At 45.7% G+C, this 144179-nt stretch overlaps 5 protein-coding genes, 1 long non-coding RNA gene and 1 pseudogene across 7 annotated transcripts; 3 read left to right on the top strand and 4 right to left on the bottom strand.

Annotated features, from left to right (window-relative positions):
* The first annotated feature begins 7230 nt into the window (after positions 1-7230).
* LOC136543294 (uncharacterized) lies at positions 7231-12562 on the top strand. Its single transcript, XM_066535778.1, has 2 exons — positions 7231-7737; positions 12509-12562. The coding sequence occupies exons 1-2, from the start codon at positions 7231-7233 to the stop codon at positions 12560-12562; spliced, it is 561 nt and encodes a 186-aa protein (XP_066391875.1).
* A 19966-nt stretch (positions 12563-32528) lies between these two features.
* Positions 32529-33110, top strand: LOC136543293 (BTB/POZ and MATH domain-containing protein 3-like). Its single transcript, XM_066535777.1, has one exon. It carries the CDS (start codon positions 32529-32531, stop codon positions 33108-33110), a length of 582 nt encoding a protein of 193 aa, XP_066391874.1.
* A 19891-nt stretch (positions 33111-53001) lies between these two features.
* On the top strand, positions 53002-56649 carry LOC136545139 (transcription termination factor MTERF2, chloroplastic-like). Its single transcript, XM_066537170.1, has 6 exons — positions 53002-53570; positions 53769-54174; positions 54598-54813; positions 55025-55132; positions 55855-56129; positions 56227-56649. The coding sequence occupies exons 1-6, from the start codon at positions 53002-53004 to the stop codon at positions 56489-56491; spliced, it is 1839 nt and encodes a 612-aa protein (XP_066393267.1). The 3' UTR covers positions 56492-56649.
* A 226-nt stretch (positions 56650-56875) lies between these two features.
* On the bottom strand, positions 56876-57412 carry LOC136545138 (protein PELPK1-like). Its single transcript, XM_066537169.1, has one exon. The coding sequence runs from the start codon at positions 57410-57412 to the stop codon at positions 56876-56878; it is 537 nt and encodes a 178-aa protein (XP_066393266.1).
* A 12348-nt stretch (positions 57413-69760) lies between these two features.
* On the bottom strand, positions 69761-73818 carry LOC136545137 (uncharacterized). Of its 2 annotated transcripts, XR_010780927.1 has the most exons (4): positions 73318-73818; positions 72651-73229; positions 72430-72563; positions 69761-69876 (listed from the first exon to the last, which is right to left on the bottom strand). It is a non-coding gene; the product is annotated as an uncharacterized lncRNA (long non-coding RNA). The 2 variants fall into 2 exon arrangements; XR_010780926.1 differs by lacking the exon at positions 69761-69876 and having other exon boundaries at positions 69893-72563.
* Positions 73819-76633: 2815 nt separating this feature from the next.
* LOC136541434 (succinate dehydrogenase [ubiquinone] flavoprotein subunit, mitochondrial-like) lies at positions 76634-84103 on the bottom strand (annotated as a pseudogene).
* Positions 84104-124861: 40758 nt separating this feature from the next.
* LOC136545136 (proline-rich receptor-like protein kinase PERK4) lies at positions 124862-127372 on the bottom strand. The gene is made up of 4 exons (XM_066537168.1): positions 127081-127372; positions 126603-126995; positions 125636-126489; positions 124862-125542 (listed from the first exon to the last, which is right to left on the bottom strand). The coding sequence occupies exons 1-4, from the start codon at positions 127148-127150 to the stop codon at positions 125075-125077; spliced, it is 1785 nt and encodes a 594-aa protein (XP_066393265.1). The 5' UTR covers positions 127151-127372; the 3' UTR covers positions 124862-125074.
* Between the last annotated feature and the right edge of the window lie 16807 nt (positions 127373-144179).

Below are 144179 nucleotides of genomic sequence, written 5' to 3'. Positions count from 1 at the left end.
TTGAAAATTGCCTTTGCGGGGTCCGAGTCATCTACCAGTTGGGCGGTGTCCTGCTGTAGCAAGTTCAGGGGAGCTTCCAACTTAGACTTAATTTCTGCCGATATTGTTCCCAGAGCAAGGGAAGAACTTGTTTCCTCTCCATCATCGTCAGAAACGTCAATGGCAAAGGAAAATAGGTTGTTTGGGAAGTCTTGTTCCTGAGGAAAAGAAAAAGAGGTCAGTTAAGGATAAGTATGAATATTATAAATCGACTAGGTCAATCGGCTTACCTGTTTCAAGGCAATTTCCTATGCTTGGCTAGAGGAGGCAGCCTAGAGTATGCCGTGTGGAGGATCGGCTGAACTTGCCGATGGGATATCCTCTATGGCCTCATTGGTGGTTGGCTCTTGGGACATTGGGGCAGATGTGGGGATCGGCATGGACTTCTGTCGTTTTAGCTGTGCCTCGGCATCTGTTAAGGCTTTGCACTTTGCTTGGGCCTCAACAATGTTTGGCTGGGGGGCATCGACACTTGTTGGTTGTGGAGCTTGGACATCTGGTACGCTTGCCGATGTACCTATTTGTTGCTACAAAACAAGTGTAAGGTATGATATTTAACAGGTAAAATGTAAAATCGAAGGAATACCTCTGAAGGTTTGTCAGAAGTAGTGGTGCTTGATGTCGGAGGAATTACCGATGACGATCCAGCAGCGGCTCTTACACCCTGATGATTAATGTTAATACAGTTTGTGATCGGCATGAGTAGAAATAAGCGGGGTTGTTACCTTGAATGCCTTGATCAGGGTTGTAGCAGCAGCCGATGGAGTGGCCCTAGTTGTAGCCAATTTGGACTTTGAGGTGATGGTCTTGGCATGGGTCTTCTGGTGAGTCAAAGCAGCTAAGGTGGGGGCGTTGTAGCCGATCGGTGATATCGGGGAAACAGGCTGAAGATTGAAAGGTTTCCCACTTTTACTCATAGATGGTGCTGGGTTGTTAACTTGTCCTGAGAAAGTTAGTTACCGATATATGAAAGGAAAAAGCAGAAGGGAGTTAAAAGAAACTTACTGCATCATCAGGGATGGCGTATTCAAGGTCGATCATGTGCCGATATGTGTGAGCAGATGTTGTAAACAGTTGTTCCTTCCACTCTCGCCACCATTGCTTATATGATTCGGTGATGAAAGATACTGGTGTCCAGTTGGATAGATCGACATCTGCAGTATCAGCATCGAGGGAGAGTTGCACTACCCTGCTCCAATCTGTTCCGTAGGTGATTGTTTCTCTAGGTTTGACGACATCGGCAAAACAAAGTTTGATTGGCAGTTGCCCAAAAGCCAATTGATGAGATACTGCCGATGGGTTGTAAAATTCATACGTGATAGTGGTGTTTTTCCCGCTACCGAATGTGTTTACTGGAATTGCCCTGGGAGTAATGATGGCCATCATGAGTTCATTATCCTGATTCAGAGTGTCATCGGCAAAGTTGAAAAGAAGGGGGAATCTGTTTTCTTTGTCAATATAAGGTACCTAGGCCCTATGATCACGAGAAAGACCATTGTAGAAGCTTTGGAAGAATCTGCCGATCTGGTCTTCATTGGCCTCGGTTCTAGGAAGGACAATTATGGCTTCACCAAAATTGAGGGGTGAGCGTGTTGCTGATTCATCGTCCCCAAGCACATGATCTTCAGCAATTTCTCGTGGGAATTGTTGGGCAAAGAAGTCCCATTGCAAACGTTTATGCATATGGGCATTCAACCACATGTTGATAAACCACCACGGGCCTCCTAAGTTGCCGATGGGTTCGCCAAGCAAAAGTTTCTGAGACACTTGATGAAGAAGATGATAAGTGGAGCTCAGAAGGTATCGGCCAAGTGGGAACCTTACACCATTAGCCAAGAGTTCAGCTGCGGGGAGGAAGGCGTTGGTTGGTCCTACTGATCGACCACAGAAGATAAATTTTTCTAACCACATATTCAAGAATGTGGCATGTTCCCTCTGGTTAACTGTCCTGGTCTTCTGGCATTCTTGAATGTATCCCGTCCAACCGCCGATGTTGCGGGTATTCACCCTATATTCAGATTTTCTGCCATAGATGGAGCCTTCATCGGTAGTTGAAATATCCAAGCCAGTGAGCATGTGGACATCGGCAAGTGTGGGAGTAGCTGGGCCATGTCCAAACATAAAAGTGTTTGTTGTGTCTGACCAGAAGTAAGCAGCTGCAATCATCATTGACTCATTCTTTTGCATATCGGCAATAGATAGCCTAATGCATTGGTCTAGCTTCCATTCTGCCCAGTATACTTGCATCGACTTATTGACCCTTAAGTACCAATCTTTCCACCCTTTGGTGGTTTTGGGCCAAGATCGGAATGTATCTTTCCATAAATTCAGAGAGAAATTTTGGGCTCTAAAGGGGACTCTATTGACTTCTGCATTAATCAGATCGGTTGGATCTGGGTTACCCATTGGTCCTAGGCATTGGACATGTGGCTGATCGGTTGGAATAACTAATTTGTTGCGCAGTTCCTAAGTTTAGAGAATCCGAAGAACAAAAGAAAAGAAAAATTACCGACTGTATGAACTCGCAAAGACCAGAGGAATCGAGGTAAAAGGTAACGGAAGAGGAACGAACCGTAGGGACGTCGAAGTTGATTGCCATTATCTTGAGGTAGGTGGGGGCATGAGCCGGAGACTTGAGGTTGACGCTGGAGAAAAGTTCTTGTTGGTTGAGGTCACGTAGTTGTTCATCGGAGTCGCCGCTGGAAAGAGAGAATGTCAAAGATTAGGGTCTGAGGGTAGAAGACGAGCGTTCCGGAGAAATCTATTTATAAGCCGCTTGGAGTAGGGGTATTTTGGACTTATCTCTATACCGCGCGCATGTAGGTTGAGGTGGTTCAGATGGATATGGTAATTGTTCGCACGATAATCAAGGGATTGTACAGATGATTTGATGGCAAGTAATCATGACTTGGAAGAGATATCGGTATAGGATATTTTAATTCTGAAAGTGACGGCATTATTATGTTAGGATCTTGCCGATGAATTATTGTTTCGGTATCTTAACCATAATCAAGGCAAGGGTGGTTGGCAATTGTGCGATATTTACTGAGGTGCATGAATCAGGATTAGATTTGATTAGATTTGATAACAGATCAAGTTTTGGCTTGAAGGATGAGTTACGGTAATTAGGCGAAGGCAAACGTTGTCTGGAGTAAATTTCGGAGCATTAATGGTTTTATACTCTGAAATTGGGGGGCATGTGTTGACATCGTTTTTTGCACGTGTCAAAATGATCAGAGTGGGCTAATCGGCAGAGGAAAGTTACTGTGTATGCTAACAGCCAATGAAAATCAGCTTGTAAAGATGGTTGCCGATGAATGGTGGTGATCGATGGAAAGGTTGATTTAGACTCGGGCGTTGCCGATAAGGTTGGAGATGTTATTGTCGATGCCGATGAAGGACGGCTTGAAGACTACTGCCGATGAAACAGGGAGTATGCCGATGGACAGGAGGACGGTGAGATTTCCATCGTAATTGAGGCGGACAGGGAAATAGATAGGAGTTGATTTCCTTTTCTATATTTGTTAGAGTATGATTCATGTAAGAGTCACGTGTTTCCTTAGATATGGGCTTGGTGTCCTAGTTGTGTTTGGTTGTGTCTCTTTAGATCAGGGTATAAATATGGAGTGAGGGGCAATGTAATAAATATATCAATCAATATCAAAACCAATTTTTACTCCTATTTGCATCTACTTACTTTTTGGCGACTTCGTCAATTTGCATATTTTTTCTTTTTTACGAGTTCTCATTGATTCGGCGAGCTGCATCGCTTCAGTGCGACCTTCGGCGATTCTCAAGTTCCGCGTGAGTACCTCTTGACCGTGACTTCCGGGTGTATCGCTGTTGTTAGGACCAAAGTACTCGTATCTTCATCCTTGTCGATTAACAGGTCAAATCGACTGGCATGCTTTGGATATCGATTCGGGTATTAGTCCTTTGTGTTTGCAGATCCACTTTTGCATCAACAGTGGTAGTCATGACTCTTCATCCCATTGACTCGTAGAGTGCCTAGGTTCACTCCCCTGCTAAGATTCACTGCATATCCATCTGGGAACATTAACGTCTGGATCCATTTTAGTACTTCCCTCCTTTGATCGATTTGCAAGACGAAATTGACCTTAGGCCTTTTCTAGTTCTTGTTTTGGCCACTAGGAGGCTGCATCGCTTGATTCGGTCTATCGCACAACGTCGCTAGGTCCACTCTAGCCTTAACGTTGTCCTTAGACTTGTCAGTGTCCATGAGAGTTCCCCAAAGTGCCTCGGCGATATTCTTTTTAGTGTGCATTATATAAATATTATGTGGTAGAAGAAGGTCATCGAAATAGGGGAGCCTCGTCAAGCCGGACTTATGAGTCCACATATGTTCCTCACCATATCCCACAAAACCACCTTCTTCATTGGGCACGAGAGCATCTATCTAAGCACGAACCTCAGCACCACTCCTCAAGTGCGGTTTAGGGTCTGTCACTTTGACACCTTTCGTAAAGCTCTTGATGTCTTCTCTGAATTCATGGTCTAGAGGGAGGAACTGACGATGCTGGTCGAACGATGAATACTTGCCACCCTTCTTTAACCAAATGAACCTCACAGCTTCCTTGCATATTGGGCATGGGAACTTCCCGTGCACACACCAGGTGGCAAATAACCCATATGCCAGGAAGTCATGCAGGGAGTAGTGGTACCAAACGTGCATTTTGAAGCTTGTCTTTGTAGCTCGGTCGTATGTCCATACCCCCTTCTCCCAAGTGTGGATCAATTCATCAATCACAAGCTCCATGAACACACCCATATTACTCTTCGGGTGTCCAGGAATTATCAACGACAAGAATACGTTATGCCATTGAAAGGAGATGCCGGGAGGGAGATTGAGGGGGATAACAAAAACGGGCCAGCATGTGTATGGGGCAGCCATCATTCCATAAGGATTGAACCCATCTATTGCTAGCGCGACACATACATTACGGGCCTCAGCTGCTTTGTCACGATGTTTGTCATTGAAGTACGTCCATGCTTCAGCATCAGACGGATGTACCATCTTCCCAGGATTAAACCATTTGCCATATTTGTGCCATGTCATCTGTTTCGCGGATTCCTCGATCATGAATAGCCGTTGGATCCTCGGCAGGAAAGGAAGGTGCCGTAGCACTCTCGCAGGGATCGAAAGCTGCTTTTCCTGACCATCACCAGAGTCTACCTCTAGGTACCTGGAGGATTTACACTTCGGACAGTAATTTGCGTCCTTGTGTTCTTTCCTAAATAGGACGCACCCCTTCGGACAAACATGTATCTTGTCATACGGCATCTTAAGCATACGAAGGAGTTTCTCTACCTCGTACAAGTTTGTCGGCAAAGTGTGCTTCTCCGGTAGCATGGTGCCAAACATGGCCAACATCTTATCGAAGCCTTCTCGACTCAGGTTTAACTCGGCCTTCAACCCCATTACGCGTCCAACCGCATCCAACTGAGAAATCATTGTACGCTCATGAAGGGGTTTCTGTGCCGAGTGCAACATTTTGTAGAAGTCCTTTGCGGATTCCTCCATCTCCTCCTTCTCACGTTGTTCAGCGAAGTGAGCTTGGTGGGCGTCATCTAGCATGTCTGCTACCCCGGCATCATCATCAAAATCCTTGAGGCGTGCTCTCACCACCTCCGCTCTTATACAATCTGCTTCACCATGGTAGATCCACTGCTGGTAGCTAGGCGTATAACCATTAAACATAAGATGTCTACCCATAGTCTTCTCGTCTACCTTTCTCCTGTTGTCACATTTGCTACAGGGACACCAAACTAGATAATGTCCTCCTGCTCCTGGGCCAAATGCATGTTTCAAGAAATGATATGTCCCCTTCACCCATTCATAGTTATAGTCACTGCCACTTCTCCAGCCCGTGTACATCCACTGACGGTCCTCCATCCTTTAACATTTACATCATAGAGTATTGTGACCATCAATTACATCTACGCGGTGTTCCTAATGTCTAATAGGTGAGGATCGGTCCTAATCCCACCCATGGCTGTGTAGATGAGGTTAGTTTCTAGGCTCCGCTCCTCTCCGAGATAGAATTTCGGCAGTACCTCCCCGTTGTTCTCCCGATACACGTCCTGCCAAGGAGAGTGTGTATCCAGAGAACAACAGGGATGAGCTGCCGAAACTCAGTCTCGGACCAGAGTAGACCATGGAAACTAACCCATCTATGCATCCGCGGGCTGTCCAAAAAACGTGGACAATCCAAAACAGATACGGTCGTAGATATGCAAAGATCCGCATACCTACGACCGTATCTCTTTCGGACGGGAGATGCCTAACTAGGTTACGTGATCTAAGACAATGATATGGGAGGAGGGCTTATTTATACCTAGGGTGGCGGTGGAGTCAGGCTAGCGGGGCAGTGGCGAGTCGGGGCAGTGATGAGGCGATGCTGTGTAGGCAGACCCGCAACGCCGATGAAGAGGATCGGGGTCACCGAGTCCCCTCTGATGTGCTCTTCTCTGCAAAAGAAGAAACACAATACTATAAGTTGAAAATTTCAGCAGAACCTCCCCTGTACGGGGAGGTTTCCAAAACTTGCAAGAAAAAACCGGCATGATGGCCGACAACCACATATCAAGGGAACAAATATGGCACGATGGCCGATAGCCAGATATATATTAATCCACCACCAACACACCACAACCTCCACCACCACGACCACACCACTACCACCACAACCACCACACTACCACCACCACCACCACCATGACAACACCACCACCACCACAACCTCCACCACAATGACCACACCACCACCACACCACCACCACCACCACAACCACCACACTACCACGACCACACCACGACATCCACCACAATGACCATGACCACACCACCACATCCACCACAACAACCACACCACCACCACCTCAACAAACACACTACCCACCTTCTCCACCTCCACCATTGCACGCCACCACCACCTCGACCTCCACCAAGACCTCCTTCACCAGCATTGTACACCATGAAGCGAGAGAAGGGCATACCTAGACGTCGGAGGGACGTCGGAGGCCGCAGATGGGGCGACATCAAGGGGCCAGGGCGGGGCACCTCCTCCTCCTCTCTTCTCGGCCTCCTCTCTTCTCCTGATCCCCTTCTCCTCTTCCTCCCTTTCTCCCACCTTCTACTCAGAATGGGGGCGGGCACGGCGAACAGCGTGGATGGGGTTGGCGGGTGGCGCGGGGTCCTCCTCCTTCTCTGGTGGCCGGCGGATGGCACGGACGTTCTCCTCCTCCTCGGGGCGGGCCGGCCGGCGGGAGTGGGCGGGCGGCGCGGCCGGGGTGGGGCACCTCCGGCGGGTTGAGGCGAGCGGCGGGGTGGGGCTATTCCGGTGGCCTGCTCCTCCTCCCTCCTCCTCTGGCCACCGGGGGCCAGGGGCGCGTGGGGTGGCGGGCCGCGCGAGGCGGGGGGGTGGTGGGGCGATGGGGCGCACGGGGTGGCCGGGCGCGGGGCTAAGCGGCGCGCAGCGGCGGTGGGGCACGCGGGGCGGTGCGGTGGTGGGCGGCGAGGCACGCGGGGTGGCCTGCCACGCTACGGCGGGGGGCGCGGGGTGGCCGGGCGTGCTGCGGCGGGCCGCGCAGGGCGGCGGGGCGCGCGGCAGCGGTGGGGTGCGCAGCAACGGCGTCAAGTTCTTTGGGCGTGGAATTTGGGCCGCTGGCCGATTTACGGTTGGGCCCTTTGCCGAGGGCCCAGATCTAGAGCCCTCGACAAAGATTTTTTATTTTTTTAAATATTCTTTGCCGTGGGCCATTGGCCAGGCCCTCGGCAAAGAGCCCCTTTGCCGAGGGCCAGGCTAGGCCCTCGGCAAAGATTTTTTTTTGTCTGTGGGCGGGGAATTTGGGCGGCTGGCCGATTTAGGGTTGGCCATTTGCCGAGGGCCCGGATCCAAGGCCCTCGGCAAAGATTTTTTATTTTTTTTAATGTTCTTTGCTGAGGGCCATTGGCCAGGCCCTCGGCAAAGACCCCCTTCGCCGAGGGCCAGGCTAGACCCTCGGCAAAGAGTTTTTTTTTGTTTTTTTTAACTCAGTTTTTTTGTGGTGCTATAATACATTATTTAAATCTCAATTTTAAAATTTGGACCAAATTTGACTTTTTTGATATATTTCCCTAATTTATTTCTTTTCGTTGATTTTTTCGAATATTTCAAATTTGAACTGCAGGTGGATGGAATAATGCAATTTAGTGATTCGAAAAATGTTATTCATGGTATTTGGTGTATGTTGAGTCCCTATCCATGAACTCGCATCAAATTTCGGGCATCTTCTTCACGTAACATGACGAGGAACTTGTCGGAAAAGTATTTTTAAATTATATAAAATCCATACGAAGTCCGAAAATCATGAAACTTGTCGAGGTGTCATGTTATCGCATGTGTAGGTTGTGATAAAAAATTGAGAAGGTTTCAAGCAAGTTGTGACGTCAAATGCCTAAAACCCAGACATCTCCACGATCACATATAGGGGCGGCTGGTGATTGAGCCACCCCTACAAATGGCCCCGTATTTATAGCACCGATTTGTAGGGGCGGCTCAATCACCAGCCGCCCCTACAAATGCCCCCATATAAAATAGATACAGCACCTTCTTCCTCCTCGGGTCACTCACTCTAACCCGTGAAAAAAAGGTGGGGAGGCCTTGGGCACCTCCCAAAAATTGCTCTACTAAGGGGGGAGGTTTTGGTCTCAAATCCTTTGGTGGAGAGGTTGTAGAAGGTAAGAAAATGATATTCCACACTTTTTTTGAAGTTTTAATGGTTGGTTAGTGAGTAATTAGAGTTTTGTTTTTCTCTCTCTTCTACGGTGCTTGAGCTATTTATGAGCAAATTAGACCCAACTTTTAAATGTAATAGGGTAAATTAGGGAGGGGAACAAGATCATACCCTTATTTGGTCCATGTTTCTTGATTTTAGTGAACCATTAGTTAGTTTTATGGATGTTTCATGTGCATGTGATCTAGATCTAGGGTTTGGTTTTTTTATTAATTTCATTTTTATAAATTTATGTTTGATAAAATTGGACTAGGGTTTGTATAAAAGATATTGGGTAAAGTATAATTATTGCTAATTGTTGTCTTTGAAATTATTTATTGTAATCAATAAATATGTATTTTAATTATTCATGGATAAATGGGCCATTAATTAATTTTCCTCTACCATGGTGTGTTTGTATGCTTCATGTAATTATATTAGATTTATATTCATATATATATGAGGTATATACAATTATTCTCAAATAATTATTACTTTGATTCATTTTTATATATATCTGAATAAGTAGTCCTTTAATGTTTGTTTTGTTGTTGTAAAAGATGGAGTACAGGAACTCTTGGATGTATGGTTCGTTAAGGTTCAAGGTAGGTTTTGCGTGAAGAGGTAGATAAATTTATTGAAGCCGCAACGAAGCATGCAACGACATTGAAAGAGAATAAGGATACAATTATTTGCCCCTGTAAAGATTGCAAGAATCGTATAGCATGGACAGATGTGACTATCATCATATCACATTTGATTATGCGATGATTTATTGAAGACTACACAGTGTGGATTCATCATGGTGAAACGGTTATTGTTAACGACGAGGATGATGAGGAATACGACGATGAAACCATAGAATCCATGTCCCAATATTCAGCAGAGCTTGATGCACGAATGGATTTTGAGTTTGGCAATGAACAAGGTGGTGATGCTGGTGGTTGGGATGGTAACGACGAATGTGGTGCCAATAATGATGGTAGAGCACGTGTCGGAGTTGAAGATGATTTAGATGACATGATTCGAACCCTTCGACCAAAGATTTTACTAAATAGCCCGAAAGGTCTAGAAAATTTGGAAAGAGTGACAAAAGCATCGAAGGAGACTGTGTATGGTGTTGAAAAGAGCTGTCCGATACATTGGACATTAGTACGTTTCGTGCTTGGGCTGCTCATCCTGAAGGCTAAGTACGGCTGGTCAGACTGTAGTTTCAATGATCTATTGCATCTCCTGTCATGGGTGTGAGACTATATATTTATATACGTGTGTAAGACTACATATTTTTGTATGTGTATGAGACTATATTTTATGCATGTGTGTGAGACTACCCTTTGCAACATCCAGATGACTCTATTTGAACATCCACTTTATTACTACAAAATTTCATTTGTCAAAGTTTGAGCACTTTAAATTTTCAAATTTAAAAAAATGACAAGTTCAAACGAGATTTTCAACCACTAAATGTTTTTGAGCTGAAAAAGTGATGAATTCTAAAGTTGTATAACTCATCAAGATCTATAACTTTTATTTTGATCATTTTTTATCTGACAAAGTGATAGTAAACATTGTTCACAAATCAAAGTGATAGTAAATAATATTTACTAATACTTTGTCACATGAAGAAGTGACCAAAATAAAAGTTGTAAATAGTGAGGAGTTCAACAACTTTTATGTTCACGACTTTTATTGTTGAAATCATTTAAGGTTTCAAAATCTTGTTTGAAGTTGCCATTTAGTGAAATTCAAAATTTAAACTGTTCAAATTTTGTCAAATGAAAATATGATCAAAATAAAAGTTGTACATATTGATGAGTTCTACAACTTTGGTATGCATGAGTTTTTCATGTGAAATCATTTACTCTTTCAAAATATTGTTTCAAGTTGAAATTATTTGAATTTCAAAATTTGAATCATGCAAACAAAGTCACATGACAAGATGACCAAAATAAAAATTGTACATGTTGATGAGTTATACAACTTTTATGTTTACAATATTTTCATTTTATTTCATTTAACGTCATAAAATTGTATTCGAAGTTTTAAAATTCAAATTTTTAATTTTTGTTTTTTTTTGTTTTCTATATTGTTTTGACTATAATTGTTTATCTATATATTTCTTCATATATAGAATAATAAAAAATATTATATTTGTGTATATACACAATTTTTTTATATTACTTTGTTTTTTTTATGATATAAAAATATAGAATTTATAATTTAAAAAAAATATTTGTAGGGGCGGTTGGATCAGGAACCGCCCCTAAAAATTCATTTGTAGGCGAGGCTGGATCAGGAACCGCCCCTACAAATGCAAATGCATTTGTAGGGGCGGCTGGATCAGGAACCGCCCCTACAAATGGTACCTAGTATAAATACGAGGGAAGCGCACGGGAGTCATCGTCTGGGCGCTGTCTTCTTCCTCCGACGCTGTCGGGCTGCCTAAGGTTTCCGCCGCCGGTCCCGTGCCCGCCCACACCCGCACCCGGTCCCCGGTGCCCGCCCCCGCGCGCCGACCCCCGGCGTCCCGCGCCCGGCCCCCGGCGCCCTCCCCCACGCGCCGACCCCCGGCATCCCGCGCCCGGCCCCCGACGCCCTCCCCCGCGCGCCGACCCCCGGCGTCCCGCGCCCGGCCCCCGGCGCCTTGCCCCCGCACACCGACACCCGCACCCGGTCCCCGGCGCCCGCCCCCGCGCGCCGACCCCCGGCGTCCCGCGCCCGGCCCCCGGCGCCCTCCCCCGCGCGCCGACCCCCGGCGTCCCGCCCCCGGCCCCCGGCGCCCGCCCTCGCACGCCGACGACCCGCGCCCGGCCCTCGGCTCAGGTTTGTTCCGTCCCTTGAACCTTCTTCTTGTCTTCAGTCCCTTGCTATATTTTTTCACTGTCATGTGAAAAAATGTGGGTATCACTGATTCCCGCAACTTTTGAACGTGCTTCTGCAAATTATGTGGGTATCTATCTATTTTAGAATAGATGTGCTGTCTCGAGACACCTTGTTTTATTTTTCAAAGTTCAAAATTTGGCTAGCCTGTTCTCACTGATTCCTTCATCGCGCAATGTAACGTATGGAACTCGGGTATGTAGTTGACACCTGTTAACTGATCTTATGAGGCTGAATTCACATTAACGTTGTTCACAGTTACGTTTGTTTTAGCATGAGCTCCATTATTGTGTAAATAATAATTACAGATTACGATCATGTAATGCTGTACACACCAAATGCTGGGATTGGAAAATCCAAGCACATGATATAATTTACATATAAGCGATTGACGTTGGGTCATTCCAGGCTGCATTTAGAGGGACAGAGTATCGTCCACTAATTTATTTACACTAGTAAACTTTCTAAAAATGTAGTCATGCAAGGCCTCATGTCAAACAAAATCCAGGATGGCCATAGTGCTGTACACTATGGATGGGGCAAATAACATAAATTTATTTGGTGTCAAAGAGGGTAGCAATACTACTGAAAGGAACTATCTGTCTACGTAGTCATGTTGAGGTGAAGCATGAGATTGGGTAACATCCTGGTGCGTCTTTTTTGCCGTGGACATAGGATCACTGAGCAAATTGGCCATGCCTAGGAGTACATTAGTAGACAATTTAAATAAGATAAGATGATACTCTAGAGTGGAGAAAGCTAACATAGGCAGCGCCTGAGAATTTGCCATTTGCAGACTTATTCTGTCTTATAGGATAATAAGAAGGTTAAGACGAAGAGGAAGGGTCAGAAAGAATATATCATGTGAAAGGGAAGTAGTAGTTGCCAATAATACCAATTGGTACCTTGCTTTATTTGTGTTTTATATTATAAAACAGACTCACGGAGCCACGTATCGGTAATTACTGTACTGTGCATTGCTACACTATCCCATTTAACTAAATTATATATCATTCGGTTCTATTGTTACACTACAATTAAATTATTTATTTGAATATAAATTTTTGGAGAGCATGTCAATGTCCAAAATAACATTATTCTTTCGTGGTGGAGTGGTACTGAGGGCACTGGTCATCTTTTAATCGTAGCACTGGTCGTTCACTGTCTTTGTATATCAAATTTTCTAGTTCCTTGATTAAGAGGAAGATCTCTATATTCGGATGTTCAGTACCCAGCTGCCCAGCCCAGCCGCAGCTCCAGCCTGCAGGCTGCAGTTAACATCTATCTAAACCATAGGAGCAGGTAACCAAAAGCTATTTTGCTTGAACACTGTCGATCAGCTGCTGGCCCTGCCCTTGCTAAATTAGTGTTGCCAGCTGCAGTCCTAACACCTGCACTTGCTGAAAATGTCAGTTATTTGTGTTTCTAGTGTTCTGCCTTTGTTTGGGCAGTTGTATGAAGTGTTCTGCCTTTGTTGCCAGCTTCTAGTGTTCTGCCTTTGTTGCCAGGCTGCAGTCCTAACACCTGCACTTGCTAAATTGGCGAGATAGCTTCACTGGACATGCCTTTTTACGTAGTTATGGCAACTTGCAGTCCAAACAAATCATGTGCTCCACTTTCTAAGTCATTTATAGCTGCTGTATAGATCTTGCTAGGAATGAATTGCAGTGCTACTACTATTGTTTTGTCTGACAGTATGCCCAGCTGCTAGCAGTTATGCCAGTGTGCAATCTGCATCTATTCAAACTTGTAGCAAACCTCACTTTTGTCGTTTTTTCATTGTTCCAGCTAATCACTCTTATATATTTCTTGATAATTTCAATTAGTTGAGTATGATCTTTATTTCAAGTCTGCCAATGCTCTTGGTAATTTCAGTTTGCCTGATAGCTAACTTGTTTTTGTAACATTTGAGAATTCATTTTATTTAGTTTTGCCTGATAGCTCTAGTCAACTGTTCTCATAAAAAGAGGTTGTACCTTATCTTGAGTTACCCATTTTTTTTGTTGGATATATAGAATCAATAATTATTGTTTAATATACATATACCATGTATTTAATATCAAGGCTAGTGATTAACTACTTGCAGCGCCTGACCAGTCCTTGCTACTTGATTGATTTAATAGTTATTATTGTTTTGTTACTTCACTGCCCTATTGCTTCTAAAAATTCAGATTAAACCCATTTTCAGTGAACTACTCATTTCAGTCAACAGTTTATATAGTTTGCTTTGTTCTTTCCCAACAGATACATGTAGTTTGCTATTCCTGGCTACATTCTATGGTTGCTGGCTTGCTGCTGTCCTAAACTACAATTCAGTACTATTAACTATATATTTTTATATGGTTTAGATTTTCATATGTCAAATGTGCAGCTTGAGGGCATAGGATGAGTGGGCCACTGCTGTTTTTTAGGCTATTTTTGCTAACAGTTGCTGCTCTATGTTTGCTAAGCAGCTGTTGTTGTTTTTTTTGCCAAATCTCCCGTCTCCTCTCCTCTCCTTTGTTTTGTCGATGATGAAATTGCACAAGTCCAAACATTATATGGAATGAGCTGATGATCAAGAACTTGTGAAGAACTTGGCATCATTACTAGCCCTTTTCCTCTCTTCTCTTCTTTGTTATGATGCCAATATGCTCCAAGTTCATGATCAAATGATGATTGACATGTTTCTGAGGTGTCTTTTTCTGCTGTCTTCCTCTCCTTCTATGAATTTGGAAGATCCAGCTCTTTAGCTGTCTTACTCCTATCTAACATGTTGTCATACCATCACAGCAACTTTTCCATTCTTATCAGCATGATCTGGTAACTTTAATTCTTGACACATCTGAGCCTCCATAACAGTTACCTCATCACCCTCTTCTTGCTGACCTTCATGCTAGTGCCAGAAAGTTCCTTAGTTCATGCTGCATTTTCTTGGTCGATCATCTTCTTGGTTGGTCGGTCTCTCTAGCTAGCTAAAGCTGCTAGTATTGCTATGTACTGCTACTGGAGTTCTGCTAATGCCTCCAGTTGTAGTTGTGAACTTCCTGTGTGATGATATGCGTGCCTAGAAGCTTGCTCGTCCTTGCTTAATGAATTTGGGATTTTAATCAGCCAGCCGGCTACATCTACATCAATTTGGTGAAATTAATCTTCTTGTTTAATTTCTAGCTTGCTGCTGATCTACTAGTTGCGTGCTTGGGGGCATAGGACCAGTGGGCCACTGTTGTTTTTTGGCTATTTTTGCCATCAGCTACTGCTCCATGTTTGCTAAGCAGCCGTTGCTTTTTTTTGCCAAATCTCCCCTCTCCTCTCCTCTCCTTTGTTTTGCCAATGATGAAATTGTCCAAGTCCATACATTATATGGAATATGAGCTGATGATGAAGAACTTGTGAGGAACTTGGCATCATTAGCAGCTGCCCCTACATTACCTTCTCCTTCTTCTCTGTTATGATGCCTTGATGCTCTAAGTTCAAGATCAGATGATGATTGACATGTTTCTGAGGCCTCTACCATTGCTACTTCTCATTTTTTTATATTGTTGTTTTATAAGACTACTTTGGTTTATAGACCTTTTTGATTTCTTATACCTTCTCACGTACCTAAAGCACATTTTCTTGCATCTTTTAGAACAAAGCGCGAAATAATGTCGCAGACAACAGACAGTGCAGCTCGATGCCCCGAGCATGATGAGCAGCCAACCCTTGAGGAGCAAGCACTAGAGGACCAGCTTACTCAGGAACAATTCGATAACGAGGTAGAAAAGGATCTAGAAGTGATGCTTACTCAGGAGGAGTGTGACGAGGAGGAAGGTCCCGAAGGAGAGGCTGCTGAAGGCGAAGAAGAAGAGGATGATGAGTCAGGAGAGGGATATGAAAGTCCCGAGGATCCTTTCCCACCTGAAGCAAGAAGGAGGCCAACGGAGGAAGATTTCGACAAGGATTTTGACGCGAACGAGGAGGTAGGGAAGAAGCCTTAGCTTGTAAATTTTGCTAAAGCTTTGGCTGTGTTACCTCTACTAACACTTTGACCTGTCCTATATATAGGTCCCTCCTGAAACTCAGAAAAGACGACGTCGACGTCCGCGACATCTCGCTAGACAAGATGGAGTAGAGGAAAGGAGAGCAGAGGCAACAACCACAGAGACAGATCACAATGCCTCTGCTCCACAAACTCAAGACACAACCACGACTACCAAGCCTAAAAGGAAATGAGGGGATAGAAAAGGAAATCTATATCCAGATAAGGCTTGCTATGTGACAACGGAGGTTGGGCCAGCAGGGGAGATCCTTGAGCCAAAGGAATTAAGAGGATAATTCCATAATGCGATTGGGGCCCTAGTAAGAGATAAATTGAACCCAGCAATCCCTAACTAGAAAGAGGTACCAGAGAACATAAAGAATGCACTATGGGATAGGCATCTGAAGGTCAATTTTAGATTTCCAGAGGGTAAGCACGAATTGGTAAAAAATGCTATCAGGATGATGGGAGAGTCATTTCGACGTTGGAGGTCGGAGCTCAACACGAAGTATATCCAAAAGGGGTTAACTCCCTTCAACGAGTTCGACAAAATAACTCCTAGTCAATGGGAGGAGCTCGTGGCTCAGAAGACTTCGGTGGAGACATTGGAGCTCAGTGCCCGTAACACCGAGCTGGCGAAGAGGAACAAACACCACCATCATCTAGGCCCCGGTGGCTACTATGCCAAGGAAGAGCAGTTTAGGAAGATGGATGAAGAGGCCGCAGCTGCTGGGAATATCGATATGACAAACTTGAAGGTACGCTCAAGGAACTGGATATATGCGAGGAGTACAGAACCATCCGGCAGTAATCTTAAGTTTAATAAGCTGGAGACCCAAGAGGCGGTATCAAGGATACTGAAATATGCTGAAGACAAAGAGACGGGCTCATTCAATCCTTCTAGAGAGAGGAACGAGCTTAGCCTTGGCTTGGGAAACAAGGAGCACACAGGCCGCATCAGGGACCTAGGGAAAAGGATGACCTGGAAGCAAGGATTCAAAGAGGACAGGCACATGTACAAGAAACATGGTCGAGACCGGGAGACTAGTCTTGAGCTCCAAGTGAAGGCTTTAGTTGCGAAGGCGCTGGAGGAGCAAGGAATGTCTACGGAGCCACGTATATTAGTGACGCCGCCGGGAGAACTGGCACTAGTTGGCAGCCCTCCGAAAGTTCCTAGCAGCCAAGGTTCCACTGCAGCCACAACCCCAGTCGATCTCATACGGGAACCTACTAGTTGCACCTTGGTGTTTCTCAGCGGCCGGCAGAACACTGTGATGGAGGTGGCAACGGGTGTGGCACATCCTCCCGGTGGCTTACACCACAATAATATGATACCGCCGGACTACACTAGGGTCGAGGTGCATACAGTGAAGCCCAAGTTCATGCAGTGGAGGATAAACTATGCAACTCCCGAGGAGCTAGTGTTACTCGAAGACGTTATGGGGCAGTTCATCCTCTGGCACAAACAGGACATTATATTGACTGCTTCTTCGCCGCCTCCCCCTCTCCCAAATTTGGAGCGAGTTGTTGAGGCCGGGGAGATATTTTCACCGTCTCGTGACCCCCACATTCCTGAGATGCCACATTCTTCCCCGCCTCCTATCGAGCATGTGCCTGATGAGATGCCACAACCTTCTCCAGCTCGTACCGGGAAAGTGCATCATAAGATGCCACGGTCTTCTCAACAAGCACAACCGATACATGAACAACGAGTGCCTCCTGAAGAAGGTGATGCACAAGATGAGGACGTGCCTAAATGGGAACTCTGAAAGAAGATTCCAATTGACATAAGGCCAGTTTATGTTCCGATCAAAGACGTCTCGTCGGTGTTCAAGTGGTATTCCCATGATTAGTTCAAGCCTGAAAACCAAGTTAAAAAAGTCCCATCACGGGGTTCTGAGGAGGCCATCAGTAGCAAACTCCACCAAATTGCAAAGCAGTATCCAAATGTTGATGCCATCGAATGGTCAAAGGATTGCCCGAAAAAATATGAAAGAGGCAAGCCCTTCCTACCAAACCGGGATATCCAGCGCCTACCACTTGGAATGAGAAGGTTCCATGATTGGTACTTGCGTGTTCTCCCAACGAGCATAGATATCATACAAGCATGCTTTCCCACCGGCACATTTGGAAGCCCAGCCGGAAAAATTGTCTTTGACTTCAATGACATGCACACATGCTTTCACCTGGGAGAAATGGAGATGGATCTAATTCGCACGTGGTGCCTGTAAGTCCTTGTCCTCCCAATATGATATGAATGTAATCTTTAAATTTTGTTGTAACTAACCCACGTCGTGATTTGTAGAATGCAAGTGCACATTGTCAAACAAATGCCAAGTGTGAAAGCCGGGTATGTAGACCCTCAAGCTATAGCCCAAACAAATTTTAATTACCCTAAACGGTGGACACTGGATGCCAAAGAGCTAGCAGCTGCAAAGACTCTTCGGGAGAAAGAGCACATCCGTAGTGCGAAGCTAAGGGAAGAGTCCCTTAAGGTTGCGGCATACATTGCCTTGGCTTTCAAAAATCTCCAATACCACTCTACTATATGGCTATCATACAACTTCGAGTAAGCTCAACTCTATACTTAAAGCTTTATTCGATATATTTCATTCGATGCAAAAGGGCTTATCTAGTTCTATGATTAAATCCATGCAGCAACCACTGGATTTGTATAGCCGTCGATGTCGGGAGGAGCATGCGATGTCGGGAGGAGCATGGCATGGGTCTTTGATTCATTAGATAAGGACACGGTGACATACAAAGACTTCATATCTATTCTCAAGACGTATACATATCGACAATCCTCATTAGCTTATATGTTTGTATACATACTTGTAACGTTCACTTTTGAATACTAACAAGTTGTATTTGCTAAAATAATTCGAACAGGGCATTTAGGTTCTATGTCACTAATCATTATGGAAGGCATGATCCAGCAAGGAAGGAAAAGCTGGCTATAAAAACACTATATGCGGTAAGTGTAACTTACTTCTTCAGTACTTCGTTACATGGCTATCAAAAGCATTACTTAACATTTTCATATGCAAAACACACAGTGCCCCAAGCAGAAGCCTGGGAGTGTACATTGTGGATAGAATATATATGTTCTATGATGGGTAACACCGGTGCCTACAGGAGACACCCCTTAAGGGTAAGTTTGAACCTCTTCACCCGTAGTATAAAAACTTCGTAAATGGTATGAAATACTAAACCGAAACTTGTTTTCTTGTAGTGAAGAGAAGAGAAAGGAATGAAAAGAGACCCATACAAGGATGACCAACTCTTAGAGCTCGTCGGCGACCTTTGCAACTTCATATTGGACCAGATTGTACATGTCAGAGGCGCCTACCATGACCAAGAGTCTGAGTTAGGTACAAATCCTCAGTACCAACACCTTCGTGAGACTGAAAGGCTAGCTCTAGGACGTTGATAATAATATGTATGGAATTTGTATATTTAATGATGGATTGTATATATTCATGTGAATTGGACTTGTAATTGTAGTTTATATAATACTCTTATGCTTGTAGTCGTGGTCGCGGGGTGTTCGGCAACGCGAATGCTGGTCACGGGGCGTTCGGCAATGCGAACGCGGTTCGGAACGATGGTTGCGGGGCGTTCGGCAATGCGAATGTGGTTCGAAACGTTGGTTGTGGGACGTTCGGCAAAGCGATTTTGAATTAAAAATTTAATTTTTTTTACGGGAAAACGTACTGTAGGGGCGGTTCTAGATTAAACTGCGCCTACAAATACCTGTTTGTAGGGGCGGCTGGTACTACAGCCGCCCCTACAAATCGATTTGTAGGGGTGGCCTGGGAACCGCCCCTACAAATGCATGATTTGTAGAGACCCTTGCGTAGGGGCGGCTGGGCAAACCGCCCCTACAAATGGTGTACAACCACCCCTAAAAATGCTTTTTGACGTAGTGAGAAACAAAACATCCCTATTGATTTACCGAGAGAAACAAAGGTTGTTGGGAGCAGTTTTTTTTTCCTCTTTATTAAAACACATGATCATGAGATCATCTATCTATGTTTTAGAACCAACATCACCATGGGTGTAAATAAACTCAACTGCTGACTAGTTGATCACCACTAGAACATGTTTTGTTAGAAAAGAAAAAGAACATGTTTTGCTGGGTGGATCTGATGGATTGTCCAACTTGGCCCATATCATCACCGACAAAAGTACCTATGTACGCTATCGTTTTCGATTTCATCACCGACAAATTCAAGAATACACGTACGTCGTTTCCGATTCCACCTGGAGTTAAGATCGAGCTGGTATATTTGCCTATATATATAAATCTTTCCAAACCAAAGTCTCGTGCCATCGATCGATCTCGATCGTCTTCGTTGCCGCCGTTTGTTAAGAACTCTTTTTAGGTTTTCACGAATTCGATTCGATCGGGGCTCTGGCTGGGGCGATGTCGAGCGGCTACGCGCCCTTACATACCAATCGCGATGCCGATGGCCTACGCACGCCGTCACCGGTGGCGGAGGAGATCTCCGTGTCGACCGCCGCTGTCACGGCGGTCGGCACCGGACACCACATATCATGCTCAAGGTCGAGGACTACTCGCGGCTCAAGGCGACGCACGGCGGCAAGAACGGCAAGCTGCATAGAGTCCGCTGCGTTCAAGGCAGGAGGCCACGCCTGGCGACTCCATCTCTATCTCAACGGCGCAAAAGAGGAGGACGCCGGCTTCGTCTTGCTGCACCTCTGCCTGAGTGACGCCGACGCCGCCACCGCTGGGACCATCGTCCACGCCGACTTCTAGCTCGCTCTGGTGCACCACCAGGGCACGCTGGTGCGCTGGCCGTCGTCGTACGGCGTCTCGGCTATTCGCCCCTTTTCCCCAGAGACACCATGGGGCTGTCAGCGATTCATCAGCGTGGAGCACCTGGAGCGCTACATGTTCCTCAAGGACGACTGCTTCGCCGTCCGGTGCAAGGTCACCGTCGTCGAGGACCGGCCGTGAGTGAAGGAGGAGGTCGTGGATGCGCAGGACGTGCAGAGGCTTGGGTTGCTCTGCATGTCGAACGATGCCACGTGCAAACGCCACCACGCGACGCCTGCGCAGACCCTTTGGGAGCAGTTTGCTAGGATGTGTCGTTTCTTCTTTGAATTACTTGTGTTTATCGCAACTCACTTTTTTTCGTTCGTGTACGTTCGGAAGGAAATAAAAGTTCTGCGTCGTTTCATGTTTCATGTGCATCGATTTCTAACCATAATCTCTACCATCGACCACCTCGCACATGAGCCACCGGTCTTGGTACTCATGTCGTTCTAATTTATAGGTTGTTTTGTCATTTCTAGATATATAATTTTTATTATGTCTATAGGTGCCTAGTAAAAGATATATACGTAGAAAAAACAAAATGGCCTATAATTTAAGATAGAGGATGATACTCCATAACTGCTCGATGCAAATAATCTATCCTCCCTAATTAATACTAAAGGGACAAAATTTCAGCCTAATTTTTCGTCTGGCTTCTCTCCCTCTTATATAGGTGGAGACTTGAGTCCGTACGGGACAGGTAATAGTAGCCTCGGATAAAAAGAAGGAAAGAAGAAATCAGCAAGATTCAAATCGAATCGAAAAGGAGCTCTAAATTGAATTAAATAAACAGCAAGATTTTTCTCAGCGCGTCACGTCACAGGAAACTCAAACATATACACAAGCGCTACCATAAAACTGCATCACAAAAACAGCATTCCTCAAATCTTGCACGAGGATCCGAAAATCATGCCACACGAACACAAGATCGACCATAAATTAAATACCGCTACACAGTATATCAAATCGAACTGTATAACCACTCGAAATCGAACACAGATAAATTAAATACCGCGCTAGGCAATAGATCGAATCGAAAGCAAAATTTTTGCCTCTCTTTTGATCACATTTTTTTCGTCTGACCCTCTCTTCTTCCCACGAACTAGTCTGGGCGGTTTCAACTCGCTCACGTCTCCCTTTCCGAATAGAATACAAATCAAAATCATACTACCTCTAACTCGAAGGAGAGGATTTGGACGAAATTATATACCCTAATAAAAATGTCCAAATTCCAAATCTGTCGAACTCTAAACCTAAAACTACGATAAAGAATCTCACCGGCGGCCATAGGCCTGGCCGTCGCCGCCGTGCGCATCAGGACAGCCGGCCGCCGCCGTGCGACCTCGGGCCAGTCTCCCGGCCACGCGCACACGAGGCCGCGTGCATAAGCGCCATCGTTACGCATAGCCGCGCACAGGGCCGCACCACCAGTGCCGGTCCTGTGTTTTATAGGGCCTGGAGCGGCGCACGCAATTATCAGGGTCCTATAATACAGCCATCTTAATAATAAATAATACTATATAATTATATATTAAATGTTACAAATAAACACTTGAAATATATAAGTAATATTTTATGAAATAATTTATTTGTACTCAGGGTCATTCGAAATCTTGTTTGATGTTGCATATAAATAGACATGTTTAATTTAGGACAAAAGAAAAACGATTTACTGATTCTATTTTAAATTATAAGAAATTTTTGTTTTAGATTCATAGCCTTTGCTACGCACCTAGATATATGGTATATTTAGAAAACATCTTATAATTTGAAACGGAGGCAAGCGAACGCTAGACGAGTTGGTCTGGCTGTGCTTTTTGCACCCTGCCGGCCAAAGTTCGAACCCCCTCGGGAGCGAATTTGTTGGCCAAAGGAGACGCAATTTATTTGCGCGTTGAAAAAAAAATCTCCTCGTCTGCCCCACGTCAAAGCACAGGTCTAAGGCCAGTTCAGTCTCACGGGAGCTGCGGTGCCGTTGTATATGGGTAGGGCAAAGGTTCGGGGGTTTTTCTCGACCTGCGTGAGAAGGTCTTTTTCTAAAGTACGATGCCTGGGTGCTGTCTTACCCCCGCGGGTCGAGGTTTTTTTAATTTGGGACGGAGGAAGTACATTTTACATTGCAACTGAGGAAGTACATATTAAATCACCTTAAAATTCCTTTTAATATTTATTTATGCAAAATTATCATCGATCTAATAATAAGCACTTGAACTTTAACATTCATTATTTATGCAAAGTTGATCATCCATTTAGCACAACAGGAGGAATTAGCGATTCAGAATGGATCCAGAAATCTGGAGAGGAGGATGTGCGGGCGCGCAAGATTCCAAGACTGCACCAGCTCGCGTTCTATTTTTTTTAGCAAAGCGTCAGCATTCTACTTGCTGGTTATAGCTGCTGCTCAAAACTCTACTACGTCCAACACACGGGGATTACATATTATTTAATCAAACCTATATATCGAATTAAAGCGTCAGCATTCTACTTGCTGCCAAAAAAAATAGATTTTTATGTAGTTTTGATTAGAAACAAAAACTATTCTTTTAGAACTCGGATCGGCCAATGGTCTAGCTAATCAAACCATCAACTAAAAAATTGAGCACTTTGTTATCTAATCCAGTCTAAATAACTCTATTTTTGCAATTCTATTTTTGCAATCCCCGATGATTAGTGGTAATAATATGTAATAATACTATTAACTTATCTACTATGCCTAAATAGGAGGAACCCACTAGTCTATTTCTCTGCGATTTCGTGAAGCAGCCGAAGCATCCTTCAGGACCGATGGGTTCACTACGCAGTTGCATTCGTTGCATTCGAAGCGTTCACTACGAAGTTGCATTCGTTGCATTCGAAACGTTCAACTCTCATCCGTGTTTAACTCAGCCGTCTCTCCACCTACGCAGTTGTCTGATGGTCTACCTTCCATGAGGAGCCATTAAAAACCTGACGCCCCTTGCAGTGCTCATAAGAGACGGAAGAGCCACAGCAGCAAGGCGCGGAAGAGTACTACGGGGTCACGGGGATGCAGTAGCGCAGTGCACGGCGAGCAGGCGAGCCCAGCGCCCGCGTCCGCGTCGCCTCTTGCTGCCGACAGCGGGTCGCACGTTATCAGCTCGGCGCCGCCGCCTCGCTTTCGCCGACAACGACGACACTACGCTGGCTACGGAGTGCCAGGCCCACCGGCCGGCCACAGCTCCTTCGGCTTCCCGTCTCTCCCGGTCCTCTTGCTGCCGGCGGCGGCTAGCTGCCCATTGGCCGGTTGGCCCCAGCCGCCTCCAAGCGCGAGCCATGCCTAGGGGTCTGGCCAGATGCAGGAGCCCGCTGCAACCGATTGTGGCCGCCCGACTGGATCCACCTGGTACCTGGAGCCCTCCTCCCCACCGCCCCACCGGCTGGATGCAGAAACCCGCTGCCGCCAGGAGCATCGCAGGACTCTTCGCCTGGCCAGGTAGAGATCAGAAAATCGACTACTTTTTTTTTTGGGTATAAGACATCAGTAAGGATGAAAACGGACGGAATCGAACGGAGAACTCCTCAACCATTTTCTACTTTTACATTTGAATACGAAAACGAAAACGAAAGCGAACAAACCGAACACGAAAACGAACACGAACTTACGGAATATCGAGAATTTCGAAAACGAAACAATTCGAGCGGAATTATATCGAACACGGTCGGTATACGAAAAATCAATACGGAATACCGACCCGTAGACCAAGTGTATGACTAAGTGCATACATGATCAAGTTCAAGTGCATATAATAATTAACAAGTGCATATTATAGAAACATGAACTCAGACTAAGTCAGAATAATTTTATTAATCTTTTTAGAATAGATGTAATATTTTATTTTAAAGATTTATTCAGATTTTTCTTTTGAGTAACAAAGATTTATTCGGCTGATGCAAAAACTATCAAATGATTGACTTTGCAGGTGGGGGTTAAATCGATGAGCTTGATGGGCTATGGCCCAGGTGGGCTTTCGTGTAGATGCTGCCGGTTTTCTGACATTTAGCACCATCTCATGAGGTGAAGAGAGATGAGGCTGAGCGCCGTCTATAAGAGAGGGCAGCTGGCCACCAGTAGAAAGAACACAGCTGCGTGGTGAACAACCTGTAATTGGGCTGTATGACCTGTGCAGTTGGCCAAATTCGGTTTAAACCAAATTTTCAATTCGGAATATTTCAAATTAAAAGTAGAAAAGTAGAAAACGGTCGGAAAAATGTCTAAACCGTTTTCTACTTTTACATTTGAAATACGAAACATCTGAAATGCGAAAGCGAAAACGATAAAGTCGGACAAGAAAATACGGATTCGATCGGATTAAATATAAAAAAACGATGCGGTTCGATTCGGGATATTTCCGTTCCGTTTTCATCCTTAGATATCAGGCGTCAGGAGGCGTCATGAGAAGGCCGAAGCCAAGCAGTGCGCGTGTTCAGCGAGTTAGTAGGGGCACCTATCCTCTTTTCTTTTTTATTTATTTTTAAAAAAAAATCTCCTAATGAAGGGAAGAGAAGGTTGGCCAAACAACTGAGATACCACCATGCCAGCCTATCCTGGATACAAGCAGTCTCTACCATTCCCTCTCATTTTGTTCTTTTTCAATTCATTCTCTTTTCCAATTTTAATATTTAAATGTTATTTAATAATTGTACAATGTTCTAAAATTTCTGCAGCATCGCGCGGGTTATTATCTAGTTATTATGTGTGTCTTGTCATCATAAATTAAAATTTTATTAAAATTTATAGAAATGGTAAAACATAAATAACTATGTACTATTCATGTCTTTGTTCCCCATAAATATCTGACAATATTTTTTTCTCCTATTGCAACGCACGGACCTATTTGCTAGCTTTTAATAAAAAATGTTACATACCTCATCAGGGTAGAGGATGATAATAGTGCCACCCACACGGGAAGTGGATCTTTTTTTATATATAAGTGGAATAATTTTATTAAAAATTTGTAATGTTCCAATTTAACAAAAAAAGGTTATGACTAAAGAAACAATTATTCATCTTAAAAAGAAGAGCAATGACACCTAGCATCTTTCTATTCGTTTAAGACAAAAGTCTTCTGCTATTATATTTGGGTTCATTTGGTTGGAGACTAAATTAATAAATAAAGTAGGATGGCTTGATTCGATTCTATTTTCAAGGTGTAAGGAAAATGACACATATGCTAGGGACATTAGTGATTTTGGTAGTTATATCGACAAACATGATCATTTGGACTAATGATATTGGCTACTATACAAGGCTTAGTTCAAATGGATGTAAGGATGGACATGGATAAGGCAATGTGAAGATCAGCTGATCAACACCTAAAGGAAGACCAATGGCCATCTATGTTGAAAACCTTATAAGACATGAAGTCCGAGGCATCGAGTACGAGAAGCCTGGATCAGAGAACGCAAAGAACGAGAAGCTCACTAGTGGCTATTTGTAGCCACCGAAACTCTCCAGTCCAAGGTAGCTGCCGAATAGTGCACCGGAGCTTTCTTGTGGCACCGGAGCTTAGCTCCATAGAGGGTTGCATAGGCGGTGAGAAAGCTACAAGGCACTGGAACTCTCCGGTGTGGGGCACTGTGAGAGCACTAGAACTTAGGGTGTATTCTAGAGAAGAAACAGAGGCTGCACTACAGGAAACTGGCTCTTTGCCGACTGCAATTTTATTTGCCAACTGTTTTTTTTCGACACTCGGCAAAGAGGTCCCTTTGCCAACTGGAATTTCCTGCAGTCGGCAAAGCAGGATTTGCCGACTGCCTGGATTTGCCGACTGCCAGGCAGTTGGCAAAGAATTGCAGTCGGCAAAGGCAGGCCATGATTGACGCCATCCACGCCGTCACCTTTGCCGACTGCCACTCCGTCAGCAGTCGGCAAAGGCGCAGGCTTTGCCAACTGCCATCCTCCCTGGCAGTCGGCAAAGGCCCTTTGCCAACTGCCACTGATGGCAGTCGGCAAAGAATTAATTTTTTTTTCGATTTTCGATCCCAGTTTTTTTGTGTTGCCTTGCTACAGTAAGTACATGATGGCAGACATGATGGCAGACTTCCACGAAGCACGGTTTGGCGAAGGAATGGATGTGGAGGAAGATCCGGAGGAAACCGCGAAGGCCTTCTACGACATGATGGAGTCGGCACAGAAGCCCCTTCACGAGAAGACAAAGCTTACGCAACTGGATGCCGTCTCACGCCGGTGCGCGGAGGGTGGCAGTACGCGCAGGCGCCTCAATTTGGTCCAAGGGGGTTTCCGTGGGCAAACCCTGGGGGCTCTGGGGGTGGAGCGGACGACGAGACCGGGGACGGCGCGACGAGCTAGGTACTTGTCGATTCTGTTATCATGTATCCACCGTATCGTCGAAGTTGTTGTCATGTATTTCTTTTCTTCGTTATGGACCTAGACTTGTTATGTTGAACTTCGTGTGATGGACGTCGACTTGTGGTGTTCGACGTGTTGGACTTCATGTGATGGTTGTAATGCACTTGTGTGGTTGTTATTGTGACATATATGTGAGATATATGTGATGTTGTGCGTTATTGTGATATATGTGGTGATGTTGGCGACAAATGTGATGAAATTGTGATATAAATGGTGCTACCAGTGCTTCTGGTGAAATTGGATTATAATTTGTGATTTTGTAGGGTTTTGATGCGAGAAAACAGAAAACAAAAGCAAAAAAAAAATTCCAGCTTTGCCGACTGTTTACAGTCGGCAAAGCTGGGCAAAAAAACCCCAGGACAGAGTCTTTGCCGACTGCAATGGGAGGCAGTCGGCAAAGAGGTCAAACCTTTGCCGACTGCAACTCCGAAAGCAGTCGGCAAAGAACATTTCAAAAAAAAAATTTCTTTCTTTGCCGACTGCCGAGCTGGCGGCCAGTCGGCAAACAATTTTTGAAAAAAAAAATCTTTGCCGACTGCCGAGGAAACAGCAGTCGGCAAAGCCTGCCGTCAGGGCTGACGGCGCCACGTGGCTATGCCGACTGCTGGCGTGGCAGTTGGCAAAGGATTTGCCGACTGTGTGCCACGTGGCAGTCGGCAAATCCGCCTTTGCCGACCCAGGCTTTGCCGACTGCTCTTTGCCGACTGCCACGTGGCTTTGCGGTCGGCAAAGCCTTTGCCGACTGGGTTTATGCCTTTGCCGACCGGGGCAAGCAGTTGGCAAAGACGCGTTTTCCTGTGGTGCTGGAACAACACATCAGATCTCTCCAATGGCATCATCGGAGCTTTCAAGTAGCAAATGGTTGGTAACTGCTACAGCAATCACTACCCGGGGCCCCGCCGGCGCTACACGTCGAGGCCATCAGGGACGGCAAAGAGCCCATCAGCTTTGGCAGCTTTGGCCCCAGCGCGGCCCTCGCCGACTACGGCCGCGGCTGGAGGCTGCAGACTGTCACCGCACAGGACGCGCCTGGGATCCATCACGCACCGCACGCGAAAAGGCAGTGGCGGCGGTTTTTTTTTTATATATTTTTTCGAAAATTCGTTGCCGAGTGTTGATTTAGCACTCGGCAAAGGCTTTGCCGTCACGGTGGCGCTCGCCGTCACGGCGACTTTTCTTTGCCGAGTGTCAAATTAGCACTCGGCAAAGGCTTTGCCGAGTGCCCGATAAAGTGCACTCGGCAAAGAGGTCTTTGCCGATAAACTGTTTACCGAGCGCTCTTACTCGGCAAAGGTTTTGCCGAGTGTATATCGACCTTTGCCGAGTGCCTGAGGCACTGGGCAAAGAAGCTGAGTCCGGTAGTGAATGACTACATGAGGCAACACCAAATCTCTCTGGTGGGGGTCACCAGACCTTTCTCGTGATGTTGTTTTCAGCCACCTGAGTTGCAAACGACTAGTTCCTTTTGCTGGGGCTATGAATACCCCTTGGTTGGCCATTTGAAGGGAGTTGGGAGCTCAAGCAAGTATAATGTGTGTTGTGGCTCATCTCTAGTTGCTCTAGCTAGCAAAGTTCTTAAGATTTTACTCGGTGTTAGTGTAGATGTTTTAGAAGTGTTTAGGCTACTTAGACAACCGCTTAGTACTTGCATTAGGCTTAGGTATAGTGTTTAGTAAGGTTTGCATACCTCTAGGCAATTTGTGCTTGCGTGTAGCGATGAAAGCGGATCGGATCGGAGCGGATATTGGCTTTTCCATATCCTAATCCATATTTTTTTATCGGATTCGGAGCGGATTGGATATTATACTGATTCGGATGCGAATACGGATTTTTTTAGATGTCGGAAATGGTACGGGTTCGGAGCGGATCGGATAATATATGCTTACTTGTTGTTTTTTATGATGAGAAACAATTCATTAACCAAAGTCATAAAGCGGCAATACAACTCAAAATAATAACCATCAATCTACCGCTTCGATTTAGGAGCTCACAAAATTAAAATAAGTTCTCAGTTTGGATTTAAGAGTATAAAACAAGCATGTAAAAAAAATAAATATTCTTAATTAAGCAAAACTTGACCGTCACTCTTTGCCGTGTACTAGTCTCCACTTTGGTAGATGATAATTCTTCCGATGCCTGTAATTTCAATGTACAGCCTATCAGTATCAAGTAACTAAAAAGATGCAATAAAGTGGCGCCAGGAGCCACAGGCTTGCATATACATATCAATTTAGAATAAAAATTAAAGCTTTACCTCAAACCATCCTATTACTGCTAGCGCTAGGGGTTTAGCAATTCTTATTCCTCAATCCTCATCTTCATCATCGCTAGACATTTGTTTCTCCTGTGAATTTTGGTAGATAGCATATAATCACGAGAGTAACCATTAAAAGTATTTTCAAATTCCTCCCAACATATAGTTGACGAGCTTTGCTTGTGGGCTACAATATAATAATGGGTTGGGCTCCTACCAAACTAGCCTTTAGACCGTCTTCGATTGTGTCAAATTTGGTGGGACCGGTGAAATTAGAAGGGAATTTGAGGTGGAGAGACTAGCATCCGGGCGTTCGAACGCCACGTTCGTCAGGACGCCCGTGCCTGCTGCCCGTCCGCACGCTACTTCAGTCATTCAGAAAAGGCTAGTGGGGCTTGAGTTTAATCGTGTGATCACAAGGAAATCAAAGAACAAAGCATACAACTGCCCACCCGCAGGATGCGGCAACACCTGCCCGTGGACTACTGCGGCTACCGCACATGCCGGCCCGGCCCTGCCTGCTGCTGCGGTATGCTTGCGCCTGCTGCTACACATGCATGTGGGGGCCACCGCGGCCGCTTTGCTTCCCATGCGCGCTGTGACCGCTGCGCTCGAGGGGACCACCTGCGCTGGCCTGCTCATGGAACACTTGTAACATAAAGCATTTGCTGCAACATACGTCCAAAACAGATGAAACATTTACAACATACTTTTACAACATATGTGTATGGCCACTGTAACATAAGCAACATCCAGATAAAACATTTTCAACATACGTTTGAAACAGCTGAAACATTTGAAACATACAATTGCAACATGCGTGTGTAGCCAGTGCAACATATTCAACATCAAGATAAAACACTTGCAACTTACGTTTGGAATAGCTGGAACATTTGAAACATACACTTGCAACATACGTTTATGCCATTATAACATATGCAACACAAGACCTACTTTTGCAACATCCAGATGAAACATATGTAACATAAATATGAAATGCATAAAACATAGAGTTGCAACATGTGCCTATCTACTTGTTAACGCCCAATGAAGGCTCGTTGATGCGGCGCGGGCGAGCACAACGTGAGGCACAAGCAGGGGTGCGAGGCGCGGACGGCGCGCGGTGCGAGGCACGAGTAGGGTGCGTGGCACGAGGTGGGTCCGGCGCAAGGTGCACGGTGGGTCCGTCCTGGTGGAATCGGCCGCAGCGGGCGAATAGGAAAGAGATGCGTCTAGATTTTTTTTAATAAAATGAAGAAGTTGTGAGGGAAGTTGGGCCGGTCAGACCTGGTCCGCAGGTCCAGCGAAGGTGCGCACATGTGGCCGGCTGAGATCTCGGTAGAGAGAATTACCGTTATTAAAAGGAATTGGAGAAGATTAAATCTCCTAATCCTCTCTAATCCCGTCGGAGAGGGCGGATTTACCGAACAAAGCCTCTACAGAGATACGTGGTGTTAAGATTAGGGTACTAGAGGCCACAGAGATCACGATGCTTTCGATTGTTTGTTATCGCAACCAGAAGTTTTTGACATGTTTACTATTCGTATTTGCTTGCGGTTATATAAGAGAAAAAAACCAAAATCACTACTGGAATCTCAAGATTTGCCGAGTGCCTGCGGCACTCGGCAAAGCCCGAAATACACTCGGCAAAGGCTTTGCCGAGTGCCGCACTCGGCAAAGGCTTTGCCGAGTGCCGCACTCGGCAAAGGGCACTCGGCAAAGAATTAATCGGCAAAGAAGCTTTGCCGAGTGCTTTTTGTCGGGCACTCGGTAAAGCTTTTGCCGAGTGTCGGAAAAGCACTCGACAAAGATTTACACTCGGCAAAATAAAAATGCAAAAAAAAACCAAAAATAATAGCAAAATTTTTTTTCGGGGGAGGCCGCCACTAACCAACGCCCGCCCGTCTTCATCGAAGTCGGTGTATTTTTTGCGCTAAATTCACGGCTAACGCGGCCGGCGGGATTCAAACTCACGACCTCTCACTCGCGTGTCTGCTGCTCTACCACTGCACTACACTACCACTTGTGTCTAGATTCCATTATCTATCCTCATATATTATACTAAATCGAGAGTAAATTGCTTGTTTGAGGCCCTAAACGAATTCAAATCAAAAAGTGGTTAACTACAAAGTTTCATAACTTTTCGAGATCTACAATTTTCATTTAGAAAGTTTTTCCACCCGAGGTCGTTTAAAAAATTCAAATTTTAAATTTGAGAGATTCAAACGTAGTTTTGCATTATAAGATGATTTCAAATCAAAAAGTTGTCAACTACATAGTTTCATAACTTTTGGAGATCTACAATTTTCATTTAGGAAGTTTTTCCATCCGAGGTCGTTTGAAAAATTCGAATTTTAAATTTGAGAGATTCAAACATAGTTTTGCATGATAAGATGATTTAAAATCAAAAAGTTGTCAACTACATAGTTTCATAACTTTTGGAGATCTACAATTTTCATTTAGGAAGTTTTTCCATCCGAGGTCTTTTGAAAAATTCAAATTTTCAAATTTTCAAATTCAAACGTCGTTTTTGCATGACAAGATGATTTCAAATCAAAATGTTGTCAACTACAAAATTTCATAACTTCTCAAGATCTACAAAGTTTATTTTGGTCATTTGTTCATCCGACATAGTGGTAGTAACATTGTTCACAAATCTTATATATCTCTCTTCTACTTTCACGAAACTAATATGAGAGATATGAGAGAGATGTAGATTTTATGAACAACGTTATTGTCGCTTTGTCAAATGAAGAAATGATCAAAATAAACTTTATAGATCTTGAGAAGTTATACAACTTTGTAGTTGAAAAGTTTTTCATTAGAACTCATTTAGGACCTCAAAAATTGCTTCGAAAAAATGATTTGCCGAGGGCCAAAAAAATGCACACGGCAAAATGCATCTTTGCCGAGTGCCAGAAAAAAGGCACTCAGGCAAAGACGCATTTTGCCGAGTGCCAAAAAATGGCACTCGGCAAAATACATCTTTGCCGAGTGTTAGAAAAAAGGCACTCGGCAAAGACACATTTTGCCGAGTGCCAGAAAAAAGGCACTCGGCAAAGACGTATTTTGCCGAGTGCCAAAAAATAGCACTCGGCAAAATACATCTTTGCCGAGTACCGAAAAAAACACTCGGCAAAGTCATCTTTGTCGAGTGTTTTTTTTTTTTGCCGAGTGTATTTTATTTGGCACTCGGCAAAGACCCGAGTGCCCGATAAAATACACTCGGCAAAGCCTCCGACACTCGGCAAAGTGCTGGTTTCCGGTAGTGAATACATCCACATCCGTCCTGTTTCCTCTCCTGATTACCGCAGATCGATCCATCAGCCGGCCCGACCGGCGCACAGCCATGCCGTCGACGGCGCCAGAGGTGTCCGTTTCCACGGTCGTCGCCACGGCCTCCACGGGGCACCACATGCTCAAGATCGAGGGTTACAAGCACCTCAAGGACATCCACCGCAACGGCAGCTGCTTCGAGTCCTGCCGGTTCGAGGCGGCAGGCCACACTTGGAAGATCTGTTGCTATCCCAATGGGGACTGCAGGGATGCCGCCGGCTATATCTCCCTCTTCCTCACGCGTGACGACGACGAGGACAAGGAGGGGGAGAGCGCCGGCGTCGTCCACGCCGAGTTCCGGTTCGCCTTGGTATACCCCCGCTCCAGGTTGCTGCCGTGGCCACCGTACGCCAAGAGCACCACGTGCACCTATCCGAGCCTCAACAGCAGCTGGGGTTTCCCGGGGTTCATCACCATGAAGGGCCTACAGAATACGGGGTTCCTTAAGGACGACTGCTTCACCGTCCGGTGCGACATCACCGTCGTCGAGAAGTCGGCCATCAAGGATGGTCTCGTGAAGGCGGCAGACATGGAGAGGCTGGGGATGCTCTGCAAGTGCAAGGACGACCTCTGCAAGCGGCACCACCGTGCCTGAGGGCTGGGGCATTCCAACACCGCAAAGAAGCTCAGGAAGGCGGTCGTGCATCGTGCAAGAAGCACACTGGAAGGCGTTCGATAGGTTCTTCAGGTCCATCGGAGGATAACTATGTTTGATATTTTATGGGCTTGGCCTATATAATATTTAATAATTTAAATAAACTCTATGTCCCGTATTAATGCGTGATATATGGTTTAATATCATATGAGATTTTGACTAAACATTGACTCGACTTATATGGTTGAATATTGTCTATCTATATTGAGAAGCTGAGAAAAGGACGCTGGTGTGCCACACGCGCGCCGCCGCCGCAGCCGGCCGGGCTGAGGGCGTGGGCGTGGGCATGGTAGGCGGCGAGCGGACGAACAGACGAGGCCGTGTTTTGCCAATCAAGTCTCATAATTACGGTAGTTTCTTCGGTTTTTAATGAGTGGCGGTTTGATGATGGGAATTTCCTCCGTTACGGCCGTTGAAGCTTGATGGCGAGAGCTCTATCGCTCCTGTCTCTTGATCTCCTCCTGAGCCCCTTCGCTTCCCCGTCGCGAGCATATAATCCGAGTTCCTCCATCATTCATTCTTCTTCGCTTCCGAGACAACCAACCACATATTCAACTGCTCTCCGGTTCTCCCCATCCCGGTTCCTATGCGCACTAGACTGGGAGAGTAGGGCCTCCGGAACGCCTGCCATCTTCGAGTTCACCTACTGAGGTGAAGGGCGACAATCATATTTTTGGGGAGTGTCGCTGGCGGCACGACTACTCGCTAAGTCTACGTCCTCTTCTTCCCGGCGCACGTTGAAGGCTCTACGGTGATCTGCACTACAACGAGCAGGACGACTGCACCGATAGGCACTATGTCGACTAGTGCATCCGGCTCTGCCGCTGGGTATGTTTCTGTTCTTCGCTATCCAGTAAGGTCATTGTGTCAAAATCTTGCTGGTTAGTATTATATACATGGTATTCATGCTTAGATCACTACAAGCACATACATGATGTCACAAACCTCTTGGTTATTGCTATTTTCTGGATTAAATTGCTACTAAAATTGCTTAAATTTCTAACAATCCAAAAACATGATAGGCAATTCTCGGTAGTTGGCTTTGCGAGTATACTGAAACCGAATGTCTTTGAGGGCACTCATTACAAGAGGTGGCGGCAGAGGTGCATTCTATGGTTGACTTCTATGTACTGTTATTTTGTTGCTGAGCCTAGGGCTGTTGGGCCGCATACTCCTGATGAGGAGCGTGCATTCAAACATGCTGACACTACGTTCAAGGCAGCAATTTTGAGGTGCTTGGAGACACCATAGTTGATGCATATGTGCGGCTACAGACTGGTAAAGAGATGTGGGACGCACTTGAGGCAAATATGGGGTTTCTGATGCTGGTTCTGAGTTGTATATCATGGAGCAGTTTCATGACTACAGAATGGTTGATGACCGTTCTGTGGTGGAAACAAGCTCATAAGATACAAACACTGACAAAAGAGCTCGAAATTTTTGGTTGTGTGTTGCCTGGTAAGTTTGTGGCAGGCTGTATCATTGCTAAGCTGCCACATGCTTGATAGATTTTGCTACTTCTCTGAAACATAAGAGACAGGAGTTTGGCATTGCTGAGCTCATTGGCTCTTTGGATGTTGAAGAGAAGGCAAGAGCAACAGACATTCGTGGCAAGAAAGTTGGTGAGTGAGAGTTCTAGTGCCCATGTGGTACAGAAAAATCCTCCCAAATCCCACAAAAAGAAATTCTAGTAAGAACTCAAACAAATGTCTACCACTCCTTTTAAGAAGAAGAAGAACAAGGAAAAAAGAAATTATTTCACTTGTGGCAAGCCTAGGGCACTATGCTAGAGAGTGCGAGGAGGCTAAGTGGAAGCCAAACAAGAAAACAGCAAACACAGTTGAGACTGATGCAGGAACAACGGGGTATGATAATTTATTGCCTACTGTTCTTTCAGTTTGTCATTCACCTGATTGGTGGGTTGATACAGGAGCAAATATTACATGTGTGTGCTGATGTTTCTTTATTTTCTTCTTATCAGGTCGGGCGGACTTCCTCCTTGTTGATGGGGAACGGGGCGCAGTGCGGCTATACGTGGTGTTGGTACGGTCGATCTGAAGCTTACTTCAGGAAAGACACGTGCAGCTAAAGAACTGTGCATCATGTCCCCTCAATAAAGAAGAACTTTGATTAGTGGTTCTTTGCTGTGTCATGATGGTTTTAAACTTATGTTCAGTCTAATAAGTGCGTACTTTCTAAGTATGAAACTTTTGTTGGAAAAGGCTATGAGAGCGGAGGCTTGTTCCGCTTGTCTTTGACGAATACTTGTTTTAATTCTGTGAACCATGTGGGCCACGATAATGAGACAAATATTTGGCACTTCGCGCTTATGTCATATTAATTTTGGTTGCATGACTCGCTTAGCTGGTTTAAATTTAATTTTGAAATTTGATTTGGTCAAAGGTTCCAAGTGCCATGTTTGTGTTGAATAAAAGCAACCTCGCAAGCCTCACACGACTGCTGTGGCGAAGGACTTGGCACCGATAGAACTAATTCATTTCGATGTGTGTGAGATGAATGGAGAGTTAACCAAAGGTGGCAAGAGATATTTCATAACGTTCATAAATGATTGCACTCGATTTTGCTATGTGTATTTATTAAAAACAAAAGATAAAGCATTATATTATTTTAAGATCTATAAAGCTGAGATAGAAAATCAACTTGAGAAGAAAATTAAACGTTTGCGGTCTGATCGCGGGGGAGAATATTTCTCAAATAAATCTTCTGAGTTTTGCGTGGTGCGTGTATTACTCATGAGAGGACGCCACCATACTCACCACAGTCAAGTGGGATTGTAGAGAGAAAGAACCGTACTCTAACTGAGTTGGTTAACGCCATGTTAGAGACTACGGGACTATCTTAGGAATGGTGGGGTGAGGCAATTTTGACAGCGTGTCATGTCCTGAATAGGGTGCTCACAAGGAACAAAGAAATTACACCATTCGAGCAATGAGAGAAGAAGAGATTAAATCTTTCTTACTTGCGAACATTTGGTTGTTTGGTAAAGGTGAATGTGCCGATAAACAAAAAGCAAAAGTTTGGACCAAAAATAGTTGATTGTGTCTTTCTCGGTTATGCTATTCATAGCATGGGATATAGATTTTTAATAATAAACTTTGGTGTTCCTGATATGGATGTTGGTACAATTATGGAATCTAGATATGCGACATTTTTTAGAGTGAATTTCCCATGAAAAATACACCTAGCACTTCTAGTCATGAATCTATTTTTTCTGCATGAGGCACATGAACCGGTAATACACACTGATGTTGAAACCCATGAAGAAATTCTTGAGGAGGATAATAATATAGTCACTCGAAACAGTTAAGAGACGAGGGTTGCAAAATCCTTTAGGTGAAGACTATATTATATACCCTATGGATGACACTCCCACAACCATAGGTGAGGCATATTCATCTCTCGACTGCTGACTTGTGGAAGGAAGCTGTTCAAAGTGAGATGGATTTTATTATGTCTAATGGAACTTGGGAAGTGGCTGATCGTCCTTATAGATGTAAACTAGTGAGGTGTAAATGGGTCATCAAAAAGAAGCTTAGGCCTCATAGTACTAATGAGAACTACAAGGCGAGGCTAGTGGCTAAAGGCTATACTCAAAAGGAAGGAGAGGATTATTTTGATACTTACTCACCAGTTGCCCGTTTGACGACCATACGCGTGTTGCTGTCCTTGGCTGCCTCACATAGTCTTCTCGTTCATCAGGTAGACGTTAAGACAACTTTCTTGAATGGAGAGCTTGAGGAAGAGATCTACATGGATCAGCCTAATGGATTTATAGCAAAAGGTCAAGAGGGTAAGGTTTGTAAATATTAAAATCCTTGTATGGCCTAAAGCAAGCTCCTAAGCAGTGGCATGAGAAGTTTGACAAAACTTTGACATCAGCCGGCTTTGCTAGTGAATGAAGCTGATAAATGTATCTATTATCTGTATGGTGGGGGAGAAGGTGTAATTTTGTGCTTGTATGTGGATGATATTTTAATCTTTGGAAATAATATTAATGTGATCAAGGAAGTGAAAGGCTTTTTGTCTAGTAATTTTGAGATGAAAGACTTGGGTGAGGCTGATGTTATTCTTAACATAAAGCTACTAAGAGAGGAAAATGTTGGGGTAACACTTGTGCAATCCCACTATGTGGAAAAGGTGCTAAATCGCTTTGGATATAGTGATTGCACGCCTTCTCCAACTCCATATGACCCAAGTGTGCTATTAAAGAAAAATCACAGAATAGCACGAGATCAATTGAAATATTCTCAAATTGTTGGCTCACTTATGTATTTGGCTAGTGCAACAAGGCTTGATATTTCGTTTGTTGTGAGCAAACTTAGCTGGTTTGTTTCAAATCCGGGAGATACACATTGGCATGCTTTTGGGAGGGTGTTGCGCTACCTAAAGGGAACTATGAGCTATGCCATTCACTATGCCGGGTACCCGAGGCTACTAGAGGGTTATTGTGATGCTAACCGGATATCTAATGCTAACGAGCTTTATGCCACAAACGGATACGCGTTCTTGCTTGGCGGTGGCGTTGTTTCTTGGAAGTCTTGCAAGCAGACCATTTTAACGAAGTCTACAATGGAAGCAGAACTCACAGCATTAGACACCGCTGGCGCTGAGGCCGAGTGGCTTCGTGAACTCCTAATGGATTTACCGGTAGTTGAAAACCCGATACCAGCCATCTCCATGAACTGTGATAACCAAATGGTGATAATCAAAGTGAACAGTTCTAGGGACAACATGAAGTCTACAAAGCATGTGAAAAGGCAGTTAAAATTTATCAGAAAACTAAGAAACTCTGGAGTAACTACATTTGACTATGTCCATATATCTAAACATATGGTAGATCAGTTCACAAAGGGTCTTTCACGCAATGTGATAGAAGGTGCATCGAGGGAATTAGGCTTGAGACCCACTTGAAGTCATTCCATAGTGGTAACCTGTCCTATGTGATCGGAGATCCCGTGAAGTAGGATGGTAAACAAGCTAGTGGTTGACTGAGCGAGAGACCCCTTATATTAAAGTCTGAATCGTTTGAGATGCATTGTTTCTCCAATGCTGTTTGGCAGGATGGTTAATTCCTTAATGTGATCCAAGTGGCTTATTTAAGCAGGGATGTTGTCCTATAGAACATCCTAGAAGGAACACATCTATATGAGTTCGATTGCTAGTCACAATCTATGAGATGTGGGTAATCTCTAGATACTCATGAAAGGCCTAGAAGTGTGACTTATATGCTTCAAATAGAGGAGATGCTTGTTGCAGCCTAGTACCAGATAAGAACTTTAGTGAAACTCAGCTCACATAGAACTGTCAATTCAAGACATAGTCCATTGTTTAGTTGTGACTGAGTGATAACTACTGCTCTAGATTGATGTTCAACTTAACAGTCTCCTATCGAAACTCTAGTATATCAAAGAAATGTGGTTCTGAGACTATTTTACTACGAACCCTAGAGTTTAGGTGGGGATTGTTGGATATTTTATGGGCTTGATCCCATATAATATTTAATAATTCAAATAAACTCTATGGCTCGTATTAATGCGCGATATATGGTTTAATACCATACGGGATTTTGACTAGACATTGACTCGGACTTATATGGTTGAATATTGTCTATCTATATTGAGAAGATGAGAAAAGGACGCTTGGTGTGCCACACGCGCGCGCCGCCGCCGCCGCCGGCTGGGCCTAGGCCAAGGCCAGTGGGCGTGTGGGCGTGGCATGGCATGGTAGGCAGGCAGGCGAGCGGACGAACGAGGTCCGTGTTTTGCCAATCAAGTCTCATAATTATGGAGTTTCTTCCATTTTTAATGAGTGGCGGTTTGATGATGGGAGTTTCCTCCGTTACTACCGCTGAAGCTTGATGGCGAGAGCTCTATCGCTCCTGTCTCTTGATCTCCTCCTGAGCCCCTTCGCTTCCCCGTTGCGAGCATATAATCCGAGTTCCTCCGTCAGTCATTCTTCTTCGCTTCCGAGACAACCAACCACATATTCAGCTGCTCTCCGGTTCTCCCCGTCCTGGTTCCTGCGCGCACAAGAACTAGGAGAGTAGGGCCTCCGGAACGCCTGCCGTCTTCGAGTTCACCTGCTTGGGTGAAGGGCGGCAATCACGTTTTTGGGGTGTGTCACTAGCGGCATGACTACTCGCTACGTCTACGCCCTCTTCTTCCCGACGCACGTTGAAGGCTCTCCTGTGATCTGCACTACAACGAGCGGGACGACTACATGGACAGGCACTATGTCGACTAGTGCATCCAGCTCTGCCGCTGGGTATGTTTTTGTTCTTCGCTATCCCATATGGTCTTGTGTCAAAATCTTGCTGGTTAGTATCATATACATGATATTCATGCTTAGATCACACAAGCATATACATGATGTCATAAACCTCTTGGTTATTGCTATGTTTCTAGATTAAATTGCTACTAAAATTGTCTAAATTTCTAACAAACTTTGAACTCATTTGTTCTTCATATTTGATTATTTTCTATATAATTCGTATTCCAAACCCAAATGAATAAAAGTAGTTGTGTTTGTGTAACTGGTATAGCTCAACGTACAGTTCAATGCGTGTATTAATATGTTATTCATTTCCTAGTATTTAATACTCACTCCATTCCAAATTATAAGTCATTCCAAGAATCTTAGAGAGTCAAAACATCTAAGTTTGACCAAAATTATTGAGAAAATTAGAAAGATTTGTGACATCAAATAGGGATACTATGAAATACAATTAATGAAGAATCTAATGATACTTAGTTGACATCATAAATATTATTATTTAATCATATAAATTTGGTCAACCTTAAAATCTTTGACTATTAAGATTCTTGGAATGACTTATAATTTTAGATGAAGGGAGTAGTTCTGTGCGGTTCGATCGTATTCCAAAGTGAGAACTATACATTGTGTTTCATGTCACTGCTAGAGAGTTCTGCACCTTGACAACACTAATTGTAACTAAATATGGTTTTCCGCCATAAAATGCCAATACGCTTCAGCTCTTTTCATCTTTGGTGAGAAAAAGGAAAGTCATGAGATAAAACATTATGTTTTTTACATAGAAGCGACGTTCGGCCCTAGGCTCATGTCCGGGTGCAGCGCCCCGTGCCCCGCGCCTGCTCTGTGCCACACGCCCCGCCTGCTCGAATTCCATGCCGCTCGAACGACTCGCCCCAGCCATGAGGGCCCACGCCGCCCGGACATCACCAGCATCGAGAAGAGAAGGAGACACCGAGACAAGGCAGCAAAAGACGAGGAGGGAGATACAACACTCGATCTGCTTTTGAAGCATCCAAATAAAACATTTGTAACATACGTTCAAAAAAGTTGAAACATTTATGTCTGAAACACTTGTAAAAACACCTAAAACGCTTGAAAAGCCATTGCAAAATATATGCAACATTCAAATAAACACACTTACAATGTATGTCTGAAAAAAATAAATGAAACATTTAGAACAAACGCATGCAACATAAGTGTACAACCTTTGCAACATATGCAACATCTCGATCTAGTTTTGCAACATCCATATGAAACACTTACAAACTTATAAAACATCTGATACACTTGAAACATGCGCTCTCAAGCACAACATCTACTTGTTGCTTGGACGAATGTAGGCTCGTCGCATGGAGCTCGACGCTGGATCAGAGAGCAAGATGCCGCAGAACGGCGTGGTGGGGATGCCAGTGGGCGGGCGGCTGGGCACATCCCCGACAAGCGGCTGCGCCGCTCCCGGCTACAAGGTGAGTGCAGTCCCCGCGACGAGGCACCCCCGCGGTGTGCTAGAGAATGGGAGGCGCGGGCATGCGACCTCGGGAGCCTGCTGCTAATGTTGCTTCTCCTCCATCGGTGGAGGGATGGCGAGAGCGGGAGGCGGCAGCGGTGTTGTGGAGCCGAGGCAAAGGAGAGAGAGGAATAGGAGCAGGGAGGAGAGCATGGCCAGGGAGAGCACGAGTAGCAGCACCGGAATGGGGAATTGACATCCTGTTTTTTTAGATGGAGAAGCCATGAAGGGAGTAGGCATATTGGGCGAGAAGGGTGCGCGAACAACACGGGCGGGAGTGGGGAATCCGCATCCGTCCGTTCAGACGCCCTGGGGAGAGAATTATCATAGAAGAAACACACAAGCACCAAAATTGTCAAATATTATGACGATTTTGTGAATTGATATAAATGGCCAAGCTTATTGTGTTGTGTAAGTAACAATCTTTTTTCTTATAATAAAAATAAGAATATCATGAGATCATACATGTTTTACAACAAGCATTAAAGTTAAGTTTTGACTATGGGTGTACTCACAATTGTTGTCTGGTTGATCACTATTACAGATTGATTTGCATGAACTAACAAAATCTAGGCTATCCATGTTGAATGGGCAAAAGTGGCCACGTAAGCCAAACCTTTGTGAATGTCTTGGTGAGACGTATTCCCTCGTCCACACACACAAAAAAAAACAATTCTAGATTTGAGACTAGTCAAAGTTTCTCAAGTTTGACCTATTTTTATAGAAAAAATATCAATATTTACATCTCCAATTAGATTTGCTATCAAAAATATATTTCATAATCAATCTAACTATACTTATATGATATAAAAAATATTAATATTTTTTGTATAGTGATGATCAAAGTTGAAATTGTTTCACTCTCCGGGAAGCGATAGTTGCGCTCTTTTTGGGGCAGACGGAGTATTTGCATTGTTTGCAGCGGCAGTTTACATTAAATTTTTTATTGACTAAAGTGCACCAGTAGCCCTCAAACTTGTTCGTCTGTGTCATCATGTTCACTAAACTTGCAAGCCAGTTTAGGTCCTTAAACTTATTTAGTTGTTTCATCTCTCAATCCATAAACTTGCAAATCACTTTGTTTAGGTTCTCAAATTTATTGTGACATCTCAGTCTCTAGACTCATATAGTATCGCCTATTTAGATCCCAATATATGTTCTGGTCTCACAACCAGTCCAATCGGATCTACGCCCATGCTCGTATGCTAATATGGAATGCTCACAACTGTGTCCCCATGTAAGCAACCCCGTCTGCCTCCTCCCTCCACTCTTCCCTGAGCTTCCTCTCTCATATCCCCTCTCTCTCTCTCTCTCTTCTTTTGTGAACTCGCGGCTGGAGGGTGGCGTGGCTTGGGAGGCACAACCGGGGGCCAGGGATGGCACAGTCGAGGTTCGGTGGTGCCTTGGGTTCGCTCGTCCATATATAGAGTCTTGCCCAACCAGGGTGAGATATATGGCTGCCCAGGAAGATTTAGCGTGACTAGGGTCACGGCCAGTTGTGAGGGCCTGAGGTGGATACTTTCTTGGTCAAGTTTTCTTTTACTTTGATCATTATTGACACATTTATAATAATGGATGTTTTGGTAGTGATCCAGATTCTCTCAGAAATGTTTCAGCTCAATAGATCCTCTTAAGACATTTTAGGTGATGAATCGGAATCACTTTTTAAAACTGTTTGGTAGAATCATCGCTAGTCATGGACACAACTTTTCAATAGATTTATTATACCTTGTCCTTTATGGATATAGATAAAAGTTGGATATTTCATATTTTTGTGAATACAAATTTGGAATTGGATAGAGAAAAATACTCGAAAATAAATTTGGATACATCCATTTAGTATCAAAACATACACTAATATATGAATATTTAAATTACAAGTCTTAGCAGATACGAATGATAAATATTTTGGATATCAATTTCTATTTTCTATCCCTACACGCGGCCACGTCCGGGTCCTACTCCCTGTCGTTGCTCCAAGCTCCCACAGCGCTGCCGGCGCTAAGGTCACGCGATCGTGTCCTTCCCCCGCCGCCCGCGCATCGTCGAGGGAGGGCTCGACGCCCCGTAGCCGCTCGAAGCTCTCACCGCGCGAGGATGAGAAGGGAAAGGACGGTGGCAGAGGAACGGGGAGCAGGACGACCCAAACGGCGACAGAGGAGCACCGAGCCCCGGCTGCATCCGCCAATCACCGGCCTGTCCGCCAAATCGTCTCGATGACGACGCAGTGGCCAGGGAAAGTGGAACTCGGTCTCGATGATGGTGGTGACAGCGGGGCTCATGATCTGGTGGTCCTTGCAGACATAGTCCGCTCGCGTTGAACTTAATTCGAGGACGATCGAATGTAATCCTTCTCCTTCTATCTGCAGACCCTCTATACCTAGCTACATGTATAACAACGACGATGCTGATAATGGAACTTAATTAGATGTGGCAAAGAACACGGCGACATTTGCTGGACGGCGACGGCTCAGAGTTCTTTAGTCGCAATGGCGCTGGTGCGTCGGCTCGTGATCTTTAAAAGCTACCGCTTCTTCTGGCGCTTGCATTGGACGATAGGTGATATAGGGGTCGCCTCTCTCACTTGAACCAAGTCACTAACGTGACCGACACGATAGCCGGCGCCTCCCGACTGATGGAAGGGGCGTGCGAGATGCATACACTACCGGAAACGGTATAATTGCCGAGTGTCTGAGGGTTTGCCGAGTATATTTCATCGGGCACTCGACAAACATCCTATTTACCGAGTTTTTTAATTCCACGCTCGGCAAACAGATAGCACTCGGCAAAACCTAACGTTTGCCGAGTGCCTAATAAAAAAAACACTCGGCAAACTACAACGAAGCCCTCGGCAAACACGGACACTCGGCAAAGTAGAGGCACGTGCGCTGGGCGTGCGGCGGCCATGTGACGGCCGTTGGGTGCGCTGCCCTGCCGTTATTACTTTACCGAGTGTCCGTTAGAGACACTCAGCAAAGACAAGGTTTGCCGAGTGTTTTTTATTGACACCCGGCAAAATAATTTTTTTTCCTCTCGTGCCCTCCAAACTTTTTCTACTCTCCACATACAACATGTTGTACTACATGTTAAAATTTGGTATATTTCTCGATCTGTTTGATATATTTAATTAATTTATTGCATTTAGAGGATTTTTTTGGTTTAAGTCAAATTTGAATTGCAAGTGATTCAAATAATGTAATAAATTGAGTGGAAAATCATATTCATGTTATTGAGTCCATTTTGGGGCCTTACCCGGGAAATGAAAAGAAATTTCGAACATTTTGTTCAGGAAACACGACCACGAACGTGTGGCCGAATGGTTTTTAAATTCGAAAAAAACAAACGAAGTCTGAAAATCACGAGATTTATCAAGATCTCATGATATCATACGTGGAGACTGTGGAAAAAAATTGAGAAGGTTTCACACAATTTGTCACGTACGACCTATACAAACCGAAGCATCTTCGAAGAAGAATCAAGGAGTTGAGAAGAATCCGATAAGATTTGGAGTCAAAGTGATGGTCGAATTGGGGTTTGACTTTAAAACTTTTTTTATAGGCAATAGACAACATGGATTGGTTCACGTCAAATTTTGGTAATTTTTCGGATCTGTTTAATAATTTTAATTTATTAACTGCAATTATAGAATTTTAATTGATATAAATTAAATTTGAGCTATAACTGCATGAAATAATGGATTAATATTCGTAGAAAAATCAAATATTCATTGTTGAGTGAATTTGACAAGGTATTTTTAAATTACATTGTAACAAATTTAGTAAAACACGTTATGAAGAAGGAGAATGGGTGGGCATGAAATATCAATTTATTTTGCCGAGTGTTAACTGTACGAGACTCGGCAAACAATATATTTGCCGAGTGTCATATAGTGGACACTCAGCAGAATACCCAAGCCAGCCCCACTTACCAGTACCTTACAGTAGATAGCGTCACCACCTTCTGTTTCAGCGATAGCCATGAAATTGGGGCCGACCCGAGGAAGACGAGCACGCCAGAGGTGCTCCGTCGTCCGTTGATGTCCCCCGCCATGTCTGCATCACTCAATACAGTGAGCTGCAGCCTACTCCCACCGGTCTTGGGAAAGATGATCCCTTGATCCACAGTTCCCTTGACGTAGCGCAGTAGCCGCTTCACCGTAGCCCAGTGATCCTCTCTAGGATCCTCCATGAAGCGACTGACGTAGCCCACAGTGAACGCAATGTATGGCCTCGTGTGGACTAGGTAGGATAGACCGCCGACGATGCTCTGATAGAGTGTTGCATCCACCTTCGCCGCGGTGCTGACCTTCATCAGCTTCAACCGCTCCTTCATCAGAGTCACGTATGGCTTGCACTCAGCCATGCCGCTCTGCTGCAACAGCTTGGAGGCATACGCGCTCTGATCGAGCATGAGTTCCTCCTTCCCCTGTCTCACCTTGATGCCGAGGTAGTAGGAGAGTGCGCCAAGATTGCTCATTCGAAAATGAGCCGCCATCTCGCGCTTGAAGTTGTTGATGTCCTTCGTGCGTGCGCCGGTGATGATTAAGTCATCCACATACACACCGATGACGAGCTCCTCCTTCTCCCATCGCTGCGTGTAGAGCGCGTGCTCAGTTGTGCACCATTGAAACCCAAGCTCGCCCAGCGTGGCATCAAGCTTGGCGTTCCATGCTCGTGGGGCCTGCCGTAGCCCGTAGAGCGCTTTTCGCAGTTAGAGCACCCTGTGCTCCTCTCCCTTGATGACGAAACCTGGAGGTTGCCTGACGAAGACCGTCTCCGCCAGCTCGCCATTGAGGAAGGCCAATTTAACATCCAAGTGATGGACGCGCCAGTCCTTTGCTGCTGCCAAGGCTAGTAGCAAACGGACTGACCCCATGCACGCTACTGGCGCAAAGACCTCCTTGAAGTCTATGCCCTCACACTAAACAAAGCCTCGGGCGACGAGGCGCGCCTTGTGCTTGACAATGGTGCCGAGCTCGTCCCGCTTTACCTTGTACACCCACTTCAGGCTGATCGGACGGCATCCTGGAGGTGGATCGTCGAGCTACCATGTCTCGTTTTCCTCGATCGCCTTCATCTCCTCCAGCATCGCTCGTTGCCAGTTTCTGTCCCGCTCAGCCAGCGCGAACATGGGTGGTTCCTCTGCACTAACGAGCAGTAGCTCTGCGTCATTGAGCAACCGACCAGCTAGTCCTGAGGGTCCTGTGCCGCTGACGATGTCGTCCAGCCTGCAGAACCGTACCTCCTCACCTTCGTGGAAGGCATCCATGAACTCAGTGATGTCACTTGGAAATGAGGCGAACTCAATTAGTTTTGATGGAGTTCCCTATTTCGCCAGAGTGCTCGGCACCCTGGTTGCAGTGCTCGGCACTTCTTCTAGACAGCTCATCATTACTCCTGCAGTGCTCGGCACCACTATAGGAGTGCTCAGCTTGGAGTGGTCGGCACCACTGCAGAACCTCTTGGCTCCGCCACAGGAGTGCTCGGCACCTGTCCTAGAGTGGTCGCCACCACTGCAGAACCTCCTAGCGCCACTCTTGGCGTGCTCGGCACTCCTCCCGGAGTGCTCGGCATCCCTCCCGAAGTGCTCGGCACTACCCTAGGAGTGCTCGGCTCTGCCCCTGGAGTGCTCGGCACCCCTTCTAGAGTGCTCGACACCTCTTCCCCAACATCTCCATCACCGTGGATGACCAGGTGCTCGACGATGAAAGTGCTGGTGAAGCCGCCAGCTTCCCCCATGCTCGGACTGCTGTAGTCCCAAGCCGCCTTCTCATCGAACATTATGTCGTGCGAGACAAGCATCTTGTCTCCGCATGGGTCATAGAGACGATATGCCTTGGTACCCTCCGCGTAGCCCAGAAACACCATCGGTGTGCTCCCATCCTCCAGCTTGGTGAGGTTTGACTTTGTCTTCTTGACATGGCCAATGCAGCTGAATGTCTAGAGGAAGGACACGCTCGGCTTGCGCCCATACCAAGCTTTGAACAGCGTCTTGCCCGTCAGGGCTTTGGTCGGAGCGTGATTGAGGATGAATACCGCCGTGGTCACCGCCTCCCCCCAGAACCTTGCCGACATGCCTTTGGCCTTCATCATCAATCGAGCCATATCGACCATCGTCTGGTTCTGCCTCTCCACCATGCCATTCTGTTGTGGCGAGTACGGTGTGGTGTGGTGTCGCACCACACCCTGATCCGCACAGTACGCAGCGAACTCCACCGAAGTGAATTCACCGCCACGATCAGTCCTCAACATGCGGAGCTTCTTGCCGCTCTCGGCCTCCGCGCGTATCTTGAACTTCTTGATCGCCGCCGCTGCTTCGTCCTTGCTCGTCAAGAGTTGCAGCCACATGTAGCGACTACAATCATCCATGAGCAGGAGGAAGTACCGCCAACCATCGTTTGTAGCTGGCATGATCAGCCCACAGAGGTCGCCGTGGACGAGCTCGAGAGCATCCTTTGCGCGATACTTGTCCGTCTTTGGGAACGGTAGCCTCCTCTGCTTTTCGGCCAGGCAGCTATCACACAGCTCACCTTCGTGCTTGAAGTGGGGTAGCCCTCGGACCATCTTCTCTAGCCAACCAAGCATGTCGAAGCTGAGATGTCTGAACCGGGCATGCCACATCCACGGTTCCTCGGTGTGCCTTGCCGCTAGGCACACCCACTGCTCTACCTTTAGGTCAAGCAGGTACAATAGGTTCAAGGACCTCTTCACCTTGGCAAGAAGTCACTGCTCCCGGTCTCTGATCCTAAGGACTTCATCCTTGATCAGTACCTCGCTACCGTGCTCATCCAGCTAACCAATGCTAATGATGCTGGAACGTAGCTGCGGGATGTAATATACATCCGTTAGCGTGCGGTGCTCCCTATTCTAGCACCTGAAGATGATGGTGCTGCACCCTTGGATTCCCACCCTTGAGCCATCACCAAACTTCATCGTACCGGTAACATCGTCGTCGAGCTCAGAGAAGGATGCCTTGGACCCCGTCATGTGGTTGCTGGCACCAGAGTCCAGATACCACTGCTGCTCCTGGTCGGCGCCCACACGTCCTAGGTCAACTTGGGTGTGTGGTTCATCGAGGTTGACAGTCTTTAGGACCTTCCCACGTCCTTCTACTATCGTCGCCTCTTCCGTCTCCTAGGCCTCGACGTCATGCAGTGCATAGAACATCGCCATCAGGATAGTGGCCTCATCCTCATCATCAGCTTGCGCCAGATGAGCCTCAGCCTTCTTCTCCTGCTTGCGATTTGGGCACTCCCGTATCCAATGGCCCATCTTCCCGCAGCGCCGACAGGCGTGGGGTCGACCTGCTTCTTCTTCTCCGAAGAAGCCTTGCCGCGGTGCTTGCCATCGCCACCGCGGCTGGAGGAGGCTGCTGTCTTGGAGTTCCTCTGAGTAGCCCACTCCTCTTCCGTCAGCAGCAGTTTGTCGCTGTCCTTCGTTGTTATCGCCTGCTCCAGGCGCTCGTCCATCGCCCGTAGACGGCCTGTCACATCCTCAATGGTAAGGGTAGACAAGTCCAGCATCATCTCTATGGAGAGAGTGATCTAGATGTACTTTATCGGCATGGAGTGGAGGTACTTAGAGACTGCCTCCTCTTCGTCGATGGTGACGCCATGGCTCTTCAGCTTGCTGATGAGCATCTGCAGGCAGAGGGAGAAGTCCTCCACCGTTTCACTATCCTTAAACTTGAGGTTGGCGTACTCCTGCTTCAGAAGCTGGGTCGTCGCCTTCTTTGCGCGGTCGGAACCGACACGCATCGCCGCAATAGCCTCCCACGCCTCCTTAGCCAAACTCTTCGCCCCAACGGCTCCCCGTACTCCGCCGGTACAGCAGCGAGGATAGCCTCCAACGCTGACATGTCATCCTCCTCATTGTCGGTGCCCTTGTCAACAGCATTCCAGAGCCGTTGGGCTCTGAGCTTGACCTTCATGGTCACCGACCACTCTCTATAGTTGGTGCGAGTCAGCGTCGGTCAACTGGTGCCGCTAACCTCCCGCACCGTACGAACAACGACCTTCGGTCGTGGCTGGGCAGCCACAGCAATGCCACTGTTGTCGCCCATCTCCGAACCGCCCGTCATCACTAGCGGTTAGTCTAGCGACAGTGCCTGTGCGGCTCTAATACCACTTGTTAGCCCACGGGGTCACCGGCTCAGGTGAGTCGACCACTCACCAGTCTTGCCGAGCACCCGCTAGTGTTGCCGAGCACCCACTAGCTAAGCTGACTACGAACAAGCGTTGTCCGTCCCCATACACTATGGATCGAGGTTGAAGAAGAGGGAGAACAGAGCATACACACAGTATAAGACACCAGCGTTGGGCGAAGCCCTGTATGGGAGATGACAAACCTAAACTCTCTTTATTGACTTGCTATGGTTGTCTATTTATACAACTCTATACATCTAGTCCTAGTACAGCGCACATGTTGTAACAGTAACTAGATAACATACAGGGCTAACTCTGCGCTGGCCTCTGCATATGGCTACAGTACTGCAGGTGAGCCGTTCGACGTCTGTACCTGCAGCGGCTATAGTATCACAGCAGAAAGTCTTTTCGACGACGTCTTTCTCTTGTTGTGTGCTCACATAAGTAAACGGTAGATTATTCTAACCGAAGCTCCGTTGCTATCCCAATGGATACGACAAGGAGGCCGCCGGCTACATCTCCCTCTTCCTCATGCGTGAGGAGGAGGAGAGCGTCAGCGCCTCAGCGGCGGTGTCCACGGCAAGTACCAGTTGGCCTCGGTATACCCCCGCTCCAGGTTGCTGCCGTGGCCACCGTACGACAGCGACAGCCGCGTCCAAACCTTTCGCCACAGCTGGGGCTTCTCGCAGTTCATCAGCGTGAAGTGGCTCTGCATCGCCGTCAGGTGCGACATCACCGTTGTCGAGAAGTCGGCCGTGAAGGATGAGTTCGTGAAGGCGGCGGACATGGCGAGGCTTGGGATGCTCTGCAAGTGCAAGGACGACCTCTGCAAGCGCCACCGCCGTAGGCCGGCCGAGACCGGCAAGAAGCTCAGGAAGGCGTTCGTTAGCTTTCTCAGGTCCATCCGATGATAAACAATTTGTATTCCAAACCCAAATAAATAAAAGTTGTTATTATGCCTGTGAATACCATTCAATTCTTCTCGTCGTTTCATCTATATATTGTGTTTGCATTCTGTAACTGGTATAGCTCAAGAGTTCAGCGCAGGGATGCTGCGTTCATAGGGGTGAACGAGCGCTCATGTACGTGAGCGTCTGCATTTGTAACTGTGTCTCGTAGAAAAATAGTTCTATTGTTTGATCGTATTCCATAGTGTTCTTGTCGTTTCATCTATATATTGTGTTTGCATTGTGTAACTGGTATAGCTCAAGAGTTCAGTGCATCGATGCGTGTGTTTATATGGGTGAGTATGCGCTCATGTATGTGAGCGTCTGCGTTTGTAACTGCCTCGCAAAAAAATAGTTCTATTATTTGATCATATTCCAAAGTGAGAACTTTACATTGTGTTTCATGTCACTGCTAGAGAGTTATGCACCTTGACAATAGTACTAATTGTGAGTATAAATATGGTTTTTCAATTATAGGCCAACTATTATGTTGTATAAGCTTCAGCACTTTTTCTTTGAAGAAATGGAAAATTGTGATTGAGATACGTGTACCTTTTACAAGAAACACAGAAATTTGTGTTGTTGTGTAAGCAACAATTTTTTTCTTAAAAAAAAGAAGATCATGAGAGCATACATGTTTTACAACAAGCATCAAAGTGGGTGTAATCACAATTGTTGTCTGGTTGATCACTATTAGGGAATTGATGTGTATATGGGCCAAAATCTAGGCTATCCATGGTGGATGGGCCAAAGTGGCCCACGTAAGCAAAACATTTGCGAATGCCCTGGTGGGACGTATTTAATTTGGTGTTTGTTGCAGCAACAGTATACATGAAGTTTTTTTTTACTTTTGTGGTCAATTTTTCACTTTGACCATTATTAGATAATTATTCATAATATAATATTGATGTTATTAGTAGGTAGATAGATTCATCATGATTAAGTGTTTCTATATTATGCGGTTACTTTATTATAAATATAATTTTCATACAAATTATTAGCCAAAACCATGCATAAGACCATTTCATGCCCAGTGACCAAAAGGATTACAAAGTCCCACACCTTCCACCTCGAGTACTAATCATAGAAGTCTGAAGTTTGATTTTGATATTTCATGATTGGTAGTTATGGCATGAAGAGAAACTTTAATGTATCTGAGGGACATCATTTATTAATTTATGACATGTGTGTTTGATGGCCTCACTTCATTGCATTATTGTCTATGGTTTTCTACATGATTGCTTCAACACATGTACAAACTTGTAGTAGAAAGTTTGCCATAGCTGAGTTTTGATCCTACATCCGCCGCATCAAATAATTATGGTTAACTTCAAGTTAAAGAACATAACAAGGGGTTTATGTCCTTTTCACGTGCACGTGCTATATGTTAGTGCATGAATTGACAAAGATGTGGCATCCTTAGTTGTGTACATAGTTACTGATAGCATACAAATGTTTTAAATTGCAAGTGAGAAGGGACTACACGTGTGGCAAAAAAATCCTCACCCCGCATGCATGGTCGCTCTCCAAGGCAACTCAAGTGGCCCCATGTTAGGTCAACCCCTCTCCCCCTCCAAACCTTTCCTTGCATCTCATTGTCGCTAGCTTGAGCTAGCTACCAGAAGCTCGTGCACCAGCAAAGGAGGGATAGGGCATCGATAGGGATTGAGCTAGCTATGGGGATCATGCATGATGAAGGGCCTTATTAGTTGTTGTCAATCCGAGCTCCGATAATGCTCATGGTGAGGGCTACCTAGGGTGGTAAGGGGCTAGGTCTGGCCCTTCCATAGCCATGGCCCATGGGCATCATCCTTGGCGGTGATGCATGACATGGCATCGATTGAGGTGAGGTATTATATTGCATGGGTGTGAATCCATGGTGTTGGCACGGGCAGGGGCGCATGAGGGTACGATGTTGGTGGAGTTGTGCTAGGAGGATGTGTTTTATGGAGATGAACATTAGAGAGTTGGACTTTGCTATTGCTACCGTTGATTTCTGGGAAGTGTTTTGCCAGACCCCTAATGCCTAGTATCCTCCCTTGTGTATCTCTCTCCATATGGCCCAAGTGGGAGACCTTGGATACTGGAGGAGGGTTAGCTCTCCATTATGTGTTGTGGTCATTGCACCATTGGCGTGGCAAGGGTTCGGACGTTTGGCTACTCTTTTAGGGGTAGATCGATAAAGGTTAGGACGAGAGCCTAAATGCCATGCATTGTGGGTGTTGTTCCTCCAGGATGAGAGCCTAAATGTCAAGCCTTTGTGGTTGTTGTTTTCTCCTTGGAGGCATCTTTGATGTGGGTTCTTGTCCAATTGTCTTTGTCTTAGAACATAAGAGACTGGCTATATGCACTTGGACAGGTACTTATGAGATGCATATCCATGTGTATAACTAAAATCCCTCATATTTCAGGATAGAGGTAGTACCTTGTTTTCTCCGGGTGAAAACCCAACCCTATTTTTGGGCTGGTGACTGAGAACCATTGGCGTGACAGCTTTGAAGGTGTCATCATGGAGTATGTTTTTTTTTTTTTTTTGCAAAGATATCGTGTATTCCTAGCAATACCCATAAATCATGCTTTTTTTTTCTAAAACACTAGAAGGACACTTGTTTTGGTTCTCTCTTAATGATGCCATCTTATTATTCGGAAAAAAAAACTATTGGGTGTAATTGTGTCCTTGCTTGAGACGGGTGATTGGATTTACCCATGAACATGAAGTGGATTAGACACTTGCCACTAAACCTCTTACATAACACAGAATTATCAAGATCAAAATCCAGAGACTGTTCGAAATGCTCACGTTTTTCATACGCCCAAAGCCCAAAAAAGCCAAAGAGGTGTTTTCAGTCAATTAAAAAAAAGAAAAAAAATTAAAGAGAGGATGGATAGGACTTTGGACTTTGGAGGTACGCTCCACCTCAGTCACACACTCCCACTCCAATGGCTGCCGCCGCTCTCCCGCACTCCCACCCCCGCCTCCGCCTCCCGCTCCACACTCCCAGTCCCGCCTCCCGCCGCCGCCACCGCTCCCTTCTTCGCCTCCCCTCTTTCGTCGCCGTCTCCCGCCTCCAGAACCCCACCACCGCGACCCACCCGGTCCTGCCGCCCCCGGCTCCGCCCCCCTCCGCCGCGCTCCTCGCCGCCGAGAGCGCCTCCCTCGCGCCGCGCCGCGAGCCCCGCTTCCCGGGCTCGCTCTCCTCCCCAACAAGCCCCGCTGGCTCCGCCTCCGCATCCGCCGGCCTATCCGAGGCGGAGGACGCCGTCCTGCGCCGCGCCCTCCAGGTGCGCCGCGCCGTCGCCGCCGAGGCCCTCGTGGCCGCGCTCGGCGGCGGGAAGATCGGCGGCCTGACTTACATCAAGAACCTCACGTCGCGGATGGGCCCGTTCGTGGACCGCGTCGTCGTCGAGGCCGCCGCAATGCGGCGGGACCACCCCGACCTCGCGCACTTGTCCTTCAACGCCCGGGCAAAGGCGTACATCCAGGAGTCTGGCCTTGTCGAGCTTGTCAAGTAAAGAACGCCACTTTGCTTGTTTCATCTATTTCTTCGAATTATTTATATTCAGTATGCACAAGAATTGCGATTATTTAAACTACCGGAAGCATTGCAATTTGCAAATCATAAACATGCAGTTTTTCTAGTTTAGGCATGTACTGTGGTTCCCTAAGACCCCAATTAGCACTGAGATTGTTACATTGCATACTTCAGGTGGTTCAAGCACAATTCAATGACATATCCCCAAATCGCGAAAGTCGTTTGCGCATGTTCTGGTGATTTGGGGAAAGTTAGGAGGATGATAAAGTGGCTTAGGTCCATTTATGTAAAAGGAGATTTTTTGGGGCGTGTCCTTGCAAACGGTGGAAGCTTCTTGAACCAGAGCTTTGAAGAACTGGAAGAGATTATTGGCTATTTGGAAAGCCTTGGTGTCAGGAGAGACTGGATTGGGTATGTGGTCAGCAGATGTCCACAGCTGCTGAGCTTGTCAATGGATGAGTTGGAGACACGAGTCAGGTTTTATAGGGATTTGGGAATGGACGAGAAGGACTTTGGCACAATGGTATATGATTATCCAAGAGTTCTTGGATTTTTAAGCCTGGAAGAGATGAACAGTAAGGTGTTTGCTTGCATTTAGTTCAGTTCTGTCATATTTTTGCTGCACGTTGCATATTTGTAGATGCACCTTTTATTTTCTGCATTTTATTTACTGCCGCTTGCTATGGGCAAGCAAGAATCTATTTCATATTCAGAATGGTTTAAGATTCAGTCGTATCTGTTCAATAAAAAATAGAGGGTTCAACAAAAATGATGTCACCATCTACTTCCTCCCTTTTAATATAGTGTTGATATGCTGATTGGCGTGGTGCCATATCATTTTACCCATCTAATGGAACTGATGAGGAACTTGTCAGAATTACGTTCCTTGTTCTTCTTGAAGAATTCTAATAAAGTTACTGATATACTTCTTGTATTGTTTTCAGTTCTTAAGTCTGGACATCTATTTTTCTAGTTGCTAATGAAATAGCATTCTTGGTGACAGGTTCAATATCTGAAAGAGTTTGGTTTAAGTGCTCAAGAACTTGGGAAGTTACTGGCTTTCAAGCCACAGCTCATGGCCTGTAGCATTGAAGAAAGGTGGAAGCCTCTTGTGAAATACCTGTATCACCTTAACATTTCAAGGGATGGCATGAAAAGAATGTTGATGGTCCAACCAACAATATTCTGTCTTGATTTGGAGACAGTGATTGTACCAAAGGTAATCTCTTAATTGCTTTGACACTCTTCACACACTTCAATTTGTGTTATTCACAGAACGATGTTATGATTTTGTTAAGCTGCTCTTTAAAATATCATGATTTGTTAAACTTGTTAAATTCTCCAATAGGACCAAGTATTTCCTTATTTCTGTTCTACTGGGATTTTGCTCTGATGTACTGAAGTCTGCTGTACAAACATATACATTTTAGGTACAATTTCTAATGGATATTGGTGTGAGGAGTGATGCAATCGGCAATGTGCTTGTGAAGTTCCCTCCTGTATTAACGTATAGCCTGTACAAGAAAATACGCCCAGTGGTTTGTTCTCATATCTCATTATTATTCTTTCAGTTTCAGTAAATATTGTCACATTTTGTTTGGAGTTTATTGCATCAGTTTTTTATACTACCAGTTTTGATAGGAAGTTAGTGTACATAATGTAGGGACTTCTGTAATTTGGCTGCTGGGACAGTATAGGTAGCACCATAGTAAGTAGTCTCAGAAAGCCACATTCTATCAAAGGCACTAAACTTCATATAACTGGAGCTTTGTATAACCAAACCTTTGACCACACAGCGTGTTGGTACTTACATACTTCTTAATATTGGTTTACCATGATGAGCTAACACACAGCAGTTACTTTGTGCATCATTTTGTCAGTGAAGCTGTTAGGTATAAAATGTTTGAACCTAATATGCATCTTGCATCAATGATGCATTAACTTGAATTAAACATCAACAACCGTCCTGGTGCCTTGTTTAGAAGTGCTGGTGTTGTGGTGTATAACAAGGGACATAATTCTATCCAAGTGGACCTGATACGAACCTTGGAGCAATGATGTGCACTACTTGAAATTGAACAACCAAAGTAGCAACAGTGAAGTAGAATTAGATAACTGTCCTAGTGTTTTGTTTGGATATGTTAGTGTTGTGGCCGATGACAAGGGATGAAATTCACCGTAGCTCAGTGTTTATTTTCAATTTTTAAAAACTTCTACTTATTCCTTATGCTACTCCATGTCTCACACGTGTAAATCATAGGTTATATTCCTGCTGACAAAAGGTGGAGTAAAACAGGATGACATTGGAAAGGTTATTGCGTTGGATCCACAGCTCTTGGGCTGTAGTATCGCACATAAGCTAGAAGTTAGTGTCAAGTACTTCCGGTCACTGGGCATCTACCACTTTGTGCTCGGCCAGATGATTGCTGACTTCCCAACGCTTCTCAGATACAATGTGGATATCCTGAGACCAAAATACCAGTACTTGAGGCGTGTAATGGTGCGGCCACTGAAAGATCTCATCGAGTTTCCACGGTGAGTTTGGAGCTCATGAACAGACTTGTAGCCTAGTTGTTTTTTGTCATTGTTGTGACCCTCAGCCCCCTAATGCCCACCACTGGATGGTTTCCAGGTTCTTCAGTTACTCCCTGGAGGATAGGATAGAGCCTCGGCACCAAACTTTGGTGGCAAACAGGGTCAACATGAAGCTGCGGTACATGCTGAGTGGCTCTGACGAAGAGTTTGCGCAGAGGGTGCGAGAGGCTGTCGAGAGGAGAGCGAGATTTGAAGCTAGAAAGGCTTGTCCGGAGACATTTTCAGGTTCTTCAGAGACATCCAGGGAAACAGAAGCTACAGTAGCATCAGCATGCCAAGATAACATAGAGGTGGTGGATTAGATAGATGATTGAATGCTGATAGCTCTGCAAAAACAAGCATAGCATTTCTTCCCTACCGTGTACATGTTCTAAAAGGAAAGAAAAAGATTACATATATTTTACTGTCGGTAAGAATGTAAAAAATGCTAATGTTGTGACACATGACGAATTAATAACGAAGATGAAATTGTAGACGTACTATCATCAATCGAAATTAAGACCATACATGTATATGAGTGAAAACATACATAAATACAAAATTGACCAAATAAAGTATGGAAAACTTTACACAAAAATATGGAGAATCGTCATAAGGGGAAACGGTGTGCACAACAGAACACAACACCTGTGTGCAGAGCGACAACTGCAGAAGCAGAGAGGCTTGGGTGCAGGACAGTAGCTCTCTTAGGCCTTTGGAGGTGGCGCGAGGGATGACATTGCTGGCACGCCAGGGATGGAGGAGGGAATCGGCGGCAGCGTCACCTTGGGGATGGAAGCAACCGGCGGCAGCGTCAACTTAGGCACGACGACGGCTGGAACGGGAGGCAGCGTGGCGGCGTTCGGCATAGCTGGCACAGCAGGCACCGTTGGCACAGTCACCGCGGGGACAGAAGGAACCGACGGAATCGGCGGCAGCGTCAACTTAGGCATGACGATGGCTGGAACGGGTGGCAGCGCGGCGGCCTTGGGCATGGCTAGCACAGCAGGCACCATTGGCACGGTCACCGCGGGGACAGAAGGCACCGCAGGCATTGGCGGCACGGTGACCGCGGAAACGGCAGGCATCGGCGGCAAGGTGACGGCAGGCATGGCGGGGACCGCTGGCACGGTCGGCTTCGGCTGGGCAGGGATGCCAGGTACGGCAGCCGGTGCCGCAGCGGGCGCCGTGGCGTCGGTGAGCAGGCGGGCCGCATGGCAAGTGCTGCTGCCTAGGACTAGCATGAGTGCCACGACGAGGGCCAGTGCATGGAGGCTCGAGGTGGAGGCCGTTGGTGGGCCGACGAGCTGGCAGGAGGCTAAGCTCAAGAGCAGTCGATAACAGTTTGCAGACGCAGTCTCGACTGTCTTGTGAATTGTCATGCAGAGACGAGAGACAGTTGTTGGACGCTCTGAAAAACCTGGGGGTACGGTTAGCTCGTCCTTCGACGATGGTCATCGATGTGCCATCACCTGACATTATATTGGTTGTTGATTGTTGATCTTCCGAACCGTCTCAAGATGCTTGTTTGGTGAGACGACCGATGTGGCGAACCATCGATGTGGATGACGTTGGGTCCGGTCCATGCCTCCATGCATGATTCTTCCACGGTTTGCTCACCATCTTGCCTAAACCTGGATGCCTGGATTATGTTGCATGGTTCAGCTCACCTTCTTTCCTAAAGCTTTTTTTTTAGATTAAAGAACAAATGTATTCCGGTCTCCCACATTCATAACCGAATGGGTGCAACCAAACTGAACCAATACAAAACCATGGTCTAACGACCAAAGACTGCTAAGCAGATTAACCCCAACTCCAGACTACTGCTAATCAAACGACACTCGTAGTGTCTGAACACATCACACTGGATACCCAAAGACTGCAAAGCAGATGAACCCCAACTCCAAACTGCAGCTAACCAAACGACACTTGTAGTGTCCAAACACGGCATTATTCCTGCATGAGCATGACACAACCTGACGATTCTATGGCAGAGCCCTTTCATTTCTCGCAGAACTTTTCATTTATTATCGTCCATTAGAGGGAATGCATGGTAATCCATTCATCTACATGATATAATTAATCTGTGTGATGTTGCAGGCTTGCAGCTCCTATTGACACCATTTGAGGCTTATTTGGGCAATCACCACACCATTTGATTGCTTCGACGTCTGGTCTATGGACTCATTTGTAATAAGCTGTATGAGGTCCATTTTGTAATATATTAAAATCAGCTAAAAGAGCTACCCGAGCCCCTCTCTCATTTGGAGGGCTTTTCTTCCCTTTTGAGGGATGAGAGAGGGAGAGAGGAAATTTGAGGGATGATGCTTTTTTTATCTATTAAATCCACCAATATAAGACTGAATCCTGGGGATTTGCAGGCTCCTCAATCTTGTTGACTCATACCTCCTGTACTCTTGTTTTTTAAGATAAAGGAAGCTTTATTGATCTCGAACAATGGTAAATCGATCCAAGGATATTCCTGGGCTTTGCATAGCTAGGTTGCACACAACCTTAGCTATGATTGTTGAAAGATGACAATATGACATCATGTCGCAGGAAGCTAACACACAACTTGTCTTCACTTTTGTGCACAACCAAAGTAACACATAGACCATGACGAAGGCCCTATAAAAGCAAATACCATCAAGAAGAATACAACACACGCATGTGTTCGTCGTTGCCATCATCCAACCAGTAAATGCCAGACCAAAGGCTTCACCCTAGGGAGCAATTCATTGAACTCTAAATCATTCCTTCAACAAGGAAGTGGCAATAATGCCATCATTACTATGTACAACCAACAAAGGCTAGACTTTAGTATTTCTCGCTAGTCATGGAACCGATCTCCAGACGACCACCCGCCAACATTGTTTCCTCTTCTTTCTGAGCTAAACTAATTAATCTTAGTCTTGAACAACTACAATTTGCCAGTAATTCCATGACACTACCTTCTTTAGGCATGCCACCCCCACAATCACGGTGTTGCGAGCTAGCCACTAGGTGTACGCTTGAAGTCAGTAGGATCCATTTGAAGAGATGATGAGACGACCAAACAAACAATTCCGTGAGTACATGCCAAAGGCGACTTTGGCGTCCAGGCTTGTATGGAAGCCACCTAGATTTTAGGTATTGGGGATAGGAGGAATCTACCATGAATTGAACGTACTTAGTTGGTTTTGTTTCTTGTGGTGCAATCTAGCCACCTAGTTTCAAATTCTCAACCTTGCATGGATGCTCATAGTTTTCTACTTCATTTCAGGATTTAACGTCGTTGTCTTCCAGTCGTAGACGACATGTCTATCAATAGAGAGACGCTTGTGGTGACTTCATCATTCTCGAGATCTAACGACTGTCCGCCTAGTATTTTGGAGCTGTATATAAAGGTAGTGCCTATGTGCATCTGTTCACAGGTGTGAGTGTGCATACGTGTTTGCGGATGTCTGCATCTATACTATATGATTAGAAAAAAAAAAAAAAAGAGGGATGAGTAGTATGCTCTGAATTATTTATTCTGCTATTTTTTTTTGGGACAAAGTGAATTTGTAATAACCAGCTGATGGCAACTGGGCATAAGAAAACAACTTTTCCTTCTCAGTCTTAAAGATTCCTTCATCCAGTGGCTGGCTGGATCCAACATATAGAAGTATAGAACCTCTAATGGTCATGACGATGGACGGAGAGGTAGCCAAAGTTAGTGGGAGCCGCGGATATACTATGCAGAAGATGAGCTAACAAAAGACAAGGATTATTTGCTATAAAACACAACAAAACAAAACAAAAGGCATGGACCTCGGCCGTCCCAAGTATTTATTTTAGAATCCCTAAATTAAAGAGCTGTATGTGGAGTACTGGTATGTATGAACCGTATGATACTCTCGCCATACCATTCATTGATGGATGGAAGCCAGCACCATATTAGTTGGAGGAAGCCTGCACCATATGTAAGCTGTACCCTCTGAAACAAATTTAAACACCCAATTCCTCAAGAGCAACACATACTACTTACACACACATCTCCATTCATCTACGGTCCCTCCATGGAGATGGAGCTGGGTTCCATGAAAGATGGAGTGGTTAACATGACGAGGGCAATGGAGGCTGTGTCCCCTTGGTTGAACCACCCGAGGAAGACGATCAACCTGTTGGAAGCTCTGGTGGTAGCAGCCTCTGCGTTGCTGCTTCTCCAGCTCATCTTGGGCTCTTGCAAGCGGCGGTGGCATGACTCCACCTTCGTCAAAGTTGGCCTGCAGGTGTCTACCACATTTATGAATCCTCTCATCATCTACACCTTGAGTACGATGCAGTCCTCCCCGATCAAGAATTCGTCGTATCCCGTCTGGGCTGCCTTTCTCATCATGGCTTCAGCAGGCACCGCCGCCGTCCGGCAATTTGATTTCTATGGCAGCTTTTTCAACAAGTGCATGCAAGCTTTTGTCGAGAATCTTCAGGATGCCTTTTACGTACTTATGTTCACTCTGCTAATGGATCCAAATACTTATACCTTGAAGACAGCCTGGGACCTAAAGCGGCATCTGAAGAGTTCCAGAGCAAGTTCACAATGTGTTGCCGCTCTTGTTGCTGTCGTTTTTTTGACAAAGACGTTTGAATCCCTTTTTTTAGTAACTTCTAGTTACAGGAGGAAGAGGAGTCTTTTCATCACATTGAAGAGACGTCTCACAAAACTTGCAGAGAGGACGGAAGAAGAAAGTGCAAGTGATGATCATCGAGCCTGTGACTCTGATTCTCAACAGAGCATGAGGGGCTACAAGTATGTAGTCTGTTATCGTCTGCCTCGATTCATTACTATTGACCAGATATGGGATTGTTGTGGCAACTCAGCTGATGGCAAAGCATTGAAAGACCTGTGCCTGTCCTGTGCCTTGTTCTGGCGGCTCCTGGAACAGCGCTATTTCGGGGAAATCTTTCCCGAAACCAGCCTTCTTAAAGACCATGATTTTGTATTCAAAAAATTGTTGCCATCTGGCACTTCGCTTGACGTCCAGTTCCTTGCGAAAAAAGTCGTCGTAAGCTCTCTTGGACGCGGATGAGATCGGACCTGCCGGCGGTGCAAAGCCCATCCTCTGCATAAGGAGCACCTCGCCCCGCTTGGAGATCGGAATGTGCGCCAGCGGCTGAGCGGCAATCCGTCTGCTCCGCTTTGGCATGGGTTGCCCTATGGTTGGCACCTTCTGCCTAGGTGGGCTGGCGATTAGAGGCGGCATTCGCACGAGCTGCACCTCCTCAGTGAACCGTGCGAGACGTCGGGCATCCTCGCGTGGTGTGGGCGTCGCGTCGCTGGGGGTGGTGCAACCCTCTGCGACGTCGGGTGCTCCCGCTCGTGGTGGCGTGATCTGTGGCGGCCACCGCACTGACGACCTGAGAGACAAGTCTGTCGTCCACTGTGCAGCCGTCGTCGGGGAACAGGTGTCCGCCACTGGTGCCTCAACCTCCAGAGGGGTTGCTGCCCTCCTTGGCCGGCTCACGACGAGCGAGGCGGTAAGCTCCTCCAGCATCGGGTCGAAGGAGGTGACCAATGCGGGGGGGCCCGCACTCACGCACAGCGCCAGCGCGACCGGATCTGGCTCTGGAAAGCCTAGTGCAGTAGTAGAAGTGGATGCCCTGTCAGCGTTGTCGGCAGGCGCACCCGTGCCAATCACCTTGGGCTTAGACTTGCGTCGCCGATGTTGTCGTCGTCCCCGGCCGGCACCCCCCACGGCCCTCGGTGAGGCACCCTTCGCCCCGCCGCGCGGCGCGTGCTGGGAGGACGTAGGGCCGACGCGAGCGGAGAACCGTGGTAGGTCGGCACCCATCGCCGCCGAGGTCGAAGCATTCCTACGCCTGCAGTCCTTGACGAGGTGCCCGAATCCACGACAGCGCAGGCAACGCCGTGGCAACCGACAGGTCGCTACTCGGTGCGAGTAGGAGAGACAGTTGAAGCATCTGCCGTGAAGATCTGCCGGGGTCTTCTTGACCTGCGAAAGTTGCCCCTGGCTGGGGCGAGGCTCCGTCGAGGCAGCAGCAGCAGATCCAGTGACCTGCCGGGGGAGGATCTCACGCCACCCATCGTTGTTGGGGGCGGAGACCCGTCCACGACGGCCGAGGCGCTGGCGGGCAGGGACACGGCCATCCACCGACCGCACCGGCAAGCCGTTCACTAGCTGCGGGCGTGGCCGGCTGCGCTTCCTCCGCCTACGGCTATGTTCCTGTCGGCCCCGTTGAGCACCAGCACAGCCGTGCAAAGGCCCCGCTCCGCGGTGCCCCAGAACTACGGCTGAACGAATCTGGTGGCGCACAGGAGACGCCGAGGCTAGCTTCGCCGGGCGACGAGCGGCCTCCAGGTATGTCGCGGGGTGGTCGTCATCGGTCTCCTCGTCATCGTCGTCCGCCCACCACCGGCTCTTCGAACGTCCACCGGAGGAGCATCCGGGGAAGAACGGTGCCGCGACCGGCGAGAGGGAGGAGGTTGAGGCATCCAGCGACGCCGTGACGGAACTCCAGGGCCCGGCCGCGGCGTTGGCCGCATCCATCCCCAGCGGCGGAGGGGACGAAGCGCCAGAGGTTGCTTCCTTGGCCGTCAGCGGCGCTATGGCGTCCCCGGGCGGCGCACGCGCAGGCTCCCGCGGCCGTGGTAGCGCGGCGGTGGAAGCGCCCGCGGCGGCGCCCTCATCCCCGGGCGGTGTTCGCGCGGACCTCGCGGTAGGAGGCGGCGGCGGAGCGGCCGAGGCAGCGGCGTTCGCGGCGGCTACTTCCGGCGTCGGTGTCCGCGGCGGCGCAGGCGGCCGCGGAGGGGGCGCTGAGCCCGTGGATCCGGCATGGGCGCGCTCGACGCCGGCGGTGGTTGCTGCAGTGGCGCCCGACATCAGCGTCGGCGTGCACGGAGCAGTGGCGGAGCCCGACCTCGACGGCACCGGTCGCGTGGAGGGCCGCGGAGATGCGGAAACGCCGGATCCATCGGGGACGGCCACGGGTCCGCCGCAGGCCGTGACGGCGGCAGCCTCCGACGCCAGCGTCCGCGCGGGCGGCCATGGATCCCGCGTAGTCGCCAGAATGCCAGATCCGGCGACCTCAGTGGTGGGGAGGATAGGGGAGGTGGGGGGGAGGAGGAGGGGGAGGGGGAGGGGAGGGTGGGGGGGCGCCGGCGCTTGGGAGGCGTCCGGCGCCGCCGGCGGCAGCGTGCGGGAGGCCGTCAGGTCGGGGCTCTCCAGTTGGCAAGAGTCGTCCGTCCTCAGGCTACGGTGAATGCTGCAGATTCTGAAGGGGATTTCAAAAGAGCATTCAGAATTATTGAGGTAGAGTTGGGTTTTTGCTACGATTTCTTCTTCACAAAGTATCACTATACCTTCGTATGGATGAATATTTCATCGGTGCCATTCATTCAATATTTGATTCTACTCAAGATTATTGTCATTTTAATTGTATTGGTTTTTGCCATAAAAAAATCACTGGTTCTTGAGACACCAAATCCTATCATAGAGGTACACATTTCAAAGGCTGATTACATCATTACTTTACTAGTTCTCTTTATTGCCTTCATAGTGGAACTAGTGCAAAAAGCGGTTTATCTGGCTTCAAATTGGGCCCAGGTATCACTAGCCTGCATGCATGTCAAGAAATATTGGTGTGCACCCAATGCATTTATTGTTGAAAAGGTTATTGGTTTTCTTAGAAAGTTTATGATTTCTGGACAGTTGAGACATAAGGTTAAACAACACTCAGTTATTTTCCAACGACAGAAACAGCTAGAGGTTTCTGATGCAATGAAGAGAGCTGTTGCTAGATCACTCATATCAACTTATGGCAACCTAGGAGAAACACCGGTCAGCTGGCAGAGCCAAATGTTTGACAAGTATTCTTGGGCACTCAAGGATCTCTCTCGGGTGGAAGTCATGTTAATTTGGCACATCGCAACTGAATATTGTGATATTTCTCTTCCTAATCCTAGTAATGGGACTACTCGATGTAATAAGCACCGAGGCTTTGCAGATAATTTGTCGAGATACTGTCCACACATGTTTGAATATGTGCTAGAACTGCTTCCAAACCACAGAAGAAATAGGATTAATCGAGGTAGTCACCAAGGCGTTGCAGTTCATTTGTCTAGATACTGCACATACTTGATTGGATCTGTCCCAGAACTGCTTCCATACCACAAGGCGGATATAGCAGAGTTGGCACAAAGGGTGATGGAAGAACGTAGGGAGCTTTTTGGATCCTATAGACTTCCCAAGATTTACAATATAATGAAGAAATTAGAAGGGACAGAAGAGGAAGATGACGCTAAGAAGATCTTCCAAAGAGGCGTGAAGCTCGGTAAGCAGTTAAAGAGCATGCCGGATGGAGATCGCTGGGAGTTGTTGGAAGATTTCTGGGCCGAGACAATCATCCATGCTGCGGCCTCGCACACCACTACCAAGCAACACATGCAACATCTTGAAAATGGCGGGGAGTTTCTCACCCATATCTGGGCTCTGCTTTCTCATGCTGGCATTCTAAACCTTAATAGGGACAAGGATCAGGAGGGCTAATCCAGGGACTGGCCCTTCAGCTGTATGATAGTTTCAAGTCAATTGCGGAACATCATTCATTGCCTCTCTTTGCCAAAAGTTGTTACTTTGTGATTGCCCATCATTATTTTCCCGAAATGGCAGTGTTTGTGTGTAGGCCTTTTTATGCGCTTGTATGAAATAATGGGTGCTTGAACAACTATCAGGTGTAAAGATTGATTTTCACAGAAGCATTTTTTTGTTTTGGAGGAGCAAAAAATTTCGAGCATGAATATACTGAACTTTTTGGTTGCGAAGTAGGGTCATACCCTTTCAGGTATTTAGGCATACTTATGCATTTCCACAAAACTCCATAATGCATTTCAACATCTTGCCGATCTTTATGATGTCCTTTGAAACCCTGAAGAGGTTCTAAAAAACTGGATTTCTATTGATCTAGATTTTTTTGGCAAGGTAACAATGAGAAGAGAAAATATATATCGCCTAGCTAAATCGGACATCTTAGAGCATCTCTAGCGGTACTACTTAAAACAGAGCCCCTATTTTTCTATTTAGGTAGACACCTACTTTCAGGGGGTCTAATTTTTGTTGTTGTCTCTAGCAGTACTACCTAAAACAGGACACCAATTTTATTTTCTCTTAAAACATGTTACCCCTATTTGATCTTCATTTTGCATCTAGAATTTAAGACGGCGAAGTATGACATCACAAACAATATGTAAATTTGAAACTTGATTTAAATGCAATAGTGTAGGGTCAAGATGGCGACTAGAGGGAGGGTGAATAGTCATTTCTAAATTTAATCGCGTCGGCTAACCGAAACAAGTGCGGAATTAAAACTATCGGTCTAGCCAAGACTACACACATCTATCTATGTTCTCTAGCACCTTGCAAAGATCCTAATTAAGCAACAAAGATGTCGGCTAGCTAGAGCCCACCTAATCAATTCTAGAAGCAAGGTCACACAAACCTATGCCACTAGTACTTTAAACAACGGAGAGCTCCTACACATGCTAGTAAGCAAAAGCATAAAGCCAACTAAGCTCACTAGCAATGCTCAATAACAAGGCAACCAATGCCAAATTAGAGAGCGCAAATACTTAACTACACAAACTAAGCAATGTGATTAACAAGGTTACACAAACCAAATTAGTCACGCAAGAGAGCTACTTCTATGCTACACAAGTAAGAAGGTAACTAGTGAGCTATACGAGCAAACTAATTACAAGAGCAACTACACAAGCACAATGTATATGAAAGTAATTACAAGCTTGTGTAACGAGGATGCAAACCAACAGGGAAGAATAAAGTTGGACACGGTGATTTTTCTCCCGAGGTTCACTGTGCTTGTCAACACGCTAGTCCCCGCTATGTCGAACCGCTCACTTGGTGGTTCGGTGGCTAATTGGCATCACCCGCCAAGCCCGCACGTCGGGCACCGCAAGAACCTATCTTGAAAGTGAGGATAGCTCAATGACACGCTTTACTAAAGTTGCTCTTTGTGGCTCCCGCAGGGCGAGCACAATGCCCCTCACAAAGCTCTTCTCCGGAGCACCGCACAAGCTTCTTGCGGGCTTCAACGAAGACCACCACCAAGTCATCTAGGAGGTGGCAACCTCCAAGAGTAACAAGCACCACCGACTTGCAACTCGATCACCTAGTGCCACTCGATGCAACCTCACGATGCAATCGCACTAGAATCGCCCTCTCACACAATCGGATGATCACTATCAAGCATATGTGAGATAGAGGGCTCCTAAGCACTCTCAAGCATGGACACAAAGTCCCCCGAGGTGCTCTACTCCAGCCATGGCCGAGACCCCCTTTTATTTATAGCTCCATGGGCTAAAACTAGCCATTACCCCTTCACTGGGCAAATTTCGGGACAACTGGACGCTCCGGTCAGATCGACCGGATGCACTCTGCCAGCGTCCGGTCAATCTACGCCGTCCACGTGTCGCTCTGCGTTCAACTGGAGCCGCCCAATCTCAACAGTTAAGTTGCGACCGGACACTGCACAGTGAATGACCGGACGCTGCTACGCTGAGTCCGGTCGTTTCCAGAGAGCTCCCCGAGCCTCTATTTTGCGACCGGACGCGGACCAGTGTCCGATCAATTCTGTGCCCGCGCGCCTAACTCTAGCGCCGCCTACGCCACCATACGTCAGCATTGACCAGACACAAACCCTGAGCGTCCGGTCACTCTTCGCGCCAGCGTCCGGTCACGAGACCGAGACCGTGCGCTCACTGCTGCCACTGACCGGACGCGTCAGTCCTACCGAGGCCAGTGTCCGATCAGTTCTGCGAAACCCTGTCCTTTCTGTACAGGGCGTCGATGGCACCGTCGGACTGTTCGCACTCTATGGGCGGACACTCCGTCGGTGAAGTTTCAAACCCTTCTCGCCTCCATTTCATTGCCGAGTTGATCCACATCAACTCCAACTTCATCTCCTTTGTAAATGTGCCAACACCACAAAGTGTACACCACCATGTGTATGTGTGTTAGCATTTTCATAATCATTTCTCAAAGGATTTAACCACTCAACTTGCCACGCCACTCGATCCTAGCGACAATGCAAAGTTAGATCACACAAGTGGCACTAGATGACCGATATGCAAACAAGTTTGCTCCTCTTGATAGTACGACCATCTATCATAAACCCGGTCATCAACTTCTCTACACACCTATGACTGGTGAAATGAAATGCCCTAGGTTATATCCTTTGCCTTGCGCATTCCATTCCATCTCCAATGTCTGATGCAACACATGCACCAACATGATCAACAATGGATATGATCCACTTCATATCATCACTTGATCATATTGGTTCATCGATCTTGACTTCACTTGCTTTTCACCGTTGCCTTCGTCCGATCGGCGCCAAGTCTTACTTAAGCTTCACCGCCACGAGGTCCATCGCTCCAAAAGCATCCAACTTGCCTATTCACGCTTGCAACCGGTCCATCAAGCCAAGTCTTGTCGTGATCTTCTCCACCTTGATCACATGACTCAATGTCATGTCTCATGTGTAATGAGCTCCTTCATCATCACATATGTGAGCTTTGCAACATCTCCAAGTCATTTTCACCTTCATGGCATATGTTGCTCACACACATATACCTATGGACTAATCAATTGTGTATCTCACATAAACACAATTAGTCCACCTAGGTTGTCACTCAATTACCAAAACCATACAAGGACATTTCAAATAGTTCAAACATAATTAATCAAAGTACGACACTGCAAAGTACTATAACATAGTTACCACATCAGCACTAGAATGTAAATGAAACACCATAAAACAAAGCTTAAATAGATGCATCATCGCCAAGTCCATCGTCTCCTACAACACAACTACCACCACTATAACCACCAAGGATCTCAGAGAACTCGGCCATCTTCGGTGCCGTGATTTGTGCTCTCACTAGCAAGACATAATTATTCTAGTCAATAACCACTAATGTGTTCACATCATAGAGCATAATCTTCTGCTCTTGTTCGCAAATCAATCGTTTCTCCTCAGCAGATATTTTGCGCTCATGAATTGTCTTGGTCTCTTGCCACCTCAAATCCTTCATCTTCCTTTCCTCTTTCTTCTCATTGAGCAACTCTTGAATGGCATTCTTGTATGAACCTTCATCTCCTCCCTTATTCTTGAGTTGTCATGTGGCAGAACCATCCAAATTATATGGCCCACATGTGCTTGTCATTGTCCTAAAAACCTCTGACTGCTGCACATGAGAGCCAGATAACTCCAGGTAGTCTGTCAGGTGTCTTCAGGGAACCCCTGAATCATCCACATTTTACAACTCATATAGGATCAACATGGAGTTACCACAACATTACAACATTTGATACAAAAATAACTTATATCGGAGTACGGAAGACTTACTGTATTAGATTACAAAACATGTTCAAGTAAAAACTTAACTTAAGTTCTAAAAGATGAATAGGACTATGGAATCAACTTAGGTGAAGCATCTAAGGTAGGAGGGACAGCCAGATCATGTCGAGCCCACCGACATGAGCCCGATTAGCAGCTCAAGTCAGATCCTACAACAGGGGTTAACAAACCCTGAGTACTTGAGGGTACTCAACAAGTCTTACCCGACCAAAGAAAAGACTCCAAGGGCATGCTAGGCTTTAAGGAAAGATTGAAGCAAGAAGTAACTTTTTGCAGAAAAGCTTACTATGAGTGGATCCTTACTTTTAATGTTTTAGCTGGGTATTAAGTCATTAGTAGTATCCTAGTCTGCACCTAATCTAAATCAATCACTTCATTAACCATCTCATCTCATTTCATCTCTTATCAACAAGTAACCATGATTCCATTGATTTAACTACGATGATGGTGCGAGGATCAAGTCTCCTGTTACCATAGAGCAAACGACGATTCAAATCGATTAGGGCTAGCAGGGGTTTCCCAACCACACAACATGTGTAGGTCCTAGACCTACATATATCAACCTTCACCTGGATCCTCTAAAACATGAACCGGTCCGTACTACCCAAGAATACAGTACTCCACCGCCCTACGTCATCCGTGATGTTTCCGTAGGGTGGGTACACACTACTCTTGCCATCTCCCACTCCCAGTGAGTGGTTAGCTTTTCTCATAATGGAATAGCAAAGATATTAGGCTTATCGGAGTATGTGGCTAGTACTACAAAAATCTTGATCTAAGGGCCAAACGACCAACGGTCCTTAATCGACACAGGCGGAGCACTACATCGATTCATTTCACGATGCAAGCCACCGACCCAGTCTCAATTTAACATTAACATATTCATGGTATTCTCATGACCCATAAATAGAGCTGAGAAGAACCAAGGTAAAACCTACTTCCCACGAATGATGAAACCATCATTCGACATCTATCGAAGTCTAAGCATTACTAAGCAGAAGTGGAAACGACCTACACATACTAGCAGGGTATAACTAGGAATACCTGATTATCAAGGTAATCATGCAGCATAGTATTCAACCAACTCCTAATTACTTAATGCACAACTCACAAGACTTAAGGTGTAATAAAGATTTGTAAATACTAAAAGAGGGTTTATGCACCAGGGCTTGCCTGCATTGCAGAGAAGGTTAGATTCCACGGAAAGGCCACTTAAGTTAAGACTGGGCACCAACACCACGGGTGGATGAATCTTCTCCGGAACTTGATCGACACGAATCTTCACTCTCGTACACTTGTACACGTAATAAATGATGCTTTGCTTAACATGATGGAATACATGACATGATGCATGATGAGAGACATTCAAGTGCATAACAGAACTTAAATTAACCTAAGAAAGTTGAGTGCAACTTTCCTTCACCAAAGAACTAGGGTTATTATTATAAAAGCATTTCAGTTATTTAACTAACAAGTTAATTAGTTGTTATCATGAAAGCAACATTTATTATATTATACTAATCAAGAAATACAAGGTATTTAACTAACATTGCATCAAGTTCAATCACTGAGGGCAGCAAGGATCATTACATGACCTAACCACATGCATTTACTAATTAGTTATTTGAGTAAACTATTTTATTTATTAACTAGCAAGTTAATCATGAGTACAACAAGGAAGTAAAAGAGTTGCCAAGGAACAGAAGGGGTTTGGTATTCCAAGGTCTTCAATCAAAGTATAAAATACACCCAATGCCATTTAAGTATTTATATAAATCATTTTTGTATTTATTAATCAAGATAAAGCATTTAAACACACTTAAATTAATTAACCAAGTTATAATTGTCAAAACAGTGCCGAACTTTTGTGAAGGCAATAATAAACATATTAAGCATACACAAAAAGTTTCATGATTTTAGGATTATTATTTTAGCCTATAAAAATCATGTAAGGTCCATTTTATAATTAAAAGAGGTAATTTTTAAGCATAGCAAAACTACTGATTATGATCCAATTCATATTTTTCCATGGTAGAGAATATCATAGCAAGCTTACAGAACAAATTTCATAATTTTAGCATGCTTCTAGAATTAGTCATGAAATTCACAATTTTCAGCTGAAAACACAAAAAGAAAAAGAAAAAAAACTGTAGCGCACTATTCATCTGAGTCACAGTTTCTGCAGAAAACCGCCTGGAACAGCTTCTATCGTTGCGCGAGGTCCCTGGTCGCGATTTGAACAGAGGAGGCGCACGGCGAGGCTTGGTTCCGGCCGGTTGAGGCTCATCGGCTGCGAGGTAGAGGTGAAGGGGAATCTCCATGCCTGACCGCACCTGTGGAAGGAAGAATCGTGGCCGGAGATGGTCGGTGAAGGTCTGGCCACGTGCGCCGGCGGTCCTGCAACGGCGGACACCGCGGCAGGCTGTGCTCCGGCGAAACTTGAGCACGATTGACCAACACAGCGAGCTGATGAGAATCAAAGCATCATAAGGAAGCGAGATCATCAAACGGAAGAGCAGGAGGTGCACTGGAGGAGCCTGGTCACGGTGGAGGCGCTCATGGCGGCCATGGCAGACCGCCGCGACGGCAACGGCGCGCGCGGCAGATTTCGGCAGCGAGGAGCGGCGCGAGCGGGTCAAGGAGATGCTAGAGGGCGAGGCAAAACTGTAGGTATGAGATACTGGGCGGAGGCGGAGCAGCCATGGCGAATTTCGCCGGCGGACCGAGGAGCTCGGCGACGAGCAGAGAAGAGAAAGGGAGAGCTGGCCGGCGGCTCAGGTGTTTAACGGTGAGGGCGAAGCTTCTGGGTGCGCCATCTCCTGCTCGAGCGAGCCACGCAGGCAGCTGCGTGTCCCAGGCGCGAGAAGCGGCGCGAAGGGGCAGCGGGCGGCCACCGACGGCAAAGCAGAGGAGCAGACTGCTGCTGGCGTGCACTGTTCATCGACTGACAGTCCATCTTCTTCCCTCCTTTTCTCTTGATTCCAAGCAGAAACTCAATCAACTCCTTTACTAGAACTTGATCAACTCAACGATATCTTCAATTTTCCTTTAAGGATTGACACCAAAACCTTGACGGTTTTGAAGATTTTGAATTTTGAAGATAGGAATTTGAAACTGAAAATTGAGATTCAGTTAAGGCTTTTAAAAACAGTTTTGATTAGCAAACTTTGGTTGATTAATTAGTGGTTAAACATCTATTAAACATATCAACTAATTACACATTAACATAGCTAAAGCATAGTACCAACCAATGAAACAAAATTTGCCCAATTTTTGTCTATGAAAATTCATTTGAAATTTCTCCCAAAATTGACTTAACACTGATTTCCAGGACTTAAAAATGCTGCTGAGGGAAAAACAACATTAAATTCAGTTTTTGAAACTCAACTTCAACATGTTTGACTTAGAAACATCATCAAACTTTCATTCCACATGAAAGCACACACTTTATACTACAAAGTTTGTTTTAGCAAAATTTTAATTGTTTAAGCAAATTCACATATATAAATTCACAAAGAACCTTAATTGAGATTATTATTAACATTGATAACATTTCATGTAACGTATAAAACACTACATAGGCAACATATATATGCTATAAATGAAACATGGAATGCATTTATGCCACAATGCTTATGCATGATGATGATCATGATCAAGGTTTTGATTGCTTTTTAACATCTAGGATGTTACATGTCCTCTTCACACTTCCTTCCAATGGGTCTTTCTCCTTCTGATAGTTGAGATGAATCAGGAGTTTGTGGCCTCCCCATAACTTTTTCTGGTTCGACTTCATCAACAAGGATTGGATTGGATGGTGTGGCATTGCTAGACTTTTGCTTCTTACCATTGCTAGTCTTCTTCTCCTCCTTTGGATTAATTGACTGGAATTTGGGTGAGTTCCTCACTTTGAGCCAGCAATGAAGAAAAGGAAAATCTGTTCTTCTTTCCACTTGAATAAACGAGTTATGTTTCCAATAACTGCATTCATTATGAATCAATGGGTAAACAAGTATGCACATACACAAACATATTACAATTGAATTGAGCAAAGTACAATACACTTACATGCTCTTGGAATGGGACTCCACTCGGGTGCCTTCGCTCCATAGCCTCAGACATTGCTTGAAACTTTTGACACTCTATTTGATTTGTGCCCCATCTAAGCTCAATTGTACCAATAATATGCCTTGCTCGGCTGCTTATTGCCAACAATTGGATCATAGCTAACATTCTCCTAGGTAGCTAGGGGTGGAAACGGTCGAAAACGATATTACAATATAGAAAACAGAAACAGCCTGTACGGGATTTTTCTACATTTCAGTAATTAATTAGTACAAAAAATGGCTGAAAATGGCTGTGAAAACAATTCAAAATGACAAATTTTTATTTTTGGCTAAATTAAAAAATGGTAGGAAATGATACCATAATATAGAAAATGAAAACGGTTGGTACGGGATATATCCCGTCCGTTCATTTCCATCCCTACTCCCAAGACTCGCAAAAGTTGAAGAACTTCTGGCGTATAATTGGTACTTCTTTTTGTGGGCTTCAATTGAGTGGAACCAATAAGTGTAGACATAATCATATCGATATTAGTGTCTTCCAACATCAAATCATGTATGTGCCTTCGTAATCCATTGGAAACTAATTCAAAAGGTCACAACAAACTAATTCACACACCAGTTTGCATTCAAACAAGATATGAAGGGGGGAGGAGGAGGCGTGGCGTTACCAATCAATCGAGGATGGTGCTCGGGGCGGTGCCAGCGGGGATGGTGCTCGAGGCGACACCGGTCGAAGGAGGGCCTGTGCTCGGGCCGATACCGGTCAGAGGCCGTGGGGGGCACCGGTTATCGCAAGGGGGCGGCACCAGTCTAGACGAGGGGGTAGCGTCGGTTGGAGGAGGGGCCGTGCTTAGGCAGACTCCGGTGGTCGAGGGTTGTCAGGCTTCGGCTGAGGAAGGCGAGAGGCAGTTGGAGAAGACGGATGAGACGAGGCGAGCATCGGTGGTCGCACAGGTGGGGGACGCGCATCGGCAACCTTGCTTGGGGTGGCGGTAGCAGTGGAAGGAGGGGGGCGGCTAGGGGTGGCCGGATCCGTCCATGGCCGACGTCGCGCCAACGACGATGGTGTAAGGGCCCAGCAGCAACCTTGCTTGGGGTGGTGGCGGGGAAGAGCCATGAGCGGGCTTGGTTGGGCGACCTTGGGAGTATAAAACAGACGAACAGATTTTTAGGTGCCCAACAAAAGCAGCGACTCCAGAAGGTTGCCTATTGGAGCTGTATTTTTCCTCTGCTTCTCAGAAGTAGAGTAGCGGCCTTGTTTATAGAAGAACGCCCTGTGAGTTGCTGCGGGACTACTGATTTAGAATGAAATTTAATTATTTATATAATTCTTAGAAAGAGATTAATTATTATAAACTAATATGTTAGTAGATAGTGTGGTACGCTGATGTGAACAACTAAATGTACGTTAGTGGATGATGTGTCTCGCTCATAATTGTTTTTGCTTGTTTTTTTTTTGTGAAAGATGTAAATTGTTACAACAGAGATGACATGGTTTCTAACGGAACGTCTAGAGGATCCATGTGTTTGCATGGGGTTCCTGAAACAAGTGAAAGACGACAGGTATTAAGTTTAGAAATGCATCTGTTTTTAGATACTCCACTTAACATTAAAAAAAACACATTCCCCTCCTAATTTCAACTTGTTTGTGTTTGCAGCTAACCTATTTCAAGGTTCAGGCCTTCAATGGAGTGATGTACAATTTATGTACCCAAAAGGAGAAAACACATTTGTACAAGCTTTGGGCATGGTAAATTCCTTGCTAGCCTTACTTTGTACAACATCTTATTTTTTTATCTAATTTCTTGAATAATGAAGCATATATTTGAGATACCTTCTAAATTATGCATTTTATTCGTTGCTTCTATAAAATATTGGTATGTTGGCCTAATACACAGCCTGTTTGGCTAAGGCTGAAACGATTGTATACGATTATGGATTATTACTGCTGGCTGATTTGGTGTGAGAGAAAAATATTGTTCTGACTTAAAATTTATGATCGTTTACGACCAAACGAACAGGCTGACACATTGTTTAGGCGCTTAAATAATGGCGTGGAGATCCACCACACAGTTCGGCCACTGACCATTCCTATTTTAGGGTGAAAAGCTGCAATTGGATGAATGTCGTCCTCTTCTCTTGCTGAACAGTCTTTCCTTCTTGATCACCCTCCAAGCCATCTTGACTCCCCCCATTGCTAGATTCCTGTTCCTTATCGTTCTTCCCATGTCCGTCAAATTTATCAGTTCTCTTCTTACCATACTTGTCTTCCTTGTCCCAGACATCTTTCTCTCTAATTCATGTGCCAAGTGGTATAATAGTATAATACCTACCACATTTCAGAGGGCCAGCAAGTAAGCTTGCCATCAACAGTAAATGAGCCAAATAATTAGCTAATACACACGATTTTCTCTCTAACTTGGCTGCACTAAAAAGAAGCTGTTGTGCTGCTGCAGCGACTGCATGCTTTATTTCTCACAAAAACACTGTAGGAATAGCTACAAGTGGCTTCAGCTGCTGCTTTTTTCATAGCAGAAAACCGTGGGCACTGATCGGTAGCAGCTGCTGGCTGTTGCTGCACACACGCAGTATTGAGCCGTGTTTATATTTGGTTATGCTCTATGCATATAATTTCCATGTACAGTGTGATGAATTAGAAATCATAAGGAAATTTTCAGCTGAATTAGTAATTACTTTCAGCTAACAAGTTTATTATGTGCTATAGTTTACACTTCATGTTATTTTTCCAGGGGCCCGAATGGGTGGCATCTGGGGGAACAGATGGCACGTTACCATTTGGAAAGTTGTGTATGACATCAAGCGACCGGGGATCGAGAGAAATCCAAATCTTGAAATCTATTGCTATGAACCTAAGTATCAAAGTGGATGATTCTGTAAACATGGACGACGATGCCGATGAACTTGAATTACTGTTAACAGCGAAGGCGGAGTTGGGGGCATTAAAGTTGAAGCAAAACCATTTGCAGAAGATGTTTGAAGAAGGTAATGATGGCGGGACAACTGGACTGAAATCTTTGAGAAGATGGCTAAAGATTTGCACAGTGCTAAAGTGAATGATGAAATAAACACTACAATGGCGAGGATTGCCCAACTTCCCTCCATGCATGGGATTATTACTGTCAATTAATGTAATTGCTTGTTGATATTACTTCTTAGTGATTACCAGTACCGATATGTGTCCTTTGATGAAAACTGTGTAAATATGCAGATAAATATAAGTTAGTCACTGAATTTTAAAGTGGCGTGCAATGCTAGTGATGCTGAATGCAACTGGGCTGGACCGTTTCTGTTTCAAAAAAAAAAAGGCAGTGTTCGTGTGTTGGCCTTTCTTACTTATGTTTATTGTATGAATAATGGATACTGTGAGAATTAGTTACCCACACTGTAGCTTTTTTTTTTTGAAACAGTACCTTTGTTTTGGAACTACTAATAAGAAATGGTTTGGCCATTACCTACAAAAGAAAAACTTTAACAGCAGTAAATACTTTAACAGCGACTCAATACTTTAACAGCAGTGAGTCGTTGGCCTTACGTACAAACCAGGTACCAATTCCAATGTTCAGACGATTCATATTCTCGCAATACTTGTTTACAGGCCTAAGGCTAAGGCTTCCTGTTGTGCAGAAACCATCTCCTAGAAAAATTTGTATAGGCTTGATAAGCTGGAATGATTCCTAGGTCCATTCCAAGATAACTGAACGAGACCTAAAAGTGAACTTTCCCCACCTTACACATTTAATTTAACAAAAACGATCTAAGATTCTGCTAAAAAAACATCTTAGATTGACTACTCTCAACCAAGCACTGCTCCAATAAAATACACTCTAGTCTCTAGCTGTAGCTGTTGTACAAGTACGTAGCAGCAGCTCTCCACAAGGAATACATATACTGTCTAAACTAGAGAGCTGGTTTTCTGCTCTAACAAATTTATACATTAATCACCAAACGTTCATAAATCATGAGTTCAAGAAACCAGGCAGAGCATCAAGTATCAACCCATGCAAAGATTCATGTACACAAATGTCAGTCAGGCATTAGCATGTATTCTATCTTACCCTTTATTTCTAGCGAACTAGACAGAATACAGAAACACAGAAAATGAGGGACACAAATTCAGGTCATGTTCTCAGCCAGGAATGCACATCTGCTTTATTAACACCTTACAAGGAATTCCTGAGGTGTGAGGCTAGAATCGATCAATAGACACGTGCTTTTGGCGGGAATGACTCTACTTCATCGTCCAATGTGTTCATGTGCACCGGCCTGTATGCCAATCGAACCTTCTCGTTTTCCCAGTATCTGTGTACAGGTAACATCAGTGAATCAGGATAACTGCTACTGAAAGGGCAGTATATTTCAGATCATGCATTTCTGCCACCAAAGATACAAATTATTGAATTTACGTGCCAAGTTTTTCATGCATGCCATTAGTTACTAGTCGCTCACTAGGACTCCTACATTTTCAATTTGCTCAAACCATTGTTTTTGAGGCATCGCCTAGACGTCGCCTAGGCGACATGGCGTGCCCAGGGTGCTGGGCGTCGGGGTCGCCACAACATGCGTGCGTATGGCGTCCGCCATATGAGATTAGGCGTCGAAAGGCGTTGGGCGAACGCCTAGAGGCCTGTGGTGGACGCCGGAGCAGCAAGTCGAGAGGAAGGCGGAATCGGGTGGGGAATCGAGCGGACGCGATGAAAACTGGCGGGAATCGACCGAGCGCGATGAAAGCTGGGCGGGAAATTAACCGCGTCGCGTCCGCGCTAGAAGGAAAAGGGCGGGAATCAACCGCATATATGCTTTTGCGCGGAAAATCTCCTGCTGAGGGGCTTTTACCGCGGGTGCGGGCCGCTGCAGCTTCACGGAGAGAGGAGAGGAAAAGAGGCGGCGGCGGTGGCGGCCCTGCTGCTTGGCGGCGGAGGCAGAGGCGGAGGCTTGCCGCTCCTTGCTCGAGTCCACCGACCGCGCGCACCTCCCGCGAGTCCACCCCTGCATCTCCGCCTGGCTGCTCGAGTCCACCAGGGGTCCGTCCGCAGCGCACCTGCAGCTCCTGCTCGTCCGCACCTGCTCACCCAGCTCCGTCGACCATCCGCCCGTCCGCCTCGTATGCTCCCTGCCTACTCTCTGGTCTCCTCTACAGCCCTGCTTCCCTCCTCTTCCTCTGCTTCCCTCCTCTTCCTCTGTTTCTTTCCCTCTTCCTCTGTTTCTTTCCCTGTCTCTCGTGCTTTGTTATATAAGAGGTGACCGGAAGTGATCGAGTTCTTTGTTTTTACAGCTGATAGCACAATGGCAAGTCCATCTTCCATCATCAGCAATTATGATCCCAGGACTGATTTAGCTCGGAAGGGAAACTCTACAGATCCAGGATGTAAGTATGGGTACTAGCCAAACCTTCAAGACAAAGATGTGGTGCCTCACTTACCGGAGGGATAAAAAGGATGAAGAAACATCTGGCGGGTGGCTTTGGAGATACAAGGAAGTGCATGAAAACTACCACTGCAATTAGAGTGGAGATGGAAAACTGCTTGAATAATCATCCCTAGATACTGACTAGAGATTTCAGATCTACAGTTATGCTACTTATATTTGTTTTGCCCTAGCAGCACATTAGAGACTAATTTGTTGCTATTGAGTGATGAGAGATTTCAGATTTGCTATTTTGCTACTTTACGTTGTGCACTAGCACTCTGGTAGCATTATTTGTTATGGTATTACATGCCAAGACTTGGCAATATTAAGGTATGATTTGCTTCTGAATTTTAGTAGCATTATATATTAAGATAATCATATGGCGTCGCCGGCGTCCGCCATAAACGCCTAGGCGTTGTGAAGGGGGTAGGGCGCCACGCGTCGCCACAGCACCTCAAAAACCATGGCTCAAACACAAATTACACAATCTATGGTTTGTCTAGTGTCTACAGATTGGCTTCTATGATACTGACAAGGCATGTCAAACAGTGCAACAAACTAACAGCAGAAAATTATTAATATTATTATTTCTGGTAGCTTAGTGAACAGAAGATAATTACCCCAGTGAGTGCTTCATCCACTTCTCGTCATCTCTTGTCTGCAAGCAAGTAGGAAAATTACTGTCAATATAACATAGAAGCATGACATCAAAATATAGTTAAAAGAGTAGCTTCAAACCGTGAAATCTTCACGAGCATGAGCTCCTCTGCTTTCCTTCCGAGCCTCTGCCGAATACATAGTTATGCATGCGTTTATCAAAAGATTTTCCAGCTCCAGGGTCTCTATCAGGTCAGAGTTCCTGTTAAAACAAATAACAAAATTACAAAGGAAGAAAAATGGATCATAAACGCAACAGTGAAAATCAAATGAATTTGACGCTTCGTCATGAGGAAGAACAGACCAAATGAGACTCCGATCACTGAGCTTCACATCATGGAAACTTTCCCATGTTTTGCTAATCAGTTCACAACCTAATAGACAGAAGGTCAGTGAGAACACATGGTGAATAAATTTCCCAAAAAGCACTCCTAGCAGTGTTTATTTATCTATACTATTTTTTCATCATGCTTCCTTCAAGTGCTCGTAATAGTAGTAAAAGGAACTACACAGAGCATGAGCAATACCTTCTTCAAGTGTTTCTTGTGTACGGAACACAGCAGCATTATTTTGCATAACACGCTGCATGTTGAGACGGATCTTGGAAGTTGGCAATGACCCATTCGCATTCCTCAGCTTGTCCAACCAGGCTATGGTCTTTTCTCCAGCATCTTTTTCCAGAGGTTTCTGCTTCTCACCTATAACAGAGTCAGAGTGCAACATGGATATTAGGAGCATAGGAAGAGCAAAAGGAAACAAACAAGCCAAGTAAAGATAAGGAACCTGCCTGGTTTAGAAATATCTGCTACCCTGTTTGCACAAGCTCTGCCAAAAACAACTATGTCAAGAAGCGAATTTGCCCCTAGCCTATTTGCACCATGGACAGATGCACAGGCTGCTTCACCAGCAGCCATTAGACCAGGAACAACAGCATCTGGATTATCACCCTTGATATCCACTACCTATTATGCAGAATAGCAGAATACATTTCTATTATAATACCAGCAGGTTTTGACCCATACTAATCATGTCCACTACATGCTCAATACAAACCTCCCCATGGTAGTTTGTTGGGATACCACCCATATTGTAGTGCACAGTAGGCAAAACTGGAATGGGCTCCTTGGTGACATCAACACCAGCAAAAATAGCAGCAGTTTCAGAAATACCAGGTAGCCTTTCCTTGAGAACCTCAGGCGGCAGATGGTTCAGATGCAAATAAATGTGATCCTTCAATGGCCCTGTAGTAATCAGATCAAAAGATAAGTTCCAAGTCCAAGCAGAGGAAGAAAAAAAATCAGGCACCTAACACAAATCTAGTTCTGTAGCACATACCTACACCACGTCCTTCCCTAATTTCCATTGTCATTGATCTTGAAACAACATCACGAGATGCAAGATCTTTTGCAGTAGGAGCATATCGTTCCATGAACCGTTCACCTTCACTATTTCTAAGGATGCCACCTTCACCACGGGAACCTGGTGACACAATGAGAACAGGACACACAAATTCTCAGTAAAAGAAAACCTTCACTATCAAGGGACTAATTGTTCACAAACAAATGAATTGCCTAAGCTAAGCACAAGAAGGAAGGGTTGAATATATAGAACCTTCAGTAATCAAGGCATCCAGCACCATAAATGCCTGTAGGATGGAATTGTATAAACTCAAGATCCTGAAATTGCATGTATCAGGTAAAGCATGATCAGGACAGGAACATGGACCAATAACTAGTAATGAAACCCTGGATGAAAAGACTGGCCTGAAGAGGTAAACCAGCACGTGCCACCATGGCATTGCCATCTCCAGTACAAGTGTGTGCTGAGGTTGCTGAGAAATATGTCCCTGCCATAACCCTGTGTTCATAAAGCAAAAGAGAATTCATCACCAGAGTTGATGCAAACAAAAACAAATCAGTACTTCAAAATTGGAAGACTCCTTACTCCTGTGGCTAGAATTGTATTAGAAGCACGGAAACGGTGAAGAGTTCCATCCTCCATGTTTAAGGCAATGATTCCCTGACACTTTCCTGGAATATTGTTGCTAGTTAATTAATATATCAATTATAACCATACTTGAAAGTTGCAATGAGCTTCCTATATCATCCAATCAAAACAGCAGCAGGAAAAATACAGGGACATGAATTGCATTGTGAACAAAGGTGCAATTACATAGGAGTAACCAAGTACTGCCAACTACTGGCTTTCAACAACCACAAAAGAAAACAATTATAAGCAAACCAAGGTTCATGAAAAAGCATAGTGATTGAAACAGGCCAACATAGCAATAATGGGGTAAGGAGCACATATGCTGGTAAATTTAAAATAAAACAACTAACAGGACCTTCAAGACATGCTCCTCTGATTGACCTTATAGATCTTGCAGTGCAAAATATCTTACCTTCATTGTCCATGAGAAGGTCCAATGCAAAGTATTCCACAAAAAATTGAGTATTGTGCTTCATCGCTTGACCATATAGTGTGTGTAGCATAGCATGTCCTGTTCTGTCAGCAGCACAGGCACAACGGTAGGCTTGTCCACCTGATGATAATACACAGTTAGAGCAAGCAGAAATGCAGAATACAAAAGGTAAAAGGGTGCTTTTCAAAACAAGTTACAGACAACGACCTTTGCCAAAATCTAAGCTCTGTCCTCCAAAGGCACGTTGGTATATCTTTCCCTCTTCAGTTCTAGAAAATGGTAATCCATAGTTCTCAAGTTCTATAACAGCTTTTGGTGCTTCTCTGCACATATACTGAATAGAATCCTGGTCACCTGGAAACGGATGAGAATGTCAAATAAAAAACGAATGTCAAAACATAGGACAATTCGATAGTTGCTTGAAGATTTTCCATGTTCTTACTAAAGGGCGTACCCAGTGCAGAGAGCTCCCGCTCTGTGCGGGGTCTGGGGAAGGGTGTCAGTGGCAAGCCTTACCCTCGCCTGTGCAATGCGAGGAGACCGCGACTCGAACCCGGGACCTTCCGGTCACAGGCGGTAAGACTCTACCAGCTTGCACCAGGCCCGCCCTTCTTTCCCTGTTCTTACTAAGGAAAATATATTATGAACCAAAGATGTCAGTTCCTTTCCACTAAAACATAAAAATAGATGAGGGGTAAAATCATGATGAAGTAGCTCACCGAGCCAATCGCTTCCCTTAACAGTGTCATACATATGCCACCTCCAATCATCTTCACTCATGTTTCCAAGCGCAGCATTTATGCCTCCCTGCATAACATGTTCTTGTAAGTTAGAGCACAACTGAAGCTCATAAATTGGCAGTGCATGGTACTAGAGGAAAATATACCATGCACCGATGCTGAAAAACTTTTGTGCAACCTTAGGCCAACTTAAAAATAAAATAAAATGTTGTTGCGGGTTGACCAATGTGAAGTAGGGTTATACAAAGTCTGAAACAAAGAAAAGTCCTAACTAGAAATAACTGGCACAACAATGGAGTACAAGAGTAACTCGATGGCAAACCATACATACATTAGTCACGTGTAAACAATATGTGGAAAATTGGAACTAATTTTGATTTAAATATATATCAGCTTTGTGCATCATATTTTACGCTCGTAACTGAATGCCAATTGTAAACCCCAACACCAGACTTCCTCCTTAAGGAAATACTGGATTAAAAGCAGATGGCACATTCCTCCTTGAAACAAAATAGATGCACACTACTACTCAAGCTAGCAGTTCAGCACCAGTTAACTACATCTGACAAGCTCAAGGCCTTAAGCATTCAATTAGAACATCACTACAAAGAAATCATGGCAGACCCAGTGCCAGAGGCTCCCACACGAGTGGGGTCTGGGGAAGGGATAAACCGAGACAAGCCTTTCCCCCGCAAAATCTGCGGAGAGGCTGCTTCGAACCCACGACCTGGTGACTCAGTGAGACAGCTCTCACCATTGCACCAGGCCTGCCCTTCCAAAGAAATCATGGCACTGAACAAACAAATGAGAAGCACAATCAAATGGTAGTTGCATCAGTCTCATTCCAAATTGAGCCCAACAAAAAAATATTTGTCAACAAACATGTCCACAGAAAACAATTGTCACCTAATTACAGGCAACTCTGATCTTCTAGGATAGGGAATACAAACAGAGCAAACTGTGCCATGATTAAAAGCTAAAACTTCCATGCATTCTTAGACCTACATTGATAACACAACGGTTCCTGCCCCTGCATGCCAACTACATTTATACAAAGAATGGCAGCAACGAAACTTGAAAGTACAAACAGCAGGCAAAATGATTCAGGTGGCAGACTATACAAACTTCCATATTCTAATCAGATATCATATAGGGAAACAGCTTTGTTTATTCCACACAAAACTGAAAACTCTATGCATAACGTTTTGACCATAACTGACAGCGAGTTCCGAAGGCCAACATCCTCCTTCCTCTTCCAGGATGTGTATGATTAAGAGCAGATGGCCCATGTCTCTGTTCTACTAGTTGCAACAGCATGTATGCAATCAAGGTAGCAGCTGAGATTCAGACAACTAAAATCATTCAATTAGCATACTACCCTAAAATCAGTCCACTGACCAAATGAGGACCCTAACAAAATAGTGATTACTTGAAGCAGACAATAGCTATCAACAGACCATGCCAACGGAAAACAATATCTATTTCATTACCTGCACTTCTTATTTGTTGCACAAAACAATATTCCATTTTTCACTGAACCAGCAGCCATAGTAGGAAAGTTATGCTGCAGGGCGTAGCCTCACCTGTGCCGCGACGGTGTGGGAGCGCGTGGGGAAGAGCTTGGTGACGCAGGCGGTGTTGAAGCCGTGCTCGGAGAGACCGATCGCCGCCCGTAGCCCCGCGCCCCCGGCCCCCACCACCACCGCGTCGTAGATGTGATCCACCACCGTGTAGGACGACTGCAGACGGGCAAACCCCATGAACGAATGGAGTCAATCCTCGCATTTTCGGAACTAAACAATTCCCATCGCATCACACTACAGACCAAATTACTCCGAAAATAGGCAAGTTTCCCATCCAAATAAATCCGTCTGAACAACGGCAAATCGCCGATTCCACGATCAACGATCAACGAACACAAAAAAAGGGACAAAATTTCCGAAAAAGTAAACCGGATCGATCGAGCGGAGTGAGGTAGATCAGGAGTACCGATGCCGTGGAGAAGAGCCTGGAGGCGGAGGCTTTGGCCCTGGAGAGGCCCCGCGAGACGCAGCTGCGCCACATCGCGCCCCGGATCTCGCGGCGGCGGCGCACGCGTGGGGAGAACCGGAGGGGGTTTGGCGGCGTTGCGGGGAGGACGTGGGTGGAGAGGAGAGCGGCGGTGGAGAAGACGACGGCGGGGGAGGTCGTTTTGTTTATTCTCGGGAAGCAGGGCTTTTGATGGGACCATTTTGCCCTTATAGGATTTATAAAGATTCTCTATAGTTGCGCCATGGCTATTTTTCTTTTGTTGATTTCTTCCTTTCTTCTGCGATTTTGTTTGCATTAGTTTAATTCTTATGATTATGAAAATTTTGAACTGTGTTTATTTTATTTCCTAAAAATAGATGGTACGCCTTATAGTCCATCAAAGTAATGCATGTTTTCATATAGAAAAGTCAAATTTTTAAGTTTTGGACTTTTATGTGCACATTTTTGTAGAGAACATCTTCAAACCAATCACTTTGGAAATGGTGTTTACATTATGTTGAATTTTTAAAAGTTTCTAATAAGTCATATAATACAATATAGAAGAAAAATAAGAGCATGAAAAAATATATATACTTATTATATTGATTGATGTCGCTTGGAGGAATTTTGGAAGAATCCAGAAAAATTTGTGAAAGGAAAACACTGTTCTGGATGAAAAAAAGAAGCAGATCAAGCCAGATTTAAGGGCACGCGAACGGGGCTGCAGTGAGTAGCTATTGTGCTACATTTGGTTGGTCATACAAGCCACGTCTCGCAGTACCCAAAACTTGGGTTTGCATTTTAGATTTGTTCCGAAATGATTTATCCCGTTATTAGTGTAAACAATTCACGATCATTTGTCTTCAGGGAAAAGGTAAAGAGACTAGAATATTTATTTTGGCATCATACATACTGTACATACGTACGTACCCACACAGCAAATCAAAACAACCGTCGCATGACTTAGCATGGAAATTCTACCGGAGAAATCGTTTATTGACAAATGGGTCGGATCAGATTAGTAGCAAATTCTCATGATGGTATAAAGAGGAGAAACCATGGATTTTTCTTGTGCAAATAATCATGGGCAAATGATGAAGTGTCTATCTTTTTCCAAAATATAAGGTTGCATGCATTGCAAGTGGTCAAGGTGAGGTCGACCAACTGAGCTGTTCACCAGACTCCGCCCCACCTCCCCTTTTCGTCTCCGGCGTCCCCATCGACGGTAAGGAGAGGTGGGCCGGCTCCCAACTCTACTGTTATATTAGTTAGTGTTTTGTATTTTTGCAAGATTATTGGTGATCAATTTGTCTGAGCATCTTCTCTAATATTCTAAAACCGTACTCTTGATACCAATACCATTCTATTAATGGTGAATTATTGATGAGCTGCTAGAGATGCTCTTAGAGTGTCTGAGTGGGTGTCTTCCTCGTTCATGGCTGCTGTCTGGAGCTCCTGGCTAGAGTTGCTTGTGTCGTCGTCGGCTATAGTCATCATCAACCTCTTCGTTCTCAACTTCGGTCATGTTCGGCATGACTTATTGCTGCTGCGGCTGATTTTTAGAACTAATTTGTTGTGAGAGAAAAACATTATTTCATAACTAAAAAGTAAGACCGATTCTAACTGATAAGCTCTGACGAACAGGGAATCAATAAAAGCAGGGGTGGGTGTTCATCCGTCGCTGCCACCGTCAGTCGAATAGGCGTTGCGCCCGTTGCCGACGCCTCGTTTTCGTTTTCCTCAACGCTGAGCAGTTGCTTGTTGCCTCAGCCTCGCTCGTCCCTGCTGTCGCGGGATGTCGGCGGTCGTCGCTCATAGGGTCGTCGTCTACGTTGCTACAAGCTTCTGTAGACGCACCTCCAACTCCAACTGATGTACTATTGTACGAGGACAAAAAAAAAGCGGTGGTGGAAGCTTCTCTTTCATGGCCGTCGTCTCGGGTTCATGTGCCCTCGTTTGCGCTTCGAATCTCTTCAACCTACTGAGATTGTCTCCAATAAGGAGATCTAAAGTCAAAATAGGTAGTAACAGACCTAAAATCAGTCTCCAACAGAGTACCTATATGAGAGATCTATTTTGGGTTGCCTGAGAGGCACAACCCAAATATGGGTATCCTCTCTCCTGAAAACACATTTGCAGAAAGAATTCTGTTTTGGGTCTTGTTGTTGGAGAAGATGACGAATAGGTATTGAACATTTTGCCTGTAGCGCTACCCAAATGACGAATGGGTCTTGTATTTTGGTTGTTGTCGGGCTGCCGATGCACTCATCTAGATATGCCTCCTGGTTCTGGCCGCTGCCGAGGGCAGGGGCTGCTCCGCGCGATGCTGTTGTCTCGTGGGACGGTGTTGTGTTGCTTGTTCCCTGCTCGTCGTTGCAGGCGACTCCGGTTGAGCCGTCGATCGGCGCCTCTGTCTAGCAGGGTATTTGGCTGCAATGGGCCCCACTATGATGTACACGCGTTGGCTCATGACCTTATGTTCTGCATGGGGACCTTAGGGTGGCATGCGTCCTCGGTGCTCGAAGCACACGGCCACTTGAACTTCATCAGGTTCACAAGTGTGTAGCATAGGCATAGCATTATACTTTTCGATGATCTGATCCGACATTGCTACATGCAAAACCGATATCTTGAGTCCCGTGAAGCCTATAACATATCAACGGCTTAAGACCTTACATCTTCGAACACACAGACCTATCAAAAAGTCTTTGGGTGTGCTAACTGTACTATCAGAGTGCACAATGAGAATCCCGATGTTTTTGTCGTGATCTCTGCTCTCTTAAGGCCTAGCGCCCCCGACGAAGACATCCCCTGTATCTGCTAAAGCCCTGATGCGGATCTCCTTTTACTAGTTTGCTCCGGACTTATGCTGTGGAGCTCCCTTGCATGAGTCTTCTTTGGACTGTATCTTTTGTACCAAACATGGTACCAAGTTTGTATCTTGGGCCTTGTTTAGATTGAGGTTAGGAATCAGTATTTGGCACTGTAGCACTTTCGTTTGTATTTGACAATTATTGTCCAATCATGATCTAACTAGGCTCAAAAGATTGGTCTCATAATTTACAATCAAACTGTGTAATTAGTTATTTTTTTATCTACATTTAATACTTCATGTATGTGTCCAAAGATTTGATGTGATGGAGAGAGAGTGAAAAAACTTGCAATCTAAACAAGGCCTTGGGAAAGGTTTTCCCAGCAAGTTGTAATTGTCATAATGCATAGTGGTCTTTATCAAAAACAAATCATGGGCAAATAATGGTAACAATCAGCTTGACCGATCGAAAAGGGGTGGATGGTAAATGCGTAATCATGCTTGCATTAATTGACGGTGGGTGGCTTGCCTGGTTCGTTCCTTGTCGTGAGGGAACTCTTCTTTTTGCTCTTTTGATGAGTGGAGAGTGCCATGTCCACGAATGTGGCTTCACAGAGGGATACGCGGCACAAACATCCCCCAAGCACGCAAAACGCAAGGCAACTGCTACGGCGTAGCATCAGTCGTTACTGTTTGCCTCACGGCCACAGCATGCACCTAGCGTACGTGTCCCACCTTTTCCCCACCCCTGGAGACATATCTCTCACGCGAGAAAGGCGAAGGCACCGAGGCCTCAAAATTACGGGGGCGTGCAGATAAGGGATCTCGATTCTCGATGGATACTCGTAAAAAAGAATTCCGATGGATAAGGATAAGAAAGCTGAAGGAAAAGAAAAAAGAAAATAGACGAAGAAAACAAAAGAAAAAGAAAAAAATAAATCAGGATATCATAGACATTTCAGCTTTTTATCTACTTTGAGAGCTATTTTTGTTAGATATTTAGATAAATTTACTACTAATTAATCCAGAAAATAATAACATGTTTGTGACATCAGAGAGGTACATGTGTGATCAGCATCATACCAATCATGGATACAAACATAGAAAATAGAAAGATGGTTGCTGCAGTAGCATACCCAGCGGCACTAGAGCCATTTCTGGCTGTCGACACAACGTTTGTTGATGTAGTCGTCCTGCTCATCACAGTGCATAAAAATAGCAGTGCCGATCACCACCCGAGACCGACCCATCGGGAAGTAGTACGAAGAAGAAGTCATAGCCGTCGGGAAGAAAGATCGAGTAATCACGTGGAAGACGCTCCCCAAAAAGCCTGATTGTCGGCGTGGTTTCAGAGGCCTGCTCTCCCTGTTCCTGTGTGCACAAGAACCGGGACGGGAAAGCTCAAGCAGCACGATAGCAGCGAGGTGGTGTTCTTGGTTGTGTCTTCTCTCTCCTGAAACAAGAGAAGTAGTACCCCTTTTATGCCGAGGAAGGCCAAGATTAAGAGCCAGGCACATGAAGAGGTTGTTCCATCATGACATTGTCTGTTACCATTAACTTACCAAACTGACAAATTATTTGTCTATTACTAGTAACGGAAACAACTAAAACATCATGACCCACTAAAATATAATAGTCATCATGATCCACTAACACATAATGGTTATCATGCACTTAACACTCATTAAACTATCAGCTACATTGCTTAAAGGACCCAACAAAGTACACCTATTTGATCTTGGAATTTTCTTTGATTTAATTGTCGAATAAAAATTAGACAAACCTAATTAAATCCAATAATCCCCACCAAATTCCAAGGCATAGAAAATGCTCTCAGTTCTACTGACGTTTGATATACTAGTTTTTCGATGGAGACCGTTAACTTGAACATCCACATAGTACAGAGGTTACATTTCTTCAGAACTGAACAATGGACTATGTCTTGAATTGATAGTTTTGTACGAAATAAGCTTCACAAAGTTCTTTTACAGATATTAGGTTGGCAAAAACATCACCTAGCATACAAGTCAAACTCATTGGCCTTTCATGAGTATCTAGAGACCACCCAAATCTCATAGTCTGTGACTAGCAGTCGAACCCATACATGTGTGTTCATTCTCAGGCTTGGCAAAAAAAATCACCAAAAACCGCATACCGAAGCGAACTAAGCCGAATCGGACCGACATATCGGTTTTTTCGGTTTTCGATTTTGGCTTTGGATTTTTGCTGCTGGAAGTTTGGTGCACGGCTCGACGTTCGCTTCTATGACCAAATGCAACCAAAATACATCGATTTCAAGATTGCCCATTTTCACTCCCATGCCATGCCCCCACACTCCCCACCAGCCCACCCCCACGGTCCCACCATCCTTGCAGCCCACGCCCGCCTTAGTCCTCACCTTGACCCCAACAGCTCCTGCCCTCATGGCCTCACCTAACCCCAGTGTGCGCTAGTGTGGCGGCGACGCATGTGCGGGCGACGGTGAGCAGGCGTTGGCGGTGGTGCGAGCGCGAGCATGCACGGTGGCAGCCCGACACCGCGAGCAGGCTGCAATGTGAGGCGACGGCGCGAACTGCAAGCACGGGGAGCGGCGGTCGGCGGCGCATGGCTTAGGGAGCCAACGTGCGAGGTGCCTCAGGTGCCAGCGGCGCAGTGCAGGGAGCAGGTGCTGCGAGCAGAGAAGGGAGGACGTCGAACGACATTGTTTTCCATTTTTTTACTTTTTATACAGTACACTTCGGTTGGTTAGGTTTTAACCAAAAAATAAAATTAATTAACCAAAACCAAACCCTGGTGGTTTCTAGTTGAGGAACATACCGATCGGTTCTTCATTGTTGAAAACCGAAACATCCAACTGAACATTCGTTCTAAACCAAATGCCCAATCCGAGTTCCTTCTAAGATGTTTTGTAGGACAATATCATTGTTGTAAACAAGCCACTCAGATCATATTAAGGTAACTTCAAACATGCCATATAGCATAGGAGAGACATGCATCTCAAACGATATGGACCTTTGATATAAAGAGCCTCTCCATCACTGTCAACCAACTAGCTTGTTTCATCATCCTACTTCACAGGATCTCTGATCACAAAGAATATATTACCACTACGGAATGACTTCATGTGGGTCTCAAGCTCATCTCCCTCGATGCACCTTCTATCACATTATGTGATAGACCTTTGTGAATTGATCTCCTAGATTCTTAGATGTGTGAACATAGTCTAAAGTTATCACTCCGAAGTTTCTCAATTTTCTAACAGATTTTAACCGTCTCTTCACATGCCTAGATGACTTCATGCTATCGTTAGAACTGTTCACCTTAGCAATTACATGTTGATTATCACAGTTCATGAAAATTTTAACCGTGTTTATTTCCTCAATCAAAATGGATATTCCTTAGTCCATCAAAGTAAGGCATGTTTTGATATACAAAAGTCAAATTTTATAAGTTTTTTACTTTTATTTGCACATTTATGTAGAAAAATTCATCAAACCATTCGCACTAAAAAAAGTGTTAAGATTATGTGATTTTTTAACGATCGATAAAAATTTCATATAATATTACAATATAGAAGAAAAATTAAAGAGTTTTTTGCATGAAAAAAATGTAGTTATATTGATGGACGTAGGGAGTAGCTATTGTGCTACATTTGATTGGCCATCAAGCCACGTCTCCGCATACCCGAAACTTGGGTTTGCATTCTAGATTAGTTCTCAAATGATTTACCCCGTTAGTACCCCCTTTTGCTTTGGTCCTAGTAAGAGGGGTTCTTGTATTGACCACTCTTTTTTCTTATAATACAAAGATACGCAACTTTTCTGCGTGTTCGACAAAAAAACTATTCCATTTGTGTAAAGCAATTCACGGTCATTTTTATGACAGAACCGCCCAATTTATACAAGATCAAGTACAGTTGTTCCCGTTTAGCACGTTGACGCGCACATACTTTCACTTATATAAAACCGGTAGTCCGCCGAGTGTCACGAAGGACCTCGGTAAATCAACATCACAACCAAGATCGTATGATTAAGCAAATACACATCACATATATAACGTCCCGCCTCTCCGAGGCCGGGCCCGCTTACATCTGACAGCTTCTCTAGGATATAGACTGCCCTCACAGACCAACACAGGTCTTTTCTGCGCACTTTGTCCTCACTCGTGTGCACCCGGGAAGAACTTCCCGGTCGGTCACCCATCGCTCCAGGCCAAGCACGCTTAACCTCAGAGTTATTTGCAGATGAGCTTCCGGAAAAGAAGTTGCAACTTATTGGTATGAGTATCCTATTAATCCTGTTAAGCCCTGGGCCAGGATGTTACATCCTCACCCCCTTAAGAGATCGACGTCCTCGTCGATCAATCCCAAGCCAGGAGCGTCCTCTCTTGGCCACGTCCGTGTGTCCAGAGCCAACGCATGTGCCATGCTGTGTGACCACGACGGATCCACACCAGCCATGCGCACCATGCCTGCGCAACTGTGACACACGCGTCCATGAAACCGCGAGAGTCGGCTCTGATACCATTCTATAACGTCCCGCCTCTCCGAGGCCGGGCCCGCTTACATCTGACAGCTTCTCTAGGATATAGACTGCCCTCACAGACCAACACAGGTCTTTTCTGCGCACTTTGTCCTCACTCGTGTGCACCCGGGAAGAACTTCCCGGTCGGTCACCCATCGCTCCAGGCCAAGCACGCTTAACCTCAGAGTTATTTGCAGATGAGCTTCCGGAAAAGAAGTTGCAACTTATTGGTATGAGTATCCTATTAATCCTGTTAAGCCCTGGGCCAGGATGTTACAACATACGCAGAGTTACAGCGAAAATAATATTACAAATGGGTTCACAAATAATAGTACAAGTTTGGGTTTCAAAACCGATTAGTGAAAACAACATAGCTTTCAAATAATTACATTAATATAAGTTCCAAATACATTGCTAGCATAAGTGACATCATCAGATAAAAGCATATAGATGAGAAATAAATATAGATTTACCGAGCCTACCGGCGGTTATCCACCATCTTCAGTAGGCAAGAACTTCACTTGTAACATGGTGGGATAAACCCCTGAGTACTCGAATGTACTCAACTAGACTTACCCATCATAAACCAGAAATAAAGTGATACCAAAGAGTATGCAAGACTTTATAGGTGGAGCTAGCTTGACAACATTTTGCATAAAAACCAAGAGTTGAGCTATACATTTTTACAATTCAGTAACCAAGTTAATTATAACTATTCATCTTTAGATTAGCAACTAACCTGTGTCAAACATGCGGAATATCATTTAGTAACAGGTTTCGAGCAGCGCCGCACTCACAGGGAGTTCACTCTGCCAGGTGGTCAATCTCACCTTTGGACTTACGCCAATAGCTCCCCGCACATCCTTACTACCGCCAGAGTGCGCACTTTCACTTTCTGACCCTCCGGACTGAGTTGAGCTACTCGGCTTCACGGTCGGAACGAGTTATCCGACCAACTAAGTGATAGGCATGCGTTCAACATGACATGAGGACGTACAGCGAATCGGTCCTTAAACGACACAGACGGGGATAGATCCACACCCAAGACCTCCATGTCTTGTTACTTCTCTATCGACATCCCGCCCGGTCTCCATTTATTATTAACACATGGTTATTTCCACGATAGCAAATATAGTCAACCGTGCTTTGGTATCCACATATATCTCGCAGGTGACAGGAAATCACCGGACTTCTACCGGTCTAAGCATCGCTAAGCATACATTCGATCCTAGACCTACATAGGGTTCAAGGTATATTTCTGGACAAGATAGTTCTATACATCAAGTAGTTCCAATCAACTCTTATAACCTAATGCATCAAACATAAAGAACTCAAGTGATATTTATAAAAACGTAGGAGGCTTAGAATGCTCCGGGACTTACCTGGGATCCAACACTAGGTTAGTGTTTGTTAGACGACACTTGCTTGGCAAGTATCTCCCATCCTAGCACTTGTCGGCTCCAACATCATGTCCTTCACGTGGTTCATCTAGCGTACCTAGATGAGATGCAAGATGCAAGTGCATGAATATGAAGAATGGTAATATGAGATGCATCACATAATAGCATTCAAGGCAAACATAAGATCATGCAAGACATAGGGACCTAGAGTTATTTAACTAAACATCACACAACCTATTATAGAGGGATAGCAATCATATTAAGCATGGAAGACAAGTGAACTTAAGTTCAGATATTGCACACATGCATCGATCAAGAACTAGCCAACATGTTTAGCCAAAACAAGAGCAAGCTAAAACAATCACCTAGCACATGTCTAGAAATCTAGGCAGCATCACAGTAGTCACTTATTTTATCCATAACTGAAGATATAGATATCAAAAGAAGGTGATCCTAGACTTTATGGAAAGCTAATGAAATTGCCTACAACATTGTTATTATCATCAAAAGCTTATTCCAAAGCTAACTAGATCAAACATGCCAATGTTTCAGATCTGCACAGAACTAGAACAGAAAAGTAGTAGTAGTTTCAAAACGGCATAACTGAAGTTACAAACATCAAACAAGCATAAACCTTAACTTTCTAGAAAGCTTATTAAATTATCTAAAACATGTTTATTATAATCATAAGGTGATTCCACTATTAACAAGATCAATCAAGCACAATTGAGCACCTCTGTCTAGACTTGGACAGATTCTGACATGCAATTTCACAAGCTTATAACTGAAGATTTAGACCACCAAAAGGAGTGATCTTTAAAAATTTGGAAAGCTCATAAAAATCACTACACTTATTCTATTATCTCCGAGACATGATTCAAAGCTTAATTGGTTCAAACAACACAATCATTCATATCTGTACAGAGAGCATGCAAAACCTGACAGGGAAATTATAAAACCAATAGCTCCTAAATTATCAGGCCTATGGTCATGAAAATTTAACAATATATTATGAAGTTACCTACAACTTTGGTATTCATCAGAACCACAGGAAACATCATTTACACCATGAAAATAATTGCACAAGTAAAACTGCACCTGCAGCCCAAACAGTAGTGGTACATAAAACTGATAGAACTTCAGAGAAGCATAACTGGAGTTCTAGACCTCCAACAAACATGAATCATAACATTTTAAAAATATTATAGTGTTACCTACAACTTTTTTATTATCATCTTAAGATGATTCTATAGATAACAAGGCCAATTAACCCAATGAATGCATCTCTGTCTAAAACATGGACAGAAACTGACATGCCACTTTAAACAGTTATAACTGGAGTTCTACATGTCTAATAAATGTGGTTCTGGACTTTTTAGAAAGCTTAGAAAATTATAAACAACTTTGTTATAAACATCTAAAGCTAATTCCACTAGTAAGAAGGCCCCACAGTACCAACAAGGCAACCCTATCTGGGTTTGCGCAGAAACAACCACAGAAATTTAAGCAACAATAACTAAGAATCTACTTAACAAAAAATTCTGCTATTTAGCTTTTTGGAAAGCTTAAGAAAATTACTACAACTCATGTATTGTCATAAAGTCATGATTCATAACTTAACTGAGCCAATTAATTCAAACATGCAGACCTATTCAGAATAGGAGCAAAGCAACACAGGGCATTTGTTATTTTTTTATACCACTCAGCTACGAATGCAGCCATGTCGGCATCTGTCGATGGCTTCCTAGCTCCATTGTCATGGCCACCCTAGGAGCAAGGAAGAGCAGCTGAGATTGGTATATAGACTACTAAAAGATTGATAATGTAGATACAACCAAGCAGCCTTCAAAATTAACACATACCATGGAATTCCTTTCCACATGATGAAGAGGAAAGAGAAGAATACTAGTCATTACATGTAAGATGCGGAAAGAAAGGAATGCATGAGTTTGTGAGCGTCATTCGGCCCCCAAAGTGTTAACTGAGAAGATAAAAAGGTGGCTAGAATGTGGCGTGCTGCAGGTGCTAGACGGTTGAGTGATATCATCCCTTGAAGCTAGGATTTGTCACCAACTTCAGATCTCGCTACCAAAATTCCATGTTTGGCTGATTTTGCAGCCAAATATTCATGAACACACATTTTGTATATCAATAGAAACTAGGCAGAATCATGTCAGTGGATTCCAAACAAAAGAAGTAGTTATGTTCCAGGATAACGTTTTCCTTGCGCTTGACCTTACAAGGGGATGAAAAATTCTATGTATCAGAGCGCAACCACAGAAGTAGTTACCGCATGGACGTACTACCTGTTTGCAACTAATCAAAAGGCCCTAGGCGGCAAACATTTTTAGAGTTGATGTCCATACTAGACTTGCAGCACCAAAGATGGACAGACACTAAGTATCATAGGCTGCATATCTCCATTAAGGACTATATATTAGTTTTCAAAACCATATGATGACAAGCATCGACTGGTTTCATGGCTAGCAGGAGATGAGATTCAGGCTAGGGACTGTTTGGGTATGCAAAATTAGAATTGCTTGACTATTTAGCATCCTCCAGCCTATAATTTTTAGTTGCTAACCATTATCAATATGAATCCAAAGGGGCCTAGTGTGCAAGCAAAAAAGCAGGGCCTAGTTTACAGATGCTAACTATTATAAACATGAACCTAGACGGTGGCCTAGTATGGAAGCGAAAAAAATAGGGCCTAGCATGCAATCGATCGAAAAAAGAGCACAAAAAAGCAGGGGCTTTGGGTTTGTAATATCATTAGTAAGATTGTCAATTTCATTTTGCAGCAAATCAGTGCCTGAAATTGGAAGCAGAAAACGCCACTCATAAAAAATAAGAGATCAATCGCGATTGACCGAGTATAACAAACTAATCGCACGGGAAGGTTGATGATCCGATGAGTCGGGGATGGAGTCACCAAGATGATGATGATCCGATGAATAGGGTTTGGTCGATTCTTCTGGTGAGGGGATGGATGGGGATTTTTCTCTTCCGCCTTTTTCCCCTTAATATATAGACCAAGCCACGCAACCGAGCAAATAGGGCCGGATCAGCCCATCTCCCCGTATCCTGCTAGAAATCATGGGCCGTCGAACCAAACTACGTCGGTGTAGTATTCCTTTTCCTCCATCCTAAAAAATTTGTAATGCTCTTCCACTAAAAAACGTAATGCTCTTGGATTCAAATTTTGTCAAGTTCAAAAAAGAAAAGGATTCAAATTTTGTCAGAAATAATCATGATGCACTTAAGTCATGGACATGTTTTCTGGGCCCGGTAGAAAAACCGCCAGATCTTGTATGCGCTACAGCCTACAGATACGGGTGGCCAGAAAAAACCGACCACGCTAAATAGCGAACGTTCACGTGATTCAAAGCCTCGGAGGGGTCCTGGTCACTCGGCGTCGCACGCTTGTGAAGACCTGGGCCAAGAGCCAACGCCGTCGTACCCCATCACACCCACATGATGTGCCCCCTTGGCCCGTCGTCCTATCCCTCAACTGTAATGGCCGCCGACGCAAGGGCATGCAACCGAACACGAGCGCAAGCACGACGTGGAATTCACACCGACCGGTGGCCGCGAAAGGTTCCAGCGCGGACCACCCCATGCTCGGCCGAAGGCCCTGTTCGCTTGAGCTTATCAGCCAGAATCAGTCCTACTTTTCAGCCATAGGCATAGTGTTTTTCTCTCGCAACAAATCAGCCCTACAACATCAGACCATTCACTATTGAGCACATTCGGCGACGTCTTTGACCATTCGTCCAGCAGACCATCGTGTGCACCGTGCACGGCCACACCTGACACACGCATGCTTTCGGTCTACAACAAATTAAGGCCTTGTTTAGATCCTTCCCCAAAACTTTATACCCTATTCCATCGAATGTTGGACACAAGCATAGAGTATTAAATATAGACTAAAAATAATTAATTGCATAGATTGCAAGATGAATCTTTTAAGCCTAATTAGTCCATGATTTGACAATAAAGTGCTACAGTAACACGTGTGCTAATGACGGGTTAATTAGGCTTAATAAATTTGTCTCGCGGTTTACTAGCGGATTCTGTAATTTATTTTTCTATTAGTATTCGAATACCCCAAGTGACACCCCCATATAACATCCGATGTGACACCCCAAAACTTTACACGCTAGATCTAAACAAGGCCTAAAGCCCACACGACGTCACCGCTTCCACGCACAAGCCAATGAAGCCACGTGCACGGCAGAGTGCCCTACAAGTAGGACCCATGTAAGAGCATGTACAGCCCGTTATGGGCAATCTGGTATACACATGGACAAGGTAATACATGAAAACATTTTCCAGAGTCTGCGGTCAAAACATTTTCTAGAGTCCATTATCAACGTTCTCCTTTGTGAACTCATTCACATCTAATCTCTCAATGGCGAAGGAGCATAGGACTGGACCTATGCGTCGAGGCACTAGGCAACCTCAACATGCGTGCTGCCTGGCTACTCCCTCTAGTTGGCATAATGAAGATTAATATGCCCATGTAGAACAACAACAACAACGTGGGAGCAGTTGCAAAGATCGCAAGGTCAGGAGATTGGGAGATGGCAGGTATTTGGGCACCTCGGCGGTGGTATTTGATGACACAACCGATGCAGAATCCCTGAAAGCCTTAGGGTCTATTTGGTTGAGCTGTGGCTTTTGAAAAAGTAGCTGTGAACTATGACTTTTGAAAAAACAGCTGTGGGATATGGGCTGTGGGAAAGCTCAGCCGTTTGGTAGCCACTCAACTTCCTTCTCCGCTCACTTGCAACTGGACCCCACTCGTCAAACTAGGAAAGGAGCAGGGTCAGTCTAATGAGTGGGGTCTAGTTGCAAGTGAGAGAAGGAAGTTGAGTGGCTAACCATGTGGGGTCCTCTTGTTCGTGAGGGAGGCTGCCGACAGTTTTCTCAAAAGCCACAACTGCTCAACCAAATGGCTTTGAGCTTTCTCACAGCCCATATCCCACAACAGCTTTTTCAAAAGCCACAGTTCACAGCTACTTTTTCAAAAGCCACAGCTCAACCAAATAGGCCCTAAGGCTTCTAGGGATTCTGCATCGGTTGTGTCATCAAATACCACCGTCGAGGTGCCCAAATACCTGCCATCTCTCAATCTCCCGACCTTGCGATCTTTGCAACTGCTCCCACATTGTTGTTGTTGTTCTACATGGGCACATCCATATTAATCTTCATTATGCCAACTAGAGGGAGTAGCCAGGCAGCATGCATGTTGAGGTTGCCTAGTGCCTCGATGCACAGGTCCGGTCCTATGCTCCTCCGCCATTGAGAGATTAGGTGTGAATGAGTTCACAAAGGAGAACGTTGATAATGGACTCTGGAAAATGTTTTGACTGCAGACTTTGGAAAATGTTTTCATGTATTACTTTTTGTCCCTATATGTATACCAGATTGTCCATAACGGGCTGTACATGCTCTTACATGGGTCCTACTTGCAGGGCACTCTGCCGTGCACGTGGCTTCATTGGCTTGTGCGTGGAAGCGGTGGCGTCGTGTGGGCTTTAGACCTTGTTTAGATCTAACGTGTAAAGTTTGGGGTGTCACATCGGATGTTATATGGGGATGTCGCATGGGGTATTCGGATACTAATAGAAAAACAAATTACAGAATCCGCTAGTAAACAGCGAGACGAATTTATTAAGCCTAATTAACCCGTCATTAGCACATGTATTAATGTAGCACTTTGTTGTCAAATCATAGACTGATTAGGCTTAAAAGATTCATCTCGCAATCTATGCAATTAATTATTTTTAGTCTATATTTAATACTCTATGCTTGTGTCCAACATTCGATGGAATAGGGTATAAAGTTTTGGGGAAGGATCTAAACAAGGCCTTAATTTGTTGTAGACCGAAAGCATGCGTGCAGGTGTTAGGTGTGGCCGTGCACCGTGCACACGATGGTCTGCTGGATGAATGGTCAAAGACATTGCCGCCGAATGTGCTCGATAGTGAATGGACGAATGGTCTGATGTTGTAGAGCTGATTTGTTGTGAGTGAAAAACACTATTCCTATGGCTGAAAAGTAGGGCTAATTCTGGCTGATAAGCTCAAGCGAATAGGGCCTTCGGCCGAGCATGGGGTGGTCCGCGCTGGCACCTTTCGCGGCCGCCGGCCGGTGTGAATTCCATGTCGTGCTTGCGCTCGTGTTCGGTTGCATGCCCTTGCGTCGGCGGCCATTACGGTTGAGGGATAGGACGGCGGGGCAAGGGGGCACATCATGTGGGTGTGACGAGGTATGATGGTGTTGGCTCTTGGCTCAGGTCTTCACAAGCGTGCGACGCCGAGTGACCAGGACCCCTCCGAGGCTCCGAATCACCCGAGCGTTCGCTATTTAGCGTGGTCGATTTTTTCTGGCCACCCGTATGTGTAGGCTGTAGCGCATACAAGAGCTGGCGGTTTTTCTACCGGACCCAGAAAACGTGTCCAAGACTTAAGAGCATCATGATTATTTTTGACAAAATTTGAATCCTTTTCTTGTTTGAACTTGACAAAATTTGAATCCCATAGCATTACATTTTTTAGTGGAAGAGCATTACGGTTTTTTAGACGGAGGAAAAGGAACACTACTCCGACGTAGTTTGGCTAGATGGCCCACAATTTCTAGCAGGATACGGGGATACGGGCTGATTTGGCCTATATATTAAGGGGGGGAAAGGCCGAAGAGAAAAATCCCCATCCATCCCCTCGCCAGAAGAATCGACCAAACCCTAGCCGCGCGACCGTCTCCTCCCTTTCGTCGTCCTCCTCCATCGGATCTAGCCGATCGATCCTATGGTGCTGCGCTACTTGGCTGGGAGGATCGGCGGGCGTGCTTCGGGCTCTCGCCTGGCGCAGCCGGCGGGCACACCTAGCGAGCGTGCTTCGGGCTCTCGCCTGGCGCAGCCGGCGGGCACGCCTCGACGTCTCTCCTCCAGCTCGCATCAGGTGCGCGTGTGCCCTATCTCCGTTTTCTGGTCGCTGGATCGATTGATTGTAGGCGTGTGTGCCTATCTCCGTTTTCTGTCGCTGGATCGATTGATTGTATGCGCGTGTGCCCCCGTCCCCGTTTTCTGATCTAGATCGATTATTCATCGGATCATCATCACCTTGGTGACTCCATCCCCAACTCATCGGATCATCAACCTTCCCGTGCGATTAGTTTGTTATACTCGGTCAATCGCGGCTGATCTCTCTTATTTTTTATGAGTGGCGTTTTTTGCTTCCAATTTCAGGCATTGATTTGCTGCAAAACGAAATTGACAATCTTACTAATGATATTACAAACCCAAAGCCCCTGCTTTTTTTTGTGCTCTTTTTCGATCGATTGCATGCTAGGCCCTGTTTTTTCCGCATCCATACTAGGCCACCGTCTAGGTTCATGTTTATAATAGTTAGCATCTGCAAACTAGACCCTGCTTTTTTGCTTGCACACTAGGCCTCTTTAGATTCATATTGATAATGGTTAGCAACTAAAAATTACAGGCTGGAGGATGCTAAATAGTTAAGCAATTCTAATTTTGCATACCCAAACAGCCCCTAGCCTAAATCTCATCTCCTGCTAGCCATGAAACCAATCGATGTTTGTCATCATATGGTTTTGAAAACTAATATATAGTCCTTAATGGAGATACGTAGCCTATGATATACTCATTGTCTGTCCATCTTTGGTGCTGCAAGTCTAGTATGGACAACAACTCTAAAAATGTTTGTCGCCTGGGGCCTTTTGCTTTGTTGCAATCAGGTAGTACGTCCATGCGGTAACTACTTCTGTGGTTGCGCTCTGATACATACAATTTTTCATCTCCTTGTAAGGTCAAGTGCAAGGAAAACGTTTACCCTGGAACATAACTACTTCTTTTATTTGGAATCCACTAACAAGACTCTGTCTAGTTTCTATTGATATATAAAAGGGGTGTTCATCAATATTTGACTGCAAAACCAGCCAAACGTGGAATTTTGGTAGCGAGATCCGAAGTTGGGGACAAATCCTAGCTTCAAGGGATGATATCACTCAACCGTCTAGCACCTGCAGCACGCCACATTCTAGCCACCTTTTTATCTTCTTAGTTAACACTTTGGGGGCCAAATGACGCTCAAAAACTCATGCATTCCTTTCTTTCCGCATCTTACATGTAACGACTAGTATTCTTCTTTCCTCTTCATCATGTGGAAAGGAATTCCATGGTATGTGTTAATTTTGAAGGCTGTTTGGTTGTACCTACATTATCAATCTTTTAGTAGTCTATATACCAATCTCAGCTGCTCTTCCTTGCTCCTAGGGTGGCCATGACAATGGAGCTAGGAAGCCATCGATAGATGCCGACATGGCTACATTCATAGCTGAGTGGTAAATGCAGCATGTCTTGTGCTTATTTGATTTGAATCAAATGAATTGATCCTAATTTTCATGCTGCTTATTGATAGTGAGGCCATCAGGGAAGCATTCAAACAGGAACAGAAGAACAAGCGTTGGTCTGGACTTGTTTGACTGGTGTGGGCATGGTGATGCTCACTATGTGGCACACAGCTTACACAGAAATTGAGAGAACCAGGTATTTGAAGGCAAAAATGCTTAAGTAACCTAGGGTTTGTTGGTGAAGCTATGGCAATGTGATAATGCGGAGTGCAATCTGTTCATGGTCGTGTGCAAAGACAAAATAAGTCTTGTTAACGGCTGGTTCGAGTTGTATCCAGGGTACCTATTTATGTTTGCTGCTGTTCTGTTATGCTACTGTTTGGAGGCACTCTATGATATGTAATTTGTGTTATGTGTGCGTTGTAAGCTTGTACCTCTAAAGTCTAAAACTTAATATTTCCTATTTATGAAGCTTGTTTTCGTGGACCTAAGCACTATTACCTACCCAGTTTTTTTTTCATCTTATTATTGTTGCTATTGCTGAAATACTGCTAATACCTTCATTCACGAAGGTTGAAGAGCTGGCATTTGTGTGAGTACATAATGTTTACTTGCTGTCTAGTTATGACGATTGGATCAAGAAATTAGCTGGAATAGATTGAAACATGATGAAAAAACCTTTGAAATTTCAAACAATTGGATGATGCAATACAATGCATAGTTTTTAAGGCGGTTAGGCATCCAGGCGAGTGCTTGGTACGCCTGGACGCCTAGGCGGCGCCTAGGGGCCAGGGCGCCACTGTTTCCAAGTCGAGCTGGGCTCGCCTGGACGCCTAGGCGTCGCCTAGGCGACGCCTTAAGAACTATGATACAATGCGCCAAGTAGCACGTTCAATATAATCCTCGTTAATATAATGTCAAACAATGCTCAAAGTAGCCCGTTTGTTGCCAGGTTCATCAACACCACACGTGTCAGCAGCCACACATGTGGACTCTCGACTGGATGGTTCACAGGAATTTCAAAACCTCAGTACTGGTCATCACATCATAAGATAAAAATTACCCCACAAGTTGAAACAAAGTGAGATAAGACAATGTCCTCAAGTTGATTGCACATCCTATTTCTTTTTATATGATTCAATTTTAGCATGGTTTTAAATAAAGGTAAAATGAAAAAAATGTGTTTTTTTAAGATCAAGTTCCAAAAAATAGTTGTGAATATTCGAAGTAGTATTGCCGGTATACCTTGGGACTAAGCTCCAATTTCTCAAGAGCATCAACTATCACAAGAACTCTTTTGTTAGATTCTGGATGTGCTTCCTGAATACCAAAAGAAGTGGAAAATATTATGATATAATGCACAGTGCAGATGAGACAACTTATTACATTGTGATTTATAAAGTTCTATGTATCATTTTTTTTCAAGAAATTTGTTGCATAGAAAGGTAAAGCATGGTTGTTAGTTAGCACCAACCAGTTACATAGATGGTCTAGAACTATTGTATATTGTTCAGAAACTCAGTATTTAAGTTTTCGATCTTTTTTTGGCAACTCAGTATTTACATAGATGGTCTAGAACTCGGCCAGAAAGTACATGCTAACCTTTTTTATTCCTTTTGCATAGATCAATAGTGATATCCAAAACAAACACTCGCAGCACGGAGAAAAAGAAAAAACCCTGGCCATTATGCTGCAGGCATCTTACCAAATATTGAACCAGCAACAAAAGAACAATACTACGCTCATCAACCTGATAATGGAAAGCCCAAACCCCTAAAGAGAAACCCTACTAATTCCCGACAGAACGATCATAAGAAAAATGATTCTTGCATAATCCACAGGTCTAGGCAATAAGCAAAATAAATGCACCAACCACGAATTTAAGAACAAGATATGCAAGAACTTCATAATGATTGGAAGAAACCCTGCGCGTACCATTCGTCCAGGTCCAACTCCAACATCTGCATCCTCCTTACGATGCCGCTACTGTTGCTCCACCTTCCTCAACCCAACTTCGCCGAGATGCCCATCGCGCCGTCACTCCAGCCGCCTCAACTGCAGTAACCTAAAGACGTAATTTTTTTTGTTTCTGTTAGCACCAGCACAAACTGCAGCACAATGTCACAGGACAGAGGGGGAAAAAGGAGTGCTCACATGACTTATTCAGTCCAAATTTAGCCAAGAACTCTACCTGAGGTGCCAAATTTTCAGCATCAGTTGTATCACATGAAACTAACAGCTTTCTTCGTCCTATAGAATGCTTGTTGGGAGTGACGCCAACTGCGCTTGGTAACAACATAATTGTATTAATCAGATCCAGTTAATGCTCTCATCCTAATAGTAAAAAATCAACTTAGCAATAGAACATTCAGAAATAACATTTGAGCACAAAAGCATATATTTACAAGCAGAGAGGCAGCAGAAGCATCTCCAACAATTAAATGATGGGTAAAAACCAACCCTTTTTCCAAATCAGTGTCAAAATAATTAGAGGGCTAATAAGTATTGAGATGCTAGTAATGCAGGAAGTACTCACGGCTTAGCAATCTCTGTAGAAATTTCAAACCTAGGATCAAGGCCTTTAACAATACAATCTCGAACTACATACAAGGGAGAAAGCATGAGTAAACTGACAGCATAATAACAATTTCCTTATAATAAACATTTAAACTATTAGACAATGAAACTTGAGAATGCTCTGACCACAAATGGTTGGTCAGCAGCAATCGCCAAAAGATCCTCTCCTGCAAAATTTAATTCGAGTCAACATGATAAAATTAATAATTAATAGAATAAACCATGAACTTCTTTTCAATGGTAGGTCACACAACATTACCGATTGCAGCAAGTTTCTGCTTCTTCTTTTCAAACTTCTCCACTCTCCAGTAGGCAAAAGGACGCCCATTTTAACCATAGCTTCAAGCACCTGCGGGAATACAAGATTCAACACTTCCCAGAAGGTCGTAAGGTATAGATTATCATCGGCTAGCTCAGAGAAAGGAGAAGGAAGAACCTGCAGGTGACGACGAGGAGTACAGAGATCCAGCGAGGGCGTCAATGCACGGCATGGGACGGGCCGGAGAGCGCGGCTCCGCGCGACCTGACGAGGGTCCCCGCCGCAAGGCCTAGGCCAGGGCGGCGAGCAGGACTCCCGAAACCCTAGTTTGCTCATCAAAACTTTTTTCTCCAAATTTGGAACCCTAAATCCCGAATTAAGGCATAAATTCGGGCATTAGTACCTGCTACGGCCGCGCTCGCCGCTAGCCGCCGGGGCTGGGGCCAGCGAGCCCCTGCGGCGGGTGGAGGAACCGGCTCGCTCAGGTGACGAGCTCGCCGTCGGTGACGGACTTGCGCAGGAGACGAACTCGCCGCCGGGGACGGACTCGCGCAGGAGACGAACTCGCGCCGGGGACAGATTCGGGCAGGGGACAAGGCGGAGGGAGCAGAGGGAGGCAGGGCAGGACGAGGCGGCGGAGGACTAGCACTGCGGCTCCTCTTCCTCGCCCGCCACCGGCCATGGAGGGCTTCTCTTCCTTGCTCGCCGCCGGCCATGGCAGTCCCTACCTCGCGGTGATTTCTTCCTCCTCAGCCGCTCCGATCCGAAGGAGGAGCCGCGGCCGCTGGCCTGGAGGCACAGGCCGTGGGAACGCCGGCCTGGAGGTACGGGATGTGGAGCACACGCGACGGGGAAAGGGAAAAGAAGAAGAAAGAACGAAGGGGTATGTAGTATGTACAGGCAGGTGGGTAATTTCTACGAAAACTTGGAAACCACCGGAAGGCGAAAGCAGGGGCGCGGATACTGTGGAATTTGTACGAGCGTCTGGTTTAGACTGGGGTTAGAAATCAGTATTTTGTATTGTAGCATTTTCGTTTGTATTTAATAATTATTGTCTAATCATGGCTTAACCAGGCTCAAAAGATTCGTCTCGTAATTTACAATCAAACTATGTAATTAATTATTTTTTTATCTACATTTAATACTCTATGCATATATCCAAAGATTTGATGTGATGAAAAAAGAGTGAAAAAACTTGTAATCTAAACAAGACCGAGGTAAAAGCTGCTTGGTTACGATGGGTCTGTCCTGATGTTAGGATGACGTCAGCACCACACGTGTCATCCCTCATGGAAAGCATTTTTTGGAAATTCTTTGGAACCTGATTTAATCCATGAAATTCCTAAATATATGGAACTTGTACCCAAATTTCCCTTAGAATGACTTCTGAGCCATTTCTTAGTGCATTTGGATCTTATATATTTGTTGTTCTTTGCTCCTGTGTGAATTCAAAATACATCTAGGGGAGGAAGAAACGTTAGACCGGGGCTAAACATGGACAAAATCTAGCGAGCCTGGGTCTAAGCTTGACGTTTCTTCCTCCTGTAGACAGATGTTCATCTTCTTGTCAGTTTTTTCTCCAAACTAACGTCTTGTTCGCTTGTCTTATGAGTCATACTATTTTAACGAAGAAATTGTATTTTTTCTCTCACAACAAATCAGCGAACAGTACTTTCAGTTATGGCTTTTCAGCGAAGCGAACAGGACCTAAGGCTCAAGAGCCCCACCGGTGGCGTCCTCGCCACTTGGGCTAGGTGCAAATGTCCTTCCGCTCACAAGAAAATTTTTTTTATTTTTAACACTTTTTAAAACTATTTTTAAATATGACACTGTTTAATTTTTCTTTTAAAACTAGCATTTTTTGTCGTGCCTATTCACATGGCGCGATGAAATCACGTTATCACGTTGTACATCGAGACATGATAGGAGCGGTGACGTAGCAGCGACTAGGACCGCTGAACGATGATGTGACAGGTCTGCCCGCGCCATGGAACGTGGCGTGGCGCGGCGAGGCCAGGCCAGGCCCGCACTCAGCTAGGCGCAGCGGCAAACGGGGAGAGAGCAGTGCGCGCGCGTACGGCGTGCCTACGCGTGCTGTCAAGCGCAACGTGCCACGCCACGCCACCGCCACACCCCCTCGCGTCGCGTCGCCCGGTCGAGGACTCGAGGCGCGATGGTGGATGGGATAGGACTATGGGACGGAGCCACAGAGGGAGTCGTCAGGCTCAGCTCAGGCGTGGGTGGACGTGGATCTACCCTGCCAGATCCATCCATTCCTTCCGCAGGCCGACGCGACGCGCGCAGCTCCGGGCCCAGTTTGGTTACCCAAAAATTTTGCAAAATTTTTCACATTCCCCGTCACATCGAATCTTTGGACACATGCATGAAGCATTAAATATAAATAAAAAATAAAACTAATTACGCAGTTTAGACGAAATCCACGAGACGAATCTTTTAAGCCTAATTAGACTATGTTTGGATACTATTTACCAAATAACAACGAAAATGCTACAGTGTCCATTTCGCCAAAATTTTTGCAACTAAACAAGGCCCCGGAGGCCGACGTCTACCACGCCACGCGCGTACCACCAGGACATACGGCGGTGGCAGCCTTGGCGCAGGGGAGAGACGAGGCAGGCCAGCTCCAGCGGTGGCGCACGGCGTAGAAGCAGCAGCGGGCACGGAGACGAGCCCGGCGTACAGTATGTGTCGGTCCTGGCATGGACCGCTACACCCCGCTGGAGACCGCCAGACCGAGGCCACCTCCCTGTTCAGCCGTGGCTGACGCAGCTGCGTCCAAGCAGTACATCGTCGATCGTGACCGTGTGTCAATGTACTGTCTCATTAGATATTTTATACATGTATGGAGTATTAAATATAGACTAATTACGAAATTAATTATATAGTTTGCGACTAATTTGCGAGACGAATCTTTTGAGCCAATTAGTCTATGATTTGACAATGTTTGCTACAGTAAACATGTGCTAATGACAAATTACTTAGGCTTAAAAAATTCGTCTCGTAGAGTACTGACGAATTATGTAATTTGTTTTTTTATTAGCATCCAAACACCCCATGCAACATCCTTCCAACACACCTTCTAAATTTTTATAGCTGGATCCAAACACCCCGCCCTGGAGTGGCACACGCAATCAGGACCCCCTAATACAGCCATCTTAATAATAAATAATACTATATGATTATATATTAAATGTTACAGATAAACACTTGAAATATATAAAGCAATATTTTATGAAATAATTTATTTGTACTCAGTATCATTCGAAATCGTGTTTGATGTTGCATATAAATAAACATGTTTAATTTAGGACAAAAGTAAAATGATTTACCGCTTCTATTTTAAATTATAAGAAAATTTTGTTTTAGATTCATAGTCTTTGCTACGCACCTAGATATATGATATGTTTAGAAAACATCTTATAATTTGAGACGGAGGCAAGCGAACGCTAGACCAGTGGTCTGGCTGTGCACTTTGCACCCTGCCGGTCAGAGTTCGAATCCCCTCGGGGGCGGATTTGTTGGCCGGAGGAGACGCAATTTATTTGCGTTGAAAAAAAAATTCCTCGTCTGCCCCACGCCAAAGCACAGGTCTAAGATCAGCCCAGTCTCACGGGAGCTGCGGTGCCGTTGTGTATGGGTAGGGCAGAGGTTCGGAGGTTTTCTCGACCTGCATGAGGAGATCTTTTTCTAAAGCACAATGCCTGGGGGCTGTCTTACCCCGTGGGTCGAGTTTTTTTATTTTGGGACGGAGGAAGTACAATTTACATTGCAACTGGAGGAGTACATATTAAATCACCTTAAAATTCCTTTTAATATTTATTTATGCAAAATTATCACCGGTCTAATAATAAACACTTACTTTAACATTCATTATTTATGCAAAGTTGATTATAGCACAATAGGAGGAATTAGCGATTCAGGATGACCATTAGATTCAGAAATCTGGAGAGGAGGATGTGCGGGCTTGCAAGATTCCAAGACTGCACCAGCGCGCGTTCTACTTTTTTTTGAGCAAAGCGTCAGCGTTCTACTGGCTGGTTAGCTGCTGCTCAAAGCTCTACTACGTCCAACACACGGCTGCTGGGGCCCTTTGGCATCGAAGGCCTGGAGCGGCCGCCCCGCTCGCCCTGCCCCAGGGCTGGGCCTGTATACTAGCATATAGGGTATCTAGCAGGTCGAGGCGTGTACGGAGTACTCACACAATACGTACTCTACTCCCATACTCCTACATTACAGTACGTCTTTGACCTCGAAAGTCTAAACCGCATACGGACCGGACCAATGGATGGAGATGGATGGATCATAATGAGGCCGTGAGCTCTGCTCGCCTGCCTGTCAGCGTCCTACGTCGCTGACCGTGTGTGTGTGAATGCAGGCGTGGGGGGAGGGGGGGCGCTAGCTCGTCGCGACGCCGTGCCCGAAAACACGAGACCGAATCTTTGACTGACCTCGCTCCGCTCCTGACCTCTGCTTGCCTGCCTGTCTTGCCACGGGCCTTGCCGCGCCATGCTCCGTGGCGCGTCAGTGCCGCGCCCAGATCCACGACGCGGCAGCTCCGGCCACGTCAGCGTTCAGCGTCCCTGGTCGCTGCCACGTCACCGTTCCTACCGCGTCCCCATGCATGGCGCGACAACGTGATTTCGCCACGCCATTCGAATAGACGTGGCCAAAAGTGTTAGTTTTGAAAAAAAAATAAACAGTATCATATTTGAAAATAGTTAAAAAAAAGAGTGTTAAAAATTAAGAAAAAAATCCCCACAGACGGAGCCTCTTGGAGGCGATACTGGGCGTCGGCTGAACTGGAGAGGAGTGCTAGGCAGAAGACCGCAGCTAGTGTTTTGTCCATTCTCATTTATGATCTGACTTTCCATCTTAGACATGAAAGTAGTACAGTACGTAGTATAGTGCAACACGGTTGGAATAGAATGAGATGTCTTACTCTCATATTTTGCTACACACTACTATGAGAGCGTGTTTAGTTCCAGAAAGTTGAATTTTGGGCTACTGTAGCACTTTCATTTTTATTTGACAATTAGTGTTTAAACATGGACTAAATAGGCTCAAAACGTTCGTCTCGCAATTTCCCACCAAACTATGTAATTAGTTTTTTTTTCGTCTACATTTAATGCTCCATACACGGACCACAAACATTCGATGTGATAGGTACTGTAGCACTTTTTGGAATTTTGAGATCCAACTAAACACGCGCTGATACTAGCTGGCATTGCTGGCAGCACCGAACTTGCCCGGCCGTTGCTCCCTACAGGCGAGGAGTTTCTCATCACATATTCGGCCTGTTCGCTGGTTGGTTTCTGGACTGGTTTAGGCTGGCTGATGCTAGTTTATTGTGAGAGAAAAACACTGTTGGCTGATTAATTTGGGTTGGCTGAAACCAACAAGCAAACAGGCTGATTGACTGCTTGGCTTTGCCTTTGCGATTCGGTCCCCCCTCGACTCTGGTTGACGCTCCGCCACTGCTCCCGCCACGCTGATCCGTTTGCCACCATCGTCCCTGTCCTGATCCTTGTTCCCACCGGCGCACCAGGCACGACCTATGACCAAAGGCTCTCGTTGCCTGACTGCCCTGCCCTCAAACTGCCACCATAGTGGGCCCTGCATGCTATGCCAACCCCATGCTAACTGCTAAAGTCCGGGAGCTATGATCGAAGCCCATGCATTCCCGAGCAACCCTCTCTCGTAACTCCGGTCACTGAGGCACTGTCGCATGAAACTAACACTACTAATTTTAGGCTTCCGACCTATAGGAAATATATATATGTATCGTGATAGTGCTTTTATTTGGTATTGTTTATGTGATTTTCTTGTTTATAGTTAGATAAATTTGATTTAGGATAAATTAAATCTTATCTATACTATATCTATATCTAATATTAAAGAGCTAAAAATTTTATTTAATTTTGTTATCCACCTTCCCCTAACCATCGGGTAGTGGAGAGTTTTTTTTTGTCCGGATTTATATGACCCATGCTCATATGAGTTGGAACAGTTCGCATCCAACGACGAATTGGATCGTGCCCTTCATCATATCTCATATGAAAATTTGTCCGTTGATCAATATAAGTGTCGGTGCGAAAAGTGACCAACACGTAAATATTTGTAGTTTTGCCGTACGTTGTGATCGGATGTGGTCTAGCACTCAATGACACAGGGTTTATACTAGTTCAGGCAACGTGCCCTACGTCCAGTTTGAGTCGGTCGGTGACTTTATTCATAAGCCCAGATGCTCGAAGTTTGCTGTGGGGTTACAAACGAGTGGGAGTAAGATAGGGGTGTAAGAGGTCCGGTCGAACTATGGACTGAAGGGCTGAGAGTGACGAGAGCTCTTACATGCGCTAAGTATTTGAACATGTGTTTTGTGTGGCTTTAGAATGTCTAAAGCTAGCAGAGAGTGAGTCAGAATGATTCGTCTGTTGTTTGTTTGTATGTTGGAATTGATCCTTTGTGTTGTCTGAAATGAATTGTCCTTCTTTTGGAGAGAGTGTATCCCCTTTTATAGATAAAGGGGACGACTTTACAAGAGAGAGAGTGAAAGAAATTGAGTGTGTGTGCTACCTAGTCTTGTTGCCCACGCCATCATGTACAAGGTGGCTTGTCGGCACCCACAAAACTGTTGACGCCCAGATGCATGTGGTAGGCTTCATCGTGTTCTTCTAGTATGGCCAATGTCGGCGTCTACCATATTGTAGGACAAATGTCGGCGCCCACAACACTGTTCGTGTTCTGACACGTCTAGAAGGTTGCAGAGCACCCTCTGACATGACCTGACAGTACTATCCTGCAGGTGTGTAGGGTACGGTCCTCGGTATTACGGTTGACTTGAGAGCCTCACCTTTATCTACTCCGCCTGATTCTTGGGTCCTTTACCGAGCGAGCGTCCCCGTTCGGTAGTTTTCCAGTTGGCTCCGACCACGCCGGTCGAAGAAGAGCTGTAAGCAGAGGTTCGGTGTATTTCCGGTCGGAGAAGCGGGCCGGAGTCGGAGGCGAGCGTCGCCCCTCCTTGGCCAAGCCTTCCGGTCGGAGAAGCGGGTCGGAGTCGAAGAAGCGAGCGTCGCCCCCTCTTTGGCTAGGCCTCCTGGTCGGAGACACGGGTCGGAGTCAAAAAAACGAGCGTCGTCCCCTCATTGGCCAGGCCTCCGGTCGGAGACTTGGATCGCTCTTCCTGACCTTTTGTTTAGGTATCTGGGTCGGCCCAGGAGTTGCGCATCGTTCGTAACATCATCTGTTGGGTCGAGCTTTTACTGGGAAGCAGGCCCATTAGGGACCCCGGGTTTATGAACCCGACAGGAGCCCCCGAGTCCCAGGGCAATTCGGGTAGAATCGTCTGGGGTATTTTTTTGTTTTGACAGCGGGTGCGTGCGAGCACACCCGGTGGGTGTAGCCCCGGGCGATTTGGGTAGAATCATCTGGGGGATTCTTCGACTTGCCAGCGGGTGCGTACGAGCGGACCCGGTGGGTGTAGCCCCTGAACCTGTGTCCGACTAGTGAGTCGATTGGAGGCTGAGTATCTTGGTACTTTTTCCTGGGGCCGTAGACTCTTGGGTTTCTACCGTTCAGGGTGTTCGCCCGTGTTTGTTCCGCCTGTGACCTGCGCGGTCGGTTGATTTCCCGAGTCGGTGTCAGGCGACCTGAGCCCCTAAGCCCCGTTGGGCTCGGTAGGTGTTGGTCTAGTTCCGTGCGTTACCCCGTCCACGGTTTCCGCAATCGGAGGGGCTGAGCGAACGTCGCTTGTCTCGATGGCTCGAGCAACGCGCTTTGTGAGTTCGCTAACGGGCACGTTCGAGCGGAATCCGGGTTTGTCGTTCGTGATGGGGTCGGCATAGCCCTTATGTGACATTCCGCTGCTCCTTAACCCACCTCTCGGCAGATGCCCGGATCATTCCAGAGACCGACTCAGGTGGCCCGCTAGCCTCCCCTTAATGGAGATTCTGTGGGCACGGCTCGAGGTTAGGATCGAACGAGAAGATTGAGATGACCCTATCTGCTTCTGAGCAGATCGGGCGAGAACTACTGGGGCTCATCTGCGTTTTCTCCCCTGGCTCTATTTGATGCAAGGCGGCCTCAAGCCCTTCGCGGGCCGGCCTTTGAACCCCAATCGGTCGTTGCTCATGTTGAATGAGGCAACTACCGCTTTATGACGCAACACGAAGCGTTGTGATGCATTAATTGCATATGATATGCTTTGGATGTATGGGATGAATGAATGGCCGTATGAATTAATGTGTGAATGCGTGTATGAGAATGGATGAATGAATGATCATGCATCAGAAAAATAAAGTAAGAGGCATCAGTAGAGTTATCTTGATGACTCGAGTGATAGGCTTGAGGAGTTCTTATCGGATATGTCCGAATGGGATCCGTGTTCATCGTTCGTGAGCCGTCCGATCGACTCAGGAAGCCCGTTGGTCTCTCCTTGGTAGAGATCCTATTGTTGGGCCCTTCCAAGTCCTGCCTAGGAAGGCGGAGGGCCGCCTACGTGCGATTGCGCCTTGTTTCCTATGCCTGGCGTGCGGTAGTGGTGGGCCATGCCTAGGCCACGTCCTGTTTAACCAGGCACCGTCTCATCGGGCAGGGCGTGTCCCATCAGTCAGAACGCGTCCCATCGTATTCCCATCCGCATTGAATAGGAGAAGGGAGAGGGTTTTTCACCCCAATCCTTCACCTTTCTCCAACTACTGCCTCTTCTCCTTAAATAGGGGAAGGGAGAGGGTTTTCGTCCCCATTCCTTCGCCTATTTTCCAAATGCTGCCTCTCCTCCTTCTTCCTTTTTGCCAAGCCTGTTCGTGTGTCGCGGTGGTTTCTAGAGGAGAGAGAGAGCAAAGCGAGGGAGAGGGGAACTCATAGATCCGTTCATGAATCCGAAGAGCGATGTCGAACTGGAGGCCATCCAACGTTGATGAGGTGGTGCTGACCGCCTTCGTTGAGAAGGGGCTGCTTTCGTCGAAGGAGGTGGCGCACTAGAGGGCTTCCGCGCCAGGGGAGGCTGCTCTGTGACCTCATACCGACGAGGTTGTTTCCTTCCACGCCTTCCACGAGCACGGGCTAGGATATCCCACGCATTGGTTCTTGCATGGGCTCCTCAACGAATGGGGCCTAGACTACACCACCTCAATCTGACTGAGGTGATGCACATCGTCGGTTTCATCACTGTCTGTGAGGCCTTCCTCGGGATGGAGCCGCATGTGGACCTCTTCCGGCAAATCTTCACCGGGTGAGCGTTGTCAAAGGATAAGCCACCTAGAACCTCGCCGATTAGGGGCTTCACCTTGCAGAAGAAGTCGAGGCCGTCGGGCTCCTACCCTGCGTACTCCCCCTGCGACTCCAATCGGGGGGTGGCACGGGAAGTGGTTCTACATCAGGAACCTAGCGGAGGCGCCATTCCCGCCATTCACCGAAAGAAGGCTGGAGAGGCGGGAGGGCTAGTCATGGGGTCCCGTCAGTCGATAGAATAAGCTAGAGGTCATCGAGGCGGAGCTCCAGAAGCTGGTGCAGCATGGCCTCGATGGGCTATGGGTGTTCCACACCTTCTTTCGCCGTTGAGTTGCCACGCTGGCGGAGAGGAGGTGGCCGATGTGGATGTACTCCGGTCCAATGGACCCCGACCGTGCGTCGTCGGAGGAGTTGGCGAAGGATGAAGTCTAGAGTCGGCTCGATCGAGTGCTACAACTAAGGGCCTAGGAGTCCCTCGAAGGAAAGCCCGGACCTCTGCACACCAGGAAGCTGTCCAATCTGGTACATTCTCTCCTATAATTTGACTTCAAGTCGACCGTTTCGCAGGGACTCGCCGGTTATGTGGGGGGTACGACCCCGGATACCCACGGCAGACTATATGGGCTGCGCCCCTAGGGGTGACCCAGCCCACAAGACAAAGCCTTGCGGAGCACGTCGCTGCTTGGCGCGCCCTACAAGACACCGGGAAGATATCCTGAAGATACTATGAGAACTGATAGGATACGTATGATCCCATGATTCCTGTAATCTGTTATTACTTTCCGGTTATCTCCTAGATCTAACCGACTTGTAACCCTACCCCCTAGACTATATAAGGCGGGCAGGGACCCCATCAAAACACACATGATATCATACGATAGCCAATACAATCCAACAGACCACATGAGTAGGGTATTATGTTGTGCTGACAGCCCAAACCTGTATAACTCTTGTGTCTCTGTTGCCTTCTTGTTCTCGATTACACGCATCTATCGATCAATCGACCTTCGTGGGATACGCCTCGGAGGACTGCCGATGATATTCTGTCGACAGTTGGCGCGCCAGGTAGGGGTGTGTATGCTATTTCCATGTCGAATAAGATGGTACGTTTTGTAGGCTCTTTGTCCCTCCCACAGCCCACCCAGATCTTCATGGTCGGATTGATCTCCTGGATCATCAATGCTGACAGAGTCGGAGAGCTTATCGAGCCGGTGTAGATCGATACTGCGCCGATCACCTCACCACCCGCGACTGTAGATCTGATCTCGGAACCTCCTCCGAGGTCGTCTTCATAGATAATTCGCTGCCCGCTCCCCCGCTGCCCGAGGAGGCAAATCAACAACAATGATCTAATCGCATCAATCGATCAGGTTGGCCAGAAGCTCGTCGATTGCCTCTCCATCGTAGAATCAGCTCTGACCACTCTGGTTCAACACCGACCACCCTCTGATTTAGGTCTATCGGAGGCTGATCGGGAAACTCTAGGGGTTACGGCCCTACCCTTTAGGCTCACCAGCGTTGTCGCCGCCTATCAAGATGCCCTAAGGGGAAAATTCATCGACCAGGTTGGAGATATCCATCCTCTCGCTGAATAGATCACCGACCAGCTCTCGCCGACTATCAGCATGCTACACGTCGGCCGACGCCCCGAAGCGTCCCTCCAAACCATACTAGAGGAAAATCCAGACTCTGAGTCACAGGGCTCTATGAAGACTGTCGCTGAAACTACCGCCATACAACCTCCTTTTCCACCCTTCCGTGGAGGCGGAATTTTCAATGTCAGCGTCGATAGCCCCCCACGAGATGAGGAAACCGAGGAGGACCGCGCCGCTCACGTCAATAGGAATGTCAACCGTGCGCAGCGCCGAGCAAATGAGGCTACCCTTGTGCTAGCCGAGGCTGCTCATAACAATCAGCTTGACTCACAAGGAAGGCCACGCCCACTCCAACGCAACCTCGATGATGAATTTGTTCGTGTAGATGACCACGACGTCTATAAGACCCCAAGCGCCAACTTGACAGTGGCTACCAATGAGCACGCCCGGCTCCCGTAAACACCAGAGGTTGCCAAGGTTGTCGCCATGCTTAAAGCGGCGCACTGCCAGGTCAACGAGATCCGCTAGGATCAGAAACCTTCATACTCGATGAGCTCGATTTGCCGATCCACCGCCCCAAGATCTAATCATCGCCCTAGCAGAAGTCGTTTCACCAACCAGAACCTCGACGATGGACAACCCCTCCAGGAGGGAGCTAGGGGGCACCGCATCGGCTACCCTCACCAACATGACTAGGAGGTCGAACAAGACGTCCGAGCGCACATCAACAATCTCCGAGATGCACAACGTCATATCAACGAGTGCCATCTCTCTCGCCACGAAGAAGAAGTATGCCGACATCAAGAATATGAGCAAGAGTTCAGTAATCTAGACTCAGCCCTCCAGCCACTCATCCCCGGCAATGCTGTAGATCATGACGGCAACGATCCTGAAGGGCCCTAAGCATTCACGAGGGCACTCCAGACACTCCAGTGGCCCCATGGTTTCAAAATCACTAGGGTCGAGCCCAATGAGGAACAGATGAACCCCACACAGTGGCTACAAGCCTATGCAATTGTTGTTCGTGTCATTAGGGGAGATATCAGTGTCATGATGAACTATCTTCCCGTCATGCTCACACCAACTGCGATGAACTAGTTCACAAGCCTCGCCTCATACTCCATCGGATCCTAGGAAGAGCTAAAGAAGGTCTTCACCGACAACTACATGGCTACGTGTACTCGACCGGGCACCAAACATGATCTGAATCGCATGTACCAGAAACCATCTGAGCTCCTCCACAGCTACATCAGACGTTTTTCCAAGATGAGGAATTCTATTCCCAACATCATGGAAGTAGAGGTCATCACCGCCTTCGTCCGAGGACTCCATCACCATGACCTCCGCTCCAAGTTCAATCGCAAGCCGTCTAAGGGCATTGGCGAGATGATTACGGCTGCCAATCAGTACGTCGACGCCGAAGAGGACAAAGTACGCTTCAATGAGGATGCGGGCACTCATCGCCCAACTCGTCGCAGCAACGAACGCCCCGATGACCGACGCCAAAGCAACCGCCGCTACGACGACCATAGTCACCATCGGGACAGTGGCCATGATCGGCCAGAAGGATCCAAATCTGGTCAATATCGCTGCCACCGACCAGACCACATCATCGCTGCTGTTGATGAACCCCGTGCCAAGCACAACTACGACGAGTAGTATAAGAAGATCCTCAAAGGCTCATGCCCCATAAGAACATCAAGCACAAGATGAAGGACTGCCTTAGCTTGGCTAAGGAGTTCCAGGCTAAAAATCCAGACGACAACAACAATGATGGAGCCAAAGGCCGCCAACCACCTAGGGACAACAACAATGCCTTCCAGGATCATGACAAAGTGCTCTCCTCCATCTTTGGGGGCCTCGCCGCCACCGAAAGCAAAAGAGATCGGAAGCTCACCGCCCGCTGGGTGCTCGCCGTCAACGCGGAAGACGCTGTCGCCAACCCTAGCTATCGCCCCTAGTCCGAGGTTCCCATCACCTTCAGTAGGGACGACCAGTGGGCGGACATCCCTTACACAGGGCGTTTCCCCCTCGTTCTCGATGCAACCATCAAGAAAGTGTTTTTTAAGAAAGTACTCGTCGATGGCGGAAGCGCTTTGAACCTCCTCTTTGCTGGAGCCCTAAAGGAGCTGGGCCTTGGAATAGGAGACCTCGTACCCTCCGACTCCTCCTTCTAGGGTGTGGTACTCGGCAGGTCATCCAAACCACTTGGAGAGATCACCCTCCTAGTATAGTTCGGCACGGCTAGCAACTACCACATCGAGCACATCAACTTCTACGTCGCGAACTTCAACACCGCCTACCATGCCATACTTGGTCGGCCAGCTCTGGCCATGTTCATGGCCATACCGCACTATGCCTATCTAGTGGTGAATATGCCTTCACCTGTAGGAGTCTTGGCCCTATGGGCCAACCTCTCCATCGCCTACGCCTACGAGACAGAGAGTCTCACCCTCGCCGAAGCCATCGACCTCTCCATCCAGATGGCTAGCGTGATCACTGACGTCAAGACGGTGCTTGCCGATGACCTGGAGATCTGAACGCTAGAGCCTCCGCGTGCCTCCGCCAAGTCCAAGGAAATCAAGGAGGTCGGCCTCGGCCTCGATGACCCCACCAAGACCGTGAAGATTGGGGCTCACCTCAACCCCAAATAGGAAAGCACGCTAGTCTCCTTCCTATGTGCCAATGCCAACGTGTTTACTTGAAAACCTATAGACATGCTGGGGGTACCACGGGAGAAGATCAAGCACTCCTTGAATGTCTCGCCGACCGCCAAACCGATCAAGTAGAAACTCCGACGATTCACGCCAGACAAGAAGGAGGCTATTCAGGTAGAAATAAAACAGCTCCTAGCTATCGGATTTATTAAAGAAGTGTATCATCATGAGTGGTTAGCAAACCCTATTCTTGTTCAAAAAAAGAATAAAGAATGGAGAATGTGTGTTGATTATACTAATCTCAACAAACACTGCCCTAAAGACCCCTTCAGTATGCCTTGGATAGACAAGGTTGTAGACTCCACTATCGGTTGCAAACTGCTCTCCTTCCTCGACTGTTACTCCGGCTATCACTAGATATCCCTCAAAGAGGACGACCAAATCAAAACATCGTTCATCACGCCCTTTTGGTGCATATTGCTATACCACCATGTCCTTCGGACTTAAGAACACAGGGGCAACCTACCAAAGGGCCATCCCGATGTGCCTCGATCAACAGATAGGCCACAACGTCGAAGCTTACATTGATAATGTGGTCGTCAAGTCCAAGACCACCAACAATCTCATCGCCGACCTTGAAGAAATGTTCGCCAACCTGAAACGATACAGATGGAAGTTGAACCCTTCAAAGTGCATCTTTGGAGTTCCATCCGACTTACTACTGGGCTACGTTGTCAGCGCCCGAGGCATCGAACCCAACCCCGACAAGGTCTCTGCCATCATCAACATGAAATGGCCTACATGCGTAAAGTATATACAGAAGCTTATAGGCTGCATGGCAGCTCTTAGCCGCTTTATATCACGCCTCGGTGAAAAGAGACTACCGTTCTTCAAGCTCCTTAAGGCCTCTGAGTGCTTCTCCTGGTCAGAGGAGGCAGATACAACTTTCGAGCAGCTCAAGTTGTTTCTAACGAACCCTTCGATCATGATGGCGCCTCGACCAGATGAAACCCTACTGATCTACATTGCCGCCACTTCTTGTGTCGTTCGCACAGCTATCGTTGTCGAACGCGAGGAAGCCAGACACGCCTATAAGTGCAACATCCGGTCTACTTCATCAACGAGGTCCTTAATGAGTCCAAAACTCGTTATCCTCAAGTTCAGAAACTGCTATACGCCATTCTGATCACGTTGCGCAAGCTCTGCCATTATTTCGAGTATTACAAGATCGCCATGGTCACCGAGTTCCCTCTGGGGGGCATCCTCCACAACAAAAGAGGCCAACGACTGCATCATCAAGTGGGCTATCGAGCTCAACACTTACTCCATCCAATTCAGAAGCAGGCCTACCATCAAGTCATGGGCGCTCGCTGACTTCATTGCTGAGTGGACTGAGATCCAAGAGCTCATCGCCGCTACTTGCCTCGAGCACTGGGTGATGTACTTTGATGGTGCCCTCAACATCAATGGTGCTGGTGCTGGCATTTTATTCATTACGCCGACCAAGGACAAGCTCCGATACGTTCTCCGAATTCATTTTTCAGCTTCCAACAACACCGCCGAATATGAAGGATGTCTCCACAAACTTCGTATAGCCGTCGAGCTCGGCGTCAAACACATCATGGTATATGGAGACTCCATGCTGTTATCAACCAGCTCAACAAAGACTGGTCATGTTCCATTGAGAAGATGAACACGTATTACGTTGAAATCAGGAAACTCGAAGGGAAGTTCTACGGTACCGAGTACCATCATGTGGTACGAGATCAAAATCAGCTCACCGACCACCTATCTAAGATAGGCTCTTCTCATGCCACTATTTTGCTTGGGGTTTTCGTTCAAGACCTCTTTACGCCGTCTATCAAGCAAGAGAAGAAAGTTCAAGAAATTCCCCCCACCGAGCAGCTAGTACTTATAGTACCTTCGCTGGCCGCCGACTGGAGGGAACATTTCATCAAGTACATCACCAGCGCCGATGTACCCACCGATAAGACCACAACTGAATGCCTAAGCTGTCGAAGCAAGAATTATATGCTGGTAGACGGGAACTTGATGAGGAAAAGTGCCAAGGAAGGGATACTGTAGAAATGCATCACCCAAGAAGAGGGAGTGAAACTAGTTCTCGAAATTCACTCTGGTTCCTGTGGCAACCACGCGGCCTCAAGAAACCTAGTCGGCAAAGCTTTTTGAGCTAGTTTTTACTAGCCCACGGCCATCACCGACGTAGAAGACCTCGTCTGACATTGTGAAGGATGTCAATTTTTTGCCAAGCAAATACACGTGCCGACACAAGAACTGCAGACCATCCTAGCTTCCTGGCCTTTTGCATGTTGGGAACTGGACATGATTGGGCCTTTCAAGCCTACGCCAGGTGGTTTCTGGTACGTGTACGTCGTCATTGACAAGTTTTCCAAGTGGATCGAATACAAACCGCTTGTTTTGGCTACTGCAAAGAAGGTAGTCGAGCTCTTTGAAGATATCCATAGATTCGGTCTCCCGAACAGCATTATCACCGACCTCGGAACTACATTCACTGGTCATCATTTTTGGGACTTCTACGAAGACCCATGCATCTTCGTTAAATACGTCTTCATTGCCCGTCCTAGAGCCAATGGCCAGGTCGAACGAGCGAACGGCATGATCCTTGATGCCCTCAAAAAGAGGCTATATCAGAAAGAGGAAAAGCATCCGAACAGATGGCTCAAAGAGCTCCCAACTGTGGTCTGGGGACTACGCACTCAAGCTAGTCGCAGAGCACCGGTGTGTCTCTATACTTTTTGGTCTATGGCTCAGAAGCCATACTTCCAGCGGACATTGCCTTCCGAGCACCTAGGGTGGAACATTATAATGAAGAGCAAGCCACAGCTATTCGGACAGAGGACGTCGACAGGGCCAAAGAAGAGCGCTTGATCACTTGCATCCGCACAGCCAAATACCTAGAAGGCTTGCGAAGATACTACAATCGCAACATCAAAGGTCGTTCATTTTCTATCGGCGACCTCGTTCTCCACAGAAAATAGAAAACTAAAGGGATGCACAAGCTCTCCTCCCCCTAGGAAGGCCCTTACATGGTTAAAGAGGTTACTCGACCAGGGTCTTACTGGCTATGTGACTTGGATGGAATCGATATCCCCAATTCATGGCACATCGAGCACCTTATACGTTTCTATCCTTAAAATGCTCCAGATATGTACTCTCCACTCCATAATGAATGAAGTTTTTGTTGCCATATTTTGTCTCCATTATTTCTCCATTATGGTTTAATCTCCATTTGTGGTCGCCAGCTCTAAGTTACTCCTTAACAAACTCCAATACATGATCTCCATAAATGCTCCACCACGTTTCTCCATATCTCCAAGATATTTCGCCAACCGACGAGCAACACACGTTCTACTCTGTGTTCTTTGGAGAAGACCCAGTCTTCGATCTCTCCTTACACATGCTATGGGCTCCACTCTCTACGTTATAGGTGGTCGGCTATGGTTCCTCGGTCATGCCTGTTCCTCCTACACGTGCACGGGCTCCGCGCTCGACGTTATGGAATACGGGCTAGCCAAGGCCAAGAGCCCAGTAATGAACTAACTACTCAAACGCTACTTATAATCGCGTTAGGGTTAACACTACAATGATTTTTCTCTGAAATATTGGCAAACTGCATAAACATGCACATGTCACTTTACAACATTTATACACATACATAAATGTTTGTCTGCGCTCTCGCGCATTTTAACTATGCTCTCCAGCTATTACAGATTACTCTCCGAGCAGGTCATCATGTTTGGCCCACTCCATCCACCTCGCCGAATAGGTCGACGTCTCCGGCCAGCCTCTTCGCCGCATCCTCCACCTTATCTTCTAGCTCCTGCTGCTTTGTCGCATCAGTTCCTCTAGTGAATCCGGCCCCTATCGCTTGTAGATCGATGGTAGGGTAATGAGACCAGACTACCACCAGGGCATGGGTCATGGCGGGGACAGTGGCGTCGTGGTTAAAGCTTTTAACATTCTCCCACGCCGCCTTGCACCTATCGATGATGGTGTCCGGACGAGGTGGCCTATCGTCAGGCTGAGGAGTTGCCTTCATGTTGATGCAGTCAAGCACCGGCCTAACTCCGGCCACCATGGCATCGAGCTTTCACCTTTGGGTTTGTGCCTCCAGCTCCAGCATGTCGAACTATGCCCTAGTCCTTTGGTGGTATTTTGCAGACATTGAAAAGATCTGTCAAGTGAAGAAGTCATTTCAGCAACAACTCCGACCATGAACTACTCACCTTTTAGCTCCTCAGCCAGCTTCTTCGCTAGCCTAGATGCCTTCTTCTCCTCCTCTTGGAGTTGACCGACGACCTGACGCAACTGGTTGAGCTCTGCATCTTGCTCTACAAAAGTGACGATCGTCAGCAACATTAAAGCTATTTGGGAATACAGAACAAGTTCACCAATCTGCAGTACCTTTTTTCTGCTCGAAGAGGCTTCTCAGCTACTCGGAGCTGCCCCGCAACTGCTCAGACACGGTCGCTAGCTGCTCGGATAAAGCCCCCTTTTGGTATTCCAGATCCCGCGCATTAGATTCGGCAAGATCCCGCTCACGCTGGGCCCTCTGGACGTTTTCTCCATAAGCTTCACCGCCTCCTTTAGCTTCACGTTCTCTTCGGCGAGGGGCTCCATCGTCTTGATTAGCTGCCGCCGTTGTTCGACAGTTCGTGCTATGCCCTGCAAAAGCAACAAGATTATGAAGAATTCCAATCTCCAATGTCAAAGACAAACATTGATGACGCAATACTAACCTTGATCTGCTTCATCGCCATGGAAAGGGTGGACTCCAGCCTCTCGACCTCCCTGGTGGTGTCCTCCTCTTCCACGACCACCACTTCGTTGCCTCGCTTACAGAGGATCCAGACGGCTTGAGGTCGTGCTTCCTCAAGCTCAATCTCCTCCACCGCGTCCTCTTCCTCCGTAGCAGGTGGCACCACCTGGGGGCTCAGGGGCCGCACAGCGTGTCCGACAACGCCCTCCGAAGTCTCCGGGAATGCTGCTTGCTCCTCTAGCACCACCGATTTCTCCACCCCCAGACTCCGGCATGGCGTTAGCAACTCTAGCATCCGCCTTCGAAGACCCGGCGGCTCCCACCGTTGCCCCAGGCATCGCCGCCGACTCGTCTGCCGTCGACGCCAACCGTTCTCCACCGCCAAGACCATCAGCAGCGGCGGTCGACTCCTTCGTAGGCCGCCGAGCGCCCGGGGACTCTGGGACAGGGTCTGCCGGCATTGCCTCCGCGCCGGGACCAGCCACCGGCTGTTCGCCAGTCTGGACGAATGGATTCAAATCCTCCGTACACCTCGCCCTGCATTAGATTAGCTCGTCAATCATCGCAACTGTAAGGATCCGACAGCAAACTAAATCCAAGGCAAGGAAATTTACACGTCGGCCTCCCGATACACGGTTCTGAATCGGCGCTGCCTCCCCGAGCCCCTAGGCACGACTCTAGGGTTAGCCCACGTGCCCTGGGCTAAAGGTCTCATGCCCCCACCGTCGACCTCTCCTCCGCCTGTCGCTCGGGGACTCCCTTCGCATGCTGCTCAGGAACTCCTTTTGCCTATTGTTCGTGGACTCCCCTCCTTTCGACTGCACCTCCGCGTGCGTGTTGCGTGGTGGCGCCTCAGTGCTCGGAAGAGGGGCTACCGGAGCCCCGTCGTCGTCCGACCACTCGGACATCACCGCACTCTGCGTCCGAGTGGTCTAAACACCGCCAAGCGAGATACCGCCCGGCTTCCGGGGAGCTGCACCCGTTGTCTTCCTCTTCTTGCGGGCTAGCTCATCTGTGTCCGCCCTTTTCTCCCGGACTTTCTCCGACACCGGGGGGGCTCTCCGTCCAACCAGCGTCTGCGCCTCCGGACTCCGACGAGGCACTGACGGCACCTTCCTCAGGCTGACTTGTTGGCCGGGCATCCACTGCCTTCTGCCAATCCCTCCTCGGCACGCCCGAGAAGTACGCCACTCGTTCCTACGAATGGATCTTTCCACAAGTGAATCAGTTCACTGCTCGGCAACGGTACAGGATAAAAACAACAGGAACAAACATCGTCTGCTGGGCCGAGCTTTTGCTGGGAAGCAGACCCATTAGGGACCCCGGGTTTATGAACCTGACGCTAAGCATTCGCAAGGCTGTCTCATAGACCTGATGCTAATTTTAAACTTGCAGCTACCATCATGAATAGAAACAAAATGGATCGATCGGTTGCTTGGAAATATCAAAGCAAACACTGGTAATCCACATATCGATGTGTCATCATATCATTAGTGGATGACCTCTTTGTTTTTTAAAGTACAGATTGGGTGTCATCTTTGTAATTTCGCATTAACTGTTGATTAGCTTCCTCACAACTAATATAGACAGAAGCATGACATTTACTCAAATGTTTACATTAGCTTTTGATCATGTAGACATTATGTCATTTGTTGTCTATATCGGTTTCTTTTTTTTTTTTTTTTTTTTTGCTCTATAACACGTATGTGGAAGCATTTTGTCGAAATAATTGGTGACCCCCTGCTTATTGTGACAGAGGAAAGGTTATGCTTATTGTGACGGATGAAAGGCTATGCTTATTGTGATCGTGGTTTATCTATAATTGAATGTATTTTTTTATTGTGAATCTTTTACGTCATTATTGCTCAGTTAGTTGTGATGATTGATTTGCATTATGTTGAACATATCCCCCAATCTGTTCCATGGTTGCCTGCACTCAGCCTTGGAGGGTTGTAGCTATGCCACTCTCCGGACGTGTGGCAGAGGAGATGGATGTTACTATTGTAAAAGAAGTGGATTATGGCATTGGGTTCGAGGACTACAGGAATCACAAAACTGTTCTCAAGTGAGCCTTCTTTTGCCACACGTAATCAAAACTATCAAAGTGGAGATTACAATATGGAGTGTATCCGGTCTTTTTCTTTTGGTAGACTCCATAAGGTTCTAGCAGGAACACAACATATTCAGAAAGCAATTATCGAAGTTTGTATATGCTAATTATTGTTTTCTTTGTTTCGTAAAATGGGAAAAATATGAGGAACCACTGAACAACCTCTTAGATTGGATTGTTCTGAACACTAAAGAGGATGTAAGGCGCTCAATTCTAGACCATCTCTTTGATTACCTCTCTAAAATCGAGTTGGTTTCCTTAACTAATTCGAAATATTTGAATATTGCCTATTATTTAGTCATATTTCTTCTGAAAACAAAATAATTAAAGCTAATACCCGGAGAATTTTCATTTATAAATTCCTCAAGATGTTTGTTTTTAGAATGAGCAGATCCAAAAAGGTGAAATGAGACTATCAGATGTTTGTAAATTAAAAGAATGTTAATTGTCTTTATGCCACTATAGCTTAGATTTTGTCAAGTTTATGCTTTTGTCTAACAAGTTTTTTATTCGTAGAATAAAAAATTACAGATTATTGTCTACATAAATTACAACAATTAAAGCTATAATTTTAATATAAAATATATGTAATAACCGAAGAAAGCTATTTTTTTGTGACTTAGAAGAAAGCTAAAATTCAGGCATGTTTTAACACAAAGGAGCATAGGTCACAAACTTATACGAAGAAGACCATGTACACAGAGAAAACCCAGGTGACGAGGCATGCGCAGGAGTCAATACATCTCGGTAAGCCTAACGCGCTGCACGACCAGTTGTACCTGTGGCACGCCCACACCTGTCAGCTGTCACTCACCGGCGGCCTCCCCGATGCCGCCGGTCCTCCCGCTCGACGGAGCTGGCGCTGCTTGCCGGCGACGGATGGCCGAACTCCGGGATGGAACCGGGGTAGTCGGCGCTGTACTCCGGGCTGGGCAGCGCCGCCCGCCTGATCCGTTCCATCTGCGCCGTGTACGACGATCCAGACCCGCCGTAGTCGGAGCCCGACGAGCCGGTGGACCCCGACCCCGAGCCGGATCCGAACGCGGCGCCGTGGCCCGGGCGCACCCCGTCGTTGAGCTCCTCCAGCGGCATGGCCCCCTGCAGCGCCATGACGATCTGGCTCATCTTGGGGCGGCGGCGCGCGGCGTGGCGCACCGAGGCGGCGGCGCTGGCGACGAGGCGCGCGGCCTCCGTCGGGTCGTAGTCGCCCCGCAGCCTGGGGTCCACGATCTCGTCGTAGTTGCCGTCCGCCAGCGCGCGCGGCAGGGCCTGCCTCGCCTGCATGCACGCCGTCGTGTCGTGCCACAGGTCGGTCAGACGACGATGAAGACACACATCTATCATGCTTTCTTGCTATTATTACGCACGTACCCAGTCGACGAGGCCGTCCTGGCCGTAGGAGGAGCGGTCGCCGGGGCGGCGGCCGGTGAGGAGCTCGAGCAGCATGACGCCGTAGGAGAAGACGTCGGACTTCTCGGTGAGCTTGCCGCTGGACGCGTACTCCGGCGCCAGGTAGCCGAAGGTGCCCATGACGCGGGTGGAGACGTGCGTGTGGTTGACGCTGGTGAGCTTGGCCAGCCCGAAGTCGGCGACCATGGCCTCGAAGTCGTCGTCCAGGAGGATGTTGGCGGACTTGATGTCGCGGTGGATGATCCGAGGGTCGCATTCCTCGTGCAGGTAGGCGAGGCCCTTGGCGGCGCCGATCGCGATGCGCAGCCGCGTCGTCCACTCCATCACCGGCAGGCCTTTCCCGTGGAGGTGGTGCTCGAGGGTGTGGTTGGGCACGAACTCGTAGACGAGCAGCCGGCGCGCGCCGTCGATGCAGTAGCCGACGAGCGCGACGAGGTGGCGGTGGTGCACGCGGCTGATGGTGTCCACCTCCGCCTGGAACTCGCGCTCGCCCTGCCCGCTCCCGGCCTTGAGCTGCTTTACCGCCACCTCCTTCCCGTCCGAGAGCACGCCGCGGTGCACGTACCCGAACCCGCCCTGCCCCAGCAGGTTCGCCTCCGAGAACCCGCCCGTCGCCAGCGCCAGCTCCTCGTAGCTGAACGCCGCCGTGTCCGCGGGCATCGGTAGAGGTGGCGGCGGCAGCAGCGGACCGCCGTGATGCGCCGTCGTCGTGCCCGGCGTGGTCGCCGTCGTCGGTGGCGCCGGACCCACCTGGCCGTTCTGCCGCTGCGGCGGCGGCCGAGCGTCGCTCGACAAGTAGTACCCCGAGGTGTTCCCTGCGCGCGCATGCATGCCATCGGTTATTGCATTGCATTACAGCTGGCAGCTGCCATGATCAAATGAAAGATCCATGGCCAGGCCCAGCAATGGCGCGCGGCCGGCGTCTCACCTTTGAAGCCGGAGGAGTCGGCGTAGAACCTCATCCCGCCGTGAGGCGGCGACCGCTGATGCTGCTGCTGCGCCGCGTCCCTCTTCCTCCTCCTCCTCCTGCAGCAGCAGCAGCAGCAGGCAATGACGAGGACGACGAGGAGCAGCGCCGCGCCGCCGGCCGCCGCGACGGCGACCTGCGACTCCGCCGCCGCGCCGTGTCCATGGCTACCGCCGCCGTGCGATGTCGACAGGCGTCTCGCGGCGTGCGACGGCGTGGGGTCGTCATTGGAGGACATGGTGCCGATTGGCCGGTTTGAAACTGGATCGGAGCTTGCCTCCGGCTGCATGCGACGGATGGAGATGGATCTTCGTGATCTCTCTGCGTCTGCTGATGTAGGCACATGTATGTAATCTGCTTGGGGAACGAACCAGATGATGATGATGAGAGCAACGCAATTATGCAAAGGGAGGACAGAATCGAAAGAATATTTGCAAACCCAAAATTGGGTGAAATTCGACGAGCTCCAAATGCATGGTCATGTGTTCATTCGTTGTGCAGAGCAACATGTGTATGGAATCGCACAACCAGCTTGTTGCCGGGCACGTCCGTCACGAGGAGGAAGGGGAGGGTGACGGCGGCACAGCCACGGCGACGGCGGCGGCCTCGGTTGGGACGACGAGACCTCCTCCGGTCCCCGCGGCCACGCAGCGGGGCCCCGACGTACGCCTGCCTGCCTCCAATGCAAGAGCCAACCAATCTGCGTGCCTGCTTGCTATTCCTATTCTCGCACGTACGGCGGGAATACAGGATCCAGCCTTCCAGGACCAGGGGAGGCTGTTTCCTCACCTGGCGTACCGACAAGCTAGCTAGGGAGTAATAGTACTGTTCGTTTTGGACGCTAGCTGGTGGATCAGCAGCATCAGGTAGTACGTTTTTTTTTTACCCAAAAAAGAAAACTGCAGGTAGTGGATTGGATTTGGATCCGTCAGGGTACAAGCACCGGTGCAAGTGCAGTGTATAAGGGACTGTTTAGATTCCAAAAAATTTTACGTAGTACCCGTCACATCGAATCTTGCGGCATATGCATGGAGTACTAAATGTAGACGAAAAAAAAAACTAATTACACAGTTGGTCGAGAAATCGCGAGACGAAACTTTTGAACCTAATTAGTTCATAATTAGACACTAATTACCAAATACAAACGAAATGCTACAGTGAGCCAAAATCCAAAATTTTTTGGATCTAAACGGGGCCTAACTGCTACTTTTGTGCACGGTCGACTTGTCGACTAGCCGTCCTGTTCCTGTGGGCAGCGATAACTGCTATCATTGTTCGTTGGAATCTGACCGGACGTGCAACCGCAACGCAACTCCGAAATATTACACGTGATTTGTTTTATATCCTATCCTTTGTAAGGATACGATTCCAACGCAAATGCACAGAAGAGAAATAATCCAAAAAAATGGCTACGATGATTTGAAAATAGTCCGAGATTTCTGATACAAATTATCTTCTATCTTTTAGGACAGAGGTTTTGGAAGCGGTTGGAGGAACCCAGCAAGCCACCAATGACCACAAACGCATAACCAGACATGCTCCCAAATGTTTATCACGTAGAAATTGACGCATGTACCTAAACTTGATGGACATGGGCACTTGAGGACACATGCAAGGATCTGAATTATGTGAATGATGCGTGGAGCCCTCTATGTGACGTTGTTGTATCTAACCAAGGGCCTTGCATTGGTCCACACACTCCTTGTGTCTAAGAGATCAACACCTCCAATGGATGGCACATCAAGGTCCTCTACAAACATAAATTTGGAGAAGGCGGCTGTGATATGCTAGCGCCATGGCATTAGCGAAAGCCACGTCATGACTACCCCATCTTTATTGTGCAGTGAAGACAAGTGTAGTGGAGTACAACCATGCTATTCATGGTTCGTGTTGCCAGGAGTCTGTTATACTCCACTTGGGTGGTGGATAACGACAGTACCAAATGCCTCCCACGTGTGGATTTTTTTTTTATTGGAGCAAAATTGTAATGTTCAATTTTAAGAAAAATATTCTAGTAACACAAATAACTTTTCCCCCCTTTGGTACAAAGCAGACCAACAATGTCACCAAAGCTATCTTTTACTCGTGTGACATTGTTTTAGTGCTCCAATTTAAGGAAAAAAGTTTCAATATCTTCTTTATTATGGCCCCTTCTCCCCTCTTTAGTGGTGGGCACAGACTCAAAGTGAAGGAGCGTCTTCAACTTCAACATCTTGCCTCCAGCCCCTTCTCTCTTCTATGTGTCAAAAATGGAGCAGGGGCACAATGAGGGGCTTGTGGCGGGTAGGAGGCCGTCGAGCCAACCATGGCTCACTGATGAATATGCCCTACCCACATGCTAATTTTAGCCCATATGGAGTGTGGGTGGATATGCGAGGGAAAATTCCCTTGTGTTGTCAGCGGATGCACCTCTAGCAATAAATGAGGTAGAGTGGATGGAGGATCAAGACCTTCATTCAATTTTTTCTTCTGTTCATGATTTCTTTTCATTTAGGAGTGGTGTGATTTTGTGGCGTAGTGAGGTTAGTTGGTTATTCCTCGGGTAGACATCAGACCCCAAGTCATTGGTTCGGACCATCCTATGGCTTGTTGATCGGGTTCATCCTCCATGGTGATACCCATGACCCGTAAGGCATGCTATCGCCAAAGTTGTGAGCTAACTCGCCAACACAATAGAGTTGACTACTAGTAATGTGTAGAAGATTGCAAGTTGGACTAGAGAGTTTATATTGTTTAGTTGGGGTCTATAGGCACATGTGGGTCAAAACTAAAATTCAATCTTGCCCCGCCCTCCTGAGTATCTGGTCTACTAGACAAGTGACCTAAAAGACAAGTGGGTGTAAAAGTTTCATCCCTCATGTGAAAAAACATTGGGCTTTCATAGTCCTGGTTAAGGCATAGGTCTTGTTTAGCGTAATAGGTGTTGGTATAAATTAATGCATACAGAATAATTCGCAAGCGCACGGATATTATACCGATGTAGCACTTCACTGGGAGTACCCAATTTTATATCAAACTCAAGGAAACGTGTGTGAGAATAACCAAATCTAACTTATCCCAACTTCACAATCAAGGCTAGATAATAGGAGTGTAGGGGAGACTATTAAGGTCTTCTAGTTTTAACTTCGGTAAGCTTTGTCTTCTATTGTTCAATTATGGGGATATTACTAGAGAAAACACATGCAACGTATGTTTCCTATAGTAACAAAGTCCTGCTAGGCCCACTAACGGGAGGTGGACTATAGAGGATTCAACGAGGCTATAAGAGTCACCCTCGCGAGCTACCACCGATCCATAAAATAGGGTACATCCACGAGTAACCGAGTCTAACCACCATGCTTACACTACGAATACTACTTTAACCTAGGAGCTACAAGGATTAAAGTACTCAAAGAGAGTCGCAAACCTGAAGAACAATACGAATAAGATGCTTACTTGAATTAGAAGTCGATTACCAGAGAAATCTCAGAAGCAAACTCATGAAGAACTTGATTTCGCTAGGGTACAAGCCATAGAGAGAGCACCGATAGGCCGGGATTCCTCTGAAACTCTTCCCTCTAACTCTATCTCTCTATCTCTAATACAAGACTAGATTCTATGGAGGACTAAATCTTCTCTTGATTGCTAGCTCTGATCCTGGTGGACATATGAATTAGGGTTTCTGGCTTTTCAGCTCTCAGGATCTAACTTGGCATGCCCTAAAGGGGGGGGGGTGCAGGCAGGTATATATAGGCCGGAGCGTCAATCCTGAGCCCTCGGATCAAACCGACTTGAATAAACGGCGAAGATACAATCCTTAAGGCGGTGGAGAACCGACGTAACAACGAGGGACTGTCAGGTGAACCCCATAGGTCGGCTAGCCCCACATGTCAGGGGCATGGGCTCCGCTTCGGTGGAGAGCCTCCTGGTGTCTTCTAGAGTCTTCCCACGCTGTTTACTTGGTGGAATTCCGTAATTTCATTTGATGAATAGGTCCTCCTTGGTGGTTTTCTGATTAAATCCTGCTGACAACACAGATTCATCAAAACTTATAGAATTTGTCAGTTAAAACCCCTAAGTCTATAGTGGTGATCTATTTTAGCCATTTTTGCAAGTTATATTGACGGTTTGTGATAAATGTTAACTACCGTCAACAAGCTCCCCCACACTTAGGCTTTTACTCGTCCTCGATAAAAGGATGGATTACTCAAGACATAACCTTAGGACAAGTCATCAACATAAAACTATTCCTAGTCATTCATGCTCTGTAGGATTTAAAGTGTCTACCATGAAACTTTGGGCGGTTGAAGAATGGAACAGCTGAAATAGATAACCATCTTCCTTCAGTCAAGTCGATAGGAAACACATTTTAAGATTTTTGAAAATAAAATATAGCTTACCTTCTCCTTTTTGTGGTAGTCTCAAATCACTCAGTATATGTGATATTTTTTTATCCTCACCAAGGCATTGATGAGTTTGCCTTCTTTTTGCCTACTTCTAAAAGCTTATGTGGAGCTCCGGTAGGGATAAATGTGAGAACATACTTGCATTGCATATATTGTGTGTGGATATGTATATGGTGGCTAACCTAATTCTACTATACTCCTTGAAACATATCTCTCTTGATTGAAACTTGAAAAACTTTTGCAAGAAAACATGGGCTACCTTATTCATCTCTTTCTTTTTCTTTTTTTTAGGCGGACATCTGAGTACCCATTGTTTAAGATATCTCAGACACTTGCCCATTTTTTCAATACTTTTTCTTTTATGAATAACTTTTGCATAGCCCATGCCTCTTTTTCTGTAATTAAAACTTTTCAAGAGACACATGTACAAGAACTTGGAGCATTTATCTTAACAAACATATTTTTGTGTCTATTCCCAATATAGGAGTAGAACATTTTTTGGTGGATGGAAAACATGTTGCGTACCCCCAGTGTAGGAGCATCAAATATATAGAGTGTACATGATCTTGATCTTGAGAGCATGATAAATTTCTCAACAAGGGTCACAAGGTTTGACCAAACTCAATACCATGACAAGTAGTATATGTAGAAGGGTTTCTCTATCCTATCATATTTGGCTCTGGTAGGACACTGCTTACCACAAAGGAGAGGTGTAGCTATTCTTTTTGACATTTTGAAATAAAATTCTCCAATAACAAGACATTAAGAATCAAGTTCTCATTATAATACTATATCTCATTCCACAATAACTTAAGTAACATGGGGTCCCTAATAATAAGTTCCCAATAGTAGCAAGATTTTCAGGAAAAGCATTATGTGAGTCTATCCTTTAGTCATGACTGAAATAATCTTTCCTTAGGTTTTAAATTTGTTTTATCAAAGGATTTTCAATTCAGTTCGAAACGGGAAGCATAACATGTGAAAATAGAGTGTATGGGCCGCAAACCAAACCAAGGATAAAGTTCAGGGCGAGGTGGCACCGTGGTGGGCTAGCCGGCCCAAAGAGGAGGCCGAGCGACCTGCTCTAGGGCTGCTCGAGGCCCGCTTTGTTGGACGTGGTCCTTGATCCATTACTTTCTGAATTTCCTAATTTTTGCGATAAAATTATGTCTTGTTGTCGCGGTGTGTCTCCCCCACACTTGTTTTCCTATATACCTTTATGCACAACATGTGGAGACAAAAACACATATCCAAAAGAAATATAGAGCAGATGATAATAATAAGACTCCATTAATATCATAAGGCACTTTATTACACAAACCAACCTAAACACAAACTCTTGACTGGCTAGCACAAACTCCAACACTCTAACAATCTGAGCTAGGCGAGTAACCTAAACATACTATCTTCAAACACATGACCTAAACACTCGTGCCTTATTATCAACTACCTACTCACTTCCTCATCTTAGCAACAAAATGATTCAAAGCGTTTAAATCTTGTTGCAGGCTCTTGCGATAAACGTGTTCTTCATCGATCCTTTGTTCTAAGGTATAGACAACATCGCTTAGATCTTCAATCTTCTTCTCCAAGAGGGCAATGGTCATCCGAGGGTGTTTCTCCTTATTCTCTAGGAGAGTTGATGGCACCTTCCTCTTCTTCTCCTTAGGGGGAACAACCTTGATCTAATCCGGCATAGCCTAGACTCCATCAATGATTATACGTGGTGTGACTGACTTATATTTTGCACATGTAACTTCTCCAAACTTATTGGTCTTGACTCCAGTTAGCACCTCATGTCCCTTTGGATGAAGGAGGTTGATCTCTTTCGTCACCTTGATCAACTTCTGGATGTCTAGACGAGGCTCTTGTTGTCGTGGCTTGCCTTTAAGAAGTGGGCATGGTGGCGGCGGAGCGATCACCAGATGACGAATAGCTTGGGCAAAGTAAGATTGGCTTGAGCGAATGGGGGTGATCTCTAGAGGAACGACGCTCAGAGCAAGCTCGTCGGGCTTCTTGTTTAGATCAAAACCATAGGGGATGATCTGTTTGTTGGCCATGGGGACTAGAGAGGAGGAGAGCTTTGCTACTGCTAGAGAGAGGAGGCTTTGATGGGATGGCTATGGAGATAGGTAGGGGCTCTCTTATATAGGGGGGAACAACTTGCAGCAAGGGTCAAGATATATCTATTAGAGGTCTCGTAACGAGAAAAAACAGAATGCGTCGAAAAACTATAGGATTGTGGAGAGGAAGGATCTAGAAGACACGAGAGAATTGACCAAACGTGAAGGGGCTGACAGGTGGGCCAGCTAGCCCCACATGTCATCTTCTTGCAGGGGTTTTTCTCACGGCGGTTTCTAATCCCTATCTAATATCGAAAAGTATATTTATCCGTTACAAAACGTAAAAAGGATGGCAGTGGTGTAAATCTATGGTAAAATCAGAAAATCTACCTCATGCAAATCCTTAGGTGGTTTTTAGGTTCTAGAAAGATCTTAAGACGGTGGCCATTTACCTTGAATAATGTACCTTCGTCATTTTGAAGTGTTATCTCTCTATGCGACAAAGTGCTTATCACCTTGAATGGTCCTTCCCATTTGCTTCAAAGTTTCCCGTGCCCGAATAATTTAACCCTAGAATTAAAAACTAATATCTTATCTCCGAGGGTAAACTCCTTCTTCTTGATCCTCTTGTCATGCCATCTTTTAGTTCTCTCCTTGTATAACTTGGTGTTGTGATATGCTTTTTTGCGCCATTCATTAAGCTCAGAGAGTTGCATCTTCCTCTTGGTTCCAGCAGCTTCAAAGTCTATGTTCCATTGCTTTATAGCCTAGTGAGCCATGAATTCTAACTCAACAGGTAGATGACAGGTCTTTCCATAAACGAGTTGATATGGTGACATCCCAAGTTGTGTTTTATAGGCTATTCTATAAGCCCATAATGCATCAGGTAGCCTGTCCTTCCATGTAGTCCCCATCTCATTGACCGTCTTCTGTAGAATGTTCTTGATTTATGTTGACACAAAATGTGACGCACTGTGCCTCACACACAGCAAGCCGGAAAGCGTGGCTTCAATCGGGTTCCCGGGTGCTTCGTGATCCGGAAGCGTGCCAGTTAGTTTGACCTGAAAGAACTAACAAGGGATAAAACAGTTAAATGCTAGACCGGAACATGTCAGGTGAGACCAGACAGTTCCATATATACGGCCCTGAAGCCACTTACAACGACATACAGCTATAGGAAGCTGTCTGCCAACAAGTTTATAAACCATTCGGCTAATCGTAAGATGAACACACGTAAAGATTCGATTACCGAATGCATGTGCATGGGAAGACATGTTTGAACAAGTGAGATTAATTATGAATTAATGCATAACCAAACTCAGCAATCCAGCCGAGTTGGGATCCATGAAGAAGGAACGGGCAAATAAACACGATTAAACTAATCTAAAACCTGCATCTGCCGCACGACACCTAGTTTCGTCAAAGCTTAAACGTAATTATCATGCATGAACCCACAACATGTAACAATCTAGATTAAAATAATTCAGCCATTATAAGCATGTTATCTATTTGCAGAGGTAATATGACAGTAATGATGATTGAAGCACGAATAAAACCACAAGAGAGGGCCGAACAATATCAATCTAGATTGGGCAGAAGGTGTGTTACAAATATATGAAATATTTAAAACATGCAACACAGGATAACTTAATGAATCTATTTAGATTTTGCCGTATCTAATAGAGCCGATAACTGTCTTGCTTTCACTAAGCATATTGAGCAAACGCCTGCCGCATGGTATCTACTCATAAACAAAGCATAAGCAAAAACTTCTTGATTGTCAAGCAAAGATCCGCCGCACGATCATTGAAAACAAACAAGACTACTTGCATCATGTCTAAATCCACCGCATGATACTAAACATGATAACAAGGTTGTCAGAACTTACGGAGGTCGACGGATCGATGGCTCCTCTCGAAGAACTCGACGACACGACAAAGGACTCGAAAATTGGCACGGGGCCGGTTGTATTGATTTGGTTGTGAACCCTTATTACAATGGTCAAGGGTCAATATTTATACCCTAGACAAAACACGAGTCCTAGAGGACTACGATTCACAAAGGAACTTTTAAACAAACTTGGAAACTTATGATTCCTTACCCTAAACTTTTAGATTCCTTTATTATTACAACTTTCATCTTTCCGATCGGCCTTGCCTGCCATCTTCTATTTTCCCGAATGGAGTCACCGCCTTCTGGAGTAACCGACCGCACAAGCATTTAGCCGACCGCCTGTTTTGTTTGCCGAACACCCTTCTTCCCGCATGCGGGTCCACCTGGCATCCTCCAGAATCGACCAAAATCCAGTGTTAACACATGCCCCCTCAATTTCGGGATAAAAGTTGTTTTATTCTGAAATTGACCACAAGCTCTTTCTTCCTCCTAGGTCAACACCGTTCAATACCGCAGCCGCTGCCCAAAAAATTCAATCTTTCAGCGCAACCTTGGACCCACTTCGAATCTTCAGTGGCGACCCAGGATGAAATTCCAGAGGTAAACTTTACTTATATTCGGCAACTTTTATTTGATCCTCCCGCTCCTCTTTTGATTTATTCCTCTTTGATTTCAATCACCTTCTAAAGGAATACAAGAACCAGATTTTGATCCCCCATGCTGCCAACCTCGACTCCTATTTCCTCGGCCCAATGGGAAATCCTGACCCTTCTGAAATTATCGAGAAGGAAACCCAAAGAATTCCTTTCAAATCTGGGATCACCTCACCAAACTGATGGCCAAACACGTTCAAGAATTGGCCATTTCCCCCAATCACCGGATGGCGGAATTGGTACAGGAGAATGCTGGATAAAAGCAGCAGCCACTGGGAAAGTCAAGACATCAGCCATTGTCTGGAATTATCCTTAGCAGAAACACCCAGAAATGATTCCCTTTTAATAGCAGCTTCCCACTTTTGGTCTGACACTATTAATGCCTTCATCTTTGGTCATGGTATGATGACCATCACTCTAGCTGACGTGTTCATGATGACTGGCTTGAACGTGTCATTGCCAGTATATCCCTATAAGTACAAAAGCAAAAGTAATCAAAGAGCAAAAGTATATCCCTATAATTCTGCCTGCGACTGTCAGAAAAATGCTGAAACACCCCGGTATTGCATAAACATTCTTGTGCTAGAGGCGATGCAAACTGCATCGGCTATTTTGTGCTAAAGGCGATATGAACAATATCGGCTATTCTCAGTCTTATTTATTTTTAGGCTAAAGGCGATTTTCCTTTCATCGACTTTTCTGATCTACATTCATAAACCAACTTCAACACTGGGGTAATATCTCTTAAGAAATCTTCCATTGATAGCTCTGGTAAACTCCTCTCCAAATAAAGTTTTCAATATGTATGCATTGCCAGGTACACATTCTACTATTCGGAAAGGACCTTCCCAATTTGGAGACCATTTGCCGAACACTCTATCCTTTGTTCCAACTGGCAATATAGTTTTCCAAACCAAGTCTCCTTCTGCGAATTGCTTCAGCCTAACCCTTCTGTTATAATATTTGGCGACGCGTATTTTATTTTTCTCAATATTTTCTAATGCCTTGAGACGAATCAAGTGTAGATCTTCCAATTCATCCATCATTAGATTCTTATAATCTTCTTCTACCAATTCTTTCTGTAACACGACTCGCCTTGATCCTGACCGTAATTCCCATGGTAACACAGCATGATGCCCATAAACCAGTTCATAGGGAGACGTTTGAGTGGACCCATGACAAGCCATTCGGTAAGCCCACAATGCTTCATTAAGAACCAAGTGCCATCTCCTTGGTTTTTCATCAATCTTCTTCTGGATGATTTTAATCATAATCTTATTTGATGCTTCTGCCTGACCATTAGCTTGTGCATAATACGGAGAAGAATTATACAACTTAATCCCCATATCTTTGGCAAAGTCACAGAATTCTGAAGAAGTAAACTGAGTTCCTTGATCAGTTGTTATAGTTTGAGGAATCCCGAATCTGTGAACTATATGTTCCTTAACAAAACTGATCATATTCTCTGACGTTACCTTCTTCAAAGGGATAGCTTCAACCCACTTGGTGAAATAATCCGTGGCCAAGAGTACAAATTTGTGTCCCTTACTAGAAGGAGGATTGATCTGACCAATTAAATCTATACCCCATCCTCTGAACGGCCAAGGCTTGATTATAGGATTCATAACAGATGCTGGAACTTTTTGAATATTGCTGAATTTTTGACAATTGTGACACCCTTTGTAATATTCAAAACAATCTTCCAACATAGTTGGCCAAAAATAACCAGTTCTCCTAATTATCCACTTCATCCGATAAGCTGACTGGTGTGCACCACACAATCCTTCGTGCACCTCATACATCACTTTCTTGGCCTCTCCTTGACTTAAACATTTGAGCAATACTCCATCGATGGACTTGTAATATAACTGATTATCAAGGAACATAAATTTGAGAGCTTTGTATCTGAGTTTTCGGGAAACTTTTTGAGATGGATCTTTCAGATAATTGGTAATTTCGTATCTCCAATCACCATCTACTTGATCAGTATTTAAAACACCTTCTTCTATAGCAAAAACTTCCCGACTCTCTCGATACCCAGAAGCAGCTTGAGCTAACTTATTTGCTTCTTCATTATACTCTCTAGGGATATGATGCAAGGTTACTGCCAGAAAATTCTTCAAAAGTTCTCTACACTCCTCACAATATTCTCTTAACACATTGTTCTTGCATTCATACTGACCACTCAGTTGATTGATCACCAACTCAGAATCCCCAAAGATTTCAACAGCAACGGCCTTTACTTCTATAAGAAGCTGAAGCCCTCTAAGCAACGCTTCGTACTCTGCCTGATTATTAGTAACATGAAATTCAATAGGAACCACATACTCAAAAGTTTTTCCTTGTGGGGAAATCAAGAGAATACCAGCTCCACCACCTTTGTTACAAGATGATCCATCGAAGAACAAGGCCCAAGGCACAATGCTTATCGCCTCAACAGAAAGATCCCGATGTCGGGTGATAAAATCGGCAATAATTTGACCCTTTACCGCCTTTGCCGATTCGTACCTTAAATTAAATTCTGACAATGCTAAAATCCATTTGCCAATTCTTCCATTCAAAATTGGCATCGATAGCATATGTTTGATTACATCAAAACTAGAAACTATCACGCATTCAGCATTCAACAAATAGTGCCGAAATTTGGTACATGAGTAATACACACACAAGCAAAGTCTTTCTGTAGCCGAATACCTTGTTTCCGGATCTTGCAGCTTTCGGCTAAGATAAGCTATGATTCTTTCTTTTCCTTCAAATTCTTGCATAAGGGCCGATCCTATCATTAGGCTATCGGCCGCCACATACAACTTAAAAGGCTTGTCAAGTTGTGGAGGTACCAGCACAGGTGGTGCTTTCATATATTGTTTGATCTCATCAAAAGCCTTTTGTTGTATGTCACCCCATACAAATTTTTGATCCTTCTTGAGCCTTAATAAAGGAGAAAAGGGTAAAACTCTCTCTGATAGATTGGATATGAATCTTCTTACAAAGTTGATTTTGCCTAACAATGATTGTAATTCTGTGAGATTGGTTGGCGGCACAACATTGTCTATTGCTTCCATGCTCTTTTTCCCAACTTCAATTCCTCCTTTATGAACTAAAAATTCCAAAAACTCACCAGCCGAAACTCCAAAGGCACATTTGTTTGGATTCATCTTCAAGCCATGCTTTCTTGTGCACTCTAGAGTCTTTCTCAAATCGGCTAAATGTCCTTCACGATTTCTAGACTTGACCACTACATCATCGATGTAGATCTCTACAATCTTGCCGATCAGCTCGTGAAAAATATAATTCATAGCTCTTTGATAAGTTACACCGGCATTCTTTAACCCAAATGTCATGACTATCCATTCAAACAAACCAATATGACCAGGACATCTGAAAGCTGTTTTCGAAATATCTTCTATTGCCATAAAAATTTGATTATAGCCAGCATTACCATCCATAAAACTAATGACTTCATACCCTGCTGCTGCATCTACCAGTAAATCGGCAACTGGCATTGGGTAACCATCCATGGGAGTAGCCTTATTAAGATTTCTGAAATCTATGCAAACTCTCATTTTTTCATTTTTCTTGTATACCGGTACTATATTTGAAATCCACTCTGCATACTTGCATGGCCGAATGAAGTTTGCTTCTATTAATCTTTCAATCTCCTTCTTCACATCGGCCAATACTTCCTCTTTGTATATCTTCCGTGGAGGTTGTTTATAAGGACGAAATCCAGGTTTAATGGGTAATCGATGCTCAACAATGGAACGATCCAATCCAGGCATTTCCGTGTAATCCCAAGCAAAACAATCTTTAAACTCTTTCAACAGATCTATCAACTTTGATTTATATTCTGGGTCTAACTTTGCACTAATATACATCGGCCTTGGCTTAGAACCATCACCAACATTAACTTCTTCCAACTTATCAGCCGACATAAAACCACGCCCCAACTTTCCTTTGTTGCCATCGACGGGGTTTCCCATTAAAAATTACTATGAGAGCCGACTGCTTGGATCGGCTGTTGGCCCTCGCTGAAAACATTTACAGGACCTTCTTTCCACACTTTTCCAGAGAAACAATTGACGCCTTCATATTCCCAATAGGTAGATTCTGTGGCAGCAACACTTACCGAATTATCAGCATGTACAACTTCAACGTCATCTCCAATCCATTGAATGAGAATTTGATGCATAGTTGAAGGAATGTAGCAATTAGCATGGATCCAATCTCTACCCAAGAGTAGACTATATGCCCCCTTGCCATCAATGACAAAAAAGGTAGTAATCAGAGTTTTCGACCCAATAGTCAGCTCGACATGGATAGCACCTCGGGTATCGGAAGGATTGCCAGCAAAGTCCCTAAGCACCATGTTAGTTTTCAACAATTCTTCATTAGTCATCCCAAGCTTTCTGAAGGTAGTATAAGGCATGATATTGATAGCAGCCCCTCCATCAACAAACATCTTGGTTAAAGGCTTGCCATTGACATATCCTTTTAAATAGAGTGGTCTCAAGTGACGATTCTTGATTGGTTTGTCAAAAACAGCCTGCTGCGTTAATACAAGCTGAGCCATCAAATCCTGACATTCACTTTCATCAAAATCAGAGTACACCTCTTCTTGGACATCTTGGCTTTCGGGAGCTATAAACTCTGATGGGAGGAAGAAAGCCATGCAAGCATTAGCCGAAGGACCACATCCATCAGGCTTCTTTTTAGGACGCCATATTTGCTTTGTTTCGGTAACTTCCTGTTCCAACTCCCTATTCCTCAATCATTGAACTCTTCTTTTCTGACTTTTCCTCAGGCCTGGAGGACACCACTGTCCTTTTTGCCATACGTATCCATAGAAATCAGCTTCTTCATCATGCACCCTATCATGAATCCAACCTTGACCTGCAAATCTTTTCCTTTGCTGATTCTCAAAATCATCTATTTTTAATCGCCGATCATCTTCAGGAACCTTCATTCCAAGTCTTTCATAAACGGGACGGCGGTTGACTCGAGATTGCCTATACTCGGAGTACTGAGCACTACACTCCGGACAATTATTTCTTACAGGCAACCTCAAGCCTTCATTCCAACAATGCCTAAAGAATGAACAACCCCAATGAGACTGCTCCTGTTCTATCATGTATTCTTCTTGCTCCCTTTGGTATATCTCTTCCTCATACCTCCGGCATTCTTCCATAAACCATTGCTTCTTATGGTACTCCTTCTCTTGCTCTCTCTGCCACTTGTTTAGCAAAATACGTGATGTAACTCTGGGTTTAGAAGTTTGACCTTTCTCGGTTCGGCTATTCTGAAACCGAACTCGTTGCTGCAGCTCTCTATTGGTGACTTGCCGATCCGGGTCAACAGCACCACTCTCCTTTGCTCTATTAGAAGTCAACACCTTCACCTTACCTTTACCTTTGAGATCATTGGCAGAGACCATATTCACAGAGAAAGAAATCATATTTTGTGGAAAAGGCTGATCATCAATTTTCATCTTGCCATCAAACCTCAAATGTCCCTCTTGGATAGCTTTCTGGATTTGTATTCTGAACACTCGGCAATCATTGATAGAGTGAGAATTAGTGTTATGGAAGCCACAATACTTTTTGTCTTTCACTCCTTCAGGACGTAGCATAGGATGTCCTTCTGGCAGCTTGATGCATCCTTCCTTTATCAACAATGCAAAAAGTCTGTCTGCCTTGGTAACATCAAAATCATAGGTTCCCTTTTGTTGTTTCAACCAACGTTGACTAACTTGAGTGGGTTCCTTTGCCCAATTTAACTCAGCTGCAGCTATCTCATCTTCATCAATATACTCAGTCGCTTCATCCAGAAAACCTTGATACACCTCATTAGTGGCATTGTTCTTCTAAAAGCGATTATCTCTCCTGAATCCTTGGGCTTGATTACTCATAGCTGCTAAACGCTGTGCAAGTTGGCCAAGATCATCAAACTCTAAACCAAACAACTTCTCCCTGATATTCGGCAACATTCCTGCTATAGCTATTCTAGGTAGTTGATCATCTGGTAAATTTAGAGAATAACACATATTCTTGGTCTCCCTAAATCTGCGAAGATATTCCAATGGTGTCTCATTTGTTCTCATCCTCAGACTCATGAGATCAACCAACTTCTTCTCATTAGTACCCGTATAGAAATATGAATGAAACTTCTGCTCTAGTTCTGCCCACGTACCAATGGAATGAGCTGGTAGAGACGTGAACCATGTGAAAGCTGGTCCTGTAAGAGACAAAGGAAAATATCGAATCCTCCAAGCTTCATCTAAAGCAGCTTCTCCAAGCTGCATTAAGTATCGACTGACGTGCTCTATGGTACTAGTATCATCTTGACCAGAAAACTTGGTCAAATCTGTTGGAGGCTTCACCCTTGGAGGTAACGCCACTCTGTTGTACCATTCTGGATAAGGAGACTTGTATGAATAGGATTGATTCTTTGGCTTCAAGCCGAACTGATTTTGCATCATATCAGCCATCCTGTGCATCAAAAGATCAATGCCTGGATCCTGATTTCCTTGTACTTACACTCTAGAAGGCAATCCTGAAACACTTCTATACCCTGGATTTGGTACAGCATTGATAGCACTGTAATCAGTAAATTCTTGATACCCATCTCCATACATATTTTTCTGCAATCTATTTGATGCTGGAGAAACTCTATAAGCTGAAGGTGGCACTTCTCCTGTGGTACCAAATGTTACATGGCCATAGGTGGGATATGATTGCTTTTCAGTGTGAGTCAATCCACCTATATTTGAAGGCGACACTACTTCTTTTCCAACAGGCTTCTCTTGATGCTTTGGAACATTGAAAAGCGTCGGCCCACTGAGTGGTCCAACATTTTCTTCAAAGTATTTATCAACCATTGGACCAAAAGTACTGATCATGATTGCTCAAAAGGTATTCAGAAAAGCTGTGTGATGGTTTGTCATGGTTTCTCCCATAGCTTTATAAACCAGGGCTGCCATCTTCTGAGCATCCTCCTCTTCAGTGTAATCAGTTTGATGCGGGAGAAGAACCCTTGGCATTGACTGCTTTTGAAACACTTTATTGCTCTTGTTTTTGGAAAAAGACATCAAGCATTTTCGTTGGTATTGCTCGTATGCTTGTAGCACTAAATCCCTGTAATTATCTAGCAATTCTGTCATGCTCACATCCAGAACATGATCATTGTTGATCTCAGACGCCATCTTGAACTAACAAGTGGTCCCACCGGGCGTGCCAAAAAGTGTGTTGACACAAAATGTGACGCACTGTGCCTCACACACAGCAAGCCGGAAAGCGTGGCTTCAATCGGGTTCTCGGGTGCTTCGTGATCCGGAAGCATGCCAGTTAGTTTGACCTGAAAGAACTAACAAGGGATAAAACAGTTAAATGCCAGACCGGAACATGTCAGGTGAGACCAGACAGTTCCATATATATGGCCCTGAAGCCACTTACAACGACATACAGCTATAGGAAGCTGTCTGCCAATAAGTTTATAAACCATTCGGCTAATCGTAAGATGAACACACGTAAAGATTCGATTACCGAATGCATGTGCATGGGAAGACATGTTTGAACAAGTGAAATTAATTATGAATTAATGCATAACCAAACTCAGCAATCCAGCCGAGTTGGGATCCATGAAGAAGGAACGGGCAAATAAACACGATTAAACTAATCTAAAACCTGCATCTGCCGCACGACACCTAGTTTCGTCAAAGCTTAAACGTAATTATCATGCATGAACCCACAACATGTAACAATCTAGATTAAAATAATTCAGCCATTATAAGCATGTTATCTATTTGCAGAGGTAATATGACAGTAATGATGATTGAAGCACGAATAAAACCACAAGAGAGGGCCGAACAATATCAATCTAGATTGGGCAGAAGGTGTGTTACAAATATATGAAATATTTAAAACATGCAACATAGGATAACTTAATGAATCTATTTAGATTTTGCCGTATCTAATAGAGTCGATAACTGTCTTGCTTTCACTAAGCATATTGAGCAAACGCCTGCCGCACGGTATCTACTCATAAACAAAGCATAAGCAAAAACTTCTTGATTGTCAAGCAAAGATCCGCCGCACGATCATTGAAAACAAACAAGACTACTTGCATCATGTCTAAATCCACCGCATGATACTAAACATGATAACAAGGTTGTCAGAACTTACGGAGGTCGACGGATCGATGGCTCCTCTCGAAGAACTCGACGACACGACAAAGGACTCAAAAATTGGCACGGGGCCGGTTGTATTGATTTGGTTGTGAACCCTTATTACAATGGTCGAGGGTCAATATTTATACCCTAGACAAAACATGAGTCCTAGAGGACTACGATTCACAAAGGAACTTTTAAACAAACTTGGAAACTTACGATTCCTTACCCTAAACTTTTAGATTCCTTTATTATTACAACTTTCATCTTTCCGATCGGCCTTGCCTGCCATCTTCTATTTTCCCGAATGGAGTCACCGCCTTCTGGAGTAACCGACCGCACAAGCATTTAGCCGACCGCCTGTTTTGTTTGCCGAACACCCT

Source organism: Miscanthus floridulus, chromosome 3 (assembly GCF_019320115.1).
Source record: "Miscanthus floridulus cultivar M001 chromosome 3, ASM1932011v1, whole genome shotgun sequence".
Taxonomy (NCBI): Eukaryota; Viridiplantae; Streptophyta; class Magnoliopsida; order Poales; family Poaceae; genus Miscanthus; species Miscanthus floridulus.
This window is presented reverse-complemented; position numbering and strand designations above follow the sequence as displayed.

Coding starts and splice junctions, on each gene's coding strand:
- LOC136543294 (XM_066535778.1), top strand. CDS start 7,231: ATGGGGTTGGCGGGTGGCGCGGGGTCCTCCTCCTTCTCTGGTGGCCGG. Junction 7,738..12,508: donor GGGCCGCTGGCCGATTTACG/GTTGGGCCCTTT, acceptor TCTGTCTTATAG/GATAATAAGAAGGTTAAGAC.
- LOC136543293 (XM_066535777.1), top strand. CDS start 32,529: ATGCCGTCGACGGCGCCAGAGGTGTCCGTTTCCACGGTCGTCGCCACG.
- LOC136545139 (XM_066537170.1), top strand. CDS start 53,002: ATGGCTGCCGCCGCTCTCCCGCACTCCCACCCCCGCCTCCGCCTCCCG. Junction 53,571..53,768: donor GGCCTTGTCGAGCTTGTCAA/GTAAAGAACGCC, acceptor TGCATACTTCAG/GTGGTTCAAGCACAATTCAA. Junction 56,130..56,226: donor GATCTCATCGAGTTTCCACG/GTGAGTTTGGAG, acceptor GATGGTTTCCAG/GTTCTTCAGTTACTCCCTGG.
- LOC136545138 (XM_066537169.1), bottom strand. CDS start 57,412: ATGCTAGTCCTAGGCAGCAGCACTTGCCATGCGGCCCGCCTGCTCACC.
- LOC136545136 (XM_066537168.1), bottom strand. CDS start 127,150: ATGTTGCTCTGCACAACGAATGAACACATGACCATGCATTTGGAGCTC. Junction 126,996..127,080: donor CGAATTTCACCCAATTTTGG/GTTTGCAAATAT, acceptor TTCCCCAAGCAG/ATTACATACATGTGCCTACA. Junction 125,543..125,635: donor AGGACGGCCTCGTCGACTGG/GTACGTGCGTAA, acceptor GCGTGCATGCAG/GCGAGGCAGGCCCTGCCGCG.